This window comes from Phyllostomus discolor, chromosome 2, assembly GCF_004126475.2.
Source record: "Phyllostomus discolor isolate MPI-MPIP mPhyDis1 chromosome 2, mPhyDis1.pri.v3, whole genome shotgun sequence".
In the NCBI taxonomy this organism is placed as follows: domain Eukaryota; kingdom Metazoa; phylum Chordata; class Mammalia; order Chiroptera; family Phyllostomidae; genus Phyllostomus; species Phyllostomus discolor.
Window position 1 is genome coordinate 42,839,075 of NC_040904.2, and position 144,179 is coordinate 42,983,253.

General features: G+C 39.0%; 1 long non-coding RNA gene across 1 annotated transcript; it reads right to left on the reverse strand.

The window, feature by feature from the left end:
• Positions 1–48,671: 48,671 nt before the first annotated feature.
• LOC118498818 lies at positions 48,672–89,621 on the reverse strand. Its single transcript, XR_004901286.1, has 3 exons — positions 88,527–89,621; positions 81,493–81,663; positions 48,672–48,805 (listed from the first exon to the last, which is right to left on the reverse strand). It is a non-coding gene; the product is annotated as an uncharacterized LOC118498818 (long non-coding RNA).
• Between the last annotated feature and the right edge of the window lie 54,558 nt (positions 89,622–144,179).

The following is a 144,179-nucleotide window of genomic DNA, read 5'->3' on the forward strand; positions in this document are numbered from 1 at the left end:
AAACCTATGGCAAGTTAAAGTTAAGACAAAGAATCAATTAATTAAATTCAGAAAATACTCACTACAGCTCCAAAATCCTGCTATGACTTCTAGAGGAGAAAGAAGTAGAAAATATACATGGCTTCTGACCCCAAGGTAGTCACTGTCTACTGGGGGAAGAACACCAAAGAACATAAATTGCTAGTACAACATTGTATGATACTGTATGCCAATCGACTGAATGTCCAGGCAGAAGTTCTATTATGACTCTGTAGGAAGTGTAAGTTGGTCTCTTGAAGAAACGGTTGAAGAAGATGGAGTTCAGCTTAATTTTGAAGAATAGGTGGGATTTTAAATACATGGATATGAGATACAGGAAAGTCCCGATTATGAGAACTTGCATTTAAGAGTCTTGTTATTAAGAGAAAAATTGAGCACAGCATGATCAGGGATTAAGAAACAATATGAGCTCTGGATGGAAAGACAGGATACCTTACCATGGCAGAGCATCTATACAACCAGTTGTTTTCCTTTGTTCTAATAGCAGGTGGCAATAAGATTGCTTTTTCTGAGATCTGTAAACTACACTCTTAGACCACAAATGACGAGTTATAAAAAGCATCAAATTTTGTGTTACTGAGAACACAGCCATAGTCACAACTACTCAGTCCATTAAAAAAGCATTGTTATAGAGCACAATTTCCATCTGACAGAGAGTCAAGTTGGGATATATTCAGATGAGGCCCAGAGTGGAAACTGGATAACATGCCAGAGATCTGGGTCCCAGAAGTGGGGTTGTTATTACATTACCATTTCCTATTTTAAAGCAAGAAATAGCAAGGAGTATTGGAGCTAAAGGTAAGGAAAGAGAGCAAGAGTAGACTTGGGAATATGGGTGCTTCTTCTGAACACTCCAGCTTAGTCCAGCAAATAATGTACTCCTTTTAAGACCCTGTCGTTAGAGATTGCCATCTTCCCAATACATGCCTTTGCAAGTAGCTTCTAAGTAAATATTAATGGAGCACAAGTGTAACCTTTTCACAAAAGAATCAGTAATATAGGTATGAATGGATAAATACAGTTTGGATTACAGATCTGTGAATGTATTTATTGACAATGTATTGAGTCAGTGAGGACCTTCAAGTTCTTCTACAGTGATAGCAAATGTCCAAGACTCTTCTACTAACTGCCCCACCTCAATGACCTGGAAATACCAGAGCTAGAGAAATAGAGACATAGAGAAAAATAGGAATACATAATATAAATAATTCAACTCTTCCCCTCTCTGTCAGTGTCTACTTTCAGCACCTTAACTTCATTGACATTGTCACTAATGTGATGTGGTTTAGGCTCAATTTGACTTAAGGAGTGGATTCTAATAAATCTATCTATCCTGGAAACTTTAGGCTAAATATTGCTGAAAAAGTACATATAAAAGAAAACCTTGATTTATCTGTTTGTAAGATGAGAAAATTTTATTGTACTCTGAAGACTCTTCTGGGTCTTTTTTGCCAACCCAGCTACCTAAAAGTTTCAGGAGATAGAACCAAAGAAACAATATTTTTTAGCTGGTAATATACTAGTATTAGAGTTTTCTACAACTGAAATCCACAATTGAGCTTTTCAATGGAACATAGTTTTCCCCTACATCTGCCCCCTAATTGGCTTTGCTATTTCTGAACGAGTCCTTCAGCTGATATTCTCTAATGTAATCTTACAGGTTCCTTGCCTATAATTCCTATTCATTTGAGATACTTTTTGGAGACTGTCACTTTAACGGTGAAAATATTTCAACCAGGTGGGTTCTACATTTTGTTAATGCTACTGTCAAAAGATTGGGGAGAGGGAAGAAGTGCACAGGTACTGTATTACAAAGAAAAAATGTCACATGTCATTTCCATACTGGCTACCTAGATCACAGAGCTGAGCGTATGTCCCAGATGCAAGCTATAGAGCTCAGATCCATGTTATCTTATGACTTATTAAAGGTTTTAAATTATATCCCTGGAATTCAAAATTATGATATGCCTCTTTTGGATTAAAAAGTGCTGTGACATTGGCAATATATAATCATATTGAAGACTGCTTATCTTCCACCCAGCAATTTCAGACTTGATATATTTCCAGAGAACTTTTCATACCTATGCACAAAGAAACTTGTGAAAGATTTTAATTAGAAACAACACAACTGCATTGTTAACAGAAGAATAGATATGTTGTGTCATATTTATACAACTGATGAAATAAAATAAACTAAGTAGAATCATGTGAATCAATGTAGGAAAAAGTCTCCCAGATACAATTTGCAGCAAATGAAATAACATTTATACAAGGATATAGTCAATATATTACCATGTGTATATAAACTCTAGAATCATGCAAAACAACCTACCTAATGATTACTGATAGAAACATATATACTAAAAGCATAAAATAACTGTAGTGCAGAACAGCAGTTTTCAATCTTTCACCTGGTGGCACATATAAAATAATTACTAAAATTCTGCAGCACACCAAAAAAATATTATATTTTTTGCCAATCTGACAAGAAAGTAGGTATAATTTTGATTCATTCACACAGGACAGCTATTGTTGTGTTGCCTGTTGCCATTTTTTTATTTGACAGTATAAGGGAAAAGAGGTCTGTGTCCCTGAAATGGCCAGATATTATTGCATGTTTTAAAATTTCTATGGCACTCTGGTTGAAAATCACTAGTGTAGTAAATGCAATAGCAGAAGGATACACAATTGACTTTTCCTGTATCTGTAAAGTGTGTTTATTTAAAAAATAATTCAAAGCAAATATAATAAAATCCTCAGAAGGCTAAACAGTCAGTGCTTGGGCATTAGTAATATTGTACTTTTCTATGCGGTTATAATATTTCACTTAAAAAGAAAGTTTAACAAAAACAACAAAAGTCTACTGGCCTTAATTTTTAAGGTTTTGAGAAATTTTATGTATCACATTATTTTTTCCTTTCTTTTTCTCTTCTATTCAGGTTTTGACCCCCCACAAGGATACATGGGAGTTTTAGAAAAAGATCCCATAACAATTCTTCAAAGCAATTGTTAAGTAGTGAAGCACAAACCAGAAGCACTTCTACATTTTTAGTGCAATTCCTTTTCTCTGTACCAAATTTCTTAAATGAAAGGTCACCAATCACAAATGTTGGGGTTGAATTTCGGTCTCCCCCAAGTATCAGAGCCCAGAATCCTATGAGACTGGTCCAAGCATTTGAGAGTATCTATTTGCTACTCAGTCATCTCCAGGGGCTTTGACTTAAGAAGTGGATTCTAATAAATCTATCTATCCTGGAAACTTTCTGAGCTTGGCTAAACACATCTCCCATCAGTGTCCCTCTGGATCTCCATAATATTCTCTGTGGCCACATGTATACTGTTCATTTTTATCTGCATCCACTCTTGAGAACTTTCAATAATTGCTTTTGGGGCCAAAAGGTAAAGTTTGCCATTTTTGTGAACCCGTGGGGTAAACAAAATCCAGGCAAAATATCTTACAAATGGCTGGTCTGAAGCCTCCCCTCACCCCAACCATGAAATTTGCATTTGCAGATAAATGTCTTCTACCCAATCAATATGAAGTTTAGAAATAATCAAAGCAAGCCATCAGCCTAGAGATTCCGCTTAGTAAACACATGTTTTTCATGGTTATACTCCTCTAGTTTCTTATTTTTATATTTAAGGAGTTCAGGGTCAGGTAATCTTTAACAGAACTGAAAATTCTCCAACCAGCAGTAATCCAGGAAGACATCAAAAACACCCAGACAGAATAAGGCTAATATTTCCTCACCAGGTGTCTAGCCTCTTAATCTAGTGATAATATCACATTCCAAAGGAAAAGACACCAGACCCTCCCAACCAGTGCTCTAAGCACTTACTTCTTCACCTAGGATTACCAGCTTGTTGAAGCAGCAAACATTCTCACCTGCATCAGAGGTGGGGGCTGATCTCCAGTTGCTGAGAACGGCAGCATTTGAGGAGTAAATAAGAGCTCAGGCAAAAGTTTTCTTTAGAAACCAAAACCCAGAGGCAAACTTGCTGGTTTCAGATGCAGGTGCCAAATTATCTGGGGTTTCATTTATGCTTCCTGAGACTATGGCCTTTCTCTGGAACTTGGAGTTTAAAAGGTGGTCTTCTCTGAAAGGGCCTATTTTTAGACTGCTGTGTTTTATACCTGTATTTCAGGTTCAGTGATGAAGAGGGGATGGCCCATCTTCCTCGTCAGAGGGTGAACCTGGACGTTCCTCTGCTGAAGATTTGACCCCAGACCCTGAGTGTGGTCAAGGGTCTAATCTGACAGGATGCTTGATGATGATACATGCAGGGAGAGAGAGAAAGCAAAGGACATTTTCTCAATCTGATTTATCGTCCTCTTGCCATGAACTCAACTTAAACAATTCAATCTTCCCTATGGAAAAAAATGGAGTTTGGCAATTAGAAAAGCATTCATAAGGTTTCTGATTATGCAGAGACTGTAAGGAAACATGGGTAATAATTCAGCCACTAAATTTTGATGTATCTACAGCATCCTTATCAAAACCATTAGAAGAAGAAGGGTCTAAGTCCTGGGTTGGCTGCTCCACTTTGGAATCACTTGGAAGGTTAAAAAGCAATAGCAATAGTGATGTCCTGCCTGGCCCTTCCCTAGACCAACAGAATCAGAAACCCTAAAAGGTAGTACTTTGCACTGATATTTGTGAAAATCTCCCAGGATGATTTTAATATAGAGTCAGACTGAGAACTGAAGTGGTGTTTCTCATACTTTAATGTACAAGCAAGTCATCTGAAAGCTTATTAAAATGAAGGTTCTGATTCAGTAGGTCAGGGATGAGGTATTTCTGATGAGCTGCTTCATGACTCGGTGCTGCTGGTCCTCGGAGCACACTTCAAGTAGCAAGAAACTAATGATCTCTGAGCACCCTTCCAGCACTGCGATTCTGTCTGTGAATCTGTGTCAGCTTTCACTTTCAACAGAATCGCCAGACAATTCCTACCTAAGAACACCTATTTCTGAGCAAAATGCCTTTTATAATGCCATGCACTGAGCTAGGCTCTGTGAAATCATCGTCTTTGGAAGTTAGGAGATACTTCAGGATCTTACAATGTCTGATGCAACACCATGGACATTAATTATCACTGAGTGGTATGATAGATATAAAAACTACAGTGGGTTTGTGGGGGATTCACATAAGTTAGGAATTTCACCGCATGTGGAGAATGTAGTACTATGAGGAGACATGTCCGGGGACAACTCACTCAGGAATGTGTGTGCATGTGTGTGCCTGGGGTAGGGGTGCATGTTGGAGTTTGGAGTGGTTTTGGGAAAGCATCCCAGAAAAAAATTACTTTCAAGCTGAGCTCTAAAGATGAGTAAGATTTGGGAGTTGGGAGGGATGTCCACACAGAGAGAGTTGTGATATAAATGCCTACATGTGTGTGAAAGAGAGGCTGAGGAAATCAGAAGACTCCAAGTAGCTTCATCTGGCTGGAACACAGAAAACATGAGGAATGAGCCAGGGGGTCAGCTGTGGCCAGAGACAGAACTTCATTAACTCCCTCTAGGAGTTGCATCATTATCCTGAAGCAAGATGAAGTCTTTGAAGCATTTTATGCAGTAAAGCAACATGGTTTACATTTTCAGAAATAACTTTCTGTGTGCTGTGTGGGCAATGGATCAGGCAGGGGGGCATATCTGTTAGAGAGGTGTTTCTATATGGTCCTAATAGTTGAGAGTGTATGAGGCCAGCTACTCCACTTCCAGGAAATTCTTTTTCAGAGACTCATTCATGTACAGAGATATTTGGGCGAGTATGTTTATTGTACTATTTTATAATAACCAAAATGTATACACATAAGTGATGTCTATCAATTAGACATTAGTTGTACAGTTTTTGGAATATCTGTGCTACAAAATATTTATGGCCATTACAAAGACTATAGTAGATCTATGTGTCAAGATATCTAAGGCATACTGTAAAGTGAAAAAAACAAGTCAAAAATTAGTTGATACAGTGTGGAATCTATTATATAAAAACATATATTCTCTATTATCTGCATGGTACATGTGTATGTAAATTAATAGAAAAAGGACAGAGGGACTATACCTCAAACTGATGATGACCGCTTCCTTTAAGAAAAGGAATGGAAGATGAGCAACTTTCACTCTCCACATTTCTGTTTTAAGATATTTTCAAAGAGAAAGTAGAGTTCCAGGCAAGATGGAGGCGTAGGCAGAAACCTTTGCTTCCTTGCACAACCAAAAGGAGGATAACAACCAATCTAAAATCAATAAAAAAACAAAAACCCCAGAAAATCAAAATGCATGGAACTCTGACAACTAAGGCATTAAGAAAAAATCAACCAGAACAACCAGACTGGTAAGGTGGACCACGCAGGCCAACTCAGAAAAGCTGAGGCTGGGGGTGGGGCTGTCTGCAGAGCTCGGCAAAGCTGTGTGGGAGGGACTGACTTAAGGGGAAAACTCAGACTTAGAGCTGACTCTGGACTATGGCTGGGGTTGCCTAGGTGGGAGGTACTTCCAGTCTGACTCGAAGTCTGTTGAAAAGTGCACTAGAGACACGTAGGCAAGCTGCCCTGTTCCCTCTCTGACCCCTCCCCCACAGGCAGCACAGCAAAGAGGGTTTCCCTGTCTGGGTGAATACCTAAGGCCCCCCACCCCCTTACAACCTATCAGCTGCACCAAGACAAACAAATATGGCCCACATGAAAGAACACAGCAAAACCTTATAAAGAAAACTAAGCAATAAGGAGATCACCAACCTATCTGGTGGACAATTTAAAGCCCTGGTAATCAAAATGCTCACAGAACTGATTGAGCTTGGTTGAAAAATGAAAGATACCCAAAATGAAATAAAGCAAAATATTTAGGGAACCAACAGTGACAAGAAGGAAACCAGGATTCAAAGCAACAGTTTGGACCAAAAGGAATAAATAAACATCCAACTAGATCAGAACAAAGAAACAAGAATCCAAAAAAATGAAGACACGCTGAGAATTCTCTGGGACAACATGAAACATTCCAATATATGAATTATAGCAGTGCCAGAAAAAGAAGAACAGCAGCAAGAAATTGAAAACTTATTTGAACAAATAATGAAGGAAAACTTCCCCAATCTGGTGAAGGAAATAGACTTCTAGGAAGTCCAGGAAGCCCAGAGAGTCCCAAAGAAGTTGGACCCAAAGAGGAACACACCAAAGCACATCATCATTAAGTTACCCAAGATGAAAGACAAAGAGAAAATCCTAAAAGCAGCAAGAGATAAAGAGATAGTTACCTACAAAGGACTTCCCATAATGCTATCAGCTGATTTCTCAAAAGAACCTTACAGGCAAGAAGGGGCTGTAAAGAAGTATTTGAAGTCATGAAAGGCAAGGACCTGCATCCAAGATTGCTCTATCCAGCAAAGCTTTCATTTAGAATGGAAGGGCAGATAAAGTGCCTCCCAGATAAGGTCAAGTTGAAGGAGTTCATCATCACCAAGCCCTTGTTATATGAATTGTTAAAGGGATTTATCTAAGAAAAAAAAGATAAAAATATGAATAGTAAAATGACATCAAACTCACAACTATCAACAAATGAACCTAAAAGAGAAGAAAAACAATGAAAACAAAAACTAAGGAAGCAACCAGAACAGGAACAGAACCAGAGAAATGGACATCACACAGAGGGGGTTCAGTGGGGGTGAAGGGTGGGGAGGAATGTGGGGGAAGGTACAGGAAGAAGAAGCATAATTAGTAGGCATAAAATAGATGGGGAGAGATAAAAATGGTATAGGAAACAGAGGACTCAAAGAACTTATATGTACAACCCATGGACATGAACTAAGTGGGGAATGCTGGAGGGTTGGGGGGACAGGGTGGAGGGGGAATAAAAGGGGAAAATTGGGAAAACTGTAACAGCATAATCAATAAAATATACTAAAAAATTAAAATATTAAAATAAAAAATAAAGTATTTGAGTGTCACATGTGTAGTAGAAAAAAAGGAATAAATTGCTACATTGCACATCTTTTTTTATTCATCAATAGCATGAATTTTGCCTTCATTCAGTCTAATAATTGTAACTTTAAAATTTATTTAAAAAATAAAGCTCAAAAATATTTTAAGAATTTAAAGTTCTAAAGATTTTTCCCCTCGCCCCTCAGGCCTGTGCCCTAAAGTCACCTCCCCTGCCCCCTCAACAATCTCCTTCATTTAAGCTTTCCTCTAATTCTCATTATGCAGCTACCCTAAACCTAAGATGACTCCAGACACAGTCTAACGGTCGAAAATCATTAAAAAGATTAACAGGCAGAAATCAACAGGGTTTGAAAAAAAGAATTTTTACCCTTTACCCTCTGGGAGCCAGGAAATTTCAGCACTGCCATAATTTTCTAGAAAGATCCTCTGATGACCTCTGGAAACAATCCAGGACCCCCCACTGCTGCTCACGGATCCCAGTATAACCAACTCAGCCGTGCACTGAAGGGAAAGTTATAAATTGCTTAGAGAAGGAGGTTACGAAAGGGAGCTTTTGTTAGGGTAAATCTGGGCTCCCCAACCTGTTAAAATGCTTTGAAAGAGGTAACAAAATGATCTATAAAGGCAAACCAGTGGGTGTCATTTCTTTAGATAATCAAAAACCTTTTGATTGGGGGATACACAAAAGGCTGAGGAAGGTTAGTAACCCTGGGATAAAAGAAAAATTTCCTTCATCAATTAAAAAGCAGTTATGGAAAAATGGGGACTAGAACTCCAATTTCCCAAATGGAGGAAGATTAAAATATTGGCATCATTCAACAGTTATTATATTCAATGTGTAATTGAATGGAGATCTCTGGTAAGAAATCAATCATCTAAAATTGATTAAACATTTTTATAAATAAAAACATAAAATGTAAAAACAAACTTTTACTTTATAATTAATGAATAAAATGATGAACAAATATTTTATTTCCATTCTAGTGCGTGCTTTTTACCGACACTGATACAGGGTCCCATTCTGATGCCGTTCCTCCTTTTCTCAGCAATCCCTAATTTTTCACTTGAGTTTTATTTTATATAGTGTAGAGGTTTCTTCTGATATTAGCCTGGGTCGTTTTTGCTTTTTACCTTATCCAAAGTCACTAGGCATTAGCCCTATCCAAACAAAAGTCAACACAAAACAACAGCAACACTAAGCCTACTGATAACAACATTGGTAGTTTACTTTTCTCCAGAGAAACTGAAAACCCTTTCATGATACTTGCCATTTAATAATCATTAAATATGAATGATGTGCTGACATGATACATGTATTAGAAAAAGAATAATATAATCTGTATCATACCAACTTAAACCTACAGTCTCTAGGAAACCTTCAAGTTGATGATGCATCAAGCCATAGAGGAGTTGTAGTTGCATTGGAAGCTTTGAATTACTTGGCTGGCATAAGAGAATAGAGCAAGCAGATGCCCACCATATATAAAAGCAGAGCTGACATAGTGATGGTACAGCAGCATGTCCAGCTTAGCAGCATGCTTCAAAATACATAGGATGTATTGCCCTGGCTGGTGTGGCTCAAGCCTGGCTGGTGTGACTCAGTGGACTGAGGACAGGCTGCAAACCAAAGGGTCGCTGGTTTGATTCGCAGTTGGGGCACATGCCTAGGTTACAGGCTGGGTCCCCAGTGCAAGGCACATGAGAGGAAACCACACACTGATGTTTCTCTCTCTCTCTTTCTCCGTCCTTCCCTCTCTCTCTAAAAATAAATAAATAAAATCTTTTTAAAAATATGTAGGCTATGCAATGGATCCAGCTTCTTAAAGGTTAATGGACTTTGCCTTGATGCTTTACATCATTGTAGAGCAACTAAAAAGAGGAAAAAAACAACCGTCCATTTCCAGGGCCGAAGGATAAATAATGGGCAAGGCTGCCCCCGAACAGAAGAGGTACAATAATGTGCCCGTGGAGTGGAGGATGTTACACTAACCAGGACAGTGAGACAAGGGCTGGCACTTCTTCGCAGCCTGCGAAGAACGTGCAGAGGGTCCTGGCAACGCGAGCCTGATTACGGTTCGGCAGCTGATTGGACACACTGTATTCCTCCTGCTGAGTCTCACATGCTTCCAGCCCCAACGCAGCACCTAACACTGACTCCGCTCAGCCTATCTGTACGCCTGTTTTAGCCACTCTACGGTAAAATCTGAAAAATATGGGTAATGAGGTGAGGGTTTTTCTTGTAATAAAACTACATTTATTCATTGTAAATTTTTAATATTCTTACCTTTATGAAATGATGGCTATAAATTTTATATTTTACTTTAATATTTTATTGCTAAAATAAAATGTGAGAAATTCATATTTTCTCCATTTAAAAATAATTACTTTGTTAAATTTAAAAATCTGGGGACTTCTGGGGCAATAGTGCAAAGCTCTGGCTGAAATAAAATGGACTTGGTTCCAGTCCCAGTTCTACCATTAACTGGCTGTGTGACCTCCTCTAAACCTCACTTTCCCCATCTGTTGAATAGAAATAGCAATCGTGTCTACCTAGTAGGTTATTGTGAAGATTATGAAGCTAACACAGAAGAGTCTCAGAACAGAGCGTGGTAACACTCAAGTATTAGCTCAGAGTCATAAGAAGGATTACTCATCAGTCACCCTCAGTTTGCTCACCTCACAAATGCACCATTTGATCCAGAAACTTCTGCATCCTTTCTGATTACAACATCCCACAGTCTACACCAACATTCTGGTCCTTCTATTCCTTCCAGGTTATCCAAATGCACAATTGTTCACAGGTTCAATTTAAAACAAATTATCCTCCATCCACATAATGCACTAGTATCCAGCCATGGAATGACAGTCATATATATTACTGAGTGGGAAAAAACATAGCTACAAGCCAATTATTCACAGCATGATTCCATTCTTTAAATGCAATACATAAATACATAATGGTGATTTCTAACTCAGCCCTCAAAACACCCCCCAATCACTCTAGGCCAGCACTGTCCAACAGAAATATATGAGCTACAATGTGAGCCATATGTGGAATATTAAAGTTTCTAGCAGCCACATTAAGAGAAACAGATGAAATTTGTTTTAATGATGTCTTTTATTTAATCCAATGTAAACAAAATAGTCTTATTCCCACATGTAATCATTACGAAAATCACTAATGAGACAGTATGCATTATTTGTATACTACGTCCTTGAAATCCAGTGTGTATTTTACAGTTACAGTACATTTTAACATGGACCAGCCGCATTTCAAGTGCTCAGTAGCCAAAAGCCACGCACAGCCACCACATCAGACAGGGCTTCTCTGGGCAGTTAGTCCCCTCCTCACATGGAGTTAGAATTATCAGACTGAAAGAAGACTTGTCTTAGTTACAGGCACATTGCCTCGAACAGTTTCTCACACCAACTGGGTACTCAATAAATATTAGTCTGAGTGAATGCATTTAATTGAAAGTATTCTTGGGTATTCTTTGCATTTTTACATGACACGTAAATCAGAGGCTAGAAAGACATTGCGCCAACCCCACAGGAAGAACACAGGAATTTTGGAAAGCATCTCCCAAAAAGCATCACACCTCACAAGCAGCCTCCTACTTTGTCAGGAGGCAAAGCCAGCCATTCAGAAATGTAAGAAACCTTCATGAATTAACTTGAAAAATTTACAACTAAAGCTAATGCCAAAATGTATATTATAGACAAATAAATAAAAGACAGCAGGACTAAGAGAAATAGATAATAATAAGAACTTTATTAAATACATGCTATATCTAAATACTTCGCATATATTATTTATAATCTTCAGCAACACTCTATAAGGTAAGGAGGAATCATTAAAACAAACAAAAACTTTTCAGATTTGAATCCTATCTGTCAATTTCTAGCTCTATGACCTAAGGTAAATTTCTCACTCTTTCTAGACTCAGTTTTTTCATCTGTGAAATGGATATTAAAGTAACTACCCTCAATTATTATGAGGATTAGATTAATTGACACATGAACTCTCAATGAATGATGCCTAGAATTATAATGGTAATGTTCAGTTACAATAGGAGCAATCCTTGTTTTCACCATTGGTTTACACAGGGGAGACTGAGGTTCAGAGGAATTAAATAACCTCACTGTCACGTAGCAAGTAAACAGATGAGCTAGGATTCAAGGCCAGGTCTGTCCAACTTAGCTAGCCACTTTGCACCACATTATACCTGGGAAGGTCTCATGGTAGAGGCCACAGTATCTGGATACGGAGAAGACATTCTGCAGGGTACCTGCATGGCAAAGGCTGCAGATGAATGCTCTCTGAAGAGAAAGGTATCTCACTTAAGCAGATCTGATCAGAATACAAAACTGAAGGAGCTCAAGTAGAGTCAACACAGGGAGTCTGGCTTACGGGAGGCCTCGAGCCAGCTGGAGGAGTTGAGACTTGATTATTGCCTAAATCCCGTCATAAATCTGTGAACCAGTTGATCAGTCTCTGTGCAATTATGAGGCTCTTCTTCTTTTAACTTAATTCTTTAGGCTGATAGGAACATTCCTTTACTCAAGTGAAGGCTGAACATATGCTTTTCTACACTCCTCAAATCCTACCTCAAATTTTTCTTAATCCTTTGAGTCCACATGTGGAGTGGCGTTCACGTTCCCATATATTAACAGGGTTGTGGAAAAAAACCCAGCCAAACTCTTATCTGTGGTTAGAGCATTGCAACAACTTTACTCAAGTTAGATCCTCTAGCAGGCCCAGTGAACCAACACAGCTGCTCCCCATTAGTGGCCCCCTCTCATTTGGCCATTTGTCCAAACCGCCTCATCGATGCACTGTGAGCCACCTCGCCTGGCATGCTCAGGTCCGGACCAGGTCCTGTGAAGCATGTCATTAAATACATTGTTAAAGAATGGAGTGTATGTATTAGAATATGTACATAAACATGCATGTTCATATATACATATGGTATACGTGTGTTCAAGAAGCACATGCAACCAGGAATTCTCTCCAATTAAAAATGGAGACAACAAATTTTTACACAAAAATTCCTCTAATTATTTTGTGGTTCTAAAGACAATACTCTCTTTTAAAAATGTGTAATCTTTTCCTCAAATTATTTACTCTGGCATATATTATTTATTCTGGCATGTATTATTTACAGAATGAAACAGGAAACCTATCAGCAAAAATGAACAGTAAAAGGACAGAGAACAAAGTTTTAGGGGAATTGCCATTAACACTGACAATGAATAATTATTTTCTGTGATACATTCCTAGGCAATTATTTTCCATACTTTTCAGAAAAAGTATATATATGCTGATCAGTTTGAAAGAAACTGCATCAAAGATTAAAACAGACATCTTGGAACCCTTTGAAACTTTTCACTCTTCTCAACAAGAAAACGAGCCAGAAATCACTGATAAACTGACTCATCAACCGAAGGCCGAAAAGCGTGGTGATTGCTCCAGACATGTTCTCCTTCGCTGGCCTGTGGACTCCCAGTGGTTGCATTATGTGACACGTTTCAGCGGTTTTAGCTAGTTTGCGGCACAACCTCCCCAAAGAAATATGAAGAGTAATTTTCAAAAGGAACTTTTATTTTTAATATGGATTGATTTTTTTTTAACGGCAGCTCCAAGCAGCCCAGTGTATCAAACAGAAACCGTCACACTGATCCCAACACATCAGGGAGTGGCTGCGACACGTGAGGCCTGTTGTTTCCAGCAGGTGCCCGCGTAGCCGGAGAGGTCACCACTCAGCAAGGTGCTTTCTTTCTGGTGTACAATGAAAGAAATCACTAGGAATAAGGGGGGAAATGGGCTTGGGAAACAGGAGAGGACCTTGTCAATCTCCAAGATGCTAGGAAATGATTGTGGAAGTCTTTTGTTAGGGAATCCTGTAATGGTATTGCTGCTCCTCTCTCGTGGATACAGACAGCAAGCGACTAGCCTAAGATGGCGAGGGTGACAGAGAATTAGACAAATCGTGAAAAGGCCCTGGAAAGGAGAGTACTGGTGTTTGGCATCATACGGGCCAAAATTGTATTCTTATTTACCTTCAACAGCAGTGTGCTTATAAGCAGGACTTCTTGGGGAAAAAAAACAAAGGCATATATAATGTTTATCATGAGTATACGTGTATAAAATATTTTACAAATGGGGAAAGAAAAAGGCCCTGCAGAACTATTCTTGTATACTTTATAGGTCATACACTGATGTTTTTTAGTAATAAGAATTTATACTACTTCCAAGAAAATGATATTAAGCTTGTTCCCAATCCTTTTTATTTTAAACATATGAAACAGTGACAAGGTGCCCTGACTGGTGTAGCTCAGTGGATTGAGCACCGGCCTGCAAACCACACGGTTGCTGGTTTGATCCCCAGTCAAGACACATGCCTGGGTTGTGGGCCAGGTCCCTAGTGGGGGGCTCATGAGAGGCAACCACACATTGATGTTTCTCTCCCTGTCTTTCTCCTTCCCTTCCCCTTTCTCTGAAAATAAATAAATAAAATCTTTAAAAAAACAGTGAGAAGGTTAGTATTGCACTGGAATGATTTTGATGCATATAACAGAGCTATTAAAACAACAGAAAGGGATGGGTCAGTTGTGAGGTTTCAAGATAGCTAGTAGGAGGGTAAGATCATACGGCAGGTCCTTGGGATCACCCACTAGGCAACATAACAGAATATCCCTGAATCTTGGATTTTAGGAAACTACATTGCAAAGTGCTAATGTTTTTAACCACACAAGTCAGTCTCAGTGCATATCTTTCTCAGTCCTCCCACAGACACTTTAACAAAAAGGAGCATCTTTTATCAATGTTTATATAGGTGTTAGAATCCAAGTTTTATTGTTTATTAAAGACAAATGTATTTTTGAGTAAGATCAAACAATATGTCATTAACTAATTATATCCTTTTTCCCCTGGGTATTTTCTCTAAATTATTTGCTACGGACAATCAACATTCATGACCTACCAGGAGGTTAGATTGCTGTTCCTTCAGATAATAACACTAAAGGCAAAAGCAAGATAGTTGCAATAATAATCATGAGTGTTTGTGTAATGATGTAGCTACCTATGATGCGCCGGGCACTGTACTTGAGCCACTGTACTCAGGGAGCCAGACAGGGTTAGAGAGAGGAGCTAGTCTCTGCCCTCCCAGATTCTGGACTCGTGGAGGAGAAAACATGGACATAAATGATTATGACTCATTTGAATAAGTAGTGATAGAGTTAGTCATGAAGGCTCACAGTAACCAGGAATACTGTATGTGTGAGAAATGCTTATTAAACGCTTATTGAATGTAGGAAGTGGCCTTCTGCCTGCCCAGCCTACAACCTGCACACTATTCTGATATTCTCGTCATCTCTTGATTGGACTCCACTTACAGCCCATTTGACCAGTGGCCCTGGCCAGATTTTTGGCATATGTCCCAGACCTAACCCATTCCAGCCACTAATACTCTATTGTATCAAAGTATCCAGAATTATTTCTCCCGAGGAGAGCTAAGCCAAGCTGTTCCTAGCAACAATGAAATATTTCAGAAGTCACATCAACTCTTTTTCATATGTTAGGAAGCAGTACAATCTTATTATTAGAAAATTAGAAGAGCCCTGGGCTTGGATTAGGAGACCAACTCACGATGTGGTGACAAGCAAGCCATTTCACGAAAATCTGTCTGAGGTTTATATCACCTCTGCACTTACAGGGGCTGGCAAGCTTCTTCCTTCCCATGTGCTTATGCTGCCTTTAGGATAAGGAACCATGAGGCAGACTCCTGAGCCTTTGTCAGAGCCTCATGGTCCAAACAGCTAGGCTTCCTGCATGTATAACTCACAAAGAAATACAGATTTTTTTTCTTGCTCCATGAAAACAAAATGTTTATTAAAACAGTTACATGAAAATGTTTAAAAATATATAGGAACTCTATTTATAGAAAGAACATACAATGTAGAGCAAGACTTAAGAGGTATAACACCACCATAGAGTTTTGAGAGCTGGAAAATCTCCTAATTGAGGCTTAGAAATGATGGCCCAGAGTGGCTTAGTGACTTCACCACGTCTGCACAGCCAGTCCTGGGAGACCAGGGAGGGAGGCAGAACTTGCCCTCTCCCAGTAGAGTCTCCCTCCACTGCACACATCTGCACTTAACTCTTATTAGCAATCTTTAAAATGCACTGAGGGTTCTCTTTACACTTGAGAGAGAGAGTAGGGTGCTTCCTTAAGTTCACCTTAGATCTCTTCATTCTAAGTCTGCACACAACTTGGGGGCTTTTCAGGACACTCCAATCCCTGGCACAAGACCCCAGGTTTTAACTCACTCACAAGACAGCTCTATGCTTCCTACTTGTGATCTCTCAGAACCACCCCAGTTGCCTACATATGCCCCTGGCTCTTAGTCCTTATTTCTGAGATAGGAGCAAAGTAAAAAAAATAAAAAGAAAAAGATAGGTATAATAATACTTGCTTATACAACTCTAATTGCCTGCAGCAAATGGGGGAGGTTTTATTTCTTTTCCACCTGCATTAATTCCATATTCTTGCTTTTTGATACTTTTGAATGTAAACATACTCAATAAGCTTTTGTTTCTTGCAGAGAAATTTATCCAGCACCTTTTATGGGCCAGGCAGGGATGCTGGGCCCTGGATGTGCTGTACAATCATGCCAAGGCTGCTCTCATGGCGCTGACAGTCTGGAGGAACTAAACGAATCACACCAACACATACCTTTTGTACGTCTACCTTGTACTGCTCTGAGAATGACTATTCTGAAGATCTGATATAGACTGGACAGAGAAAAAAATTACTGCTTCCTTTCTGTGGTTTTCTAATTTTTCTTATGACAAAACCTATACTTTTTAAAAAGAGATATTTGTTTTATGGGAACAAAGCTTTCAGCAAAAAGAAATCATTTATCTCTGTTGCCTCAACTCCATCCTCTATATCATGGATGACCATAAGGACCCTCACCCTCCTTACTGCACACAGGCACTTTGTGAATAAAATAAGATCATTAATGAGAGGTTGCCTCCACCATTCCCATATTACTTGAACAATACTAATAGAGTTTATGTTTATACATAATTTTCAGAAATGGTAAGAATAAAGCAATACTTCTGGAAGTGTTTTGACAAACTGAAACTTAAACATCATTTTCCACCACAGGTTTTGATGGTAATAAGAGATGCCAGCTTTCTAAAAGTATAACCAAACTTAGTATTTCCGAGTGGACCAGCAAATATTCCCGGTTAGCTTCTGTGCCAGTATTATAAAATCAGCCTTTAATTTTGCTTAACAGTAATAAAAGCTTATCATGCAGCCAAATCCCTACAGCAATGTTCTCAAAGGTTCTGCATGTGGAAGCCTGCTGCCTCTCAGCTTCCCCGTTAAACACCTGTTCTGGGCTTGGGCCATACTCTGGTTTCTCACTCAGGTGGAGAGTCTTGCTTAAGGGGACAGGCAGGTATTTTTGCTGTCACCAAAGACAGCTAATTTGGAAAACCTAATCTTGCAAAGGGGCCAAGTTTCAGTTCTCAGAGTGTTGGGTTTAAGATAGCAGGGACTCCGCCCAGAAATGCAACCTGAATACTTCCCGATTTACCCCTCTCTTGTATTTGCTGAGAATCCCCTCAATAACTGACACATTTTATAGATCTCAGGCAACCAGGTCTAGTGAGCAGCTCCCCTTCTTTCCTGTCACCTGGCTAATTTAATACTTTCCTCTTCCAATGGACATAGCAACTCCTGACAAGCAGTTGCCTTGTGGTTTATTTCACTCAATTCAAACACAATTATAACTTGAGAAATTAGTTATGGGGATTGAAGTAAGGAGGAATTTTACAGGTGTGAATTCACAGCCATTTCTGATCCAAATATTTCCAAAGGAAATCCATGTTAAGCAAATACCATCTCCCAAATCTTAAGGCCCATCCATCTCTTCATGAAAAAAGATGTATTTTACAGGCTATAATCTTGCAATTTCTTTTAACCCTAAGGATTAATCTTTGCTTGTCCTCCTTTCAAAAGCACTACACCAGAATAAAAAACAACTTTCATTCAATAGTTGCTCTGATGATAAAGCACTGGTGATGCCAGTCAGTGACTTCATTTCAAAATTGTGACTTGAAATGCACAGCGGTGTTGATGGCTGCTGATCATCTTAATGCTGGTCAAAAACAAAAGTAGCTACTCTCTGTCCCAGAAGGATTTTGACTTTAAAAAGGGAATTCTGCGTATAGAGCATTAGCTTGGAGGATTTCGCCATTAAACCTTTGAACAAAGAGCAAATAATTTCTGCTTACTTGGTCATAATCACTATTGCACAAATGGGGAAATGCAGGGTCAAGAGGTTATACATGATTCTTACAGTCCCAAAGAAATGCTGCTGGAGGATTAGCTCTGAGAACAATTACAATTGGCCACATGGTTGGACTGCCAGCTAGTCATTTATGCAAATGATATTTAATGAGCACCTACTATGTTCCAGCAACTCCAGATAATCAGCAAGCCAAACAAAGATCCTCGTCTTCATAGAGCCTACATTCTAGTGGTTGTCAGGAATAATGTTTATATATTTTTGGTTGAGTTTGTCTCCATTAAATGCTTCACTTTTGCTTTGGTTCTACTCTATTGGAAGATAAAAACCAACAGACCTAGAATTAAAACAAGATATTTACATGCATGTATATAAGAATTAGAAGAAAACTGGGAGTGATAAGACCTTCCTAAGATTAATCAGGAAAAGCCACTGGGTTTAGTGAGCCTTGAGCTTGGTTTGAAGAAAAGATGATATTAAATGTGAGAGAAAGGGGGGGAAATGCTCTAGCTGAAAAAAACAAGAGAATGGGCACACAGAATGGAAAAAGCACATGATTCCAAGAAACAAAGGAATCTATTTACCATTGAGGACTGAATTTGAAAACCACCCATGGAATTTTACTTTTTACAGAAGAATTTACAGAAGAATTAATAATAAAAGCATCGTATGATATAATATATTGACATAAGATGACCTATACAGGATGACTTTTATATAATGACACATATCATACAAATAGAATGATATATTATATGATGACTTTTCAGGAAAGAAATGTGCTTTCCAAAAAACTAGCCACCAGTGAAACCATAGATTAAGGTCAAATCTCAATAGTCAAATCTTTTTTAAAAAGTTAACAAATATTTAGTATCTTCTTTGACAATTAGAACTTATCTTTTCATTATTTATCTCAGCTATTAAGCTGGAAAAAGATGTAATGTGTAACACAAATGTTTAAAATGTGAAATGCATTTGTTGTAAGGCAAATACAAAAGATGTTTTGATAAAATATATTTAGGAGTAAGGTCACCAGTAACAAGGGGGGCATGTTAAAAATGGCGGTGTATCAAAAATGCCTTCAGAGCTCACTGTGCTTTATTTCAGATGGTCCATGGGCCCTAGTGATTATGGTTAAGTAGGTAGGTGTTCAAAGAAGTACCAAAGGATACATCAAAATTACAACTAAAATATAGAACAACCATCACTCAGAGCCATCAGAAATCAGGTTGAATAGAAGTCTGACAACTACAGAATTAAATAAACCACATCCATCCAGACTGGTAGGAGGGGCAGAGATGCAGAATGGGCTGGTCCCACATTCATGTGTAGTAGATAAAAATTTTGGGAGGGAAATCTTAGGAGTGAGGAGTTCCAGTCCCACACCAGATGCCCCAGCCCAGGGTTCCAGTGCCAGAAATATAAGTCCCCATAACTTTTAGCTGCAAAAACCAGTGGGGATTGAGTCAGTGGAAGAAAATTCTCAAGACCCAAGAGTTCCTCTTAAAGAATTCACACCCCAGCTTATTCAGAATCACTCCATCTGAGCATCAGCTTGAAAGGTACCAGTGGCATTCAGGGAGGAACTGAAGTGCAGGGCTTCAAAGCAAGAGCTGGGGGACAGCTCCCAGACAGAAAGGTGGCCAGGGCATTGTCCCTTTTCCATACCATCCCCCAACAGAACCACAGAGCTGGCAGGCAGGTGCCATATCTGACACCCCATCAACATGGCTAATACTGTTTACCCCACCCTGGAGATCCCCTGAGACTCTGACCCACCCAGCATATGGGCCACCCAAGCTGTTAACAGTGACTTTTCCATATGAATGGCTGGTCTTGGCTCATACTTCACAACTTTCTAAATACTATCAAACAAAGTGGGGTACCTCTTGCTAAGTAACCCCAGACCCAGTATTGATAGCAACCAGCCCAGATTCACAGCTTGGCTTCACATGGGAAACTCCAAGCCCAGCACAAGTAGCAGCCATCTCAGATTTCTTTATAGCTCAGGCAGAGTGGCCCCAGGCAAAACACAGGTTGGGGCTGACGTTGGCCTGCACCACCCAGGAACCCCCAGAGCCTGTGCATCCAGTGGACAGCTACAGACCACATCAGAGTACCACTACTCCACCCCTGTACAGCTGATCCTCCATGGAGGGCAGAAGTTAGTTGGCAGTGGTCACAGCCAGCCCTTGTAGCTGACTGGCCTGTGTAAATCCTTCCTATTGATTGGCCAACAGTGACCAGGGCTCAATTACAAGAGGGAAGTATACTCAGTCCACACAAAGGGTGCACCCTGAGAACACAGCTTGAGTGATAGAGGAGGCTGTGCCACTGGACCCTACAGGACACCTACCACAATTGGCCACACTGCCAAGACAGTAAGTCATAGCAGCTCTACCTAATACATAGAAACAAAAACAGGGAGGCTGCCAAAGTAAGAGACAGAGAAACATGGCCCAAATGAATGAACAGATCAAAAGTCCAGAAAAAGAACTAAACAAAAGGGAGATAAGCAATCTATCAGATGCAAAGTTCAAAACACTGGGTATAAGGGTGTTCAAGGAACTTAGTGAGGACCTCAACAGCATAAAAAAGATCCAGTCAGAAATGAAGGATACACTAATTGAAATAAACAACAATTTACAGGGAAACAAGAGTAGAGTGGATGAAGCTGAGAATCAAATCAATGATTTGGAATATAAGGAAGCACTAAATAACCAATCAGAACAGCAAGAAAAAAGAATCCAAAAAAATGAGTATAGTATAAGCAGCCTCTGGAACAATGAGGTCCAACATTAGCATCGTGAGGGATGCTGGGTGGTACCAGAAAGAGAAGACAAAGAGAAAGAAATTAGAAATCTATTTGAAAAAATAATGAAAGAAAACTTCCTTAATTTAGTAAAGGAAACAGACATGGAAATCCAGGAAGCACAGAGAGTCCCAAACAAGATGGATGCAAAGAGGTCCCCTCCAAGGTGCATCATAATTAAAATGCCAAAAGTTAAAGATAAAGAGAGAATCTTAAAAGCAGTAAGAGAAAAGAAGTTAGTTACCTACAGGGGAGTTCCCATAAGACTGTTGGCTGATTTCTCTAAAGAAACTTTGCAGGGTTGAAGGGACTGGTAAGAGATATTCAAAGTCATAAAAAGCAAGAGCCTATAGGCAAGATTGCTCTACCCAGCAAAGCTATCATTAAGAATTGAAGGGCAGATAAAGATCTCCCCGAACAAGAAAAACTAAGGAAGTTTATCATCACCAAACCATTATTATACAAAATGTTAAAGGGACTTAATTTAAAAAAGAAGAAGATCAAAACTATGAACGATAAGATGGCAATAAATACATATCTATCAACAATTGAATCTAAAAAACAAACTAAGTCAACAAGAAGAACAGAGGTAGAATCATGGATACAGAGAGCATTTTGATGGTTGCCAGATGGGAGGAAGGTGTGTGAGAATGGGTGAAGAGATGAAGGGATTAAGAAGTACAGCTAGGTAGTTACAGAATAGCCATGGGGATGTAAAGTACAGTGTAGGGAATGGAGTAGCCAAAGAACTTATACTCATGACCCGTGGACATGAACAATGGTGTGAGGATTGCCTGAGGGAGTGAGGGATGCTGGGTGGAGGGGGGCAAAACAGGAAAAATTGGGACAGCTATAATAGCATAATCAATAAAATATAATTTTTTTAAAAAAACAAGGATTCCCAGCATCTCCCATATCCAAATTCTTTTTTTTTTACTAAAAAATTCATCCCCCCCAAATAGTAGTTAGCCTTTAATATTCACTATGCAGACAATACCTGGTGCTTGTGCATATTCCAGAGACCCCACGATTCTGAGGTACCGATCTGAAGCTCCACTTTCCTGATGGTGGCCCACCTTTCTGGTGATCACATGAGCACTATTACATAGCCAACTTAAACTCTTCCGCATTTATCCTGCTCACTGTTTACCTGTAAAGTACTCAAAGTAAAGATTCACTGATTAATAAATTTGATCTCCTTACCCCCAATTATAAAAACATTTGTTGAATAAAATATAAGGGTATATACTCCTGACCCAAGTTTTGGCTTTAAAAATAGTGTTAAACAGAAACCCAGAATGATGGTTTACTCATTCTAAAAAGTATATGAAGGACATTTGTGTTTCCTATGCACATGTATTTCTGATTGGTTTTTACAAGGTTATCTCAACTGTACAAAAAGTCAAATCTTTATAGATTCTTCAGAAAGGCTTCAATGCCATCCAACCAGACCTTCACTGGTATTTTCAGTTACTTCCTAGAAGGCAGAGCAATGCATGGAATGCCTATTAATGATTAAAAGAACGTGCGTGTTTGATTCTGTAGCTCTGCTTCTCTCTCTAATAGGCCCCATTGTGCTCATTCTCTTCATTGTAGAAGGCAGCGCCAGTGCAGGGAAGGCAAGGACTGTGGTCTGACTCCCACGGCTCACTCCACTAAGTATAGAAGGTGCCCCCTCCCACTTCACCCCCACTGCCATCAGCTTTTCAAATGGCATCAGAATGACATGAATTTGAAGCTCTTTCCATCCCTGCTGCACACAGTGTACATCTTTCCTGGCTGGCAGGATGGAGGCTGAAGACTTCCACCTCTGGTCTCATCATTCCTGAGTCTGCACCTGAAACGCAGAAGAAAACACATCATGTCCAGGGGGAAGCATTTGCCTGCTGAACCCCTTGCATACCTCTCTTGATAATTTGAAAGTAGAAAATGCAGTAGAATAATTTTTAAATAAATAAACAATACAAGTGATGACCCATCTTATCAGCATTTAATTCTAAATGCAAGGTAAGCTGTGTTGCACTGAATCCCCAAGTTATTTTCATGGTTTTCACTTGAAATTGTTGCAGGTAAACAACTCTGTTCCAGTGAGCACTCCCTGGTCCTGGCTTTTGGACCATGTGGGTGCAAAGGAACAAATGATCAGGCAGGCTAGGCCATTTCCAGTGGGAAACCGTTGTTATCTCCCCATAATTACACTGGCCTGACCTCAGTATTCCAGCTCATTACAAAACTGTGTCAGCTGAAGAGAAAAGGAGTCTCAGGTAGCATCCCAAGCCAAGTAAAGGGGCTGTTCAAAACTTCTTCAAAATGCAAGTGAAGCAGAGTAATGAAGAACCATTTCCTTAAGACAGGAGAACTAGCTGCAACCCCATGTCACAGATTTGGTTACATGAGGCTTTGGAGGCCACAGCACTTGTGAGAAAATTGAGAGTTTAACACAATGCCCAGCCAAGTGCTCATTTTTATGTTAAGTTCAACTGTGAACATTTTAAAAAACTTTTCATTGTAAGGAGGCCTCTTTTTTTCAATTATATTTATTCCCTTTACACCTCCTCCCCCTACAATAACTGCACTGTTGTTCATGACTATGAGTCCTTTTACCTCTTTGCTCTATTCCTGTACCCACTAACCACCCCAATAGCTGTCAACCTGCTTTCTGGGTCTGTCGCTATTTTGCTTGCTGGTTGATTTTGTTCATTATATTCCACATAATGAGTGAAATCATACAATATTTGTCTTTCTCCGACTGGCTTATTTCACTCAGCATAATGTTCTCCAGGTCCATCCATGCTGTCACAAAGGGTAAATCTTTCGTCCTTTTTTACGGCTGAGTAGTGTTCCATTGTTTAAATGTCCCATAGTTGTTTTATCCACTCATCTACCGATGGGCACTTGGACAACTGTGCACATTTTTTATATTGTTTGTCCCAATCCCTTTGATGTTGGTGAAGAACATTCATCATGACCAGGTCAGGATCTGTGGTGCTGTTCAGGTATCTATTGAGAAAGATCTGGAAATTACACTTAATTTCTCTCCCCCACATTTAACTAAGTTTTAATTTTTAGAGAGGCACATCCAGCCCTGGCCATGAAGTCCATCTGGTTACAGTGTCATCCCCACCACCCCAAGGCTTCAGGTTCAATTCCCAGTTAGGGCACATACAAGAATCAACTAATGAGTGCATAAACATGTGGGACAACCAATTGGTCACTCTCTCTCTCTCTCTCTTTCTCTCTCAAATCAATAAACTTTTTTAAAAAGGCACATCCATGGCATTTCTCCTGCCCCAGTACATCCCTGAATGACTTGGCTGCACCACAGAGGAGGCTTCTTGGCAAAGCATTAACTCAGGGACCAGCACTGTACTACTTGTTCTTTTCAAGTCCTTAAGAATAGGGCTGTTCTTTGGATCCCTGCAACTTTCACACTGCCACTGACTGCCAAACAACATCAGCCTCACTCTGTGAGCTGGAAAAGGACCCTCTCCTCCTACAACAGAGCATTAGGCCACAGGAAGCTCCTGTGACAGCCACAGGGTTTGTCCCACTAAACAGAGTGAGGAAACAGACACCACAGCCTCACTTGGAGTTTCTCCACAATCTAACAGAAACCCACAACCCATGGGGATGGGGTAGGATGGAGGATGGAGAAAGGATATATCATCATGCCCACTAGAGAGCCCCAATAAGAACATGCAGGATTGTGCATTCCATTCTTAACCCAGGTCTTCAGGCTGGTTCCTTTAGTCTTGCCTTAACCATGGCTTCCTACTTCCAAGAAAAAATATGGATAAAAAATACTAAAGACACAACAGGCTCTTATAAAATAACTGTCTTATGGTTAAGTGTAAATTAAATAATAGAACACATGGGTTGAATTTTCCTTAAAATACATGAGGGTTTTACAATTAAATTCTCCTACAAAATACATTTTGAATTTTTTTTCCCTTGGTCCAAATATTTGCAACAGAGCAAAGGTCTCAAAACATAGTTTAAAGCTTTTAAGAAACTCAAAACTGGATTTGGCTCTGGCACCCTGATATTTATAGTTCGGCTACCGTTCTTTACACCATGACACTGAAGTGACATTCAAAAGAGCCTTGCTATAAGTCTTTATGTAACTGAATTGATTCTTTCATTTTAACAAATTTTTACTGATCATCTACTAAGGGACAGCTACGATATGCTAAGCTTTTTTTTCCCAGATGTATCAGATGGCACTGCATTCTAGCAGTAGTTTAATATTGGAATTAGCTCTGAAAAGAATAAGTCCAAAAGATGTTCATTAAATACTGGACTAAATTTCATGGCAGTGGAGGTTGGGTTGTTTTGAGAAACTTTTAGCACATTCAGTAAAAAATATGCCAGATTAGAGGTAAGGAAATAGCCAATATTCATTGTCTTGCTTTTTAACTGTAAATACTGCTGTGAGCTATAACAAGTACACAGATAACTTTCTGTGGTAAACACAAAGTTGCACCACCAAACCCCGTTCAAGAAAATGCCGCAGGGAGTGTGGGGAGCTGACAGCCTTCAGCTATGGGGTCCTTGGGAAGAAGCCTCAGGGTCGGGACGAAGGTCTCATTTCACTCATGGTTGCTTGGCCAACAGCTAAAAAAGACAGCAATACAAGGGCCTGAACCAGTGGGGCCCAGGCCAATGCAGGGCTCCTCTAAAGAGAAATCTCTGCTCCAGAGCTTCCTGTTGGGTTGACAGAGACCTTGTCAGGCCCACTGCTGCCTCTGCCCTTTCTTTTCCCAGGTGTGACTCAGAGCTGGCCTCCTGGAGAGCCAGAACCCAACCTGCAGCACTTCCTGACAACAAAGGGACTGATAGGGAAGGTCGAAACTCTAATGAAAGTCTTCATTTAAGAACGTGTCATTCCCTGAACTGTAAGTACTACTTTTCTATGTGGGAAAATGAACAATAGATATCTAGACATCTGCTACCTGTTTGACAGGTTTCTTTCTTTCTCATTTCTCTGACATGGAAATTTTAGGACAGGCATTCCAAAAACTGAGCACTGAAATAACCCAACGACAATGACCACATGGGCATCTTAATAGAGCATAAGAATCAGATAAACCTCTGTATTATTTCCCACATTTTATGGTTTACAGAAGAAAGAGGGAAAGAGAAGGGAGGATGTGAAGAGGAGGGGAGGAACACACAGGTGGCAAGGGATACAAATAACCCGTATTTTTCTCCTTAATACAACCACCAACTATGGCAGTCAGATCAATTATTTTTCCATAATTCCTGAAAAGTGAAAAGTCTGCACCCTAACTGTAAAATTTAGCAAGATAATTAAACCTTTTGGTCTTCCTAGAACAGGTATTTTATACATGTAAGATTTATTAAAATATTAAACATGAGATTAAGCCTCTTAAAATTGTCCTTTAATGCCATCTTGAAGTCATGAAACATATACTAATCATATTTATATAATTTTGTACTTTTTGTTTGACTTCTCCAGGTATGGTAGCAGTTTGTGAAAGTCCATTTCATTGACAGCATTATGCACAAGACTTCCTTATCCACATGCAAAAGATAAAAACAATAAGTAGCTGATATCTCTTTCCTTTTTGCTCTTTCCTTTCCCTTACATCAGTAACTTTTCTTAGCCTTTGCACATTAGAATCATCTTCAAGGGAGGGGAGGCATCTTTTAAAAATACATAGGTGCCTTACAAACACTTGAAGAGACATTTCTCCAGAAAAGATACATAAATGACTAATAAGTATATGAATAGATAGTCATTAGTCATTAGGGAAATGCAAATGAAAACCACAGTGAAGTATCACTGTACAACTTTATACCTGTAGAATACCTGTAATTTTTTAAAATGAAAATAACAAGTGTTGCTAAAGATGTAGAGATATTGGAACCCTGTACATTGCAAGTAAATTGCAAAATGGTTCAATGCTGTGGATAACAGGTCTCAGGTTCCTCAAGAAGTTAAACATAGAATTATGACATCACTCAGCAGTTCCACTCTTAGGTGTGTAAGCAAAAGAATTAAAAACAGATATTCAAAAAATGCATGTACATACATGTTCATAAAAGTACTATCCACAATATCAAAATGGTGGAAAATTAACAGATGAATAGATATGCATACAAGGGAATATTATTTAGCCATAAAAAAGAATGAAGTACTAATACATGCTACAACATAGATGAACCTCAAAACTTTATGTTAAGCAAAATAGTCAGATACAAAAGGTCATATATTATATGATTCCATTTATACACAATAGCTAAATCTATAGAAACAGAACATATATTGATGGTTTCCAGGGACTAGGGAGAGGAAGAGAATGGGAAGCAGCTATCTAACAGGAATGGGGTTTTCCTCTGGGGTGATGCAATGTTTTGGAACTAGATGGAGGCAGTGGTTACACAACATTGTTAATATACTAAATGCACTGAGTTTCTCATTTGAATGGTTAATTTTATGTTATGTGAATTTCACCTTACTTTTAAAAAAGGTAAAATATATATATAGACCTGGTCACTTCCCTGGATCGAGCAAATCAGAATATCTTGAAGGCCAGGATTCAGTAGTTCCCCCAGCTGATTTTACTGGGCAGAAAGGGTTGAACTTGGAGCTGTAATTGTATCTTTATTACGATGACCACCTAGATAGTAAAAATCTCAATAATTTAGTCTTTGAAAGTTACTTTTCTTGGTTATCTATTCAGAAAATTAACAGAGCATCTACAATGTGTATTGCACCATCTGGTACTTTGCACATTAATTTAAAAAGAAAGGCAAGGAAATTCATTTTTACTGGGAGCCCTTAGCAAGCACAAGAGCTCTATCAGACACTCTCTCAATGACTCCCACAGTTCTCAGGGAGGTAGACACTGGACTCTCTATACCCGTCAGGAAAAGGAGACTCAAGGGAGTTACATCATTTGATTAGGATTACCCATCCATTGGGGTCAAAGCCAGTTTCATGTTCAGTTTTGAAGTATGTAACTGGAATCCTGAGATCCCTGACATAAAGGGGGTATCAGGCAGGAGCTGGGCAAATCCACACTAACTGGGGGTGACAGCAGAAGCTTTGGATAAAGGTAGACCTGGATTTAAGCCCCAGCTCTGCCACTACTTTATCAGCCATATGGCAGGAGCTGGCTAAATCACGGTTTCCTCATCTGCACAAGGCAGGATTCCTACCTCCCAGTTACTGAAAGGATCATGTAAGGTAATGTCTGAAGAGCATTTTGGCATAGTGCACATCCCAAATAAGGACTCAGTAAATGATATTTCTTCTTTTGTTTTTATTTTATTTTATTTTATATTTTATTTTATTTTATTTTATTTTATTTTATTTTATTTTATTTTATTTTATTTTATTTTATTTTATTTTTACTAACACTGCCACTAGCACTGCTACTAGGGAAGGAGGCATTCTGACTCACTAGCCACGCCTTCCTGTACAGGGCATAAATGTCACCAGTCCCGGAACCCCTCCCCCATCCCATTTCAGCTCCTCTGTGCAGCCTAATACTATTGTTCTCTCCTATTGTTCTGTCCAAATGCTAATTTTTGAAAAACTTAAAAAACATTTAAATAGCAGAATTTACTGGCACAAGTTGATCATAAATTCAACAGACATAGGAACTAAAGAAATGTATCTATTTTAGGGATAAACAAGCTAATTCTAGTCTAATTTTGCTCATTCTTATAAGCACACTTTTTTTTGGTAATGTGAACAGATAAGTTTTACTGTAGAACTCAATTATTTTCGTTGAAGTTCCTTCCCTTTTTTTTAAGATGTGCTAAAGGACACCTTCCAAGAAGCAAGAGGTGTAATTATATATCGAGCCTCCCCTGTATGGCCTGACAGAAGTCTACCATCACTTAAGGAGCCATTACAGCATATACTTAATGTCAGCTTGATCGAAAAAAACACTTTCACAGGTTCTCTTTGATTGACACGTCTGAAATGACATCAGTTTCCAGCTTTCAAACCTACTGTTATTAGGTCTCTGTTGCTATTTATGTTAGAAATATGTGCATGTGTGTCAAAACAATATATCAACTTCACTGATTGGCTGCATCTCGATTCTGTTGCCAAGGGTAACAGAACAATTGCTTTTAATCTTTCCTAAATTGCTTCTTGTTGTCTTCCCCCCCACCCCACTTAAATACTTGGAGTTTTCAGGGATGTTTTTTCACTCCAAAGCAAAAATAAATTGTATATAGGGAGAAAACAAGTACATATTGTCTGTATGTGTTAAAAGGAAAATTCGATTCAAAAGGCATCCTTGGTACATGTGTTACTTTGGATTGGCACCTATCATAGGCACTGCGATAGAACTGATTCCTGAGGCTGAGCTCATGAGGAGAAGACCATCTCTGCTCCTAAATGATGCAGCACCCATTTATTCTCCAGAGGCAAAGTCTTCTCTTTTCTGGCAAAAAGACAAATTCAGAGATTCTTCTTTGAAAGGTAGGAATGATTAAAAGGAAAAATAATGTCTTCGGAGCTTTGTACAATCTTTCCTGCCTCACTGGGTCATGAGCAAGTCCTTATTGATTATGAATCCCCACCCCAGTCTTTGGACTTTTGAAAGATTAAGAAACCTGACCTGCATGCTCACATATGTACATGGTATACCTATAAATTAACCAGACAGGTTTCTTTGTATAGTCTGTCTTATCTTATGTTTATAACTCTCAAACTCCACTAGGGTACTTGTTGGAAAGTTCCTGGGCGACATCCTCAGATTTTGATTCCTTAGGCCTGGGTTGGGGCCCAAGAATTTGCAATTGAAATGATTCAGAGACAGGTAGGCCAAGGTCCACATATTTTAAAAAAATGCTGCTTTGTATGTGCTTTTCAAATGCTACCTTCTTCTCTGAAATAGCAAGGCTCCCATTATGGACAGTCCTTGTGCATCCCCTAGTCCTTAAACTTGACCCCTTCCCTGCAAAATCAATCAATCAATTAATTATACACTAAATTTCCCCACGTGTACCCTACTTGATGTTGTCTTCCATCACTTTTATTAAAATTTAAGACTTTAAGAGAATATAAGTATTCTTGGAAATTGTAACAACCTCAGTGACTTACCACCTCTCTCAGCTGGATTGGTGGTTTTGGTGTGATGAGCAGGAAAGAGAAAAAAATGAGGAAACTGGATACCAATGGTAAGGGTTGAATCGTGTGCCCCCCAACCCCATTCACATGTTGAAGCCCTAATCCCAGTACCTCAGAGGGCCACTGCAGATATAATTTGTTAAGGGGGCCTCAAGAGGGTGGTTGTATGAAAAGGAGAAAGACACATACAGAGGGAGGATGATGTGAAAACATAGGAAGAACACCATCTATAAATCACAGCGAGAGGACTGGAGCAGATCCTTCCCTCACAACCCTCAGAAGAAACACCTTGATTTTGGACTTCTGGCCTCCAGAAGCATGACCCAATAAATTTCGGTTGTTTAAGCCACAGTTCATGGTATTTTGTTAATAGGAGCCCTAGAAAACTAACATACCTGAGCTAAAGAGTCAGCAGAGGAAGAATATAGCCAAAATTTAGTGTCTCCAAATACAAATTCTCCCTATTTATGTTTTTGCATCCTTGTGTAGCTGTCTTGCTTAAATGAGTAAAACAAAGTTTGTATTCCTGGTTAAATTTAATCCTATAATCCTGGAAATGAGGAGGGCCATTATTATCTAGATGTAATCCTAAAACCAAAATTTTTTTTAAAAGATTTTATTTATTTATTTTTCTAGAGAGGGAAGGGAGGGAGACAGAGAGAGAGAGAGAGAGAGAGAGAGAGAGAGAGAGGGAGAGAGAGAGAGAAACATCAATGTGCGGTTGCTGGGGGTTATGGCCTGCAACCCAGGAATGTACCCTGGCTGGGAATCGAACCTGGGACACTTTGGTTCCCAGCCCATGCTCAATCCACTGAGCTATGCCAGCCAGGGCCTGAAACCAAAATTGTATAAGTTATATGTGTTCTGGAGGGTGATCACTGCCCAGCCATACCACCCAAAGCAGTGTTCTCAGATACTGGCAGCAAGAGATTCCTATGAAAAAAATTAAATAAAATAAAACAAGTTGTTTAAAATTTGGTGAAGAGATGCAAAAGAGAAATAATTGCATTCACTCGTTGTGGGAACCAGCTTCTCATGGCAAACATTTCATTTCAACAAACAGTTAAAGAAATCACTTGGAACTTTTCAGGGTAGCTCCAAAGGAATCAAATTTCTATGAAATTGTTGTTGGCCTTGCCAAGTCTGTCTTTAATGTTGTCTCACCACTGCTTCTACTTTCTGCCCAAAGATGTCTGTTATGGTACAACACTTGGCCAAGAGCTGATACGATCTCAGCCACCAAGCTCAGACTGCAATCTATCTGCGTTAACCTGCAGACAGAGGGTTTCAGGAAAAGTTGACTGAGGGGGCGGAGGGGAGCAACAAGAAAACAGGGGATTGAATTATAGACTTAAAAACAAAAGACGGTGTAAAGTATGCTATCACAAATTTCACCAGTGAAATAATCAATGTGCAAAGCTCCTTATCTATGACAAAACAAGGTAAAAGCACCACTGTGGTAGACTTTAAGCAACCCAGGAAAAAGAAGAAAACAATATAATCAGACCAACATGCAAAGAGCAACAATTAAAATGTAATAACACCATGTTCTTCATTTATAAAGTGAAGAGTTGAATGGCATAGAGGACCAGTTATATATGCAATGGAGTAGTAAAAAATGGCAAGCTTGGAAAAGAAAAAGAGAATGTATCTCATAAAAAAGGAAGTGATGAGAGATGAGAAATGCATTGAAACATCTTTAATTTCATAACTGTAAAGTAGTTTACAGCCTTTTTATTATACCTCCAGATGTAACTTGGTGTTTGAGGGTCAAGAAAACAAGTGAGTTTCTACATTCAACACATTTACACCACTGGCTTTATATATATTTATTCCAGCAAGAGAATAACAAAGCCTAATATTTAAATTTTGTCCACTACTGAAATGCAAAAGAGTAAAACAGAATTTAACCCTTTCCCACTACTGAATTAATCTTAACCAGCTAAATAGGAGTCTTTTCCCCTTTTCAGTAATTACCTTAAAAAATGCAAACAGAAACACAAAAGAACACCTGGAGGCACTTCCTGTTACAATCAATTTTATTTTGTTGCTCATTATGACTTATTGTAGGACAAGAGTTAAAATGACTTTCTGTAGAAATGAGAAGCCAGCTTTGCCTTTCCAATTCTTTGACTTTATTCCTTTTCTCTACCTGTCGGTCTCCTTCTATGTCTTCCTCTTTCTTTCTCTTATTTGATTTTTGGATTTTAAATTTACCCAAGTTCCCAACATCACGAGAGATAGAGAGACAGCAGAGGACCATTCTGAGGATAAAGCAGGCAACCAGGCATAGCATGCAGTACAATGCTTGTACAGTAGTCAGCTCTCAAGAGTTATCATTATTCTTTGGAGTTCTGCTCCTCCAATTTCTTTCCTCCAATTCTCAAGTTCATCTCCTCAGATTCAGGTTTTATGATGACTGCCTGAGGCTTGTCTGGAAGGAGAGGATTTCAAGTCAGTCAGATGCCCAGGGAAGACTGCTGGGGCGATCAGAAATCTCAAACATGTAGAAAGGCCAGTTCATTGGCGTGCTTCCTTTGCGGGGAGGAGGACAGAGAGAAGGCTGAGCAAAGATTTAGACAGGAGAGGTGGTAACCAGCTATGAAAACATAAAACAAAACCTAACCAAAAGTAGCTATGGGTGGCTAGGGGCAGGTGTGCAAGTGAGGACTGACATCAGGACTCCCTGGTCGGAAGGGACCACAGAGAGTCTGATGGGCTGGGACATGCCCATTCCCTTGAGTGGAAGAGGTCAAGGAAGCTAAGTTGTAAGGTAAAGGCGAAGCCTACTTTGAAAGGGGAAGTGTGCCAAAACAGGTTCATTCCAAATGCCACCTTTAAAGGGGTAAATCAAGGCTTCTTGTGGCCACCTGCCCTGGGCACAAAGGTCTAAGCTCATTTCCACTATCCACTGCTTGTCTGCTTCTGTGGAGGCGAAGGCTTGGGCATGTCCCAGTCCAGTGTTCGTCAACTCTGCACTAAGCAAGAGCACTGCTTCACAGTGAAGCAGAGGCTTCTGGAGGCAGATGGGAACAAAGGGTCCCGAGTCCACCCCACTCTACCCCATGGCCTAGACCATGACCACTTTCTTCATTAAGCGCTCACAGTGTGTGCTCATAACTGACTCCTGGTGGGTGTTCAATAAACATTGTTTAGATGTGTAAAGTAGTAAGTATTCACGAGGTCCATTACAATAGTCCTTCCTCATCCTTTTTCCTCTCCCTTCTTTAGACAAAAATCTAACACAATCTCCAAAACCTTCTAAGTTTCAGTTTGAGAAAAGATGAGCTCTTTCTAGGCTCCCCTTCTGAGTCCTCAAGAGGAAGGTGGTGCAGGTGAGTGGGCGGAATGAGCAGACACTTTGATGTGGATCAAATTGGGGTTCAAATCCTAGTTCTACTTTTTGGTACTTCTCCGAGCTTTGCAGTTTTTCACTGACAAAATGGAAATAAGAACTTCAGGACATCACTCTGGGGGCCAACTGAGATAGGTCGAAATCCTTGGTGCAGTCCCTGAAGCACAGGGAGTACTCAGTAAACATAACTCTCACCCCTTCATCACGCTGGTATTTAATCATTTCACTCTCTCTCCAGTATTGATTGCCCCTATTCTTACAGATTAGAAAATGCAAGAAAAGAAGAGATTAAGTAAATTGCTCAAATTGACACATTTCACGATAGAGCCTTAGGGAAGGAAAATGGTGTGGCTAATAAAATATATTAGCCTGTTGAAGATCATGTTGTCTGTTAGAAAAAGGTTTAATCAAGGGGTGAATAGGCTTGCACCAGAAAAACAGAACCAGTATTACGTGGACACGAAACAAGAAGAATAACCAAATAGGCTAGTTTAAAGTAAACGTAGACATTGATCTTACATCTTTCAAAAAATTAATCTAAAATGAGTCATAGATCTAAATGTAAATTGTTAAAGCATAAAATTTCTAGAAAACAACATAAGGGAAAAATCTAGGTGACTTTGGGTATGGCAATGAGTTTTCAGGTACAACAGAAAAAGCACAATAAATGGAAGAAAAAAAATGCTAAGTTGGATCTCACTAAAATTTAAAACTTCTGCTCCGCAAAAGACACTGTTAAAAAAATTAAAAGACAAGCCAAAGACTCAGAGACAATATTTGCAAAACACATAGCTGATAAAGGATTTGTATCCAAAATACACACAGACCTTTTACAACTCAACAGTAAGAAAACAAACATTCCAATTACAAATGGGCAGAAGATCTGAAAACACACCTCACCAGAGAAGATATACAGATGGCAAATAAGCATGTGAAAAGGTGCTCAACATCGCAGGCCAGTAGGGAAATGCAAAGGAAAACACAAGTCCCACCGCACACCAGCTGGAACAAAAACCCACAACAGGGCACCAGCTAACGCTGGTAAGGATATGGGGCAGCAGTACAGCCACTTTGGAAGAGAGTCCGGCAGCTTCTTATAAAAAGTAAACTTAGCCTTATATGATCCAGCAATCACACCCCCAGGTATTTACCAAATGAGTTAACAACTCACATTCACATAAAAACTTGTGCATGGATATTGATGGCAGTTTTATTTGTAATTGACAAAACTTTAAGGCAACATAAACAACATAAACATCTTTTAATAGGTGACCAGATAAACAAACCATGGTATTTCTATTTATTAAAATAGTAGTGAGCAATAAAAAAAATTGTCTGTCAAAGCAATGGAAAGAAAGACATGGGAGAACCTTAAGTGACCATTGCTAAGTGGAGGAAGCCAACCTAAAAAGGCCATATACTGAATGATTCCAACTATATAACATTCTAGAAAAAGAAATCTACAGACACGGAAAAGAATCAAAGGTTTACAGGATGTGGGAGGGTGGGGAGGGGTAACGACGTGGGGCATGGGGACTTCTAAGACAGTGAAACTATTCTGTGTGATACTGTAATGATGGGGACCTGACGTCATGTTTTTGGCAAAACTCATAAAACTATACAACACAAAGTGAAGCACAATGTAACTATGCACTTTAGTTTATGATACCTTGTACGTTGTAACAAATGTACCACACCCATGCAAGGCATTAATAACAGGGGAAACTGAGGAAGTGGAGAGGTATTATATGGGAGTCCTCTGTACTTGCTGCTGAATTTTTCTGTAAGCCTAAAACTATACTCCCTCCCCAATAAGGTCTACTAATGTACAAAAAGAGAAGTAAAGAGCCTATAAAATCAAAGTATTTATCTGTTTTTGCATAATTTTGATCATTCTGCATAATTTTCCTCTTACCGAAAACCTCTGTGTTTCTATTTACATAACCCCCAACCTACACAAATGAGGCCCACACAGCTTTGTGTCTCTCCCTTGTTTTTTTTTAACTTGACACTCATTAACTAAGCAATAACTTTGATAATTGTTGGAGATATGGAGAGAGGAGTAAGATCAGACTTGAGAACCACACTGTCGAGCAACAGAGGCAGGTTAACTACAGTGGAATGAGATATTAAGTGTCATAAATAAAGTAAGAAAGATCTCTTAGAACCACAATAACCCAGTATTTTAAACTCTACAGGGCATTATTATTAAGCTATATTAAAGATCACATTGCATTTTTTAGAACTCCCATAGCTTGCTTTTGCCATTGTCTCACATTTAAAATTCCCTTTAAACCTTTCCCTCCTATTCATATTCTTCAGTCGTTCACCACTTCCGCAAGATTGCTAACTCTTGACGACTTTCCGATTTAGTCACACTACTAGGCCAATGTATGTGTGTTCATCCAACACAATCACTGTGATTTTTCCACAAGAGGGAGAAAGAGAGAGAGAGCAAGAGTGGGAAATGACCTTTAGTAAAGGTACAGTGTCATTGGCTGTGGAGGTAGGGGTGTTACCAACACACGATCTCAACACCATATGACAAAAGGAGAGTGGTGGGGTCAGAAGTGAAATGGTGTGGAGTTTAGAGTTCAGCCTTTCCCTTCCCACCATACACCCACATCAGGGGCCATGCTCCCTGTATGAGGTTAAGGGAGAGCTTTGAACAGTGAGCATCTGGCAGACAAGAGGGAGATCACGTGCTGTTCCCCACGTTGCCAAGGATGAGCCACATTAAACATTCTTGTCCTGACCTTGGAGATAACCAGTCACCAAGTACCTGCCACTAAACCCCTGCCTACCTCTCTCTCTCTGTTCATCCCCTACTGTCCGCATCCCCAGTTCGTATTCTAGCAATACCATGTGAGGGGCTGCTCCTCACATCCACACTACGGTTGCCTTTCTGCCTCAGCTCAAGCTTTTCTCTCTCTCCTGAAATCATCTGCTTTAATGTTTACTCCTTTCTCCAGGCTCCTGTCTCCAGACATCTTTCCTCAACCAGTCTCCATTCCCACATATCCTTCCTCTACTTTCTCTTTGTATTGAATTAACCTGTGTCTAGTCTATGGCCATACCACCCTAAACATGCTCTGTCTCATCTGAATTAATCTATGTCTCATTCTGATCCTCCACTGGACTGAGCAACTTAAAGTCAGAGGCATTACAGAATCTGGAATTTTGTAAGCAACCATATGTCTGTACCACCGTCTCCCTCCTTTACTGTGTAGATGGATGTAACGTAGCATATGTTAAAAGTAAAAAACTTGGAGCTACACTGCCTCGGTTTGAATCCTGACTGCCATTTATTAGTCATTTACTCTGAACCTGGGGGCTGTGCTTAATGTTAGTGTCTCTCAGTTTTCTCAGACGTGAAATGGGGATACTGCTTACCTTGCAGATTTGTTGTGAGATTTGACTGACTAGATAGAGCATAAGGTAGATATTTTGATTGACACCTGACACATCGTAAGTGCTGGTTAACTGTTAACAATCATCATTGTCGCCATCGTTGTCAATGTCATCATCAGATTTGCGGTCTTGACAGTGGGTGCTTGGTGCCCCCACAATGCCTCTCTCAGGATTACCGTGGCACTTGTTTGGATTTATCGGATTTCCAGGTTATTCAGCTTAAATAGTTAATACCGACCTTTTGCGTTCAGGTGCTACTGCAGTCCAGAGGGGGTTCTGGCATTTTAAATAAATAGAACAATTGATCGACAACATCCTGGATGAAAACCACAAACTCCCCTCTCAAAGCACTTGTAATTTAAGAAGGACTACTTATTTGCTGGGGGAAAAATGCCATGAAGTAAAGAGAATAAAGAAAATTGTGGTATTATTGGTAATATCCTTGGAAAGATAAATGTTTCCTAAAAGAAGAATTAGCAAGGCTGTTAATTTTAGCAGCTTGTGTTCAAAATGCTGAATTTCTTTAGAATGATACATTTGTTGAGAAGAAAAGTGCTAAAGGGAAGAAAATAAAACTTAAAAAAAAAGCTAGCCAGGGAACTGCAAGAAACTCAAGCCAATATGTAGCTTGCATCTGCTGGCAATACCCTCATCAAAGGAGGAAATAAGATACAAAACTGAAATTGCTATTCAAAGAAACTAGATAAACAAAATAACCCATTCAATATAACAGATGGCTGTACAATAGTGTGCGCCATGACTAAAATATCTGACCCACCCACCTACCCATTGGTAGCGCTACCAAAAATATCAATTTAAACTGGGCAACCTGAAATGTACAGAATAAAACTGGCTATCACTACAATGTCAGCAAAATATATTCATGCTGAAAAGAATGGAAATATTCAAAAGACATCATCTAAAAAGTGTACTTCCTAATGCTATATTCTCTCTGCTTGGCCCAGGTACACATTCTGTCCTTGTGAGAGTTTCATCTCTCATTCAGTTAATCAGTTCTGTAGTTCTAATAAGATAATCACAGCTATGTTCAATCTAGTTCACATCAAGAGGTATTTATGTTCCCTCTGTTCCAAGCCCTGTGGTAGTTGCTGGAGGTACTGAGGTGAATGCAAGATTATCCCAGATCTTGAAGTTTACACCTTAGTGCTGTTTATCTACACAGTAAACTTTGGATATAGTTAAGCCTTTGTAAATCTGGAATTGCTAAATTAATGGTTTGTACTGATTCATTTGATGAAAAATTATGGTCAGAACTTTCTAGACTATAGACTTCCATGCTGGCCCCCTAGTTTAAGGTTGCTATGATTGGTCTAAAAGATTGGGAATAAGGCAAGAGAAACTTTATCACTTTGCAACTCAAATCTGATCAATAAGAAAGTTACTTATTATTTTTCATGCTTTCATGTAGGAAACTGAATATTCGAGTGGTGGCTTTTTACATCCAATAGGAACTTGCATGGGTATAGCGAATACTGCCAGGGCAAAACAATGTTGTACTTCTGAAAACAAAAAAAAAAACCCGAAGCACAAATAAAAAGTGTCAAAAAAAATTAATCCCCACATTTCCCTGTTGTCCCATTTCCTGATTAACTTCTGATGGGCCTCTGAGGCAGTGACTTAAAATGTTCAAACAAAAAGGACTTTAAAACGAGGTGAACTTTCATTGCACAGGATTTCTGACAGCTTGTTCCTGAGCAAAGCAACTGGTGTCCCCAGGGACTCATTCAACATTCATTCGAATCATGGAGAAAGAGACCTGGTTTGGAAGATGTTTTTCTGGAGTACAGAGGGGGACTTTGATCCTAGCTCAGATAACAGCTGCCCTCCATGGGAGGGTTTTCTGGTCTCTCTATCCCTCAGGCCAGGTAAGTCTCTGGGGAGGTGTCTAGTTGACCTCAAAGCTCAGCCAAGCAACTGATACCTGAGGGAGGGTCTTTGAGTGGGCAAGGGAGCCTGGCATCGAGTGTTATCATTCTGTCAGTCTCGCTCCTGGCTAGACACAGAGCACACAGGAAAGAGACTCCTAAAGGGAATCGAGTCTCACCTTGATTTTCCCCCATTGTAAAATTAAAGGAAGGCAGGAAGCCAAAATACCATGATAGATTTTAGCCTCTCCCATTGTGTTTTCTCACTATTCTGGAGTTGGAACAAAGTGTTTCCTTTGAAATTCCTGACCTCTGGCTTTTAAATACAAAAGCAAGGTGACTATGTATAATTAATACCTTAGAAGAAAATAAATGTATCATAGAGTTAATAGAGTAGGCATAGAAGAATACAAGACTACATCACTTTGTGGAGAACCATTTTTCTTTTAGAATGGGGGCATTTGCGAAAGAATTGAAGTATCCCCTTTAAAATGTAAGGAGTTAATCTAAATATTGAGACTGTGAGGTAAAATCATGTCTTTGTTATTTTTCTGTATCTATGAATGGAACATCAAGGGAATTGCTACAGTTACAAAGATAGTTTAAAATTGTAATGATAATTTGTTTGAAAAGGTGAATATCAGATCTCCAGACATCACAAAATTATCCTGCCATTCATAATTAGATAAGACTTTATTTATCCTTCACTCATGTACTCATTTAATAAATATTGATTGGGCATTTATTCTGTACAAGGCACTGTAGGGAATAAAGACACCCAAGACAGTCCCTGTAACGAGTCGGGGATTAAGACCGTACGTGGTAGGACAGGATAAATGCCATAGAGATGACACGGTCCAGGGGACTTAGCAGATCTGTCAATGACTGCCAGGTCCATGCACAGCTTTGGCTCCAAGGACTACTTCAATTAAAAGCTCATTTCAGGATGGCAAGATATTTAGCCAATCTCCTTCCTTGTCACACAGGGGAAAGTGGGCTGCTATCGCCCCATAGAGAGAGGACAGCACCCCTCCACAGATTTACAGTGGCCAGTGAAGGCAATTTGCCTGCCTCTCTCCTCTCTCCCTCCAACCCTTATCCTCGAATGTGAAGTGTGGCCTTGGCTGCAGTGAAGACAGCTGAGACAGGAGGAGCAAAAACAGTGCTCTCCAGTCTTATACAAGCCACCTTCCATTCTTAGGCAGACCTCCCTGGCTCCCCCTCCCACCCCTCCCCCACCATGGCCCAGCGCCTGAGGGGAGGTCTTGTGTCACAAAGGGCATCTTCAGCCGAGGCTCCTTGAGGACAGCTGTGAGCCAGAGGCTTAATGGCAGTGAGAGAGGAGATGTTTGTTCTCTCCCTCAAGGAAGGCACCTTCCTTTGAATCCTCTGAGGCTAAAAAAAAGAGTTGTTAATTAAAAATATTAAAAACATTCAGCAGGAGTGTGTGCAAAACACATAAATGTGTAGAAAGCACAAACTCCCAGTGATGGTTTTTGTTCTGACTCAGTGAGCCCGGGAGACATGCCGCCTGGGGCGCTGGACACCTGGTCAGTGACCCCGTTTGCTCTAGGGGAGATTGTCAATACTTCACGTGACGAGACCAGCAAAAGAGACAAACATTTTTACTCTAGCATTTACACCGATTAAGCCTAGATGCGTTCGTTCTTTCTCCTTTTTAAAAAAACTCTTTTTAACACTTCAGATTGCCCGTGATAGGATTCAATTGGGAAATCTGCTTTCTGCCTTGACTTGTTCATCCCTGTGACTGCACTTGGATTCCTTAAACTCCTTTCATTTTTATCTTTTTGTGAGGGTTTTACATGTTTTCCTCCTTTCTGATATAATCTTACTGGAGACTTTCAGTGTGAATATCTTTTAAAATCATTCTTACAAAAAGAGCATCACAGTGTTTTTTTCACATATGTCCATCTACCTATATCTAGATAACTGTGTGTATATACAAGGTCTGCCCAGGAGGTATCCAGCCATATAATATGAAAAACAGAGACATTTATTGAAGAAGATACAAGATACAAGAAACACTGTGTATAGGACAATGATGCCTCAGTCCCCCCTAGGCACCTTGGGACCTCACACAGTTCTCCTAGTCGCCATCAGCTGCCCTGTCATATTTTCCTGAATCTCATCAATGGTCTGAAATCTCTTCCCTTTCAAAGTTGATTTTAGTTTTGGTAAAAAACAGAAGTCACAGGGCACCAAATCTAGGCTGTAAGGGGGCTGAGTCACCTGGGTGATTCGATGTTTCCCCAAAACACTCTGCAGGAGACGTGATGGGTGAGCAGGCTTATTGTTATGATGAAGCTGCCTTCACCAGTTGCCCAAAGCTGCGGCATTCTGAATTACACAATTAGTTTCTGTAGAGGAATGTTCAAGCTTAATGCAAAATTTGATGCAGATTTGTTGCCCCTACTTGCTCAGTCATTTCGAATGCAACAGCCATACAGTACACATGATCATTCAACAGTGTCTACTGCCCTCACTGAGTAGTACAGTGAAGTCACCATTGTTCATACATGTGCATTCCAGTCCACTCTCCTTAGTTGCCAGGTTACATCGATGTCGCGCAAACCGTTCTTGTAACATTAACAATGATTGGATTTTTTCAGACAGACCTCATGTACATACATATCATGTAGCCATAGAAGCCTTGCAAGTCCTATCCTTGCTCTCTCAGAACCCTGCAACTGCCATGCTGTGAAGACACCCTGAATGGATGGTCACATGGAGAAAGAAGCCAGCCATCCCAGGCATTCCTTCTATCCCAAGTGACACCTTGGATGTGTAAATGAGACCCTCTTAGGCTGTCAGTCCCAAGTGAATCTTAAGCTCAGTGCAGCCACAAGAATGAGACCAGTTGAAACCAGCAGAAGAGCCCAGTCTACTCACAGAATAGTGAGAAAAAATAAACTGCTGTTGTGTTAAGTAATCAAGTTTCTGGTGGTTTGTTACTTAACAGTAGATAAGTGTTACCGCCTTCCATGTACTAATACCCTGCTCACATAAGTGCTCAAATGCATCATTAAAAAGATGTATGCATATATTCATTTGCTATTCATTGATACATATATATCAATAAGTTTTGATATCTGGTGGGTGTACAGCCATCCCTCAGATTCTGTGGAGATCAAGTCTGGGATGCCCCATGGACCAAAGTCAAGCAGATGCTCAAGTTGCTCATATAAAATGGTGTAGTATTTGCACATAATCTACCTTCATCTTTCCATATACTTTAAATCATCTTTATATTCTCATAATACTTAATACAATGTAAATTCTATGTAATTAGTTGTTATGTTGTAGTTTTAGAAAATAATGACAAGAAAAAATGTCTGTACATGCTTAGTGCAGATGCAACTACATACTACATGTCAGCAACAACGTAACTTTTTTTCTTGAATATTTTCCATCCACAGAGGGCCATCTGTATATATAAACATTTATTTATGTAATCAATATATGATAGAAATATAACATGTAGCCCTGACTGGTGTGGCTCAGTGGACTGAGTGCTGGCTTGTGAACCAAAGGGTTGCTGGTTTGATTCCCAGTCAGGGCACATGCCTGGGCTGTGGGCCAGGTGCCCAGTAGGAGGTGCACAAGTGCAACCACACACTGATGTTTCTCTCTCTCTCTTTCTCCCCTCCTTCCCCTCTGTCTAAAAATAAATAAATAAACTCATTTAAAAAAGAAATATATTATGAAATATACATAATCACACACATACGAAATCAGGACGAATCTTCAGCACTGAGGTACAAGATAAATAAAATTTTGTTCTCACTATCAAAAGTTTCATTATCTAGTAAGATATGGTACAACTGAATATCCTGCCACATGAAAATTTTGGTAGAGTACTATAAGAACACAAAGGAAGGAGTGATTCACTTTGAGAAAAGAGAAGCGTGGGCAGGGGAAATCATGAAGAAAAAAATTAGACAGTAGTCAGTTACCAAGTTAAAAATGGCAGCAGCAAGGCATTTAGAATTATTAATGCATCTGGGGGAGGCAACATATCTCCAAGGGACATCTTTTGCTATAAGAACTTGAAGTTGAACCATTTGAACAAGAAAGCATCTGAAATTTTTCTACACGATGTCTTCACCTTTTCTTCCCTTGCCTTTCATACACTTTTTAGCACTCTATGGTTAGCTTCTAATACTTACTGGAGAAATCTTGCTCTTGATAAGCTATGTAATTTAACACTATTTTTCATAATATAATATGATTCTGTTTATCCAGTTGGTATACTAGCTGCATGCTGCATTAAGCACTCAATTAGGCCACAAGTACCTAAAATTCAATGTGTCCCTGTCACTCCAGCAATGAACCTGGGAGTTGTCCTTAATTTTTTACTCCCCTAAGGTTTCCTCTCAAGTTCCATCTCCATTTGTCCTCTGTAATCTAATTCGTTACCAAGTCCTGCTAATTTCTAGCTCCTAAATACCTCTCAAATCCACACCATCCTACTATTTCCACTTCCTGAGTTCAAGATGCACGATCCTTTCCTGAGCCATTGCCATAGCTCCAGGATCTGTTATTCTGCTTCTACTCTTGCTTTCCTCATTCCACCTATCACACTGCCATCAGAGGCAGCTTCGAAAAATGCAAATCTCATCATATTAGTTCTATGATTAAAGCCTCCAGCTTCAGAATAGATGCAAACTTCTAGGCATAACATTTAAGGTCCTTCAAGATAGATCTGCTTATGATCTCGTTTCCTTACTTCCCACATCTCCAACATACACACCCTATGTGCTAGCCATAGCAATTACTTGTATTTCCTTTTGCTACCTTAACAATGATTTGCACTACCACTTCAGCCTCTAAATACCATTTGTAGAATGATCTGACTCAAGAACAGCAGTCCATTGCCCTGATTGGGTAACTCAGTTAGTTAAGAACATCATCCTCATGCACCAAGGTTACGGGTTTGATCTCTAGTTAGGACACATACAAGAAGCAACCAATGAATGCATAAATAAGTAAAACAACAGGTGCATGTTTCTCTCCCTCCCTTCCTCTCTCTCTCTCTCTCTAAAATCAACAAAGAAAACAATTAAAATAAATAAATAAGTGAAAAGAACAGCAATTCATTGTTTAAGACACATCTCATCTCACTTCCTATAGAAACCTGTCTCCACATCTGCGTGCCCCCTTTCTTGGGCCCCAAGGGGTAGAACGGACCACTCTTACCTTTGTTCCCTCAATTATACTCTGAACATACTTGTATATATAGTTCATATTCTACTTTATTCTACTTATTTGTTTCTGTTGTTGCCTTCCTTGCTCACCCCAATCCTGCCCTCACCAGGCTAACATCATTATAAACACAAAATGTTTTTTATTTCTTTGATATTTTCATCACCTTACACATTGCTGGGTTCATAGAAGAAATTCCATAATGAAGATGAATATTTTTCAAATAATTTGAACACCATAAATTCATATATAATAAAAAACTGCATCAAGCATAACTTACTCTTACTTTTTGACTTGTGCTTTTGCTAGCCTTAGTCTAGTTGTTTGAATTAAAAAAGTGTTTAAAATTTGGATGAATCAGAATTTACTCCATCTCTTTCCTAGCTGATGTAATAACCAAATCTTTATAGAATAAACAATTGAGTTTCTGTGAAATAGTAGATTTTCAAGACATTACATTCAGGGTATTCAGAAACCAGCTATCTGGCACAAATTGAGAGCCACTGGCCAATGAATAACAAAATGTCTCAAAATCCTTGCACTAAAATGCACACATAGGAAAACTCATCTCTTAGAACTCTGTGTTCTAAACCTACAACACATTATAAACAGAAAATTAAAATGAGAGAGAGAGAGGGCCACAGGCAAACCTATCAGCTATAGCAAGAAATGACAGCTGTTAGCCAGGGAGGAGACATAAAATTAAAAATGGCACTTCTAAGACCTCAAAAGGAAAACTTATATAGAAACAGTAAAGATAGGGGGGAAAACCCCCAGTAAGCTGTACCTTAACTTGTCTGTGAACATTGTAGAATTATTCTATACAGGTAGTATGTAGCATATAGAGTACAGTCATTATTTACATTAAGGAATACTTTTGAATTAAAATTATGTTGACTATATTCTAAACAAAAATAAAAGGAATGGTATAATAAAATTTTAGAATTTTTCCAAAATTAGTAATTTCAAAAACTGCTTAAATCTTAGCTATCCAAGATACCCAGAATAATCTATTCTTAAGTCTTTATTCCATTTGCATAAATATTGGTGAAAGGTACTATTTATTCAATAACTGTGTAAATGCTATACACACCACCCTCTAGAGCCTCTAGAGCCTATAGGATGATTATTACTTTCCCCACTGTACAGATGAGAAAACCAAGGCCCAGAAAGGTCAGGGAAATCAACTCAAGGTCACAAAGCTAGTAAGCAGCTAAGTAGAGATCTGACATGTCATACTTTCATTCATGTCACCACTGAAAATTAAATGACTTAGAATTCATGAGTATTTACTAATAAATTGATTATAGGGATTCACTTGAATATTTGCCTTCAATTCACAAATCTGTATCACAATTGAGTTTCTTTTCACAGTGAAAAAAAACATTTGAAATAGTTGCTTCACCAAGATATAACGTCAGCCAAAGCAGAGTCATCCAGGATGAAATACTTCTTATACAATGCCTTGCACATTTGGCAATAGAGATCTAAGCATTTGTGAAGTAAACTGTTAGAAAAATGCACGTGAAGTTGCTGCTATTTCTCGCAGGCAGTCGGGAGTTGAGCAGATTTTTAGTTTAGGCTCTAATGAAGTCACAACTGTCTACAAACAGCCATGATTCTTCTAAATGAAGACTCCAGCAATAACCTCAAACAACTGCTAGCCCTAATACATTAAGGAAAAAACCCCACAAATTTAGAGGCAATTCTAATTTTAAAAATAGATTAATATTAGCATTTTAAACTGTTAGTGTAATACTTAAAACACTAGAAGTGTCCCCAAGAGTTATTTATGTAAGGGCTTTGTTCTTCAAATTCATTACATTATTCCAATAAAGACTCAAGAGGTTATTGTCTCTAAATTATTTAGGTGTAGGAGTTAGGCTTCAGCCAGGTGTTCTGTTTATGCAGATGGCAAAATAAATTATTCAGAAATAGAGACAGGTAAAACAGATGGAAAAGCAGAGTAAACTAAGAAAGGCTTGGGCAGCTGCTTAACAGGCCACCAGTAAAACACCCAGTTCCACGTCATGGTCCAAGTCACCCAGTGAGGAAGAGTTCTAGGTCCTTACACTGCAGTCCACTTCTCCAAAACGCCTTTGGGACTTTGCACTTACTTCTGTGATGTTGTATTTAAAATCTGTCATTAAAAATTCTTCATGGAAACAAATATCTTAATGTAAATAGGAAAATATTCCTGAGGGCATTATTCCTACCAGATCAGAGAGTGAATTGCATTTCCAAATCACTTGAGGCTTTTTCAAAAGTGATTCTTATACCCCTGGCTGGTATGGCTCGGTTCGTTGGGCCCTGTCCTGCAAACCAAAATGTCACCATTTCCCTCCCTAGTCAGGGCACATGCCTGGGTTGCAGGTTGAATCCCCAGTCAGGATGTAAATGAAAGACAACCAATGGATGTTTCTCTTCAACATTGATGTTTCTCTCCCTCTCTTTCCCCCTCCCTTCCCCTCTCACTAAAATAAAAATAAAAATAAACTTTAGAAAGGGGGGGGGATTCTTACATTCTATGCAACAAGAGCTATATACATATACTGTCTTCCATAAAGTGATGGAGTTACCTTTAAGACCACCTTTTAACTGCTAACGTCTGTCTCAATTCACCGATTCACTGACTCAACTGCTATCCATAAAGAATGAGGGAAGATTTTTTTGGTAAATTATGCACTGAGTTTTGTAGTGGTAGGCTATTGTATAATGTGGTGATCTGCTGAAGAAACTCTGGGAAGTAACCTACTTACAGAAATGGACCATTAAGGGAAAAATGGCTCATTTAAATTGGCTCAGCCCATTTAATAATGCAAACAAATTAATGGCTACCCACTTGAGGGAGGAGGTCAATTCAGGCACAGGAAGAAATGCTCAGAGAAAGAGCAGCAGCACGCCCTGGAGTGAAGCACTCTAGCCCCAACGCCAGGAGATCTGGCTTCTAGTCTCAACTCTGCCTTAATCTAGCCTTAAGACAGGGTGTGTTAACCTCTCTCAGCACTGGTGTTTTTAATGACCGAAGGAGGTCAAATCGTCCTGAAATCCCTTAAGCTCTTATACCCTACAAGTCTGCATGAATTCGGAAAAAAGATAGCAGTGAAAGCAAATTAAATCCAAGGCCACACATCCATAAATAAAAGCACTTAAAAAAGCATCTTGTCTGCATCTTGTACTTTCATTTTTAATCTAATTTGTAACATTTAGAGCTATTATTTCAGAGGGCAACTTTTTAGAGATCAAAAGAGAAAGACTATGATGGAAGCTAAAGAATCAATCTTCTGAATGATTTTTATGATTTGGATGTTTGGTACTATGAAAACTAACCATCCAAAAAATGGACTGAATATTTGACTTTCATTGCCTAAAAAACATGTTTGAACCGGTTTCCAAAACACATGTCTAAATCATCACTGAAGCATTTCAAAGGTTGGATATTGAAGATGCTATCTTTATTGACATTGCCATTTTGTCTAAACTTCATCCTATCAATTACCATTAACCCATGTCCTTGTTCTGACACTATCCAAACTAAATTTGTCTGACTTCATTCATTCAAAAAAAAAAAGTTTACTTTTCCCACGTGGCCAGATTGTGAAGGGGTCATCACCATTCTAGAGAGACTCATAGTCTAATGGGGGAGACAGAAAAGTAGGCAAATAATTACAACTCAATTGGATGGACTATGATTCTTGTTCTGCCTTCCCAATGTTGGCCTTAGACCCATTTTACCTATATTGTCCTTTACTTAGTATTTTTCTTTAAATAAACTTGCTATTATAACCTAAGATGTTTATGTCAAAACTATGTTTTATATCATCTCTATATGTGAAAAATCAGTAGCAATTGTCAAATATATACATATATAAAACCACTAAAGTAAGTATATTGCTGGTGAGCTTTTTAAAATCCACTCATTGTTGAAAGAAATAGATTTGCACTTCAGAAAGTTTAGCTTTCAATCTGGTTTGGAAGATTAATTGAACAGGTATTGAAACTATGAGAGTAGAGGTTAGGACCCAAATAATGACAGTAACTGCCAACATAGAGAGAATCACTTGAGCGTATGTACAGGGGGTCAAGTCAACAGGACTTGGGCATTACTTGGTTGTGGGGAATGAAAGAGAAGAAGGTGTCAAGGATGACCTCCAGGCCTCTGTCCTGGGTGACTGAGTGCAGTCAGGTATCACCTTCCTGGATTCTTCTGGTACCTGGAATGTTCAGTGGATCATTAAAGGTCCTTATCTGCACCTGAGAGATTTACTGATGAGATATTATGGTATTAGTGTCACTGTGCACTCCCACAAGAGACAGTTTAGCAAGATAGCTGTATGGATATTGGTTTGTTGGGGTAGGAAGATAGACCAAATCAGTTGACTTAAGCCATGAAGTAGATCCCAAACTGCATTTTGCCCTTCTGAAAAATTAAATGTGCTCAAAGACTTTGTACTGAAGCAGTCTCAGATGGCCTCCAGGCTCAAGTCTAAGCTCACTTGACTGGCTAAAAGAAAATAAAAATCCAATGTCTGAAGAAATAATGTAGTCCTTGACTTGCTTATCCCCCTTTAAAAAAATCTTGCAAATGATGAGAAACAGATGGAAAAATTGTTGATACTCCAGATAATGTCACTGGAAGCATGTCCCCATCCTTCAGATGCGGCCTCCACTTGTGCGGCCTCAGTCAGTAATGGATGTTCCTGAGGAAGCAAGCAAAAGTATAAAGATACCTAATTATTAGTCAGCACAGCAAGAACAGCCACATTGACCTGTTAACAGGACGAGGATCCTGTTACAGTTGCTCTTTGCTGCGTGCTCAAACAGGTTATTATCTAGGCATTCTTCAGGGTAAAAAGCAAACACGTCAAATACATAGTTGTTTCAGTAACCTGACATATAAATTATGAGGCACATTATGCATACTCTTAAGGTAATTACTTTCATCATTACAAAATCATCATTTATCTTCTAGGTAGGGCATACTAAAATTTGGAGATTCATAGATATGATTGATTGAGCAGACTGGAGAGTCAGAAACCAAAAAACATTAAGATTGCTTAAATGTTTAGGATCTTGGACTGTTTAAAATACTTTTTAGGTAGAGGTGATATCCAGGAAAAATAAATAACAGGCATAAGTGGAAAGTAGCCAGAGTGGGAGGAAAACACGGAGGTGCTGATGTCTAGTCCATCCCACACTAACAAGAAGCAGTTCTCCTGAATGTTTCCCGGGCATGCATCCAGCTTTTAGCCATTGAATTCAAACATACATCTACTCTTTAGGAAGACCAGTGCTTATACCTCAGCCCCAGGCAGTCGTCTCTCACATGTGGCTCTAATAGCATTGTTGAGAAAACAGCTCAAATGCCCAAGACTCTGATTCAAGGTCAAAGCATCATCTACCCTCTTTATATAGAAAACACAATGCATTAGATTTTTTAAAAATGTACCTATTAATTTCTATAGAGAGTTCTTAGAATATCACTGTGACAAAATAGACACTTCACCGTTAAGGAAAGAATGATTTTCAAGCAAATCTTTGATCAGGGAAAATCATTCTGGTTCTGTGAAAGAACTAGTATGCATATGTTTACAAAAACGAAGCTAACATTTAAACACCTCTTCACAGAATCTCACTTGAGAAAGTGTGGCTCAAAATGGCTAATCAAAAACATTTTCTTCCTCTAGGAATTGCTTTTTAAAGAAAGCAAAACACAGAGCCCACCAATTTTTAGCACTGACATAATTCAGATGCTTTTCTTCCGCAGGAGGCAGGGAGCTCTGTCTCTGTGACACCTGTGGCTGAGGAGCAGGAGCTGGGAAAAGTAGTGTCATTCGGGTATCCCCACAAGAAGAAGAGAAACACCCTGGAGTACTCAACTGATGTCTTCAATCCTTGAAAAAATGTGTGGTATATATAGCATAACCATATCAAATGTAATATCACAGTGACATTCCTTGATTAGGTTAGACAACTACAAAAGCTATGCTAGATTATGTCCATTTGTTCTGTTTAATGAAAGTGTAAGAGCCTACTACAGCTACCCACTGCTAAAGGGAAAGATACAGAAATAAATACTACAGAGTCGCCAACTCTCAAAGACAGATATAAAGACAAATAATTGTAAGAGATGCTGAATATTTTAATAAAAGTATTTATATTCAGTCCTGGAACTGTGTTAGTGAGTCCAATCTTGGTCTGGAGTAAAGAAAGAAATATTTAAAAATTCTCCTATGAACATGAATTCATTTGCTTAAGCATTTAATCATTCATTCAGCAAATATTTATTGAGTATCAACTGCAAGAACAAAAACAAAATCCCTGGCCCAAGAATGCTTCATTCTTGTGAAAGGAGACAGGCAAGAAGCAAAAAATAAATAAATACATATTTTTTCCCCAACTGGTGACAGTGCTATGGAAAAAAGTAATGGGGTATTTATAGGCTGGAGTTTTAAAGGGGCCCAGGTGATTAGAATGGTTGAATGTTTTACTACTGTGTCAAAAAGGATGTGAGAGTAAATTTAGCTGATGAGACCTGAGCAAAAAGGAGGAGGTATTGAGCAGGACATGTGGGTATCAAGAGAAACAGCACTCAAGACAGCAAGTGCAAAGGTCCAGAGACAGCAGGGAGGTCCATGTTGCTAGAGCAGAGTGAGCAGAGTGCAGAGTGGTGGAAAATCAGGTCAAAGAAGTAACTGAAAAAATAGATGCAGGTTTAGAACATCTTTACTGGCAAGAATCACCACCTTAGTATTAGGCCATGTATTTATATGAATCTTTATTATATCTAATAGTAAATCAGGAGGTGATATAAATCACACAGGATATGACTAGAAGGTTTCACAGGAAAAGTAATTATACTAAAATTAATATTTAAGTCTCTGACAACCTAGTCACACTACATAGAAGGTTTGACTGAGGAATAATGATTAATAAAAATTAAAAGAAAAATATTAATAAAATATGATGCCAACTTTCAAGAGACTCACAGTCCATAGATTTCTTTAACCCTCACAAAAATCTAATAAATGAAGTATTAGTGCCCCCCAATTCACAGTCAAAGAAACTGACGTAAGAAATGTGCTTTAAATTATGTACATGATGGACAGGCCAGAATTTAAACCTATTTTTTTTTACTTCTAAATCTTGTGAGTTTTACTTGAAAAAAAAAAGCTGTCTATTTAAAAGTATCATCTTTTCTCTTGGCTTTACCTTTGTAGAAACTGATGTAAGCCAATTCAGTTTTAAAGAAATCCGCATAAAGTAGAACTATTTTATAACTAACAGGTTGCTTCTTTATAGAAGAGAGAGAACTAAAGCCAGATGCTTTCAATTGTATCTATAAGGTCTTCAGTATTTATAGTTTGATATTGTAAAAATAGAAAGTCTTTGCATTGCATTCAAAAAGACCCATAATTTATTTCAGAGAAGTCCATTTGGCTTATGATATCAGAAAAAAAATGGCAAGTCTAACTCTCTGGCAGTTTTCATTGGTGGAGCAATCTATATAGAACAATCCCTTTTCAAACACTTAAAAACAAAAACTAGGAGAATTCCACTTCCCTGTTAGTTTTTTAAAAGTCCCTAAGAACTATTTTTTAAATATAAAAATATTCAATAATTCTTTCCTAATATTCTATGCTGTCCCAAAGAGGATGTGGTTAGCAGGTTTCAGAGGAAAAGCAAGTACAGTGAGAATTAATAATGGAGGTAGATCTTTCTTAATGAGCTAATTTCCAACAAGTAATATCATTGCAAGACTAAAATATACATAAGGTTAAAATTCACCTTCTGTGTGCATCTGTGCATCTCCTTCTTTCACTCTGATGGGGTGGGGTTGCCTCAGGGAGAAGATAGTGGGGAAAAACAAACAAACAAAAAAAAAACCTTCTTGGATGTAACCATTCACAACTGATATGATACAGCTCCTTCCTTGAAGAGCTGAAATTTCCCCTGCAGTTAAAAGATGTTCCTGTCTTCTTTATCATCCTTTGTAATCAGATAAGTAAGTGAGATCACAAGTGTCATGTCCCAGCCCTGAGGCAGTATCATACTGAGCAAAAAGCTTCTTTCTTTGCTCTAGCTTGCCATATGCATTTTCACATCGCCAGGTTCTTTACTGCTTGAAAAATTAACACTGGTGAATCCCCTTAATTGGCCCTGACTGGTTGAACTCAGGAAAGGTGCCAATTATACAATCTTCCTGATTTCCAAGGTTTACAGAGTACACATTGTCTGAGAGACAGTCACATTTTATTTTCTGATTTACTTTCAAAGGTGTATACCACTAAGCAATAAAAATTTTCAGGCTATTTTAATTAAGGGATATTTGATTCATTAAGCTGTTGTAGTTCAGAATGAAAAACAGTGAAGGATACATTAAGCAGGAATAGGAAGTGTAGATGCAATACTCTCTGGGAAAGAGAAGACTCGAACTCGGGTTGTCTCAGTTGTCAAGTTGGTGATGGGGGTGACGACAATGAACAATTACCTATCAGAGCTCCTCCAGACCTGCAACTGCTAAAGATAAGCTAGCCACTGGGGGCCTCCTGCTCACATGTCCAGGTGTGCCTTTCATCTGGGACTTTCTCACTAAGCAATGTTGAACTGGTTCCCTCCATCCCTGTTCTAGAGTTTCTGGAGAATATTGCAGTTCAATGGCAGTGCCATTTGTCATAGTAAGTTAAGTACCTAGAGATTTTTTTTCATTCAAAAGACTTCCTAAGATGGGTATGTGCTTCTTGCTAACTTTGGGAAAGATGACACATAAGAATAAGCCTAATATTTTAATGTTTTATTCCTCCAAATGTAAATATAGACATATTTGTATATGTTACCATTTTTAAGCCACTTTCATGATATCAACAATTTAATATTAAGGTGTTTGTCTGCAACTGCTTCAGATATGACAATGTTCTAGTGCCCTATTCTCTGACATTTTCCACAAATTAGCCTTTTTGGAATAAAGGTGTACAGCCACGTGGATGGTTTAAATTTGGTGGTACTCCTTAAAACCACAGCTGTCTCAGAAGAAGGGGACAGGGGAATAAATGGGGATGGGAGGGCACTAGGCTTCGGGTAGTAAACACAAAATACAATATACAGACAATGTAAAATTGTGTACTTGAAATCTGCATAATTTTACTAACCAATGTCACCCCAATATATTTAATTTAAATAAACCACAGCTGTCTTCAAACGAGCTTTCAACTCCCTTGTCTTTCCAATGTACTGGTTCAATAAAGTCAACTCTGCAATCCCAGGGAAGTGTCAGATTTTTGCTATCTTCTTTTAATTGATTTTGAAGAATAGCTTGTATAATTCAAATGGATAGGTGTTTTGTGGAGGTTGTTATTGTTTTTGTTTGGGGTTTTGTTTTGTGCTATTCTTATTAGTTTCTCATTTTATTGCTTTGTGTTCAGGAAATATGGTTTGTATGACTTCTGCTTTCTGCAGTTAGCTGAGATTTTCTCTACACATTAATTATATGGTTAGTCTTCTGTGCTATATGTGTTTGACAAGACAGTATATTCATTGTTTTTGGGGGTACAAAGTTAATTATTAAACATGTTAATAGTGTTACTTAAAACTCTAGATCCTTTCTTGTTTTTGTCTAATTGTTCTGTTTAATTCCTAGGGAGCTGTCTCCCACTGAGATCGGAAATTGATGGGTTTTCCTTTGTACTTGTAACAGTTTTTGATTTATATACTTTAAGTCTATGTTGTTGGACACATAATGTTCATGACTGTTATATATTATTGTAGATTTTTCCTTTTCTCAATATGAAATACCCTTCTTTGTCCCTTTTGATGCTTTTTTCTTGGACTCTATTTTGTCTTATGTTAATTTAACAATACATAAATAAACTTTATTTTAGGTAGCATAAACCTGACATGCGTTTCTTGTCCTTCCTTGATTTTAAATTTACCTACATAATTTATTTGGAATATCACACAAATAAGATATAATTGAAAATTTTTAACCAAAGTGAGTTTCTTAGTAGTAGAAAAACAGTTTTTGTGATTACTTATATAGTAGGACTTCTTGCCATCATAATTTAAATTTTTTGTTTAAATTTGCTACTAATTGTATATTTTCTTCATAATTTTCTTGTGTCATATGGATTAAGGGTAGAGTAGATTTATTGTACTAATTTGAGAGTAGAAAGATTTGTTCAATTGGTTTTCATATATGGTTGAATGTTATGTATTTTATTTTAATTTTTCCAGTTTTTAACCTTACAATATCATGTATTTCCAATACTCATATTTAAGGTATATTCTCTACTCATGATAATATTTAATTTGAAATGAGATTCTTTAACATAACTTTCATTATGCCATTCGACTCATCTATTGAGCTCTTGATAGTAATATCATTTTGAGAAACTATGCTATTTTTTGAATTGATAAGTCACACACATAAAATATACGTAAAGGTACAAACTGGAATATGGTCAAACGTAAGTCTCTCTTCTATCCCCATATCCTAGCCTTCCAGTTCTCTTCCCCAGAGACAGTTGCCAGTGTCATTTCTCGTGTGTCCTTCCAGAGATAGTTTATTCATACAAAGTCTTGAAGCCTGGCTTTTATGTTTAAAACACAATGGTATTATACTCCATATACTATTCTGCTTTTGTGTTTTATTTATTTTGCTTTGGTTTTCCTTAGCAATATATTTTTCTTATCTTTCAACACAAATACATATGGCATTTCGTTTTTTGTCTGAACTTTGTTGTTTTGCTTTTTAAAAGTTTTAAAGAGAATACATTCTTTGAAAAAGCAGTGTATTCATATTGTTCAAATTTTTAAATTAGGATATACCATGAAAATTATTTAGCTCTTATTCCCCTTTGCGCAGTTTCTAGCACCAAACCAGGGAACTGCTATTTTTATTTTCTTGCATTGTTCCAAAGTTTTTCTATACAAAACAAATGGAATTATTTTCCTCCTCCTTATTCACAAAAAGATAACATAATATATAACTGTCTTTTCACTTAACAGTGTATCTGGAGAGAACTTCCAGTATCTTATCACTTTTACAATGGAATGGGACCTAGTCATTTGAATATACCATACTCGCTATTAATGATTATTTGACTTATTTCTAGCTTATTGCAATTACATGAAATGCTTCAATAAATAGTTTTTCATATATTCTTTCATTCCTTTTTCAAGCATATCTGTGCAAGTACATCACTAACATTCAAGAATATTTGTAGGATAAATGCCTATTTTACAAATTATGCCATCTTTTTTAAGACATGGTTTTTCCTTTTATGAATTACTATAATTTACTTAACCAGTTTACTCTTGGTAGATATTTTTATTGCTTCCAATACAGTGCTTATCCAAAAAATTATTTGTATACAATTAATATCTTTATATACATGCAAGTAAAATTTCATCTGTGTACATGCATATGTGTGACCTAACTTCCCAGCCCTGCAATTGCTAGGTCAAGGGCATTTTATAACTTGACATGTACTGACTAACTATCCTAACTGCTCTTCATACAGATTGTACTGATCTTACTCTCAGCAAGCAACGTGTGAGAGCTTATTTTTCTTGCTTTAACCAAATCAGTGTATTTTCAATGCATTCAAACTTTACTAATTTTATAGGTTAAAATGTTATCTAATTGCATTTTTAGTTTGCACTTTTCTTACCATGGGTGGGGCTGAGCATATTGTCAAATATTTAAGAACCATTTATATCCTCATCCATTTTCCCCATTGTTGGGGTTTTATTGATTTACAGGAACTCTTCATATATTGAGTGTATTAGTCTTTTGTGACAAATATTTAATGTCCAGTATCTCTAGTTGTTATTTTTATGGATACAATCATCTCTTGGAACTCTCTGATATTAATTGTACTTATTTTAAATTCTTCTGTTTGTTCTATTACTCAAGAATATGGACTGATCTTTGAAAGTCTCTGCATGCCTGCTTGCTGTGCTTACTTAAGGCAGCCTCAGTAATTATGGGGGAAAGAGAGGAGGTACTGCCAAGAGCTTACTGGTATTTTATTTTCTGAGTGTAGAGGTTCCCCAGCCTTCCTGGAGGGGAAAGAGTAACTGCCTGGGGCAACTCCCCGCCCTGGCTCCAGAGCTCTCTCTCACTTAGCCTGTGGGCCAGCTCAGCTGTTGCCCAAAATCAGCACAGGTGGGAGAGAGAAGAGAGGAGGACTGCCCAGCAACAACAAAAGGAGCTGCCAATTACACACTCAGATGTGTGCCCAGCAATCCTTCCTTCTCCCAGTAATTACTGACTTGGAGCCTGGCTTTCCCCAGAATTGTTCCTAGATGTGTAGAAGTACTCTTTTGGCATGTTTTGGGCCATATTTTCTGCAGATTATTTCTCCCATGATCTGATTCTAGGCAATTGGTTTGGTTGTTTTTTGGCCGGCAGTCTGGTTGATTGGTTTTAATATTTAGGAGTTCCTTAAGATTTCTGGGCCCTGGCTGGCGTAGCTCAGTGGATTGAGCGGGGGCTGGGAACCAAAGTGTCCCAGGTTCGATTCCCAGCCAGGGTACATTCCTGGGTTGCAGGCCATAACCCCCAGCAACCGCACATTGATGTTTCTCTCTCTCTCTCTATCTCCCTCCCTTCCCTCTCTAAAAATAAATAAATAAAATATTTAAAAAAAAAAAAGATTTCTGATCTGGTATTAGCATTCTTCCTTGATTCTCAGCCAACTGATATTTTACTATAAAATATTGTTTCTGTCATTCTTTGGCATTTGGGGAAGGAAGAAAGGTATATAGTTAGGACACTATGTTAAGCTAATCTCCCCAAATTACTCTGAAAAACCAAGAGGTAGGAACAGGACCTACCTTTTTAACTACATGGCTTTGTTTGCAGGCTTCTTGAAATCAGGCATGATGACTATATACCTTGGTACTTGCTTAGCATGCTCTCTGGCTCATAAGTGGAGCTCAATGAGTGTTTATGGTATTATGAAAGCAAGGAAGAAAAGAGAAAAAAGGGAACTTGAAGAATAATTTCTATTAGGGCCAATTCAACATGTTTTATTGAATAATACTACATGCAAGACCCCACTGAGCGCAAGTGCTATGGGAATAAATAAAACTCTCTCCTTGCCCTCCTTAAGCATGTGTATGGCCAAGGGAGGTAGAGAAGCATGCTTCCTAAACTTCAAGAATTAATATCTTAACAGAAAAACCTAGTAGAAATATGTTGTAGCTCTACACACTTGAGAGGAGAAAAAGCCATTTCAAGATGACTAAAACTGGAGGTGGGGGAGGAGAAGATAGAGTTCTAAGTCATGTTTTATTATATGCACAGAGAAGTTTTTGAAGCTGTATCTCCAACTCTTCCATATACTCAGTCATAAAAGTGAGCAATAACTGTAATTTTTATTTTGATTGTTTGCGCTATTACAGATGTCCCCATTTTCTCCCCCTTTGCCCACCTCTCTCCAGCCCCCTTCACCCCTGTTCCCTCTGGCCATCACCACACTGCTGTCTGTGTCTATGGGCTATGCATATATATGTTCTTTGGCTGATTTCTTCCCCTTCTTTCATCCAGCCCCCTTTTCTCTCTCCCCCCTCCCCCCTGACAGCTATCAGTCTCCACTCCTGGGATTATATCCTAAAAATTACTGTACTTTTTTTTAAAGATTTTATTTATTTTATTTTTATTTTTTTAGAGAGGGAAGGGAGGAGAGAGAGAGAGAGAGAGAGAGAGAAACATCAATGTGCGGTTGCTGGGGGTTATGGCCTGCAACCCAGGAATGTACCCTGGCTGGGAATCGAACCTGGGACACTTTGGTTCCCAGCCCGCGCTCAGTTCACTGAGCTACACCAGCCAGGGCTTGTACTTTTAAAAAGATGAACAAAAAGAAATGTTTCTTCGAAACAGAGGTGACAAATAAACAACTGCGTGCCAAAATTATTTCAAATATTAAAATAGATTATCTTTTGAACTTTGCTACAAGTAAAGTAAACTTTGCTTTTAGTACACATTAGATTTGCTTTCAGAGAGTGTATTGATGCACTGAAGTTGTCTGAGGAAAGTGGCTCCATCTTAGTGAGAGTTCTATGGCTCTGCTGGGTGCTCCACTCTGAAAATCTTAATGGTTCACTTCTACCTTCCAGCATGGATACTTCAGATTTTTAATTTTTATATATTTTTATTACAAGAGAGATAGGAATATTTAAAGTTTAAAAATAACTAAAGAGAGGATTAAATATCTTATAATTAGACCATTCGGTAATAGCGATTATTAATATTTTGGCATACATCTCTCTGGTGTTTAGTCCATTCATGCATCATGCATATAGAATTAAAGTGGGATGACAGGATACATAATATTTTAAAACATGTTTTACTTAAAATACATCATAACATCTATTCATATTATTAACTACTCCACAATAGCCTTTATAAGGACTGTGTTATCATTTATTACACTCATGTTTCTGGAAATTTATGTTATTTTTTTATATTATAAACAGTCATAGTGGACATCCTTTTTATATGTACTTGATTATTTCTTAGAATAAATTCCTAGAAGTAGAATTATCCTGTCAAGAGCACACATATCCTTAAGGCAATATGCAGCCAAATCGCTCTTCTGCAATGTTGTGCCAGCACACATTAGCAGTTTCCATTCCAACACCTTTGCTATTAGCCTTTATCTCATAGTGTTGCCACACAGTAGTGTGAAAGTCGTATTTTATTGCTGCAATTTACATTTCTTTGATTACTAAGACTTTTGACTATTTTTTCATATGTATCTTGGTTTTTTACATTGTCTTACATATTGAGTTTCATAGGACAGGACAGGACAGGAAGAGTAAGATAACCTAGGGTAGAGCAGGGTACGGTAGAGCCGCCTGAGACCCAGACAAACAATGGTATCTGCAGACTGCTAGATGGGTGTGGGCTGAAGCAACAGAACAGTTAAGAGGTGGGCCAGTCTAAAGTTGGACTGGACTAAGACAAACTTCCAGGATGCGTGACCCTCTTCTTCCTTCTCTCCCAGACCCCCATCTGAGGCTAAGGTAAGTGACATAGGGCCCATGGGGAAGATACATATAGCTCAGTCCACACAACAGGGAGCAAAAGGTTTTCATAGAGCCAGACTCATACCTCACACCAAGTCAATGACAGCACATTCCCAAGTCCCCCCTGGTGAAGAAGGGCTAAGGAAGTAAGGCAGACCAATGATGTAGCTAAGAGGAACTGGGATGGGATAGGCCAACTGAACAGCAGCCACTTCTAATGGCTTCTCATGCTGCTAATCTCATTCCACCCCTTAAACTCCAGGCAGAATCCCGCACACAGTGGGGCCTGCAAATATTTGCTAAATGAAAAAAAAAAATGAGTAAATAAATGAACAAATGAAATCTGCAAAATCTATGACACTAAGTCATAAATGATCAGTATTTTAAGAATTTTTGTTATCTCTTCAATGTAAATATTTTTTAACTAAAAATAATGGGAAAATAAAATCTTTATCTCCACTTATATCAATGGTCATTGCATGTATTTAAAGTCTCCTACCAGGAATTCTAATAACTATTTAAGTCATTCCAATTTACCTTGCCAGTTGGTACTTAAGGGGAATTAAGCAGTGGATTACAAGAATGGTTTCTTCGCAAGCTTTGAAGTCTACTGTTTTAGGCTGCATGATCACAGGAATGTCTCATCCACTTCCCTTTCTCCTTTCTTTTCTAATCTTTTGTTAAAGAAAAGTAGCTATAAACATACCAACCTATGTTGCTATAATGATTTTCTTAGTTAACACCATAGTTAAGGTTACACACAGACTTTTATTGTAATCCCCATCTTCACTAGTTGCCAAGGTTTTGAACATCCCTTCAGCCTAAACCTTTCCAGGCTTTGTTCCATATTCAGATAAACTTTAAACTCAGTCTGTTCAGCTGCTTCTGAGAAGAGAGAAAACAAGAGGTGTAATGTTTTGCCCACAAGTGTTAGAAAGACTAACTTACAAAAGTTGACATATTCCTGATGGCTACTCGTTACTTTGGAAAGACGTCATCATCCAGGGAGTTATCAAGGAATCAAAAGACTAGGAGAGAATAATCAGGTGATATCTAAAAGCCAATTTGGCTCTTTTGACTGAACCTACTCAGGTATCTTCACAACTTCAGAAAGTCTGAAAACAACCTATTGATAGGTGGGTATTCCATATACTACTACTCAAAGGATGGATATTGTTAAATGTGAGCTCTTTTATTCACCTGAGTGTGACCTTTGTACACAGATAATGCTGTTCAGTGGTTTACTTTGGTTTAAAAATTAATATTCAATGGGGGAAAATGAGACAACTGTAATTGAATAACAATAAATTTTAATTAATATTCAATTCATCATAGTTACAACAAAAACTTCCTTACACTTTTAAATTCACCACACAAAACTTATAATCCTAACACATTTCAGCAAATGTTTTTAAATTAAATTTATTGGGATGACATTGATTAATACATTGTATAATTTTCAAGTATACAATTATATGATTGCATTGTGAGCTCACCACCCAAAGTCCAGTCTCCTCCCCTCACCACGTATTTGACCCCCTTTGTCCTTCGTATCCTTCCCCTGCCATCCTCTTCCCCCCTGGCAATCACCATACTGTTGTCTGTGTTTGTGAGTTTGTTTGTTTTATTTGTTCAGAAAACATTTTTTAAAGCATTAGATAAATATTTGGTCCCATTTACAGACTTAATCATCTTAAAATATTCTTAACTGCCTTTACAAATTAAATATATTGAATAAGTGTACCTCCTTTTAAGTATAATTTTTGACTCAATAAGCCCTTTCAAAGTGCTTAAGTAAATCATGTAAATATCATAAATTAAAGTTTTAACTTACAAAATCTCAAGTCTAAACCATATATTCAATTTCACATTTAAAATTTGAATCATAATTCTGACATTAACTTTAAAAAGCCAAATTATCTTAAATTACAAATGTTTAAAATACCAAATATGCACAGATTTTTTTATGTAAGAGTTTTAGTGCTGTAAGTGTGAGTTTTATAAACACTACTTAATTCTGGAGGCACTATTGAGGGGCAGTTAAAAATTGTTTATTCCCTAATAAGTAACTATGTCACCCCAAGCAAATTTGGAGGGTAACTCCTCAAGCCATCAAGACCCCTGATTGCTTCTAACATGTTCACAATTTTTTGTTGTGTGGCTTTTCTCCATTTTCTTCTATTTTAAGTATATTTTATTGATTATGCTATTACAGTTGTCACATTTTTTTCTCCCTTTGTCTCCTTCTGCCCTGCAATCCCCCTCCCCCCACTCACACTTAGTTTATGTCTATGGGTCTTACACATAAGTTCTTTGGCTTCTCCATTTTCCAGACTATTCTTAACCTCCCCCTGTCTATTTTGTACCTACCACTTATGCTTCTCATTCCCTGTATCTTTTACCCCATTTTCCCCCTATCCCCTCCCTACTGATAACCTCCACATGATCTCCATTTCTATGATTCTGTTCCTATTCTAGTTGTTTGCTTAGTTTGTTTTTTCAGGCTCAGTTGTTGATAATTGTGAGTCTGTTATAATTTCACTGTTCATAGTTTTGATCTTCTTTTTCTTAGATAAGTCCCTTTAACATTTCATATAATAAGGGCTTGGTGATGATGAGCTCTTTTAACTTGACCTTATTTGGGAAGCACTTTATCTGCCCTTCCATCCTAAATGATAGCTTTGCTGCATAGAGTAATCTTGGATGTAGGTCCTTGTCTTTCATGACTTGTAATACTTCTTTCCAGCACCTTCTTGCCTGTAAGGTTTCTGAGAAATCAGCTGATAGTCCTATAGGCTCTCCTTTGTAGGTAACTGTCTCCTTTTCTCTTGCTGCTTTTGAGATTCTCTCCTTCTCTTTAATCTTTAGTAATGTTATTATGATGTATGTTGATGTGTGCTTCCCTGGGTCCAACTTCTTTGGGATTCTCTGAGCTTCCTGGACTTCCTGGAAGTCTATTTCCTTTGCCAGATCGGGGAAGTTCTCCTTCATTATTTTTTCAAATAAGTTTTCAATTTCTCCTTGCTCTTCCTCTTTTCCTTCTGGCACCCTTATAATTCATATGTTGGAACATTTAAAGTTGTCCCAGAGGTTCCTAAGCCTCTCCTCATTTTTTTAAATTCTTGTTTCTTCATTCTGTTCTGGTTGAATGTTTATTTCTTCCTTCTGGTCCAAGCCATTGATTTGAGTCCCAGTTTCCTTCTCATCACTGATAGTTACCTGTATATTTTCATTTAGTTCACTTTGAATAGCCTTCACTTTTTCCTCTATTTTATGGCCATACTCAACTATTTCTGTGAGCATCCTAATGAACAGTGTTTTGAACTCTGCATCTGACAGGCTAGCTATCTCTTCATCACTTAGTTGCATTTTTTCTGGAACTTCGATCTGTTCTTTCATTTGGGCCATATTTTTTGTCTCAGCATGCCTGTTATGTAGTGAGGGGCAGAGCCTTAGGTATTTGCCAGGGTGGAACAACCCATGTCACTGTGTTGTGGCACTGTATGTGGGAGAGGGATCAGAGAGGGAACAATGCCTCTTGCTCAGCTCTCACCCTGCTTTTAGACATTTCCCCCACTACCCACAAGCAAATGGGCCCTTTTAGTGCTGATTCCTGGGTGGGTTGGTTTGTGTACATTCTAGGATCCCATAGGTCCCTCCAGTGGACTCTCCTGTGAGACTGGGAGTTTCTCCCACTACTGCAACCCCCACAGGTTCTTACAGCCACAGGTTTTTGAGGCTTTGTTTCTCTGTACTGGAACCCTGGGTTGCACAGTCTGTCTTACTCCCCAGTTGTTCCTCCTGGTTTATCTGCACACAAATGTGGGACTGTCCAGTCCACCAGCCACTGCCTTGCTGTGCATCCTCTCCACCCCAGCTGCCCATTTCTACCCCTCCTACCAGTCTAGATGAATGTTTTTTCTTTAACTCCTTGGTTGTAGGGCTTCCATATGGTTTAATGTTAGGAAGGCAGTTCTGGTTGTTTTTTATCTACAAACTGGTTATTTTCCTTCTTTTGGTCATGCATGGTGTTATTAAGCAAAAGAAGCCAATATAAAATAAGTTATGTACTATATGATTCAACTACATGACATTCTAGAAAAGGCAAAATTATGAAGAAAATAAAAATATTAGTGGTTGCTAGGGTCTCAGAAGAGGGAAGGATAAATAGGCAGAACACAAAGGATTTTTAGGGCAGTGAAACTATTTTGTATGATATGGTAATTATAAATACATGTCATTATATGTTTGTCAAAACCCAGAGAATGTTTATCAAGGGTAAACTCTAATGTAAACTATGAAGTTTGTGTAATAATCATGTGTTGATATATGTTCAAAATTGAAACAAATGTACCATTCCGGTGGGGATGTTGATAATGGGCTAGGCTGTGCATGTGTGAAGACGGTAGGAAATCTCTGTATTGTCTGTTTAACTTTGCTGTAAACCTAAAACTGCTCCAAAAAATATATATTCTATTCAGTTACATTTTAAAAGAAAGTCAGAAGAGGTAAGCTTCTTCACATCCCCAAGACATTCATCTGTTTGGCCCAGATGAAAAAGCAAATGAGTTGTAAATGATGACAGTAGACTACTTTAACTTAACAAGTGGTAGCCCCCATTTCAGATGCGTTGCTCTATGTGTACCTTTCTGGGACAGGTAAGCACAGTATTCATCTGGCCAGTGTATTCTTGTCAATCACATCAGGAAGGATGATCACAAGCAGTACACATCCATATGGAAAGAATAGTAGCACCTATTCATGGTCTTGTAGGGCTCTACATTAACCTTTCTCTTCTCTGTTACAAGGTAGTCCAGGTGAACTTTGATCATCTTGATATTCCACAGACTATCATATTAGTTCACTCTCTGAATGAAGTCATACTAATTGGGATGGTGAGCTGGAAGTGGCAAGTACTCTGGATGTCCTACTTAGTCACATGCATATCACAAGGTAGAATAGAAATCCTCTAAAGATTAAGGGGATCCCACATCCATAAAGGTGTTTTATGATAAATGAAACATTTTTTCAATGTTGTATTATGAATTTTTTCAAAATATAAAAAGGTTGCAATAATTTTACAGCAAACCCCTGAATATCAAACACGTAGATTCTAAAATTAACAACTCACTATATGTGTTTTATTGTATTTCATGAAGTGTTTAAGAGTTCGATAATCTGGGGTAAATCAGGATATCCCCTTTAAAAGAAAAGACAAGTTGCACCTTGCATCCCTTACCAACAACAAAAAAGAAAGAGTGCTCAGTGACCTATTTTGAATTTGAGACCAACATATACTGGTCTTACTAATACCAAATGCTGGCAAGGATATGGACAAACAGGAATTCTCTGATTTAATCATTGGGTAATTTAGGAGGCTGACAATTTCTAAAGCAGTCCAGAGCAAAAAGAAGTCTCAGCAGCAAATCCAGTCTGCACTGTGAGCTGCCCTACCCTCCAGACTATATAACCCAACAGATTCAATGGCACTAGGGATATCCATGGCAGGTACTTCGATCTCTGGAAAATGATAATACAAAAGCTACAGTAGAAAAACATTTCAGATTTTGAGGTGAAGCACTGTCTTTCATGGCAGACACTACATGCATTTTGCAAAGCAACCCCTGGCTGCCACTAAGCCCTAAGAAAGACTAAATACATGCCTGACAGAATGGCTATGTCAGCATTGCAGCCCATCATGACCTGGTATTTTCAGATCTGCCAAGGTTTAAGGTCATACCAGGGCAGCAGCAATATATCATACTGTGGAAATCACACAAAATCAGATTCAAGCAAAGTCAGAGGATACAAATAAGCTACCTGAACAGGACTTCTGACTCCCACACACTTACTACACCAATGTTTAACTGTCAATTCACAACTACCATTTTGTTGAGGGGATGGAGAGTATTCCTAAAGCCAGCTGACAGAGGAGAAATGTCTTGGTCTGGTCCACAGCTGGGCCAGCACAATGTATTGGTACAGAGTGAAAACAGACTGCTGCTGTGTGATAGTCCCACTGTGGGTAGCCCTAAATCTCAGTTATAAGGGATAATACTTCCCATGAATAAAGCTGAGAGCAGAACATTTGAGTTTTCACTTTTTATTCAGGAAGAATATACAGAGACTCCTGTATTAGCAAATGGCTTGGCTGGTGGGTGAGGGTCTGGAAGGAGCAAACTTGGAAGAATAAAGAGAAAAAATAGTCTAGGGAAGAAGCATATAATGGGCCCAGTGGAGTGGGTACAAAGTGGACACAGATCTCATCCTACTGCCAACCAAAAAGCATCTAAGTCAGCGGAGACAGTCAACAAGGATGACTCCTCCTGTGGATGTCAGCCACCTCCTCTGCCACCCCGATACTTGCATAGTGGGGCCAAGATTGGAGTCACCATGGTGGCAGAAATAGAAAGATATGTATGGGCCTGATGGTATGGCCTCCCACTCACCAAGGCTGATCTACCTGCTGCTACTGAACACCCAACCTGCCAAAGTGTTAACCTGATACAAACCCCTTGATAAAGCACCAACACTTGAGATTAGCCAGGCACTACATTGATTACACCAGACTCCTTCCACCATGGAGGAGGCAGTGATTCAAAATTACTGCAATTGACACTTACTCCCATATGGTTTGATTTCCCCGTCAGCCATGTCTCTGCCAGCACCACCATTCAAGAACATATAGAATACTCAACATACTGTCATGGGATTCCCACACAATATCACTTCAAATCAAGGAACTCATTTTACAGAGAAGTATATGCAACAATTCAATGCATGGACAAGGGATCCATTACTCATAGCACAAAGTATATCACCTGGAAGAGTCAGCCTACTAGAACAATGGAATTACTAAGGTCCCGACCAAGGTGCTAACTTGAGACAAAAACCTCTGTGTAGTTGGGACATTGTCCATCAAAATATAGTTATGAGAACTGAACAAACAGCTGTGCTGTTCTCCCAATAACTAAAATAAAGAGGTCTACACACCTAGGAATAGAAGTAGAATTTGTCCCTCTCACCCTCATTCACAGTGGTCTGCTTACAGAATATGTGCTTCCTGTCCCCACATTTAGGTTTTACAGAATTAGAGATCCTGCTACCCAGGGGAGTACTATTTCCACTAAAGCAAACAGTGAGAGTTCCGTCAAACTGGAAGCTGGCTGCTGCCTGTTAACTTTGGGTTCCTCATACCAGCAACCTAGCATCCAAAGAAAGGAGTTACTTTACTGGTAGGGGAGGAAAGGAATTGAATGTGATTATCTTGAGGAGTAGGATTTCCCTCTACACAATGAAGGCAGAGAGAATGTGTCTGGAATACAGGGGATTCGCTGGATGTCTCTGGGTACTTCTATTCAAGGTGATATTGGTAAATAGCCAATTGTAGCAATAACATCTCAACAAGGACAAGGAAATAAAGGGCTCATATCCCACAAGGATGAAGATATTGGCATACCACCAAACAAGCAATCTAGAGGAACTGAAGCGCTGGATGAGGTAAAAAAAACCTAGCAAGGGTATTGAAGTAGTTAGATGATGAATACCAGTTATGACCTCAGGCCCAGTGCAGCAGTGGGGATTGCAGCTTGTTACACTAATCCTTTGTATTAAGCTCCTTTTTGGAGTCAATGCAGCTGCCAGCACTTTGAAGATTCAGTGACAAATTGGTCTTAATATGTGTGCAAGCAGAAGGTGGACTGTATCAGGTGCTTCTGTACCCCACCTCTCTTCCTCCTGTGCTCACTTCTGATTCCATTTGCAACTGTGGCTGTGGCAAAGGATGACCACATCTTGCCTCGAGCATGTCTTTGGCTTATCACAGTGTTTTTCTGATATAAAGGAGTGGGATACCCACAGTTTACTGAGTATTGATGTTTGCACAGCACAAGTGCAGGGGAGTTAACATCCCACAACCTTCAACCAATAGGACATGGAAACCAATGGACAAGTGCTTCCACTTGTTGGATCCTGGGATCGCTTCCCAAATAAACTGTCTGAATGCAAGTTACATTCTCAGGCTCTGCTCTCTAGGGTAACCCAGACTAAGAAAGAAACCAGTGACAGTCAACATAGCTCTTGCATATAAGATATAAAATGGTACACAACAACTCTAAAAGCTTTCATTCTGCAAACATGTCAGCTTCAAGGGCAACAGGAAATAACAGTTTTGACTCATTTTGGCCAGTTCTTTCTCTTCTTATAAGTCAAAAGTTAGGACAAATATACTCCTTTGAAAATTATTCCTCAGCAGAAATTAAAGAGCAAGTATTACAGAAGAGAGAGTATATTTTTATTTGTTTCCCATTGTTCCTGCAAATTACCACAAACTTAGTAGCTTAGAAACAGTACAAATATATTATCTTATAGTTCTGTAGAAGTCCAACACATGTCTCACTAGGCTAAAATCAAAGCGTGATCAGGGCTGAATTCCTTCTAGAGGCTCTAAGAAAGAATTAGTCACCTTATTTTTCCCAGCTCATCAAGGCTTCCCACATTCCTTGGCTCATAGTTCCCTTTCTCCATCTTCAAAGCAAGCAATGGCATATCACGTCCTTTCTACCTCTTATCACTCTGACCTCTTCAGCCTCCCTCTGCCACTTTTAAAGAGCCTTGTGATTATATTGGATCCCCTCTGATAATGCAGGATAATCTTTCTATCATAAAGTCACTGGGTAAACAACCTTAATTCTATCTGCAAATTTCCCTTTGCAGTATAACATACTCATAGCTTCCAGGGATTAGAATGTGCACATCCTTGGGGGTAGGGTAGTGAGCAGTATTCTGCCTATCACAATATTAAAGAAAAAGTGAGTTCTTTACATTCTACCCTCCTATTTACTCTAGCCCAAACTTTCATTCAATTTAATACAACTTTAAGTTCTTGGTTATAATTATATTAATGTATAACATTTGATTACATCAAGCCAGTGAGTGCATTTTCATTTTATAGGTGAACAGAATGGAATATGAAAAGAAAAATGAATGACAAAAAAAATCAAGTAGAAGGGGGAGAAGAAGGGAAGGAGCAAAGGAAAAAAGGAAGGAAGAATGGAAAGGAGGAAGGAAGAAAGGAGCTATTTCAATTTTATTTTCACATATGGAAAGTATGCTTAGCTACTGGATCCTGAGGTAGTTGAATCGGTGTGATGATGATTAATTATATGTGTCAACTTGATGGGGCTAAGGGATGGCTAGATAGCTGGTAGGATATTATGTCTGAGTGTGCCTGTGAGGGTGTGTCTAGAAGAAATAAGCATTTGATTCAGTAAAGAGATTTGCCCTCACTGGTGTGGACAGATTTCTTCCAATCTAGTGGGGACCCAAATGGAACAATAAGATGAAGGAAAGGCAAATTCACTCTCTCCTCTTGAGCTGGGACATGGGAGCTCCTGATTCTCAGGCCTTTGCACTTTCACTGGAACTACATTTCCAGCTTTCCTGGTTCTACAGCTTACAGATGCCCTATTGTGGGATTTCTTAGCCTCCAAGACTGCGTAAACCAATTGTTATGAGAAATCTCTTAAATCTATCTCTACACATTGGAGTGGTTGTTTTGCTTAAAAAAACCCACATGGTTGGAGAAAACTGTCTGAGGAGGAAGCGCCCATTTGCTTGAAGTTAAAAATCTTGGTCCAACTCAAAGTTCTGATGAGAGATTCTGGTCATCACAGCTAGTCAAAAATCTCATCAATTATGAACTTTCACTATCACTATTTGTTTAAAATTATGATTTAAGATATTGGTACATTTAAGTTATTCCAACTCAAATTATCTTGAAACAGCTCATCTTCTTTTTGACCCTTAGTATATATATGCTACTGAAGAGTCAATGGCAGACCATAACATCCTCTGGAGAAACAAATGAGCATTAGCCAATAAAATTTATCTTATAGGTCTCCCCAATAGTTTACTCTTCATTGTTCTTGTGTGAATTGTTCATATTTTATAACCTCCCAAACCTGATCTGTAAGATTAAATGTGATAAAGTGTTTCAATCGACAGCATGTAATATTTTATTTTACTATTGATCTCAATCCATGTGATTAAGGTTAATTCTGCAAAACATATTTCTTTTGAACCAGTAAATCCAACAGAAGCGATAAAGAAATGGCAGGGACGCAACATCCTGAATATGCGCTGGCACTTCAAAACAAACGGATTGTTAAAAGGTTATTTGAGATTAGTTGAGCATGAGTAGGTATTTATTATTTTTGTCTTGGCCAGAAAATTGTTAGAAAAATAAGCTAATGGTAGAAGTATTTCCTCTTGAAAAGCATAATCATCTTTTCTTGAGAAGATTGGCTTTAAAATATCCTAGTGCTCTTACCTACTGTGTATTTTTGGTTATGTCAAATATCAGTTTATTTGGGAAGCCAGTAACATACATTGTAACATATTTAGTATGGGGAATTTAAGAGAAAACTGGTACCAGAAAGTTGTTTCAGGAAGGGAAGTCAGCACTTGGGTCCGTATTTAACTATGCCACTCCCTCCTAATCAGGTACTTCGAACTCCTTTTGTGACCAAATTTCTACTCCAGAGAGCATCTATTCCTAGAGAAGCTTTCCCTCTGCCTAACTCTCAAATTATTTATTTCTTTTCTGGATTGTCCTGGTCCCTATTGGCAGAAGTATCTACTGATGTTCAAACAATATTAAGTCAAGAGTTATGAGTTAAACTGATCATACCTGTAAATGGGGAAAAAGAAAGACTTCAGGTAAGAAAAAGTATTTAAATCCAGTAATTTGTGTTCTTTATGATTTGGGGGTGGAGAAGGTCACTGTTGGGAACTACATGTGTGTATTGCATAAGTGGTCTTGAGAGCCCACGTTGAGATGTCCATCCTTAAAAAGCACTCTATTATTGAGACATTCTAAAATAAACTATAAAAGCAAGCAGATCCTCTTCTTATTTACTCAAGGGTTTACTCTTAAAAAGTGGAAGGTAATTAAATCACAATTAATTTTCTTAGAAGAAATGAAGTTAAACACGTAATATATTCTAATATATAGAAAATAAAGTAAGTTGTCTTTTCCCCCCTTTTTCCTTAACATCAGTGGTAATTAAAAGATTTTGGAGAAAATAAAGTGACCATACTGTATAAGGAAATTAATCATAAATTACATTTACATTTTACATAAATCACTGACAATGTCCAGTTAATCTGCAGACATTAGTCTCTTTAGCTGTTTTATTTTTCATCATATCCATTTAAGAAACTCTGGTATTAAAGTCTTTGTAAGTATTTATTCACAAAATCTGAGTGAGTAACCTTTGAAGGAAAAATAATCAGGGCACTAAAATGAGGAAAATTTATTTTACCCAGGAATATGGCAACTAAGTAAATTTCTTATATCTGTACAGTGCTCTGCTCGTAGAACTTTTTGTTATCCACAATCTCATCTGACTCTCATGGACTCCGTGTGAACTGAGGATTGCCATGAAGGCACTTCATCCATACTTACAGAAGAAAAAGTGAACTCTAGATGTGTTAGTTACTCACAAAGGAAGTGGCACATTTGAGTATGAAATTCTGTTTTGTCCAATTCACTGGGTAACTGCTCTGAGAACTCATTATTCAAAAACATAATAGAAGCTGAAGACATAAGTACACCTAAAAGAAAGCTTAGATAAAATTTGTATTACAGTTTACCCTTGAACAATGTGGGGATTAGGGGCACCAACCCCTGAGAAGTCAATAATTTGAATATAACTTTTGGCTCCCCAAACTTAACTACACAAGTTGCCCCTTAGTATCTGAGGGTGGGGGATTGGTTCAGAACTCTCCACAGATAGCAAAACCCATGGATGCTCAAGTCCCCCTAAGCCTAAAATGGCTTAGGTCAATGTGTACAGCTAGCCTTCTGCTTCCACGGACTCCCAACCATGGATCAAACACACTACAAGTACATACTGAAAAAATCTGCATGTAAGTGAATCCATACAGTTCAAACCCATGTTGCTCAAGGGTCAACTGTATAAAAAAGCTTTCACTGGTTATAATGTGTTGATTTGCATGTAGCTATTTAGTTGCCCCTTTAAAATAAAAATAATTTCTTTTATGGAATACTTTTCATATTCCATAGCTTTGGTAAAACCACTGTATTTGCTATGTCATATATAGAATAAGTTTTAACAGAAGAGTTCCTTAAACATAAGTGACATATACACATTCTTTTGGTAATGAATAAGAAAATTATACTACTGTATATTCTTGGCTTACTTACTTGAATTAATCATAGCTTATTACTAACGTGAACATTAAGCACACCTTAATACCAATGCTGATGTCTATCATAACATCTGCATTGTATATAGGAGTTTGTCTGTATGTAAAGATTTAATGTAACCATCTTCATGTATTCCCAACTCTATTAGAATTAATAGATTAGGAGGTTGGTTGATTTCTATTTCCAAACATCTCCACATTAAAAAATATTCACACATTCTGATCGGTGCCCTTTTGTGGTTTTGAGAATTTTCAATTCAGAATAATATCGCTAAATCCCATCCAGTCAAAACACTGAAAAATGAACACTGCTCTCTGGGACTAATAATAATAAATTTTGTCTAGTGAGTGTCCATCACATACCAGGTGATACACCACTATACAATTTATTTCATTGAGTCCTCACCTCCACAAACTCTTTAAGTGGGTATTATTATCCTGTTTTACAAATGAGCAATATAAGGACTAAGCAGCTAATAAATGTGGAGCTGGCTGTTGACCAGGGTCGAGTAACTCAAAATTACTGAGCTACTAGTTTAAATGATAAAAGATATTATCATTTCAACCATTATCACAGAAGCTCTACTGAGTTTTATTTACCATGATATTAAAATGCCATTACAGTGACAACCTGGTAACACTGACTTTCTCTGCAAGTGTCTCTTACACAGATCGGAACTGTCTTCTCTTCTTAGGAGATAGCCTGTTCTGTCAATATTCTGCTTAAATGACAAAACACAAAAGAACTTTCAAACATTGTATTCAAAACTATATAACAGGAGGCAAGAAATATTTTGGCACACATATCTTATACACAATATTGGCAGTTAACAATAAACTGCATCTTGTTGTAGTGAATCAGAGATATTAAGCAGGATTATCAGTTGAAAAAAGACACAACTCTTCTTTCAAATCAAGGTAGACCAATCAAATGACTGCATAAAATTCCATAGCGACTTACTCTAAGCAAGATAAAACATGACTAGTACACAGAACCATCAAATAAAATTTTTAATTAAAATAAGCTCAGCACACATTTGTAGAAAACAAGGGCAGAATATACAGCTTAGCAGAATGAACAATAGAAGTCTTCCTATCCAAAGATTTTTTTTTTTCAGACTTAGAATGAAGAAACTAGTAATAGGTTTTTGACTCACAATGAACTGTGGACCTAATGCTGGCAGGTTGTCCCCCGGATAGGGTCACATAGGTGGAACAGGCCCGTCCACAGACAGCCACACTGACCCTGACTTTCCTCCTGGTGAACACAAGTAGCTTCTCTCCTGCACGTCGCTGAAGGCACGCTCTTTTTTTTTTTAAGATTTTATTTACTTTTTATTTTTAGAGAGGGAAGGGAGAGAGAAAGAGAGAGAGAGAGAGAAACATCAATGTGCAGTTGCTGGGGGCCGTGGCCTGCAACCCAGGCATGTGCCCTGACTGGGAATCGAACCTGCAATACTTTGGTTCGCAGCCCGCGCTCAATCCACTGAGCTACACCAGCCAGGGCTGAAGGCATGCCCTTAACAAGCCTTGCCTGGAGTCCTCCCCAGGTCGGAGGGCGCCAAGGCCTCCCACAGACCGCACTATGGGCTAGCTTCTGTTGGAGACTCGTGGTCAACACTAGACCCCAGAGCAGTCTGAGGGGAAAGACCAGTGAGATAGATGACCTAGGTTCAAATCCTCTTTCTGCCCCTTACTTCTGCATCTTTAGATAAATTACCCAACTCCTGGGAGTATGTGTTTGCTAATCTGCAAAACTGAGATTGAAAAATAAAACTATAAACAGCATTGTAAAGATTAGCTGATAAAGAACCTTGCGGATGCTCAATAATTTTTCCTCCCTCTCCCTTCCCTTCCTACCTATCTATGAATTTATTCAGGGCCCCTCCTATCTCCTGGGTGAAAAGATTGGTAAGCTTTAGAGAAAGCACTTCTCTGTCATTTAAGGCTTGCACTCTTCAACTTCCTCATTTGGCACCATGTCCATTTTTGCAGTTTCCCTTAAGAAGGGATTCTAAACGGAGAAGTGAGAAGCAGTGAACCTCCTGCTCAGTCTTTTTGTGGAGCCCTAAGGTCACGGTGAGCAGGCCTGGGGAGGCTTTTTTCACTAACGCCAAACTAAATGATGCATTAAATTGGGTGAGGGCTGCCTTCAGGTGAAGATGAAAAGAACCCTGGCTGCCCCAGGAGAGAACATTTCCTCCAGGATGTTTTCAGCTGCACTTCTCCATTCCACTTTAAATAGCGCAGGTGATAAGGACTTTGTGTGTGTAACCCCCTGAACCAGCCCAGCAGCCCTGTATCACTTGCCGCTACAGAGAAAGAGAGAAGGCAAGGTTGTGCAAGAAGAGATGCTTTAGCTTTCCTTTCAATTTTTTTTTTCTTTCTCACTCCCCCTTTGGAAGGAAAGAAAATACAAGCACAAAGAAAGTAACACTTATTTTACCAAAACTTCAAAAGACACCAAATCCAGGTCTCCAGGTAAGTTTCTGGAGCATTCCAGTAACCTTTGATTATAGTTCCAATTAGGATAAGTTTTGCTAAAATGAGTTAGGTATTTCTCTGTGTCTGCCATGGCCATATAATAAGAGACAATCAGTCATTTACTGTACATGTCAGTAAGGACCCAGGGAAGACTTTTAGAAGATGAGGGTCTCGGTCTCTCCAAAGGGTCAAAGGGCAGGTTATTTCACAATAAAGGGCAGTGGATGTGGACCTCAAGGCTATGGGAGAAAGCCTGCTATCTGATCAGAGTACATATTGCTCTAAGGTTTGGCTGCCAATCACAGCACAATAAGTAGACCATTATATTTTACTGTCTGCTGCTTGCATAGAGCAAATGAGAGCAGTTTATATACTTTTGATCACTTTCTTTGTACTTTAGGCTGTTAAAAAATGAATATGGCATATATCTAGTTTGGTCATCAGAGCTTCAAATACAAAGAAAATTGAAAAAATACTTTTGTAAAATAATTTTGAAAACTTCCCTGACTATATAAAGAGATAAAGCAGTTTTTTGAACCATGCAAATATAGCATCCAGCAATTAGCAATACAAATATGAATACTGCCTACATTTATGCTTACATATTTCTACAAATAAATGGCAGACCAAGGTTTAAATGCAGGTCTGTCTGAATTCCTACCTATACAGCTATTGTGAAAGTTAAATGTAACAAATTCTAAAAACTAACGTAGAGAAATGCCTGGCATGAAATAAGCACTCAGGAAGGGGTATGTCACCCCCAAAACACACACGTACTTCATTTTTATGTTTATCCACAGCGTCCTCATCACTGCACATTCCACAGCCAGTGAGTAACACAGAAGCCCAACAACTACAAGTCAAACACCTGCACGCAGACAGAGAGGAGGCTACAGAGAAAGGAAGAAATCATTTTTAAGGTGAAAGAACAAGGCTCTGTGAGGGCCTAGGTGAGGATGAAAACAAAGTGCTTAGAAAAAGACACCAGGTAAGGGACATTGTGTGGCTTGGGGGCCAGTCAGGAAATTACAGGATGCAGCATGCAGCTGAGCTTTGCCACACGCCAGAGCTGCATAAGAGCCTATTTCTGAGTTCCTTGTTCTGCAGATGGAGGTTGCAGGTGAAAAGATGATACATCAAAACCGTGAGTGGGTAACTGACGGGAGTGGAAACAAGGTCTCCTCTTTGTTTGCCCTGGGATGTAGCCATATTTCCCTTATGACCATGTGCCCCGTCTGCAGATTATATATTTTTCCTATTTTCCCTCAGAAATGACTCACAAATGCTATATTATTTTACCCTACACAAATTGCTTTCCATAAACCCAGAAGAAAATAAAGTGCTTAGAACTATCATTATAAATACAACACATCTGCTTTTAATAACTGAAGAAGTATAATAAAACTTTGGGAGAATATCCAGAATTTTATCCTGAAGAAAAATTGTATCCATCTGGTCCCAAGTGAGCCAGTTTTTGCATCAAGTGATATTTGTTGGTTGGGTGATTGGAGAGTGGGAGTGAGGAAAAGGGGGAAGTTGTTAGATCCAACACTTATCGTTAAGTGGAGTTAGTTTCTAAAAATGTAGCATCCAGAAACTGGTGAGTAATCCTTCTTCCTAGTGAAATATTATGTCACCAGATCTGCTGATCCAATGCACAATAAAATTAATCCTCCTTTCTGCAATGCTGGTGATATGGCAATCACAGATGTGCTGAAACAGAAGTGTTCATGGAGGCAGAGTTCACAAGTCACAGACTCAGCCAGTAGTTGAGTTTCCGGTTCACACTTAACTCCAAGACCACAAGATCTGAAGAAAGGAGGAGGCGGCTAAGAATTCACTAAACAGCCTTCCAATTCTTTCTATTTCCTCTCTTTCCCCAAAATTGTAATTGCAGATGATTTTAAATTTCCCCCCAATCTGGCAACATAGTGCTTATGAAGACAGTACAGGATGGGAGAGAGGGAGGTGGTGGAGAAACAGGTAAGGAAAAGAACTGACAGCTGTGGCCATATGCACATTAGGTTCTCGAAATGATTCTTAATGATTAATGATCCCCACTGATTTCTAAAAAGGGGGCAGCAGGTGAGAGGAATTTAGGCTCAGTATAGTTTAATAACTCAGTCCCATCCACGGCAAGGTTTACTCATAGGTAACTCACAGGTCCAGTCCATTATAGCTATTTGTGACTACTCCATCATGTCAAAGGTTGTCTTTTTTTTTTTTTTTTTTTTTTTTTTTTCAGAAATAGGTCACATGTCCATGGTATCGACATTCAGCCCCTCAAATATCAGGAAAGTGATTCTGAATGGTTGAGCATGGGTCACATGCACTTTGTGGCTAGGAAGAGGCAGGATCCCTTGGCTGACAGTCAAACAAGGCCACATGCCAGGGGAAAGAGAGTTGATGGTACCAAAAAGCACAAATGATAGATATCTACTGGAATGGGACTTCAGAAACCTGCAATTACCTTGTCCATTATTTAAACTTTTATTGTCTGTCCCTCTCCAAGTAGAGTGTAAACTCCATGAAGGCAGGAAAATAGCCTGTTTTGTTCCTGTCTGTAAACCAGACAGGTAGCACAGAGCCTAATATGCAGCAGGGGCTCAATAAATGCTTGTTACATGAATGGATCAGGCAAGATCCACGTGTTGTCTGAAGCCTCATTATGAAACACTAATGAATAGAGCTTGGTGCTTACTTAAAACCTAATGATTCATGGAAAGGAAGAAGTAAAACTATAATTATTTGTAGATGGCATGGTACTATATATAGAGAACCCTAAGGATTCCACCAAAAAAGCTATTAAAACTAACAAATGAATTTAGTAAAGTAGCAGACTACAAAATTAATATTAAAAAATCAGTTGCATTTTTATATACCAATAATTAAAAAAACTAAGGAAACAATATCATTTATAATTGCATGAAAAAGAATAAATACCTAGGAATAAATTTAACCAAGGAGGTAAAAGACCTGTGCTCAGAAAACCATAAAACATAAACCATAAAACCTTCAAAAGAAGATACAAATAAATGGAAGCATAAACTATGCTCATGAATAAGAACTAACATCATGCCCTGGCTGGCATAGCTCAGTGGATTGAGCTCGGGCAGTGAACCAGGCATCGCAGATTCACTTCCCAGTAAGGACCTGCCTAGGTTGCAGGCCATGGCCCCCAGCAACCGCACACTGATGTCTCTCTCTCTCTCTTTCTCTCTCTCTCTCTCCCTCTCCTTCCCTTCCCACTCTAAAAATAAATAAATAAATCTTAAAAAAAGAACTAACATCATTAAAATGTCCATACCACCCAAAGCAATCTATAGATTCAATGCAATCCCTATTAAAATACCAATACACTTTTCACAGAGCTAGAACAAATAATCCTAAAATTTATATGAAACCACAAAAAGCCCCAAACAGCCAAAGCAACCTTGAGAAAGAAGAAGAAAGTTGGAGGCATCACACTACCTGATACCAAACTACACTACAAGACTATAATAATCAAAACACCATGGTACTGGCATAAAAACAGACACATAGATCAATGGAATAGAACAGAAAGCCCAGAAGTAAGCCCATGCCTATATGATCAATTAATATATGACAAAGGAGGCAAGCATATACAATGTGATAAAGACAATCTCTGCAATAAATGCTGTTTGGAAAATTGGACAGATAACATGCAAAAGAATGAAATTAGATAACTTTCTTACACTCTATGCAAGAATAAAACCAAAGTGCATTAAAGATTTAAATGTAGGACTCAAAACCAAAAAGTTCCTAGAAGAAAACATAAGTGGTAAACTCTTTGACATCACTCTTAGTAATATTTTTTGGATATGTCTTCTTGGGCAAGGAAAACAAAAGAAAAATAATAAACAAATGGGACTATATCAAATAAAAAGTTTTTGCAGCCCTGACTGGTGTGGTCCAGTTTGCTGGGCACCGTCCTGCAGGGCAAAAGGTCACCAATTTGGTTCCCAGTCCAGGCACATGCCTGGGTTGTGGGCCAGTCCCCTGTTGGGGCACATGCAAGAGGGGACCGATCCATATTTCTCTCATGCATCAATGCTTCTCTCTCTCTCTTTCTCCCTCCTTTCCTCTCTCTTTAAAAATAAATAAATCATGTTTAAAAAGAAAGATTTGCACAGCAAAGGAAACCATCAAAAAAACTGAAAGATAACCTACTGATGAGAGACCATATATGCTAACGATATATCTGATAAGGGGTTACTATCCAAAATATATAAGCGACTTATACAACTTAACACCAAAAAGAAAACCCCAGTTAAAGCTGGGAGGAGGACATGAACAGACATTTCTCCAAAGACATTATAGATGGCCAATAAACATGAAAATATGCTTAATATCACTAATCATCAGGGAAATGCAAATTAAAACCACACTGAATTATCACCTCACGCCTGTCAGAATGGGTATCAATAAATCAACAAACGAGTCTTGGTGAGGATGTGGAGAAAATGGAATCCTCATGCACTGTTTGTGGAATTGTAAACTGGTACAGTCCTTATGGAAAACAGTATGGGAAGTCCTCAAAAAATTAAAAAGAGCATTACCTTGTGACTCAGAAATTCTACTTCTTGGTATTTATCTACCAAGATAAACCCAAGAAACCCAAACCACTAATTTGAAAAAAGATGTGCATCCCTATGTTTCTCACAGCATTATTTGCAATAGCCAAGCTATGGAAGCAACCTAAGTGTCCATCAGTAGAGGAGTGGATAAAGAAGTGGTACATATACACAACGGAATATTATTCAGCCATAGAAAATGATAGAATTTTGCCATTTAGGATAGCATGAATGAACCTAGAGGGAATTATGTTAAGTGAATAATTCAGACAGAGAAAAACAAATGTCATATGATTTTACTTATATGTGGAATCTAAAAAATGAAATAAACAAACAAACAATATAGAAATGAACACATAGATACAGAGAAAGAAACTTATGGTTGCCAGATGGAGGTATTGGGAGGATGGCTGGAAAAGGTGACGGGACTAAGTACAAATTACCAGTTACAAGAACAGTCACAGGATGTAAAGTACAGCATAACGAATATATTCAACAAAATTATAAAAACTGCATGGGGTCAGATGGGTACTAAACTTTTCAGGAGATCATTTTGTAAATTATATAGATGTCTAATCACTATGTTGTATACCTCAAACTAATACTGTTTGTCAACTGTACTGAAAAAAAATTAAACCCAGTGATTCATACAGCCCCCATTAAAAATGATTTTTCTATCAGTCGAGTCTCAAAATTGAACATGAACCCTAGCAGGCCCAACAATAACCAGGAGAAATCTTCCTAGCTGTGACCTCAGCTCCTTCATAAAAACAACACTCACTAATTCTTCACACTGAGACGGCCAGTCGCCCTGTCAGTTGAGCTGTGGCAGTTCCCACTAAACATCCTTATAATTTTAATTAAACACCCTTTATTTTTAAATAACTCAAGGATCTTAATCATCAAATACAATGTTGTAACTCCATTTCATATATCTATGCTTTAGCTTGTGTCTCAATGCCATAAAAGTACATCTCTTTTAATTGGGAGGTTGACACATTTTTTAAATAAAAATCAGGGATCAGAGATTTCCACCACCTCCTCTTTACCAATGCCCTAACCTCTTGAAAATGTCATTTTTGTGTTTCTTCTCATTGTCCTTCTCTGAAGCCCTCGGCGTTCAGACAAAATGTCTATCTCATTTCTCATTATATCCCCAACACCTAGTATGGTCCATGCCCAGCACATAGTTTAGCCTTAAATAAAAAGCTATTACACTTAGTGAATAAATACATCATTGTGCTTTTTCTGTAAATCAGTTTCAATTAACTATGACTAATTATTGAGTGCTAAGCCTACGCCAAGCAGGGCACTATTGGGAACCCAGAGGAGATGTGATCTTAACATTCTTGTCAACCATATAGGTATTTTTTCCCCCTCAAAGACTCTCTCTCATTAAGATCTACAGAAAACAACAGTAAGGAAGAATAGGTTTTCTAATGAAATAATTTAACTTGTTTAGCAGCCTTCACCCCCACCCAATGCCACTGATAGGTGGCCTATTTGGGGCAGGACCACATGAGGATTTTCGTGAACCTAGGCATTTAGCCATCACAGTGCCCTTCCTCCACGAGAATAATTAGAAGTTTTACTTTGTGACTGTACTGGTGTAAAGATGAAATAAACCAGGCTGGGGTCATTATTATATATTCATTATTATTATGTTCATTTTCTTCTTATTTTAAACAGAATCAACATGAGAGTGTTTACACGAGCCACTAAATGCACCATAGGCCCCATTGGCACCGTGCCTAGTGGGTAAGTGGGACCTGCTCTGGGGACCACATGTAGGGACCATGTCCCCACCAGAGAGAGTTCTCCTCCTCCTTCCTTTCCTGAAGGAATGCAGTTTCAAGGCAAGGAGCTGGTCCAAACTTTCTAGCTGGAATCCTAACTCAGGACGCCTCTCCTTTTCTTGTCTAATATAAGAATAAACTGAGGCCTAAGGGGGAAAATTTTATCTGCATCAACCTTCTGCAGGGTTTTAATCACGCTGACTCTTACCTTTTCCGTTGCTAAGCTGTGGGAAAATTATGCCTCCCCAACAGTACAGAGCCCTCCTCTTGTTTATGTAAAGACCCCAATTAAGCTAGAAATAGAATTTAGCACTGCAAACATTGTTTAAAAAATGTTAAGACATCCAGTCCAGTGCTCCTGTTCATTATTCACTGCTGAAACCTAATATTAGTAACAGCATGTACCGAGGACCTGGACCATGAATTAATAATGAAGCACTTGTACTGGAAAATATGTGAGCACCTAGTTACTTTCTTTGGCAGGCACCTGTGGGGACGGGAGTTCGCTCCGTCTTACACAGCACTTTCAGTGATAGTTTTGCGGGATGAAAGTAGTTAGTTATCAGTTATTTTGGAGGGATTACCTGCCGGGGAAAAGATAACCAAGCATTTATGGACCACCCATTCTCCTTCCTTCTCACTGTCGAACCATTTCTTCTGTGAAACTTTCTCTTTCCTCAAGTACTAAGTCCCATCAATGTTTTAACATGTGTAATTTCAACCATTTCTTCATCTAGTGTACTCCACCATGACATTAAAAATGCCATAAGGACAAAGAAAGAATTGTACAGAGAAGCAATGTGGGACAGTGGCTGAGGACAGAGGTCACAGGCTAAATCAGACAGGGGCTAGAATTCTATCATTAGGGACCAACATATAACAATTGCATGACTTTGAGCAAATCATTTAACTTTTCTGGTCCTTGGTTTTTCCTCGTTAAAGGGGAGATAATAATAACAACTGCCCTTTGTGGATGAATGGAAGGAGTTAGGATGAACACGGGGAAGCACTGAGCGTAGTGCGCTCTACAGCGGCATCCCATGAGTACTGGCTGTTAACATCCTCGTCGTTTTCGTTTTCCCCATCACTTCCTTGTATCCCTCCTGTCTAGCTCAATAATTAGCACATGCTAATGTTTGCTGTATAAATCATGAAATATATTTTACATGTGACCCTTTCATCTAGGAACAATGGCTTCAGAGGGCAATTTGTTTTGTTTGGCTTGGTTTTTGACAAATTAATTTTCACCTGAGTTTCCTCCTTCTTTGCTGCTTCATCCCTGCTTCCCAGATGGAGGAGCCTTTGAATATCTTGATAACAGCACGAGAAGAAGGTTTTCCAATGGATTTTTCCATTTCTGGCAGGTTTTCCTTTCAAGAGAGTTCAGGAGAAATTCTCAGTCAGAAATGATCACAGCACCTATGGGTGCAATCAAGAGAAAGGTAAGCCTGAACATGAAAATGCATTTGTGTAGAGAGGTGTCAAGCATTTGGCTCTGTACATGTTACTACAACTTTAAGGATTATTTGGTTTATTCCTTGCAAGGCAACCCACCTATCCCCTAAGATCAGGTTTTTTGCTGCTTCCTGCACATGTAAAAAAAACCGCCTTTCTACATCTGCAGAAAACAAGCGGTTGTTGTCATCACTATACTTGCCCTGTGAAACCTTAGCAAGGTGATCGAGTTACACATTCCGTTCCTTTCAGAGGAACACAGCATTTCAGCTCATCGTCAGGGCGTTGCTACCTGTGGACCTGATAAACTTGGCTTTTGAGTTTTGTAGCTTTAGACATCAAATCATTTTTTTAAACTAGAATAAAACCCAAAACACTTTTCAAAAACAAACAAAAAAGATAAAAGGAAAAGGAAGGGGTTAGAATTCTCCTAACGAAAACTAATTCGTGGGGAAAAGTCCAGTTGTTGTTTTCTTTTTAAGCTATTACATAACTGAGTGTAGTCTGTGGTACAGGAAATAATTTTGGTCATGCACCTGCACAGAAAAACCCACACCAACAAGTTTGCTTCAGCCGTCAATCTGTGAGACCAAGAGCTAAGCCTGAAAGCAAAGGTGAAATAAAATACGAAAATTGCACAGCAGCCGCAGAGGAGTCAGCTATCCAGAGGCCCCTGCTGAAACCCCATCTTTAGGGTAGAGTTTCAGACTCATTTTGATGTTTTGGTCACCTGACCCAAGCTCTGAAGCCCAATTGGCCTCTGAGTTTACAGGCTAAGTAATGATGTAACCAGAGTGTGTGGGAACCAGGAGGATGAGACAGATACAATTTTTCCCAGTCATTTATTAGACTTGGCTACTAATTCTGCTTGTTCCTCGGTTTGACTGCTGGTTATCAGGAAATTCGAACTACTTAAAGGACATAATGAGTTTATCTATACTCAGGGTAGAATTTAGTCACATTCATATAACATTAAACCACAGCTACAGAGAATACTAATTTGTGAAATTCAATTATTTATATTTGAATTTGGTAGCAGATAGATTTCAGTGTATCTATATTTTATGTGCTCCTTTTTTAAAACTACACATTTTTTATCATCACTTACAATATCATGCTTATGATGCCTAAAAAAACCCATCAAAATAAAAATGGTGGGGTATCCGTGGTTTTTCTATCCCTTGTCTTACTTCATGGAGTTTCTGCCTAAACTGAATAAATGTTTATGCTCGTGTAATTTGTCACTATGGCAACTTTTGGCCTTTAAAATGCTGACACTATATCAGAGACAAGCAAGCAACCAAGAAATTATCCTTGTTTGACAAGAATAAGCAGAACAAGTTTGGCAGACTTCAGGTATAACCAACACAGCAGGGCAAGGATGCCCAAGGGTAAAAGCATTTGTTGTTCAATCCACACAACTTCATGTCAGGAAAAACGAGAGCATATTCTGGTTTCACAGCAAAAACAGAAGATCCAAAACTGATAGCAACACTTAAAAGGAATATTTTTTCTCTCAATTTCCTAAACTCATTGTCCCATCAAAGAAATCATGTAAGTAATGTCTAACACTCATACTATATTGTCTTTCTGACATGTCAGCATGAATTTGTAGAAAGTTTTCCAACTCATAATTCTGAGCCTCTTAAGGACAGTCTTGCAGTTATACCTCGTGAGATCTCATCAACAGATTTACACAGACAAAAATATGTCACAGGTCTCAAAACTGCTGGTGTGGCTGGACTTTATAAGAAACTCCCTGCATGATTTTTTAAATTCATTGATGTTATATTTTTTTGTGGCATTTATACCCATAGAAAGTGTTTAAAATTCTCAAAATATTTAATCTAGTTAGCAAATATGTCTTTAGGAAAGAAATTTCTAAAGAACAGTTCCTTATCATTCTCCTTCTGCGTATCATGCCCAACACATAGGCAATAGATATGGTGTCTGGCATCTACTTAAACCTGTTGGGAACTATATCAAACATTCATGGGGATTAGTGTTGGGACTGGTGTAAACATAGCAAACACTGCTGAAAGCACTTACTCACATTTCCATATGTTGTGTGGTAAGCAGAGTCATTTAACCGGTGAGATACCCTGGGAGGTGGTATGCAGGTAGTGAGAATTTGGCAGGTGAGAAGTAAACACTCCCTGGATATATTTACCTCACAACACCAACATACCTGCCTAACTTTGCTTCTCCTCAAGAGACAGGTCAAGTTCAAGATAGGCAAGTTCATTATGAAAAGTTTCTACCACATAGATAAAAATGATTTAGTACTTCCAGGTGCACTGTAATTCTTGGCAGAAAAAGTTAATTCCAGGTGTGTAATCTCCTAAAGAAATCTGTTGTCAAAGCTGGATAAAACCATCACATTAGAAAAATAGAAGTCCACCCATGAACAAAGTACAAGGTATGGCTAGGAAAACTCTCTGCTCCATGCAGAAATTACAGCATAAAAGTGAAACTCCCTTTTACTTATGTAAACATTGCTTGGTTTTGGGCATCATTTCAAAAGAGGTAGAGCTGAACATGCACGAGCATATAGAAATATGACATACTCTCGGTGGGAGGTTTGGGGTGGGGCCCTAGTGCCAAGCCAGACTCTAACACACAGACAAAGGAAAAAAGAAGATGCATTTTATAGCTTGCAGATATTTTTTCTTCATTTTTGTTAAAGCAGCCGGCCAACCAAATAACTCAATCAACAACAACAAAACCAAGATGTACCACAGAGTGGGAAAATGTTATAACAGCTTGAATAACAAGGGGGCCGTGGTAGGGGTGGGAATGTGGGTGGAGGGGGCAGGAAGGGAGATCCTCATATTATGGAATATTTAAACTTTGTAATTCAATGCACATTTATTAATTGATTTCCTTTTAGGAGGCACTTATTTATGACAGGTTTATGAACAATATAGCATGTACAGAGCACTGAAGTTCTCCCATGACTTGTTTTTATTTCCATATGTTCAGATGAAATTAATATCATATTTAATAGTTGTTCTTGAAGTGTCTGCCAGCGCTGTATCCCTCGGGAGTTGTTACCACCAGATTAATATGTTGTGGGTCACTTAATTTAAAAAACCACATTATAGAGGCATTATGTGATTAGATGTACTGCTTTTACAAGCCTGTTGGGGTGTGTACTTTGCATCTGGTTCAGAAAGACTGGTGAGGCCAACTTATGAAGACCTCCAACCTGGAGTCTCGGAGAGGCCAATGATTGTACAGACATAGGCACAAATAGAGAAAAATGTGTCCTCCATCTACTATCAGAAACTGCTTTCAAAACAGGACCTAAAAGGAGCACCTCACTGAGTAAGAAAGGGCCTTTAACAGTGGGTCGGAACTGTCTGCTCCAGAGACGGGAGGTGCTATCAATTCCGCATCAGGTCTGCTTCTCACAAAATACTCACAGTGAATAGAGGATTATGCTATTTCCACATTGTGCTATCAACACCAAGTTTTACCCATTGTAAAATATTTTACTTGTGAATTTAAAATATGCTCTTTACTCTCCCTTTAAACACATTCAAAGCTAGGCATTGGACAGACCACCCCAAACAACAGGAAGCATGCCTTTTGAGTGAGCAGAAGGAATTTGCCAAGGCTCCAAGGACACCCTGGAGGAGGATGCCCAGCACTTCCTGCAGGAGTTTTAAGTGGCATCAAGTGCAGAGGCCCCAAGCAACACAGAAGCATCCATCATCATTTATGGTCCACTATTGATTATCTGTAAGAAGATCATTCATTTAGGCTTTCTCCAGGCCAGGCCCAAAGAGGCCTCAGGCTACCAACAGGAGGGGAAGAAACCCTGAAAGGCATCCCGGGTGGGATATTGTGAGCTACAGAACCTGTGTCTGAGGTACTTTGTGGGTATTTCTAGTTACATTCACAGTCAAATTAAAATACTGTTTCCCCCTTTACTAGAACAAATCTGCAGTAGTTACTTGTCCTTTGAACTGTCCTGGACCTTCACAAATACAGTGCACAGAAATGATTGTTTAAAAAATAAAGTCATTTTATTCAGTCCTTTAAATGGTCAATGGTACAGTTTTTTTTCATCAACTGTAAGTTGAACTGATCAATTGTGAAGTACATTTCACCATGTAAAGGAAAAGAAATTTATTAGGAGTCCAGACAGTATGAGATGAATTAGACAACAAAAATAGTGTGCCTGTGGGTTTGCCAAAACAGAAGATTCTCAACAGCCTCCCTGAAATTTCAACTGAGACCTTATTCCCTGGAGGAAGGTGAAGTCTTGGAGAAAGGCAGCTCCAGTGGCTGCTTTTGAAGCTTGTAGGTGTCAGCAGTGAGGACCACAAGTCTTTCGGTCCAACCACAACTATCTGGGTTTGCTCATTACTTTATTTTCTTTTAATCTGAAACAACAGGAAAAACATATGGAAGTGAGAAAGGGAGGAGTGAAAAGATGATACTCTTTGTATTTGCTTCTACCATTTGCCGCATTTCCAAAATACCAAGGTTCCCAGTCTCCAGAGAACCAATGAATCCTTTGCTCTGTTGTTCAGTCCTTTATTTGATAAAGAACTAATAATTCCTAATGGCTGGATAATTACTGGAAACAATTTCCATTTTCTTGCATTTGTATCTTTAAGTGGATAAAAGGTGGAAATCACTCTCAATTTGTACTGATCTAGACATTTGGAATACTGTCCCAAGCTGTGTCACCCTGAGTGGGTCACAGGGCATCTCTGTGTGTGTTTCCTCATGTGTAAAAACATATTATTTCACCTGTCAAATTCATGAGGTTGTTGAGAAGAATTAAGTGAGCTCATGATCATGAGAACGTCTTCAAAAATATGAAGCATTGCAACAAATTCAAGGAACAACACAATTACTAAATGATGATGACAGCAGTGAGAGAAGATGCAGGTGGAAACTGTGTGTATCTATGAAATTATGGCTTAGTATTTGTCATGTGGGAATTTTTCTATTTTTTGCCATTCTGGATTGAGATACTAATAAAAGTTATGAGCACAATGGTGACCCTTGAATGAAACATGTTTTAAATATGCAATGTCTACTTTTCAATAGAAGATTCATAATATGCATATTTTTACATTTACTAGAACTACAAAAGGTATCAAAAGACATTAATGCAAAGTGCACAACATTTTGCAGGCTCTGGAAAGTATCTTCCCTTGTTTTGCCTCCAGGAATCCCTCCTCTTGAATGATGCTTGGGAAGGCCTGTTAATTGTCATCTTTAGACCTTTAGCTGAGTTACTGTCTGTCCTATTCAAGTGCTATGATTTCTGTCACAAAGGTGAAATAAACATGCTTCTCAGTATCATCACCCAAGAGATTTCACTTCTGACCCTCTGGGTCTGCCTCAAGTGGCCACTAAGTGATGGAAGGATGAAAAAGAGGAAGAGTGTATAACAGTGAGAAGTAAAACTATGCCCTAAGAACACCTGTAGTTTCCCTAGTTTAACCCCTATGAGAATGAAGGCTTAATTTTGCGATCTCAGTTACTTCCCTGTTTAGCAAATGCACTATAAAAATTTTATCTTTCTAGAGATGTGCACATATATCTGTCCACAGTACCCTCCCATCACTAAGACAAAAGGAAAGCATATTGATTTTCCTGGAAACTTACATACCTTTAAGTTGGCTAGGTGGAAATCTGTTTTTTAAATAGGGAGCTATGTCCTGCTTAGGTAGCAGAAGTTGCCATAAGAGCTTTAATTGATAAGGCATTCAAGGACAAAAGCACTAGGCCAAAATCAGATGCAAGGGGCAGCTTCTTGGGGTTGCTCTGAAATGAATGGCAATTATTTATACTCTGCCTTGTGGCTCAGAAACACAAAATAAGGCTGGGGCAAGAAGAGCAATGCTATCCATGGAAAATTAGATTTACAGCCTTCTGGATGGACAGATTTATTTTTTTAATTTTAATTGTTGTTCAAGTACAGTTTTCTGCCTTTTACTCCCATCGCAGCCCACCTCCTCCCAGCCCTCCCTACCTTCCTCCTGTTCCCACCACCACCCCTTGTTTTTGTCCATGTGTCCTTTATACTTGTTCCTGTAAACCCTTCCCCTTTTCCCCTGAAATTCCCTCCCCTCTCCCCGCTGGTCACTGTCTGACAGTGGATGGACAGATTTAGATTATCCCTGTTTTTAGCTAAGTAAATTACTCTGTGGAGGGAGGGCAATGCAGAGCTTGTGCCCTGTTTCTTGTTCAACTTCAATATCCTGTGCTAGGATTTCAAGAACACTTGCAATCCTCTTGCATTCCTCCTTTTGCCCATGATATTCCTTGTCTACAGCAGGCACTTTCAGCTCTGCCAAGAGTGTCTGTGAATCTGTGCTTGGACATCAGGACCCTGCCCAGGAGCTTTGCTAATTATCCTAACTCCCCCTGCTGGCAGGTTTAACTGCAACCCAAATGAAAAATCCTCCTCTCATTTGAACACAGAAACTGTTGTGTAAAAACATTTTTCAAGTGAATCCACATAGTAAAAGAATAGGTCAACAAAAGCAAAAATTCTTTAAAAGATGGTGAATATTAACACGAGAATGTAACTCGGTATAAAATAAATAAATTGTAGGTTTGCTATTATTTCTAAAAGCAGTTTTTAAAATTAGATTTGTGAACTATAGAATAGATCCGTTGGTCTAATTTCTCCCTCATTCTCTTTTTGTCCCCACACCCCTTCTCATTTTTGTGGTTTGCGATATTTCCCTTTGTCTCTAAGCTCTAGACTTCTACTTAATAAGCACCAATAAAGATTGGATGTTATCCTTAAACAGTGGTAGCATTCCCCACCTGCTAATTGCTTTATTTGTACTCACTGTTTCCGCCCTCTCATCAACAGGGGCTTTAGCATAAAGGGCAATGAAGTAGAATGTGATGAGGCGAACAGGAGCCAGCCGAGTGAATGCTTCTATAATTACACAGTAGCCTGGAGTAGCTCTTCTCAAATCAAATTATGAGCCTGGATTACCTAAAACTCTCAGGACACAGCGCAGGTTTTCATTTGTCTGCATGTTACTGTTGACAGGCAGCCGTCTTTCCTCCTGCCCTTATTCTTCACAGAGATCATCAAAGCTCCAGTCCCAATGTCACATTCCCAAAGCAATGAGACATCATGGAGAGTGTTGTTTTCTTAAATGGCTCACCTGACCCTGTGTGTTTTATAACTTTTTAAATTTTATTTTAGAAGAAATGTTTCTCATGTTATAACCACCCCTTCATTTGCATATCAAAGTTTAATCCCAGCTGAGTTTATTCATGATTCTTTGGCAAATATTTATGCCTTGTCAACATCCCAACCACCCATAAGGCAACTGGAACAAAAGTCACCAGGCCTGGGCAATGTTTGGCTCCTTGTTTGAACACCTGACCATCCCCTTGGAAATGTACAATACACCGGAAATAACAGTAATAAGAGGACCAGACTCAAGGTTACGCCAGCTGGAATAGGTACTCAAAGCTTCAGCTGACTAGCCGTGTGGCCTCAAACCAGTCGCTTAAGTTCTCATTTTCTCCATCTGCAACCCAAGGAGATTGTACTAGATAATCTCTAAGCCCCTTCTTGGTCTATGGTTTCAAATATTCATAAGTATATATGGATAATGTACACAGGAGACAGTGCAGATTTGATTGCAGTAACTAAGCAAAGCAAGATAACAAGCCATTTCTCAAAGGGTTTAAATGGTTATTAAATCAAGATCTAGTGTGTCCTAGATCAGGTCAAAAAGTAAACAAAGTGTGGTAAGGCTTGGCTGGTGGGTGGATCCTGGAGACAGAGTGGCCGTTCAAGTTCAGTTCTGCCAGGCCCTGGGCAGTACTGGGGCGGTCCACCAAAGCTTCTGAGAAGGATGCACTACATGATCTCTAAAATTGTTCCCAACACTGAAATTATGGCTCAAACAGAAAAACATTCAAATCACTTATTCTGCTATGTAATATTCAGTAAATTTTACTCTATATTCTTGAAGAAAAAGGAATATGGTTCTGAATAATTATGAAACAAATATTCTCTGTTCCATATTACTCTGTATTGAAGGATATTCAGTTGGTTTACAAACATGTATTTAAGCAGGCATCCTGATGGGGAAAACAAGTAAGATTACAGCCAACACAAAGGTAAGGAAATTTTTCAGATATAGTCATCATAGTGATGTCATACGCCAATTTGTTAAGAAGGCTCTTAGCTACCATCAAAAAGATAACAAAATTTTATCTTCATGGCTAAAATGTTCATTTGGAAAGTCACACCAAACTCAACTGAAAACATCATTTGCATGTCCATTTTTTAAAAAAGCTATATGTTTCCTACACCAAAGCCTTTGCAAAGCCACTCATTAACTAAGAAGTCACAAAACAAGCTGAGTTTCAAATTGATTCCACTTGAGGACTAAAAAACTTAATGATGCAAATTCTATATTGTTATCCCTAATTTAGAAAACTATAAATATAAGTGCTAACACCTTCTAAGTACTTTCCATGTTTACTTAAAACACAAGCTATACCCACAAGACTAAAAACACCTAACCAGTAAGATCTCAACAGAGCCACTCAGTGCATGAAATGACAATGGCCCCAACATGGACCATGAACAAGGTCCATGAACAAGGGTCCTTGTTCTGAACTACTATTGCCTTCTTTGTGAGGTTAACTGAGATGGATGGGCAAAAGAACACCACTTGGGAATGCATTCAGTAAGCAGATTACAAAAGAATTTAGAACTTCCAAGTGTACAAATTATACACATGCCTGCATGTGTACTTTGCAGGAATTTGATTTCTGGTATTTCAAGTCAAACCTGTAGCTCCCATTCCAGAATTTCCCTGAAACATCTGAAGAACTTTAAACCTACTTTGCAAACGTGAAAGGCTAAGATTAGCCCATTTGAGGTCTGTTCTTAACCACTGTTTTTCTCTTTTATTTGTAATTGAAGCAGGCAGAGAAAATAAATTTCACTAAAAGTTAATTATATAGTATTTGCCATTTTCATTATAATATCCTCTCTTTTCTATATCATTTATTTGCCATTAACAACACTACGTCTGACTCATTGGTCTCATTTGGGTGGAAATATATATGCATGCATAGGTGTATAATATATATTTTATATACATACAATATGTATTTTACACACACATATACATACATAGTGTGCCAAAGGAGGTATTGCTTGGTTTTCAGGTTGTCCTTTCTAAAAAACAATGTAGTTCTTTTTGTGACTCCATTTTCAATCAGCAACTTACTCTCAAAACTTTCTCCTAAGTAAGCCTATAATGTGTTCTGGAATGGGACAATGGTCGCATCCCCAGTACCTGAAAGCAGGCTATGGTCGCCACCCTGGTTCCACATTTCCTTATCTGATAACCTTAGAAAACCGCCTAACCTCTCACTATGCCTCCGTCTCCTCACCCATAACAGCATCTATTTCATGGGATTGTTATGAGGATTAAGTGGGTTTATACATGAAACAAATTTAGAATAGTACCTACCACATAAGAAGTATTAGACAATTAGATATTACTATTGATTTAGTTATTATACCTTACTTTAGTTAGAATTAAAAGAGCCATAATGGCTAAGAGGGCTACCATATTGGACAACACCATTATAGAGCATTTTGGACTCATACCTTGACTTGAATGCATGGCCCTGAAATGTACCACCTTTATAACCTTTACTCTCAGGGGCTTCAGTTTCTTAATATGTAAAGTAGAAAGAGTAATACCTATCACCTAGAATAAATGTAATCATATTTAAAAGGGCCTAGTATATTGTACTTTATAAATATTATTTTCTTGATTCTCTACCCTCCTCTAAATTGGTATGATTTGGACAGAATAGCTTTTAGAAGGACCAGACACAAAGCAGAGAGACACTTTTAGCTCTTTTTAGATTTCAAAACAAAAAATGCCAGTTCCTCAATGTTCTCACTTCCTTTACTGTAACTGTCAGTCTTGAATGAAAATGTGATGTTCTGTTTTGACAGAAACCCCTGAAATGCCTGAGCATCTCTCAAAAGGCACACAACTAAGAGAATCCTCAAGACCCTCTCACACTAGGAGAGCTGCATATGGGGTCCCCAGCAGGCTGTGGCCATGAACAGCCCATTTGTTTGTACCCCCCTGGACAGGGGGCCACAATCCAAGCTGCCTCTTGTTGCCCCTATAAAAAAGCAATCACTGTGGGACAATGTTCCAATAACCTTGTGATCTGGCATCTGCCTTCATCAAAGAACTGATCTCAAATAGCTGGGTGTCCCCAAGATAACCTCCTTATATTCAAAAGTTCTCGCAATTACATTTCTAAAAGGTGGTAGAAGAAATTCTCACGTATCATGAAAAAGAAGTGCAGTCTTTTTCAATACCTTCGAGGACGTGCTCCTAAGGGTCTGGGATACAGGACATCGGGGCAAACCTGAGCAGATAATTACAAGCCTGGGTCTAGTAGGAAGGACTTTGGAAGTACAGATTGTAGGATCAGCATTCCTAAAATTGGAACTTGATTTCAGAAGGGCAGGATGGGGTCCAAAATACTTTGTCAGCAGCCTCAGCCCTTTTCTGAAGTTATCCTTTCTGGTGAGAAAACCTTTTACTGTCAACCTTGTATTTGATGCTTTAAAGATTTTAGCCAAATTGGTTCCTTACCAGGTCCTGAATATAAAGATTTTCTGAACATTCACAGCTTTGCGTGACTAATGTATCATGATTACGATCCAAAAATAGGAAAGACCACCTATCTACTCAACCGTTATATGAATAACCTGTATGCCGGAAAAAATGGGGGAAGGGAAAGGAGGAGAGACGAGAGACACATAAATGAGAAATACTGATTTCATCCAACTCTGGGCTAATATATACCAAGGGAAGAGAACCCCCCCAAAGATGCCCAAATTATGCACGACGGCAGGGTGCAGTGGCAAAAGCAGTGGCTTGGTGCCACAGCTCCACTCCCCATTACTCAGTGACTGTGAGATTTGGGTCCAGTTACTGGATTTTTTTTAAGCCTCAGTGTCTATAATATGGAGATAATACTACTTTACATCAAGAATTACAAGGATTAATTAGACAATATATAGAGTGCTTAGCACAATAACAAAGTCAACAAAGATTTGTCTTCTTCACTCCTTGGGCACTTTTAAATGATATTATGATCATTCTGCTTAGCTTCCACAGTTAGAACAGGATATCCAAAAGTATTTATATAACCTTTCACCCAGATTTCAAAAATGAATGAGTCGTGTATTAAGCCGGGATACCAATTTCAGAAAATATTGAGGTTTTGGGATTTAGTACTCCCAGGCCTTAAATAAAGTTCAGGTGATACAGATTTGATTTTTTCCTGATGCATGACTTAAGAGGAATAAGAAATCAATAATATAGGCATTGGGCACCATTTGTCAAATGAGCACAATTTCTTTTTCCCTGAACAGCATGTTATTTGTTACCAAGGACATTTTTTCCACTATGGGTCTTGACTACATCAACCCTCTTCTCCTCTAGGACTTCTTATTGCATTTGAATAAGAAATAAGATCCTTGTAAATGGCTCCTGAAACCTCCTTTGGGTCACAGTTAGACCCAAGGATGGCCCCACTTTCTGTGTTTCTACCTGCGTCCCTTGACTGGGTTTTCTCCTGCCCACTCGGCCCTCCTCTTGTCCCTTCACTGCACAAGCCCAGCTCTGAGTGGGCCTCAGTGTTTCAGATGGAATTAAACGGAGTGGAAAGAATTGAAAGAAAATGACTTTAAGGACTATTTCAATTCTGCAATGTTGTAATTTTAAAGTTATAAAATCCAACTTTCTAAACCATCGCTTCCTCCCCCTCCCATCAGAGTCATTCTATTCTTTTCAACAAATACCAGAATAAGAATGCACACCACCCCGCATACACTTGCCTGCACAAGGTCTTATCCAGAATAAAAAGTAAACCTCTTCAGTTTTTCATTACTTAAGACTGTGATTTACAAAAATTCTTCCTGATCTTTAGCCACTTCCCTTGCAGAAGCACTCAAGCCCGGCGCCGAGCATGTAATCAGAACACCATAAACACCTGTTAATTGATTGACAATGTTAATATTATTCATTCTTTTCATTTCACATACTTGTTCAGTGTTTTTACCTGTTGTCTATTTATCCTCTACGCCTACCTCCATTGTTGTTTTCTCTAAAACTACAAGCTGCAAAGTGTAGGAGCCACGTTTCTTTGAGTCATTGTGGATAATGGGCTGTAGAGAGATGCTTAAACAGGCTTTTCAATTGATTGATTAATAGAACGATTGATGGATGGATAGAGGAAAGGGTGAATGCATTACAGCATTCTCCATTTGCTATTCCAACAGACTAAACTTACCAAAGGGGTCCTGTTCTGCCCTTGCCCCCTGAACAAAGCGGCGGAGGTAGGTGAGTGAGAGGGTCAAGGAACAGCCGTCCCTACCGCACACAATAGAGGAGGGGGTCTTGCAGAGGATGCAGCTTCTTCTCCCACTAATTGCTGCAAAACATCTTTTGAGGCAAGGTGGTTATTTTCTATTATTCCTTGGTCATTTTCTTAGGAACTTGTATTTTATAAGTTGTAAAAGGAAAAAAACTAACAAGCACTATACTTTTTTTAAACTCCACACTTTTTAATTTTGAGTCACAGTAAGTGCAATTAATTCCCCTGCAGTTGATAACTTATTTATTCATTGTCTCATATACATTCAGTCTATAGATAGACTTTGTTTCATAAATCCAAAAAAGGGATAAAAGAGAAACACAAAATATTTAAATCTTTAAATTGCCAGATTTAATTTAGAAATTTAGAATGCGTGCTAATTTCAAGTCCAACCTTAGAGTTCTTGGACTCAAATATATATAAAAAAAATTTTCCCGGATTGTTTTAACCAGATAGAGGAGCAGACAGGACTAGACACATGGAGGCAAGCAAAAGCTCTCTGGGTTTTCATGAATTCTGGCTAGAGATACAGAGCCATCTCTCTGTTCAGGTTTATTTCTTCCAGTGCTACATGTAACATGCAAGGGGGGTGAGTTCCCCAGAAGCTCCACCTTTTGGGCCCTTCTGGGGCACTAACTAAAAATCCATTACTCTTTCTACCACTCAAGAAAACATATCAGAATCTCATACATGAATAAATTAGGATAGAGTCCAACTTATTTTTTTAATTGTTCACTCATTCATTTATTTTGAAAACATGTATTGAGTACCTACTATGTGCCAGGTATGATTCTAGGCACTGCAGATACATAGGTGAGAAGATATAGAAGTTCTCTACTCTCACAAAACCTATATTCACATAGTTGAGCCCTTTCTTTGCTAGTGATTAATTGGATACGGTACACAACAGTACACTCATCCCTTCTCTTTGGCTCCTTAACGCTGTTCTCTGGGCTATAGAGAGAATAGACAGAAGTAGGATCTGAGCTAATGGAGGGATCTAACTCCATCTTCAACAAATCCTCCATGTCCATTATGCACAAGAGACTGGCCCGGGTGGTGCCTGTGCCCTGTCCTTCAGCACTGGGACTACCACAGGAATATGGCTCTATAATGACTCTAGAAATCTCCATTTGCCATAGATGGTAATTCAGACTCATGGATCTTAGCGAGGCTTAGTATGCCATTATAGAAGAATGTTTCACCATAGATCAGTGTTAGGGTGTAAGTGAGACAAAATCAGTTTATAAAACATATGTAGTATAATACAGTTTTGTTTAAAGACAGAGTAATTATGCATAGAAAAAGATGGCTAGAATGTACAGCAACATGTTGGCAGTGGATGGCGGTGGTGAGGGCCATGGGTGCTGTGCATGCATGAATGCATGCGTGCATGCACTTTTCAATGCCCTCTAAATTTTCTACAATAAAAGTATTTACTAAATTCCCACATTGGCAGGAGAAAAATTTCACTCCTCCCAAAGACTACATCAAATATTGCTGCCACAAAGGAGGCAGTCCCCCTGTCCAGGTGGCCTCCTTTTGTAACTTAGGAGGTGATGTTATTTGGCCTTGCCACACTTGAACAAAGCCCTGGAAGTTTTCCTTGGCAAACTCCACTTGGACCTATTCGCCAGCAGCAACCTCCTGACCACAGTGTTTTAAACCCTGCTGTTAGGTGCAATATGCGGGTAGTACTCCATCACCTATCCCTAGTTGGTAGTTTGTACAATAGCACTTATTCTACTGATATAAATTATACATTCTTTCACAAACATCATCAAAAGAAACCTATCACGATGGTGTCAAACACAGGACCTTTCAACATACAAGTTTTTAAAGGAGGTGGTAGATTTATAAATCAGGAAAGGTACTACCCTCACCTGAAAGAGATATGTGTTAAAAAGGAGTATGCTAAAAAAAAAAAACAATGACATGGGATACCTACTTTCAGTTTAGTCTGTTTCTTCCACCTCTTGGAGAAAGTACAGGGCCATTCACCAGTGGAGAGAAAATAAATGATTGTGTAAACTCATAGACTCAGCTTATCACAAATTGGCAAATATAGTTAACGGTTAATTATCTGCAAAGACTTCAGTCTTGTCACTTTTCAATTTTCTGGTCAGCATTTAAAAAAAGGAACCCACTCTAATTAGTTAAATAATTTTTTCAGGTCCTTATAAAGCTGATTTCTATAAAGCTCTTGGAAAAGCTTGCTTTTGTTTCGGGCTGGGATCTTTTTCAAGTTAATATAATTCCCTTATATGAAAGCTAAGAGCACCTGCACCCTTAACCCAACTCCTAAGCAGGAAAATATCTTTTTAAATATTTTTAAAGCCCAAATCTAGGAGCTCTGAGTTTCTGCTGTTATTTATCTGTGCTAAATAGCAAAAAGAGAGCCTAAACCCCCCAGATAGAAAGTTGGATTGGAGAGTTAGTATGAGATTTGCTTCAGCCATGTGATAATAATAGAATCTAAGGAGATGATTTGTATAGCTAGTGTGGAGTCAAAATTATAGAAATACATGTAGATAATTCCAATTAACTACTGGCTCCATTTAGAAATGAATCTCCTCCTGAGAAAAGAGGTTTTGAGTTTATTTCCCTATTCCTTGCTCCTTTACCTTTGAGCTTTTGGGGGGCTTGGGGGGTGGGGGCAGAAATGCTAACCTTAATTAATGGAAGATCCACTACACCCCAGGCAAGGGTTTGGGTCCCAGGCCCGGGTCTCCTCCTGTGCCTCTCCCGAGAGAGAGTAACGAGCAAGCAGGCTTCATTACTGGCAGCTGAGGGGAAGGGTCACTGGGAATGGATTTGCAGGGCCCTCATTGAACGATCACTCCATGCTGAGAGGAGCTGGCCATGCTCTCGGACACCTGGTCATTAACATTGCTAATTAGCAGCCATTAATCAGGGCGCTCGCTTTTTTTGTTGTTGTTGCATGTCACCGGCTCCGAGGAACCAAGTGAATAAGAAGATTGTTTCATTACCTCCACAAGAGGTGGAATGAAAGCAGTTCCCATCAGCTCAAGATGAGATGGATTAAGGGAAAGGTTAGACAACAGTTTGAGATGAGCCGGGGCGGGCGGGGGTCGTTAGAGGGGCCAGGAGACCTGAGCTGTCTGCTTAGGGAAAATCAGTCACCTACAACTGATGAAATCTACTGCACCCTAATTCTCATCATCCTGTGAGCAGTCCTCCAACTACCAAATTTTTGTATCTTAAGAGCTTTATTTTCTTCTGTTAGTGCAGGGACTTATCTTTAAGTCATTTTAATACTGTTTGAAACTCAGTACGTTTAGGTTTCATTGGTTCTGCCTTCTCATTCTAAATTCATTTTTCCTTCCAAAAGATGGACAATTAAAAAATTTAAGTAGTTGTAGCTAAAGCACTTCTAACATGTCTTCACATATTTACTCAAATGGATACATTCCAGCCAATAGTCAAAGGGTAATGAAAAAATAATTCTGAACTTTTTAGAATAGAAATAACAAGTGGGTTATTGTTACTCCTAACTCCACGTAAAAGGCAAGAGGCAATGAAAAGAACCTATATTGGTTTGTATATAATGACATTGAGAAGAATAACATGTCATTAAAAAGGGCTAAAGATTGTGTGTGTCTGTGTGTGAAAATCGTTTCTTGTTGTTAATCCAAATGAAATGTGATAAACATGTTTCAATGGAGTGTTTTCTCTTCTGGAATGTGAATGTGGGGTGTCGTGTAGAGCACATTGTATTTACCTTAATTTCTGGAAAATGGAAATCTTGGTAACAGGTTGTATGTCCAAGTGTTGTTGATATTGTCAGCATTGTTTATCTAGAAAAAATATTAAAATATTGTGAGAATATTTAATTGGCAGTTCGTTTGCTGCTATACATTCATTCATTTATTTATTAAAATATACTCACCCAAGAGTTGCAAAGCAGATCTCCTCAACTTTCCTGGGAAGTTCTCTTTATTAAACAGTGAGCACTTCAGCATTGCGCTGTTTCTGCTCTGGCCTCTCTGTAGTGAGTTACAAAGTGTGGTTTGCAGTGGCACTGAGTGACTAGGAAGCAGAGATTGCCTAAGTATTTATTAGTGCTGTGGCTTCATTTGGACATGTGTCATAAATACACATTTGCTCATGTAATACGTACCCCCGCACTTTCAAAGCAAAATTATCCACTTAATGTGCCCTACATTTCCAAACAATAAAAGCTAAACCTGTTTTTTATGTACTAATTTGCTCTGTTTACAAAGAACTATGAAGTTGTTGGGCAAAGGAAGCAAGTATGTAAAACCAGTCTGAGGGGCATTTCAATTGGGTTGGAAATCCATAATATGATTTCTAGGACTTCATGGGAAAGTTGAACGCTCAAGGGGAAGTTACACAAAGAACAGCTGAGAAAAAGTTGCATTCTGGCACAGAATCATGCAAATGGGGCACATTCTTCAGTTTTCTCATGACGGATTGCCTCTGAAACCCCCGAGCCAAGCTGCAGCAATGCTAATGAGGGAGATGCATCAATGAACAGTGTCATCCCAGGGGCTTCCAAAGGGGTCGGGGATGAGGAGGGGGCCGGAGGGAGTTGGAGGAGGAAGAAGGAAAAAAGCAAGAAAAAAGTGATGGTGGTGGGGGAATGAGGGAGGGGGGAGAAAATGGAGGAAGAGCAGTTGAACTTTGAATTATTAGGGCTAGGGCATGAAAAAACAAAAATAACTTAGCAGGTAGCTCTGGAAGGTACAAAATGAACAGCCTTAAAATTATATCCCATTAAGATTTTAGAGATTTTAAAAAGCAAAATAGGATGGAAGATAGAAAACTTTTTAAACTGGCTGTTGGACAAAAAATGATATTAAAGTTGGGAGCTAAAATGCTTCTGTCCAGAGAATAACTTGTGGTTTCCTTACTGAGGACTCTAGACTAGAGTGGAAAAGACTGGGGGACCCTCTATGCCAGGAAAAAAAAGTAGCACTTTTTAGTCTTAACTGCTCTGTGGTTGTGGATTTCTAATTTAAATATGTTTTTAAATTTCTGTAAGTGCATACATACATTTGTAGCTCATTTACCACAAATGAAGGACAGTTTTTTGTTATTTCAATCGTGTTCTGAAAGATTTTCTTCTCTTTACATGCATACACAGAAAGATTGGTTTTTTAAAAAGAATGTTTCTCTTGAGATTAACACATGATTACTCTTGTAGGGATCCGTGAGATGCTAATACCACTCACTTGCTTCCATCTCACCTGGTGCATGCAAATTTATTAATTTATTTTTTATTTGCTTTCCATTCTGGGTTTCCGATACAAACTTCTCATGGAAATCAAATCATTAACTATTCATTGAATGCTTATTATACCAAACAGATTTGAAAGCATTCTTATAAGGAAACTTCTAAAAAGTATATAACCCTGTTAAGTTTCGGACCTTGGGAAGTGGTACAAACTTTCCAAACATCATGAAACCACTCCTTTTGTAATAACGCCACAGTGAGAACAGCCAGTTTGGTGTTGGTGTGAATTGTGTGGTGCACTTCCCAAATGTCCCACTGAAACTCATTCAGTGCTGGCTTAATCATAAGTTGAAAATGTATTTTTCCTTTCAGTGTCTTATTTGATTAGCATCTGGTTTTAAAAATGTAAACAGCCAACTGTGCCCCTGGTTTGCTAGCCATTTCAGCCCCTTTAGCTAGGTAAATAAATAACTTAAGTAGAAAAAATGAGTGGTAATTTAAATTCTTTAATCAGTGAGGAGTATATGAGAAGCTTTGTTCTAACCCATCAATACGCACTAAAGCTAAAATTGGGTCCCTTTTATTCTTTTGCTCAATTTCAACCAATAGGAGCTGCAAAATTCAAAATTAAAGCTCCCCAACTCAGTCTATTGTGTATTACAGTTCATATGGTATAGTTTCCAAGACCACCCACAGTTCCGGGACTGCCTAATGGAAGATTGTATCAGCTGCTGTACCTAATGACAACTAGATGAGTTAAGAATGAAGTGTTAGCATTCACAGTACTTGTGGGCATAAAACAGATTATTCACATCATTCCAAAGATAACCTTTGTAGCAAAATGCCTTCATTCATGTAACGTGTTTCTAACTCATCAAGTGCATTATCAATTGAAATTATCTGTAACAATTTAAATTTCTCAGATAAAAAATGAAATCATAATGCATTAGAGGATCTATTAACATATATTTAGATCATTTAAAAATATACATTAATGGAAACTGCAAAGCATGTTTCTGGCATGCCACAGTGTCATTTCACAGCAGCATCACAAGGTGTTATGAACTGTTCGTACACTGTGGTCCATCACACACCTGGGATCCCCATGGTGTCTCAAAAAACTTTCCCTCTGAAAATCCCCTAAAGGCAGAGAGAATACATTTGAACCACAAGACACCTGGGAGTAAAGGCTGAGGCAGCCCCTCTTCTTGCTCCCCTGCCCTCGTTTCCAAAAAGGGACAGTTCTTCGAAGTCTCCTGTTTCATTTATTAATTTTCTATGATTTACTCCACAATATAGCCACTTTTATTTTAACATAAAAATTATTTAAGTTACTATTTAGTTTGGTAGCTTGCTTGATTGCTTGGGTTTAAATCTTAGAGTAAAACTGATGCTCCAGGAAGACGCACCCTGCGATTCTCCCCAGAACACCTTTACCCAGACTGAGAGGGCGCTGCAGTCAATGAGGCTTCCTTCGAGCTAAGGGACTCTGGTACGAAGCCCTGCTGCAGACGCACCGCGTGGCTTCGGCCACCTAAGTCCCTTCACCACTTTGGGCCTTGGCTTCCTCATGCATGAAATGATAGGGCCAGACTAGGTGTGTTGACCTTTAAAGTCTTTTCACTATCAGTGTGCTATAATAATTCTGGTAACACATTTTGTTTTTTCAATGGAAAGGAATGACTACTAACAGATTAATGTAAATGAATTCTATGAACCTGTCCCCATAAAAGGGTTTTAAGAGTGCATGACTTCCATACGTGAAATATAAAGATAAAAATCTACTTAACTGTTTTGGCAAATTTAATCTCCCAAAACTATAAAAAGCAAAACCTGAAAAAAATGTCCTGTTTGTATTATCTTTTGTTTTTGCTTGTTCAATAAAACTGTGTTTAACTGGAAATAAGTAATCAGAACTTTTTATTAGTCACACTTTTTCCCTGGCACATAATTCCAAGAGGAAGATGCAAAAAGAAAATTTTAGGATAAGTTTTTTTGTCATTTAAAAATGTCTAAACTATGTACACTTATTCATGACACTCTGTGTCCAACATACTGTACATCCTTAACTATGGCATTTTGGTTTCAAGCTCAGGCTCTGGAATCCACCCTGGGTTGAAACCCTACCTCCACCCCTTAGTTAGGGACTTATCATCCTTCCTAAGTCTCACTGCTCTCGGCTGTAAGATAAAAATAATAATAATTCCTCATAGAGTTAAGGGGGCATTAAATGAGATAAGTGCTCAGGACAGTGTTTGGCCCAAGGTTAAGTGCCCCACTAATGTTATCAATTATTAATACCATTACTAGATGCTGGGAATTGATGTTTCCCTTAACATTACGGGCCCATTGTCAACATTAGACAGATGCTTGGAGCATACCAGAGATACAGTAATAGGGAACTAACCCAGACCACTTAGCCAAACGCTGTCCAAATTACCTTCCAAAACCAACTTCTTTGATTAAAAACAAAAAGCTTCCATCTTCCTACTCCTCTCCTCTGCACGATCCCAGCCCCAAGTCCCCATCATGGTGCTCAGCCTGAATAGACAGCCTTCTCTGCCAGCATGGAGAGTCCGGCACATTCAGAATCAGAATCCTCGGGATTATCACAAGGTTACTTCCTGTCCTAGCTGACAAACCTAACCCACCCAACAGCACCCCCAGGCTCAGTCTGGCCAGGTTCACCCGGACCTCTCTGCCGTGGCTTGTATGTCCCCACCCTCACACACCTCAGTCTCTTTCTTTTTCTTTTTAATATTTTATTTATTTATTTATTTATTTATCTTTAGAGAAAGGGGAAGGGAGGGAGAAAGAAAGAAACACGTGTGAGAGAAACATCAATTTGTCGCCTCTTGCATGCTCCCAACTGGGGACCTGGCCTGCACCAACCCAGGCATGTGCCCTGACCTGGAATTGAACAGATGACCTTTCTGTTTGCAAGACAACACCCAACCCACTGAGCCACACCATTCAGGGCAGGGCAGTCTCTTTCTTCCCGAATTTCAGCTTGACACCCCTCACCCATTCATTAGCCCCTTATTTCATTCAGAATCAAATCTAAAGTCCTTCATGCAGCCTTGCAGGCCCTCCTTTCTTACTCAGCCTCAATGTCCTTGTCTGTTCTCCACCTCACTACCCAGCCAGCAGCTGTGCTGAAGTGCTGGAAAGTTCTCAAAACTCCACATTATTCATCTGCACCTCTAGGTCCTTGGGGGTTCTCTTTTCTTCTGTAACACTCTTTTTCCCTATCCCTGAACCCCTTCCTTCAGACTCCCCACAGCCTATTTCTATGTGGCCTTAAGTTCTCAGCTTATAAGGAAGCCTTTCCTGACTGTGGAAGATTTGATTGGGGACCTGCTCATGTGTTCCATGACATTCCAGCCTTTAGAGTTTTCCAACCTTAATCAGAGTTTTATCAAATATCATTGTAATAGGCTGTGTGCTTATTTGTCCTATTCCAAATAATAAATTCCCTGATGACTGGCTGGTTACCACTGTACCCCCAGCCCTGAATTAAGTCCTTAGTAAATATTTGTTACATAGATTTAGTTTGTATCTGTCTTCATATAGTCATCTTTGTTGCCCAACCTAAAGCAGGTACATTGGTAATAACAGTCATTTTTAATAAATTGCATCAACATTAGGAACAGCCATTAACCAGCCAACCACTGAGCTGGTTAGGTCCATATCCAGAAGTGATATGGACCTAATGAAACACATCGACACTCACTTTCTTGCCTTGCTGTCCTGGAAAATGTTGCAGAGAGGTCATTGAGGAACTATGGAATTTTTATTAAGTAAAAATTTGCTAGTGTAGTTATGCACCTTCAAAGCTGTCCCTTCCCTCCTAAAGGCTAAGGAACACGAGGAGGAAGTATTTGGGGGAGAGAAAGAGCATCATGAACCATTAAAAGTTACTGAGAAGATTTACATACTGGGGTGTTAATTGGTTCTAGAGGAGAATTTGGGACATAAATCTTTTAAAAATATTTTGCTTATGATTAAGAAAAACTGTGAGGTTTTCCAACCCTGTAACTTTGTAGCATGTGGGGATGGAGGGGAATTGGGCAGATCTCTTTGCTGTGTCTTAGGACTTGCACTAATTGAAGTGCTTTTCTGTGCGTGCTCCTCTACCCTGACTGTCCCCTGGGTCAGACCCACCAGGCCCTCCTGCACACCACGCGTCAGGAAAGAACACTACAAGTCCGTCAGCTCTGATCACAAGCACTTACGTCTGAATACCCGTCTCACTTCATTTTGCCTTTATTTCCATCCCACTTTCTCCAGACTTTTTATCCCATTTTGGTGTCCATTTTAGGCTCTCATTATGAATCCCAGGACTTCATTTTTCTCAAGCTTTCCTCTTAATGTTCTCTTAGAACTTCATTTCCTGATACTCAATGTTTGATCAATTCTACTCCTAGACCCTCATTCCCCCAGAAGAGTAGATTGTTTTAATCTCCTTTTTACTAGAAACATATATTCCACATGTATCAAGAGAAATAAACAGCCATTCTAGAACCAAATGTTCATGGGGAACTCTGGATCAACTGAGGCCCCAGCCACACAACGGCTGGCATTTCCCAATGTGCAGGACCTGCACCACCTGTGACATGCCACTGGAGGCGATGGGTGTGCAGGTGGTGCACCAGCATGGCAGTGAATGCCAGCAGGCCACAAAGTGAGTGTGAAAGCAGTTCTTTTCAGTTTGCTTACACTCCTCCTGATTACAGTAAGAACAAAGTCTCAGCTAATCTTCAATGCCTTTCCTGTACTTGACAACAGCTCTAACACAAAAGAAATTGATAACAATTGTATTTTCAGTTGTTTACTTTAACAGTTACATGCTCTTTACAGCATACCAGATTTGTTCGCCATTTATTTAGGGGTATTTTCATAGTAACAGTGTGATATTTTCATAGTAAATAGTTTCCCTTGCAACTAAATTATATTTAAAAGGTAAGTCCAGCCCTAGTTGGTGTGGCTCAGGAGGTTGAGTGTCATCCCACAAACCAAAAGGTCACTGGTTCAATTCCCTATCAGGGCACATGCCTGAGTTGAAGGCCAGGTCCCCGATTGGGGGGGTGTGAAAGGCAACCAACTAATGTTTCTCTCCCTCTCCTTCTCCCTCCCTTCCCCTCTCTCTAATAATAAATAAATAAAATCTTTAAAAAAATAAAAGGTAAATCCATATAAAATGTTTTATTTAAAAAATAATGCATGTACAGGTAGTACATGGCCATAATAAAATAAAATAAAATAAAAACATGACAGTGGTCATGAATTGCTGCATTTTGATAAATAATTTAAAAATAGGGCAAAGTTGTAAATCAAAATTACAAATTAGACTTAGATATCCATAATAGTTTATGGATAGTCAGATATTTTCTGACCCTCAGAATGCCAGGTTTTCTTTAAATCAGCAATAAAAGTGTGTCATTAATTCTATAAGCATTTCTTAAGAGCATTTTTAAAACATAGAGTTTCCCCACACTTTCATCCCTGGCCCTTTCTTCCTCAAAACCATGAAGTGATTGTTCCATATACTATAGTACTCACAGGTCAACAAGAGAAAGGAGAGAGAGAAAGAGAGAAAAAGAGAAAGAAGAAAGAAAGAAAAAGAAAGAAAGAAAGAAAGAAAGAAAGAAAGAAAGAAAGAAAGAAAGAAAGAAAGAAAGAAAGAAACCTTTAGTCCTGTAATTACCAAAGAAATAAGCAGAACCTTGAGAAAACAAGCTGGTGTTCAAGAAAATAATTTTCATTGCCAGCACCTAACCACTGGCCTCTTCCTTAAAAAGAGGATGAGGCCCGCAGGGTAATAAAAGGCCCTATAGAACTGCATAAAAGTTCCACATGTGCTGCTCCCTGAGTGGCCTTCAGGGGGGTAAGGGCTGGAGGGGGAGCAGGGGAACGGGGCTAAGAGCAAGACAAAAAAATCCTGCTTCGGGAGGAGCAGTTCGTCTCACACAAAAAACTAACAAACATGACAGGTTCCCATTTGCAGAAGGTGTTATCAGTGAGAAACAACAACAAAAATAAGAATCGCAATAATAATAATAATAAGATGAGCCCCAGCAGTTGGGGTTTCTGCAATTACAGTGTGAACTGCATGAAAGGATTATATGAAGTGCTCTTGGCTTGGAGGGGGAAGTAAGAGCTTCAGCTTGAGAGTCGCAAGCAGCTGCTTGGGGGCCGTGCACCTGCCGGGTCCAAGGCTGTTTTCACCTCGAGAGGAAAACAGGCCCCTTCTCTTTCCCTTTCACAGCCCCCAATCCAAAAACAACCTCTGAGAAGAGGGGGGAAATGGGGAGAAAATGGAGAGGAGAGAAAGGCAGAAAATATAAAATAAAACCTAAAAACTTTGTCCATAACAGTAAGAGTGGCTGCAGACTTAGTGAGACAATTGTGGGGCTGGAGAGCCAGGGAAAGGTAGGGGTGGGAGGAGGGCGACAAGTGGGAGGGAATGACTTCATTTTAATGCAGCAACAGACAGAGCGTGATCTGATATTGGCAAAGTTTCAACGAAAATGGGGGGCGAGGGCGGGAGGAGAAGAAAGGACTCTTTTACTGTTTCAGGCGTCTAAGTCTTCCCGAGGAGCATAAGCTCAGCTCGACATTCTGGGAATAGCAATGAGGCACACACAACAATCAAAACACACTAAATCTGTTTGATGATTCAAACACATCATGCATCTGCACCCACCAAATAGGACTTCAATTAAATAACCTTGCAGATTTGAACAGGAAAAGAAGGAAGAGCGTGAGTATTTTTAATTAGTAACTCCAAATACAAGCGGTTCTGTAAAAATTAGGTGTTTGCACTACACTTTATTCTAAAGTGAGTTGTAAGTGTGCGCTGCTCAAAAGCACGAACGGCTCCTCTCTAACACGGGACTGAAGTCGTTTCCTTCCTTATCAAGGAGACTGTAGGATGCTGCTTCAAAGAGGTGTTTAGCAAAGAGGTGAGAAGGGCCTGCGTGAGTCTTTTTCATACACAGTCACACGAATACATGCATATACACAGCACTTTTCCAGTGTTACAGGAAAACTATACGGTTTCTTAAAATAAAACAAAACACACACGCACACATACACACACAGCGCACAGAAAGAATAAAAAAGCCCATGTCTCAACTCAGTCATTGTGCAAACTACAATTTCTGTTCCCAAGTATTTTTACTTATACGGTTTTCTATTTCTATGGTAGGTATAAATTATTTCACTACACAATTATGACTTGGTCTCTGAGCATATGATCTATCATATATGTGTGTCTGTAATCCCTGCTGTGGAATAACACACAGTTAGCTGTGAATGATGTGCTTGAGCGCCCCAGAAAAGGCCTTTTCTGTTGTCAGAGAGATCCAGATCCACTCATTTTCAGACTGACTTCCAAACAGGCTTGGCCTGGCCTCTGCTTACTTTTAAAAATCAAAAGAAAATAATTCATATTGAAGAGTTGGGAAAACATGTGTAAGGCTTTCTCTTGGGACTCTTAGAAACACTTCCCTCTTTTATTGAAAATTGTATTCTACCTTAAACCTAGGCAGAATTTGGAGAAATGAGGTTTTTGAAACTTCCTTGAGTATACTACCCCCACACATACACACAAAGACTCCAAATGTACCAGTTATCTGACAAAATATAAATAAAGTCTATTTCAAATATAAGCATTTTTCTCAACATAAATCTCTGGTGTTAATCCAAAAACTAGTAGAACAAGAAAGCCAAATTTTCAAATTAATAAGACATGAAAATTAACTCAGTTGTTCTTTAGGACCTAAAAATATAAATGAATCACAGAAAGGGAGGAAAGGGGTCAAGGGTGGGAACTTGAATACAAAATGTGTCACCACATTCCTATTTTCAAAGAGTAATTTGAGTGAATTGGGGGGCTCAAACCATGGTGACAGCTATACATTTTAGAAAGCATACAACTTGGGGTCAAAAAACAGAGTTGAAAAGAAACTCAAACCAGGGACACTGATTATACCCATCAGTCACAGAGAAAACATATCCCATTGACAAGCCTGTGAGCATCAGGTAAAATATGAAATAAAAGATGGACATGTTAATCATGGGAGGGGAAATTGCCCGGACTTGTGGTAACTTAGGAAAGTGGAAAAGTGCAGAGACTGTTCCTAGCACCCCTCAGTCAGTTGCCCTCTGAACATGGGTGAAGCTTCTGCCCCATTGTAGAATGAGGCCAGATTCAGGGTGAGTTCTTCCCTAATGGAAATGGGGAAGGGACTTAAACACGGGAGGCAGGAACCCTGAGTCTCAATCCTACCTCGGTGTACCCTTGAGGTAATAACTTGCTTTCTCTGACCTCAGTGGTTTCTTTTTTTTAATGCTTTTAATTTTGTTTTCTTTTTTGTTGTTTTTGTTTTTAAATTATTTTATTGATGTTCAATTACAATTGTCTGCATTTAGCCCCCACCACTATCCTCCACCCAGCCAAACCCACCTTTCTCCCTTGCTTCCACCTTCCCCCTTGGTTTTGTCCATGTGTCCTTTATAGTTGTTCCTGAAAACCCTTGACCTCGGTGTTTTCATCTGTGAAACAGGGGAGCTGCATTAGACAGTCTCAAAAATGCCATCTGGTTCTAAAATCCTGTGATTCTGTGGGTAGACCCAGGCAAGACTGGTAACATTTCACACCAAGCAGTAGACAAGCCAATTTCTATTTCTCTCACCCTGCCATGATTAAAATCCCCCCCAAAATGAATTCCCAATAACTCACAGCTTTGATGGAAGCTCTTCGATTAGGCTGAGTAATCTCAAAAGAGTCTAACAAAAGAAAGGTAAATTGTCAGTTATAGAGTCGCTGGAAGTTCTGACCACTCACCCACCTTTAAAGCCCCACGTTGGGGATTCGGAATCTCAGTGGAAAAAGAGAAGGGTATTCGTTTACCCCACTCACAACTCCTTCCCCCAAATTCAACCCACGTCATCCCACAGTGAGACCCTGCTATTAACGGGAGTGTGTCCTATCAGGTGCTAGGAGGGAAAACATGAAAAACCTTACCTCCCACCTTGCCAGATTTAATCTGTCCTTCAAGCTTCCATGCTCCTTCAAGAAGATTTTGCAAAGAGTTCCACATTCATCTTTCTTCTTTACAAATTGGTAGCACTCATCTGACGTAATTATGCCTTCTGACATCTCACATTTTCATTTAACCTTTAAAGCAGCATCTCCTCAAGTATGATACTAATTCAGTGTTCCTCCATATGATTCTGTGGTCAGAATCTAGACTAGGCTGAATTAAACAAACTTGAAAACACCTTACAACAAAATGTCCCAGAGCAATTAGTTAATAAACTGATACAAATTGTGACACTCCCAGTGGTCTGGATGGCACTTGGTCTCTCCAACATTGCTTTTTTATTTTTTTAAAAAAAGCTTGTATCAGAAAATATTGTCCAATCTTTATAACAAGGTTCACCTGAGAATTAAGATTCAAGGGTTCACTTATTATTTGATCATTAATGGAACAAATATTTACCCAGTACGCGCTTCATGTCAGGCTAGGAGCTGTCAGTAATTCCCAGGCCCTCTGTGCAGTGGAGAAGAGACAACAGCTAATCACATGCCAAGGTGATGAGTACAGTGACAGTGATATGCACAGGATAATATGAACGTCAGTGGAGAAAGGCCTGCCTGGTAGGAGAAAAGGGATCAGGAACATAGCTCTCTCCAAGGGGTGACATCAGAAGTGAACATGGGAGGGACCCATCCTGTTAGTGACTATGTATAACGATTCACAATTTATGAAGTTCTCCACATAAATTAGTACAATATCTATTTTACATATTCTCTTGAGCACTTGCAATATATTCAATGCCTGGAATTCATTTCCACTTTAACTTGCCTTTCTAAGAAGGTGCATTTCCTTGCGAGTTTCCCCATATAGTTTTCCTAGCTGTGAAATGCTTCTATTCCAACCTCAGATGACAGTGAAAGGTAAATTAAGTTTGGACCTCCCATTTATTTTTTTTTTTCATATATTCCTAAGGACAAAACTCACTAGGGAATATCTATCAAATTCTCAAGGAAAGAGTATGGTAATATTTTCCAAATAGTGAGATCTAAACATTTGAAAGCCTTGTGAGCAGTACAAGTCACAGAAAGGAACTTTCTGTTTGTTTCAAGTAAAGGTATCACTTGGAATTCCTCTGGAGCACCAACAGAGAGACCCTGGACTCCACAAGGAGACCAGCCTGACAAAGACAAGGTAGTTTTACCTTGAAGACACTGCCACTGAGGGCAGGCCCAAGGCTCGCCTTATTGTCTGGTGGGTATTGCTTATCTTTCAACCCACATGATAAGATTCCTTAAGGACATGTTTTGACCATAGACCACAGGTGGCAAACACAGGCCTGCAAGCCAAATCCAGCCCTCCACCTTGTTTTATCTGGCCTGGCACCTTGTTTTATCTGACCTGGCACCTTGTTTCTACCTGGTGGCATCACTGAGCTTCTTGCCCCTAGTTAAGGAGTAGCAACATTTATACAGTCCTAAAATCACATTTGGCCTTTTGAAGGCAACTGCGAGGCTGATGTGGCCCCCAGTGAAAATGAGTTTGACACCCCTGCCATAGACCATCCAAAGCCATTTGATAATAACCTGTGGTTTGTTGAAATTTTGTGATACTTACACTATTATTACTTCTCACACACATACGTAAACATAATGAGTCACCTACATGAGATACAGCTCTGACTGCTCCTTTAAAATGAAAATTTAATACCACTTAACCTTTCTCTAGTGATGCATTAGATTCCTTTACATTCTTCCTTTCATTAGGATAATTTATGAGAAAGAGAGAGCCTCCCTCCTCATCCATTCATACTAGCTGTGTAGAGAAATTTTCTTTGTAATTTTAAAATCAAGTAAGGAAACTTGGTGTTGGGAGGCTGGGGTGGGGGAGGGACGGGATGTTGTGTGAGAAACAGCAATACCATAGCTTCCATGCATGCGGCAGACTTCCTTCGTTCCGTAGTGAGTAGAGCCCTAAACCAGGAGTCAAACAGCTGGAGTCCTGACCCATCTCCACCTTCTACCAACTACAAGACATTTTCTTTGCCTTCAATGGAATACTAATGTCTTCCTTGGGTCATCTTCACAGTGCTTAAGAGGTTCAAATGAGTCAAAACAGGTGAAAGCACTGTGAGAATCTAAGATGTCAAGTGCAATATCAAGGCCTCTATTCACCGCAATGCTATTTGGTCAACAGCTTAGGCCCCAGAGTCAGACCCATCTGAATTAGAAATTGGCTTCTGTCTCATAGCAGCTGTATGACCTTAGGCAAGCTTTACTCTCTAAGCTTCATGTTCTTCATCTGTAAAGTGGAGACTGCTGACCCTCAAACAGTTGTGAGGATTTAATGAGATCATAAACTGCACCCTGGCAGTGTCTGAAATAGAGGTTTCTCAGTGAACACTGTTTCACATCACTAGTGAAGAGTTACTGCCATATGGATCATCTTATTGCTACAGTATGGGAAAATGAGGCTCATCAAGCGTGTTTGGAGGCCCATCACATGTAAAATTTGTGTTATTTCCTCATTAGAGGCTCTCCTGAGTCCCCAGCCCCTCCCCAAGTTCATTAGTCTCTCTCCTGTGCGACCTCTGTTCCAATATTCTGCTGTACTTATTAAACACCATTTTGTAACTTATTTATTTATATGTTTCCTCTACTAGACTATAAGCCAAAGGGGTGGGATGGAGAGTGGGGGGTGGGGGCAGGTGGGGTGGGAGAAAGTCATGGTTGAAAAGTGGAGACAATGGTACTTGAACAACAACCAAAAAAGAAAAATTGGTGGCAGGAGTCCATCCTACTCATCTCAGGCTCTCCCATGCCCAAGATAGTGCTACCTCAGAAGGAACAATGAATAAAAGCTTATGGGATTGGATGCGTGAATATATAATGTTCTGCTGTAAGTCAGTCCTCAAATAAGGGATAGAGACATGATAGAGGGAAGGAGCTAAGTGCTCAGGACCCAGGACAGCCTTCACTCTGGCACCGTCTCCTTGCAGTGTAGACTTCCGCAGATCTGGTGCCTCTGCTACACAGTTCAAGCAAACATTCATAACTCATTCATTTTCACTGCCTCTGTAAGCCAATAAAAAAGAAGCAAGACAGTGTTGGAAGTACATTTTGAAAATTCAGTTAACCTCACCTTTCTTCAGATTTTGCATCCCTAATATAATGCCGTAAAATCCTGAACTCCAAACCAAAGAGAACAAACATCAGTTATCTCAGAATAAGGGAGTTCAAGTAAGGGCTAGGTCTAGACGAAGTTGATGGGTTCCCACATACTGCAATTTCCAGACAGAGCTGCAAGACTCTACCCTCTCAATCATTTTCTTCCACAAATCTTTCCTCCTTCCAAACTAGCCTGAAATTCTTGACTTGGAAGTTTACATATATATGTGTGTTATCTGAGGTGTTAGGGGTGGCCTGAACATACCATCTTCAGAAAACCTTTGCAAAAATGCCTGCTATCTTTGCACTTGCCTTTCCTCATTAGCATATTTGTGTCATCCATACAAATGTGCCTTTTATATATAATAAATTATCATTGTCAACACAGACTATTTTTATCATATCATCTTTGGGCCCCACAGAAGATAGCTTGGCCTTGGGGAAAGAAGAATTGAAAAGGACAGATAGATTTTAATCCATCACTTTGGGACTGGAACCACATGCACCCTGAAGATGGTGGACTAAGGAGAGGTGACTTACTTAGAGCCTCAGGCCCTGGGCACTGGGCAGGAAGCATAATGATGGAAGTCAAAAGTCAATATTCAATCCTGCTGTCCCTGGAATCGACTCATTATTATTTTTGTTGTTGTTTTCAAGTAAGGCTTAGTGAGCACTGAGCATGTGCTAACAAGAGGGCAAGTCTTGGTATACTGTGGTGTGAATACAGAAGTAGTACCTCCCTTTGTAAAGTATATCACCCTAATGTGAGAGACAGATATTCAAACAAGCATACTGATTAATATTTAATTTTAAAACTAAGAGGCAGAGGATGTGGAGAAAAGGGAACCCTCATTTACTATTGGTGAGAATGCAGCAGATTGGTATAGCCACTGTGGAAAGTAGTATGAAGTGACCTCAAAATTAAAAATGGAACTGCCTTATGACCTACTGATTCCCCTTCTGGGAATAGGTCTGAAGAAACCTAAAATGTCAATACTAATTCGAGAGAATATAGGCACCCCTATGTTCACTGCAGTATTATTCATAATAGCCAAGATTTAGAAGCAGCCCAAGCGTCCATCAGCAGGAGAGTGGATACAAAAGCTGTGGTATGTTTACACAATAGAATACTATTTGGCTGTAAAAAAGAAGAAAATTTTACTGTTTGCAACAGCATGGATGGACTTGGGCAGCATTGTGCTGAGTGAAATAAGCCAGTCAGAGAAAGATAAGTACCTTATGATCTCACTCATATGTGGGATCTAATGAACAAAATAAACAAACAAAATAGAAACATACTCATAGAGAACAGACAGCTGTCAGAGGGGATGGGGATCGCAGGGCTGGGTGAAAAGGGTGAAGGGATTAAGCAAAAACAAAAAAACTCACAGACAGACAACGGTATGGTGATTACCAGGAGGAAAGGGGGTTGGGGGCAGGTAGAAGATAGTATAGATGGAAGGAAATTTGACTTGGGGTGGTGAACATGCAATACAATATACAGATGATATATTATAGAATTGTACAGTTGAAACCTATATAATTTTATTAACAAATGTCATCCCAATAAATTCAATAAAAAAGAAAATAAATAAAACTAAGAGACAGCTAAAAGGAAAAAGAACAATCAATTATGAGAAAATAGTAGGGCACAGAAACCTATCTTTTGGATTGAGTGTAAAAGTGGATTTGCCTTGAATTAGTAAGTTTCATCTTGAAAGCCTCTCATTTACATGGGCTCTGGAGATGGGGGAGTCTGCAGTGTGTCAAATGGCTATGTTTTTTGTAAAATTTACAAATGTAAGCTATTTTCACTGCAATCACTTAAGACCGTTGTCTCTTGCTACTCTGGTTTCCCTGTCATATTTCCCCTTATGTGGAGCTGGACAGCCACAGGCATGGTGGGGATCTAGTTAGAGGAAAACTGAGATGAGAGGACATTTCCCTTAGGTATGGTGGGACACATTATGCAGTGTAGTTAAGTGACTGCGAGCATCCCCAATGTAAGAAACGTTTTTGTAGACATTCCTCCCATCCTTTTTACCAACTCACAGCAGCTGACACAAGGGTGCAGGCCTAGAGGTGTCCCCTGATAGGACTGTGTTCTCCACAGCCTGGCACCAGCAGTAGGAAGGTAGCTGGGGGAGAAGAAAGCAGGTGTAAATGCAGGAGACCAGATGGGGCTTTTGCCCTGTGGGAAAATACTACTAAATACTTGCATAATATTACTAATTTAAAAAAAGCTTTGAAGCTAAAATAATCATTTCTAAACTGTCATAATAAAAATACAAATTTGACTACTATGCCAGAGGAAAACTAAATTATCTTTGTATTCTCACTATGGAAAATATTATATCATTATCATATGAAGGAACAATAAAAAGATATGGAGCCATGTCAATTATATCTCAATTAAAAAATATATATGTGGCCAAAGAATACAAGGGAAAAGAACTGTTAAAGCAGCATTTATGGTACTAGGTACATTTTTAAACTTATTATTTTTATGGTGCTTTTTCTGATTTTAAATAAATGTTCACTTTTGAGTATAAATGTATACTTGTGATTTCTTACTCCTTTTCTCAGAGAGACCCCCCCCCCAAATTATACCAGCCTCGGGCCCCACAAAACCTGCACCTGGTCACAGCTTCTTTGTGGAGATGACATTTCAGCCAAAACCCAAGGCAAGTGAAGGAAACATCCACAAGAAGGAAAATCTGGGGCCATGGAAAGAGCACGTGCAAAGGTCTGGAGGTGCGCATGAGCTTGGAGAGTTCATGCCTGAGACCACAAGTCCCATTGATTTCCAGGAACATTTGTTTCATTATTAAAATAATGCACGTTCATTCTACTTGAAAATTTGAAAAGATAAGAGAAGCACAAAGAAAATAAAAGAACCACCAGACGTGTCCCAACTTCTCTACTAGATAGATATGATTGCTCCAGTTATACAACCAGGACTCTGGACAAGGTAGGGCAGCTCTAGAATGATCAAAACCTGGCAGATTTTTAAAGCACTGTACAAATACAAAAAAAAATCAGCTAAGTGAAATAAGTCAGTCAGAGAAGACAAACACTGTATAATTTCACTTACATGTGGAATCTAAGAAACAAAACAAACAACACAAGACAGAAACAGAGTCACAGATACAAAGAACAAACTGAAGGTTGCTGGGGAGGGGGTGCTGGAGAGAAGCTGAAGGGGACTGAGAAGTATAAACCTCTAGTTATGAAATAAATTAGTCACAGGAATGTAATGTACATCACAGAAAATGTTGTCAATACTATCATAATAACGGGCCACAGATAGTTATTAGGCTGATCGTGCTGATCACTTCATAAGGTGTATGTATAGGTATTGAGTCACTCTGTTGTACACCTGAAATTGATATGATATTGTATGTCAACCGTACTGTAATAAAAATTAATTAAAATGAAGAATCTGGTTGTTCTCTTGATCATCACTATCACCATCATTATCAATACCCAATCAGAAAAACACATTTAAAATACCCTCTTTTAAATCTTTTGTCCACGTCACCCAGCTATAGCACCTGTGGCAGTCAAGACACAAGTGAAGCGGGGTCCCTTAGGATTCCTAGTGAAGTGAATACTTATTTTTCCCTGCTGTCCAGTACCCTCCCTCACTCTAGAAACAATCCCTCAACTTTTAGGGAACCAACCCTACCCCTGTTTCAATCACACTATGTTCATGGAAAGCAATCACAGTTCCTCTTCCCAGCTCCCAATTTCAACTGATGATTTGGGAATGTGTACATGTGTACATTTGGTCCAATCTGAATTCTACCCCCACAGTTTCCTAGCAGGACCTCTGAGAGGACCGGCCCCCACTGTAGCAGTAAAGATGGGAGATGTGGACCTGGGAGAAGTAGAAGGCCATGTTCCAAATCAAACAGAAGTTAGTCTGAGAAAATAAGGCTGAGAACCTAAGAGAGGAGCAGAGAAGAAAGATGAAAAGTGTCCTGAAGGATGTCCCTAGAGAGTCCCTGTTTCCAGGCATCTCTGAGACCTCACTGCCCTAACAGTTTTTCCTGTTGACTGTCTAAGTGAGGTTGTAAATAATCCCCCTCTTGCATAATTTGTTCAAGTCATGTGTCTGCTACTAGGAACCACATTATTCCCCAATATGCTAAATGTGAATGCCTCCTGTGGATCTTTATCAAGTATAAGTCACCGTTCTGGATTTAGAGATGCTAATAAAGAAGAACGACACAAGGACTAACATATGCTGAGCATCTATTGCATTTCAGGGACTACATGAAAATTACTTAACCTCTTCCTTACAGAAAATCTAAGAAATAGTCATTGCATTCAGGAAATTGAGTTTTAGTGTGGTAAGTAATTCATTCATTCAAGCCCTCACAAGAAATAACAGAGGCAAAACCGAACTTAAATCTGACTGCACATCCCATTCTTTTTCTTGATGCAAACAAGGAAAGAGGAAGCCTTGATTATGAATTGACCCAATGGGAATCTTGAAGCCCTTTTACTGCTTTTAAATCCTGTCCTTACATTGGACAGTCATTGTTACTACATAAGAGCTTTAATCAAAGCTCCTCACTTAAATATGTTCAGATCTATAAGCTGAAGGTAGAAAATAAAATCTTCAAAGACTTAGCAATTTTATTGAGAGGAGTAATGTTTAACCCAAGTCTATAATAAAATGTGGAAGAACCAGCAAAATACCCCATCCAAAAACAGGACAGGGAAAATGGGTCTAAACCACAGCAGAAATTACTTAAGTCCTTTATATGGGAAAACTGTTGGCTAATAGCAAGGGCTGTTAAACAATGAAATGGGTTACCAGGGCAAGCTAAGGAATCTCCTCATCTACAGGCCTTTAACATAGTAAAATTTTCCTTGTCTGAATGGCTTTACGTGTGGTCTTCCTTGAGGAGGGGTAGGGTCAGGGAGCTACAGAGGAAGGGGTGACCCCTCCAAATTCCTTCCTAAAGCCTGGGATTCTCCCTACCTGAGGAGAATTCCCTCCCTACCATCATCACCTTGAGGAAGGGGCTCTTCACCATTGGACAATCTGCCCCTCCTTTGAGTTCCTACCTGTCTTAGTAATGCAATAATTCACAACTTCTGTACAAATGATTGAAATATTTAGACATAATGGAGGAAGTTTAATAGTGTCCAGTGGGAAACCCAGGTGTTTAGATCAGCTTAAAAATAATAACCACCTCCCCTGCCGGGGCGTTTCTATTCACCATCAGCTCTGCTTTTATTCTTAGCCATAAAGGCTACCTCAGACAGGAAATTATTCACGTGATTGGTCTTTACAAGTGCTGTTGGGTTTAAACTGAGGGCTGTAGAGGTCATTAGTGGGCAGCCATGTGATTAACCTTTGCTAGCCTGTTGCTTTTCACACTTTGTTAACAGCTTCCATTATTGCCCCTCAGAGTCTTGAGGAAGCCGTTTATTGACAGTATTAAAAATACATAGCTACAAATTCTTAAGAGCCTGTGTAAAAAAAAAAACAACCCTCCCAACATCTTATCGCCAGCCAACAGGGGAAATGGGAAACCTCTAATCTGCCATAAAGGTTTATCAAGAACTGCGTTAAGTAATACTACATTTACCTCAGTGGTGGTCCTTGACATCACTCCTTTCTTTCATATTTATATACAGGGTCCGGCAGAAGTAACTTCTTGAACATGGTTGGTAGGGTAATAATAATGGGTGTAGTAATTTATAGTTTTAATTTGAACATTTCACCTAAAATGGCATATGGCGTACCTGAATGTGATATTGTTATGTTACAGAATTACATGCTTGTGATTTTGTAATAAGAAAGGGGGGGTATTATTTGTGTCGAACCCTGTACATTATGGTGACATCAGAGAATTTTAAAATGAGAGGAAGAAACTATAAAATCGCTGTAAGCATTTGTGGCTTAGACTCTGTTAATTTTGAGGAAATTAGTTTATACACAAGTTTGGGAAGGAGAGAGAGAAAGAAGTTGGTAAGAAAAATGTCCCTCTTAAGGAACAGTAAAGCCCTTGCCCACATCAAATGACCACAAGGGTTTCATAAAGCATTTTTATGTGTGAACAGTACTTATTCGGATATGAATAAATGGTAGTTGTTTAGTTTTCACCCCTCTCCTCACCCCCACTCTGGGCTATAAAATGTCTTGGGAGGTATTTCTAAGAATTGTTTGTGTAAGAAAGACCATATTGATGTTTCCCAATCAGTGATATGTATGCCTAAAACCTACTTAAAGAATGGCATTCTTCAAGTGATCCTTGGTCCATGACCCCTCCTACTGCCCCTATGACCTTCCTGCGAGAATTTAATGGCCTTTCTATGACTCCCAACCCCCAGCATAAGATTTTTTTCCCAAGAATTGTCCTTTTACTTTCTGAATTCTAGTGAAGAACTTAACTCCTGGCTTCACAAGTATCTAAAGCTTCCCCTGTCCTAAGTCAGAATTCATGTTTGGGGCAGGGGGGGAGCCCAAACAATGATTCTTCAAGAGATCAAGATTGATTATAGATATATATAAAATAAATGCATATGTAATACATTGTATCTATACACAATAGGTACATCCTTGTAAGTACATAGATAATAAATGTGTGGGAAAGAAAACTATTAGAAATCCAGATATAACTTGTATGCTAAAAAAATTCAGAGAAAGGAGCCCTGGCTGGTGTAGCTCAGTGGATTGAGTGCGGGCTGGGAACCAAAGTGTCCCAGGTTCGATTCCCAGCCAGGGTACATTCCTGGGTTGCAGGCCATAACCCCCAGCAACCGCACATTGATGTTTCTCTCTCTCTCTCTCTCTGTCTCTCTCACTATCTCTATCTCCCTCCCTTACCTCCCTAAAAAATAAAAATAAATAAAATCTTAAAAAAAATTCAGAGAAAGGGACAATGTACAAAAGGAGGATGATTCTCCTTTGACTACCTTGACTTTTTGTTTCTGTTTTGATGCGACTGATCTAACTTATTCATTCACTGTTTCAAATGTGCAGCTAGACCCAAACACTTTTCCTGGGAAAAGTCACAGGCAAGTATATTTCTTTCAAGGAAAAACATAAATTAATTAATGCTCTTATTAAAAGAAGACAATAGTAAGTGGGACTACTACCATCTCCCATAACTATCTGATATATGTAGTAATGGTCTCCGATTGTTGTGTGGCTTGTACTGTAGCAAGACTTTAGTTCCCACACATAAACTCCGGTCAGCAAATCCAAACAAACAAAAAAGGTTCAGTTTCCTTTTTAAAATTCCTTTATAACATTTAAATCTGACAAGCCACCTATTCCTCTACTTCATGATGGAAGGGTGGGGAAAACTGTTGCTAGGATAAGACTTTGTATTTTATGTCAAATTGTATCTGGAAGCTCATTTAAAAAGTGGAATTATAACCCACCCACCCCCCCCAAAAGCAGGGATTTGAGATGAAAATGCCAAAATAACTTTAATTATAGGTTTCTTGGGGGTGTGACATTAAAATATCAGTCAGTAGAAAACTTCACATTGTTAATGTGTCACTCAAAAAATGTGAAATTTGTGTTATACCATTACTATTTATTTGTATATTCTTGGTCTCCAAAGCACATGCTTGGTAGATAAGAGCCCAAATCACTAAAGCAAGTAGTCAAAAATTTTCAAACTTCTTTTAAAATCAGAATTAAATATAAATCATTGCAGGCCTCTTAATGTAAACCTTGGTTCTACTTATTGCATATTTTTGAAATTGGGCTGAAGCATATCTAATTTTTTAATATAGAAACAAAACAAATTTCATTTTCACAGAATTTTCTCATTTTATTCTATCAAGTTCAAAATAATATGTCCACTGGGAAAAAATGTGTGGGAGCCTCTAACACATCAAACTAATACTTCTTGCCCTAGTCTTACTGTAGGAAATAATAGGGTTTCTCAGCTCCTTCCCCCAAGCTGCATGAGAAAGGAAACCATGGAAACTGGACCACCATAAAGCAATGTTTTCTAACCTCAGCTAAGTACTCACTGATCATCAGAAATGGTTTTACTCATCCATTTTAGACTAATTATTGTAGGGAACCATAGTAGCTATTTGAAATACACTTCATCCTCAAGGCCCCAGCCCTTGACTTCCATCAATGTAACCTCACTCATGGGAGATGGCCCTATGGCCTACTTCACTGAGGATGGTCAGTCAGCATGACCTCTTTGCCCTGGTTCTTGGTCAGACTAGACCTGGGCCTTGACCTGCCTGGCTCACCCATCTGGGACAGCACATGAAGCCAGCTTAAGTTCTCCCCACCTACACTCCCTACCTTCACCAAGCAGCCCCAACCTGACAGTTCACCTTTTTAAGGCCTCTGTGTCACTGAGTGGTCCCAGCTAACCTTTATCCAAAATCCATCATGACTCTAAACAGCATTTCCTATCTCTTCTGCCAATTGTCCCATCTCTACCTCTGAGAACAAGGCCATCTTTTCCTTATCCTTACAAATTTCCTTTGAGGCCTGTCTCTCCACCATTTACACTTCCTTGAAAGCTCTGTTCTTGGCCTTCTTCCCTAGTTCTCCCTTTTACAGTCTGTCTTTTCTGTCTTCTTTGGAAATCCCATTAAATCCAGAGCTTCTATTTTTATCTTTAAGCAACTAATTATTCAATCCCTAAACTCACATTTCTCATTTTCAGAACTCCTAATTCTTCAAACTACAATCTTCTTTTCCCAAACTACCCATTCTTCTCTACATCCTCATTTCAATAGATTTTGTCATTAATACCCCAGAGCCATGCATGTTTCTTCTCTCTCTATGGCCAGTAAATTGTCATGACACTTATAATGAAATCCAAACTCCTTTCCATGGCTTAAAAGGCTCTGGGTAATCTCTGATCTCATACCCCTATACCCTTCCATGGCTCATCATGATTTAGCCTTGTTTCAGCTTGTCAAACCCATCAAGCTTGGGGTTTTGTGCATTATCTTCTCTCCTCCCAGGACTCTCTACCCATCCCCTCCCAGATCATTCCAGGGTGGTTCCTTGTCATCTAGACAGAATGTCACCTCATCAGAGAGATGGTGGCAAAAACCCTATCATACCACACTGTTTACAGTTTCCCTGTAACAACTTTTATGACTAATGTTAATCAACTAGGGTTAAAAAATGATGCGTATACTATAGTGGCAATGATAGGCAGGCAAAGGAAAAGGCAGGCTTGAGAATCTGATGACAATTATACAGGTAGCAAGGGTAAAAGAGTTATGATTTATCCCCAAATTTCTGACATGGGGGACCAGATGTATGGCGCCTTTATAAAATAGAATAAAAAATGCAAGACAAAGACCTGGTTTGGAGAAGAGACAACCAGTTCAGTTTAAAATGTGCTAAAGTTGTGGTGTCTACAGTGCAGACTGAAAGATTTCCATGAGGCAATTGGACATACAGGTCCAGTGCTAAGGAGAAAGCATTTGAAACTATATGAGTAGAAGACAGGGGGTATGAAAAGTAAGAACAGAGGAGGGACCCCAGAGATCACTGGAGAACACCAACATGAAAGGAAAGAGCAACTCATGAAACAAGAGAACAGCAAGTAAGAAGGAAACTGTAGAAGACAAGTAGGAGTTTCAAGAATAATGGGGAAATCAACAGTGTCAAAAATAGTTACCGATGTGTTGCCTAAGATAAGAACTTGAGCATGCCATTGAATTTGGCGATTGCATCACTAATGAATTCAATGACAGCAGTTTCAGAGGCCAGGTAAAGGTGAAAGTCAGGTCACACAAGGTTGAAAAGTGTAGGAACCAACATTAGGGTAAGAAAGAGACTTCAAATAAGTCTCAAGCTGTGAGGAGAAAAGAGAAAAAAAATAACAGTTAAAAGGGGATATAAAAGAGATGGTTACTTTCTTTTTGATGATTAGAGAGACTTAGTTTTATTGGTATGTTAATAAGAAAAAATGGCAAATTGAGACAGAAAGAAGCTTCCAAGGTCTCCCTGAAGAGACTGGCTTGTTACTTCCAGCCTTATCTCTCACCCCTCTCCACTTCACCCCAAATGTCCCCAGACTGGTGCTTTGAGGTTGGAGGAAGGTCTGGAAGGGGAGGAAGTAGGCAGGAAACCTAGGATCTCTGCCTCATCATTATGCCTAAAGCCAGCTCAGAATAGCTGAACTGCAACTGATAGATGATTCAGCTGTTTCTCCAGGTGTGGTACCACATGTTTACCCCACCCAGACTGAATGTTGCTTGGGATTCTTAGGGCGTATAAGGAAAAGTATGTGTTACTTGAAAGACAAAACTCTCCACATATGTTAAACTTAAAATGGTGACGTTTCATCCTCCCCCAAAGCCCTCTATGTTCTAAACAAAGTAGGCATTGAAGATTCTTAGTATGCTGCAAATAAATTTCAAACTTTCAGCTATAAAATTATTTAATGTCTATTAATACCTTTAAGGCAAGAAGAATTCGATATTCTTCTTGCTCTCATGATGCCCAGGTTTCTCAGAGACGCTTACAATCTTTTATATAATCTTTTTATGATCTTAGCATGTTTAATTAGCTCCCACATAATAGCTACAGACATGGCACCTGAAGCAGGCCAATTAGCTATGTGAACTTGAGCAAGTCATTTTACTTCTCAGAATGGAAATACTCTCCCCAATCTACTTTCAGTTCAGGTGCATCAGGGGAATCAAATCTCATCACTCATTTTACTGCAGAGGCAACATGCTGCAAACCTACTGCAAAAATCTTTTGGGATATATAACAGGGAGGACTGCCATTCCTGTTTCTAAGTTACTCCAGAAAACTTGAAACTTCAAGCTGTGGGAGGAGCTTACAAGGTCATTCTCTATGAGGGAAAGATCAAATAATATTACTGCAAATTGCTATTGTAATTCATTCATCCATAAAAATTACCTCTATTGTACTAGCAAGTTCAGCAAGACCTTGGGTTATCAGCCAAATAAATGCCACTTCAGTAAGTTATTGCTGCCTGGGGCCAGCTTTTAACTTGCATCGTCAACTTTTTTCCTGTCTGAAGTTCTACTGTAAGTTTTGCATTCATAAATCATGTCCCCCTTGCCTTCACTGCCTGCCCTCTCATGACATTTTCCCTCCTTCGGGTTGCTAAAGAGAGCCCGATTGTGTGTGCTGACACCAGAGAGCTTCATCTAGCAATGTAAAAGAGTTACATTCAAATTGTTTCTTAGGTAAAACAAAATGCAAAAGCCCACCGAACATTTCTTTACTATGTGAAAATAGTTTATTGCATCTTTGCACAGCAGTTCTGGGAATTCAATTCAAAAGAGATGTGTTCTAAAGTGTATGACTTTGGCTCCCATTTATGATCATGAGACAATAAACGAACAGTAAATTTGTGACAACTTTTGAAATTTGTGGTTCTATGCAAAACTTTGTCAACTTTCCATCACTTGAACTGAATTCAAAACGGAGTTATTTGAAAATGCGGTACTTGTCTAAATGAAAATAAATGTTTCAACAGTCCTCCCCCCCTTTTAAAATAATGGTTAAGGGTATAACAAAAAGAGAAGACAATAAACAACATATACATACTTGCCTGAAAAAGTCCCACAAAATGCCACCCACATACACAGAATACCACACACAGTTGCTTTATGAAGAAAAGTGGGATACCATATAGGGTAACTACTGAATATTGATGGCATTTTTTCTACCTCATACAAATTGTTCCTGCTGAAGTGCACCTAGCTCGTTTTTTTGCCAGTGTCTCCCTCCATTACATTGTCAAGTACAGATTAAGGACACATCCTTAGGAACATTATTCATAAGAACATTTCTCTCAGTGCTACTTACACATGGCCTCTTACGTATATCCTCTGCGTCACTGGCCTTTGATAACAAGTAAAGTACCTTTGCTTGAAGAAAAATGAGTAGAATAAGCCTCTTCTAGGAAAAAAAATCAACATGTGTAAGTAGGTAATGAAGGATGAGAGTACAAAGCCCAGAAACCTAATACAAATTATCCTTAAGGACGTACCATTCCCCTGTAACATGAGAGTAACCAACTTCACCCTCAGGTGTCCCCCATGGGTCTTAAGAAATCCAACACCAACTTTCAGTAAGTTGCTAGAACTGATGCTTTTAGAAGCATTATCTCAGTCTCTCGTGTTAATATGGAGAAACCTAATTGATCCCAAAAGGCAAATTTTACTGATCTGTCCTTACATTGAATAAGAGTGTGCTTGATGTTTGAGAATTGGTAACTCAGCAGAGAAATAAAACTACACTGTGAAGTTCTGAATTCTCCACTTGCCTCCTTTGCTCAACTCATTCTCTCCTTCCAAGACCATACTGTGCATTTATTCATTCATTTAACAAATACTTGTGGAGTACTTCCTATGTGCCATGTGCTGTTCTAGGCACTGGAAATACGGTAAATAACAAAACAGACAGAAATTCCCACTTACATCCTTCATCTTTCAGACTTGCAGACCAAACTAAAGTAGGGCTGTCTTCTTGCTCCCAAATCTTGTTGATCTGAACTTGTACTTAAGACAAGGGTCACCTGTCTAAGAAAGAAAGCCCTCTTATTTATTAGCGTAAACAAGGGTCATTGACAATCCTACACCCATGCACCTAACAATTATTGATGAGCACCCCCTGGATGCCAGGATTCAGGCTTCAAACTGGGGGCAGCATGATGAAAACCACACAGCCCTCAGTTGGACAGGGATTATATATTTTTGTACTATCTTTTATGTGAGCAGATTAACAATAGTTAGTTTACAAATTAAATTTGAATGTCTGGGGCCTGCCGATAGCTGAGAGTTAGTTGCTTTTCTTTTTTCCCAGGTCAAGCATTTCTCCTGATTCACAGTACAGACGCTAGGGATAATGGCCACTTCTCAAAAATATGCTGCTGACCAACTTGAGCGAGTCTTGGACGTGCATCTGAGTGTTCTCGCTCCATTTTCCATAGTCACAACTCCTGCTATGTTTTCAATTAGCTACAGTAACTGAAGTTAATATTCCATTACACTTGTTTTTATTGTGCTTTAATTTAACCAACAATAATGATCAGAGCATAAAATAGCCTCAGTCCTTTGTTTAGGGTCTGGTGAATAGAGCCACATGCCTCACCTCAACCCTTCGGGGAATGGACATTCAGAAAGTATTTATGTGGCCCCTCAATATTGCTTATTATTTTCCTGTTGTTTTTTTAGTCTACATGGCTTTGTTTACCCTACTCATTCCATGTGGGGGGTGAGGCTGGAGTCGGGGACTGCTGTACTTCTGGAATTGTGGTTTATGAGAATGTCGCCCCATTTGTCATCCATTATGCCTCTTTTCTGTTAAGTACTCCAGAAGCCTCTGGTCAAAGTGTACACAGAAATTAACAAATTTTTCTTTTCTTTTTTCTAGTTGTGTGTGTGTGTGTGTGTGTGTGTGTGAGTCAGCAGATAAAGAGATATCCATGTTACAGTGTTGATATCTAGATAACCTACCTGGAGTCGGAAGTTGACAAGTTCTAATACCAACACCCTGTGGGAGGCACGCCTGGTGGTGGATCGCTGTCATTCCTCACCAGGTGAACATACTGTGGCTTTGAGCCAGACACTCCTGAGAGCAAATCCTGGCTTTACCTCTTAGCAGTGTGTGACTGGGCAAGTTACTTACTAACATCTCTGAGCCTGTCTGTTCATCTACACAATGAAAATAATGTTATTACCTTGCTGGCTGGGTTATGAAGATTAGAGATAATATATGTGTTGAACAGAACACAGAATCTCTACGAAAGGCATTCAGTAACTGGCAGGCATCGCCAGCATGACCATTATTATTGCTCCTCCATTCTTTCCCTTGTTCTCATCGTCTGAATTCTCCTTTCCCTTTTTTCTTTTCTCCTTGCTTTCTCATTCTCTTTTTCTCTACTCTCTCCTGCCAGTGCCTCAACTCTCTGATCGGTGTCCAAAGATGTTGCTCAGGCCCACTAGCAACCCTCAGAGAAAAAATGTGTTACATATCTGTATTCTCCATGAGCAGCCAAAGAAGAAACAGCCAGAGAGAATGCCATCTGGAAAATATTATCTTGTGTAGCAAGGTGCCCAGTGCACTCCATCAACGCAGTGTAGCTAAAGTTACCCCACTGCCTGAAAATGCTGAGTGTCTGTTCTGCAGGTAATATCAAGCCCCAGAAATTTAATGTTCCTTCATTCATTTATTTATCCATTTTTAAAAATGTATTAAAGATATATAATATCCTGGATCCTATGCTAAAATTAAAGCTATGACAGGTCTCTTATTTATCTTTGTATCAACTTAACTCTACAGATATTTGTTGAATAAATAGCAAGTGAATAATGAACAAGCCAAAGTTTCCAGTTGTGAAGACACTGAGAAGAAAAAGTACAATTTGTGTTCATGAATGTAAGGCATGTATACATACTAAAGTTTCTCTATTTTTCCAGTGAGTAAGCACTCTCTATGTACCAGGTCCTGAACTGGATGCTAACACACAAATGTAAGAAGGCAATACATGATCCCTGCTCTTCATTCATTCATTTATTCATTCATTCATTCACTCAGCAAACATTTCAAATACTTACTTTGTCCTAGGATTGGACTAGGGGCTGCAGATGCAGCCCTGATCAAAATAGACGTGGACCCTCATATAGCTTATTTCCTAGTATAGGAAATATAAAAGTAAATAAATATAACCCCTCACAAAAGAAATAAAATAATTGCAAATTATGAGCAAAGCCATAAATGAGTCAACAATGGGCTGAGATGAACAGGACATCTACTTTAGACAGTTTAGTGGGAGACAGAAGAGTAATCTGATAATCATAGTTCAAAATGTGCTTATCTGCCTGTCAACTTACAGGTTCATTATTCCCTCCTTCATCCCCAAAAAGTCTTGAAGCAGCAATAAAATATTCTAAAATAGTCATTGTAAAATTAAATTTGTCTAAACATAATTTCCCTAGTTATGAAAGTAATGTATAGTTATTAAATTTAGAAAATAGTGAAAAGCATAAAGAAAATACAATTATATTTCTGCTCATCATCTGGCATTTAACCACTATTAACCATTTGGAAATACTTCCTTCCAAGCAAATACTAACCAAAAGGTAAAAGAATTATTAGAAATAAGAATGATCACTACACAACTATAAAGGCTTCAATTCACAAGGAACACAGAACAATTGTAAACTTTTAGGCATGTGTTACAGCTGCAAAATGTTTGAATACAGAACTGAGATACCTGTTAAGGGAAAATTTGGTTCACACACTTTAACACACTTCAACACACTTCTCTCAGGAACTGATAGATCAAGCCAACAAAGAACAGCAAGGACATAGGTGTGAACAACACAAATAACAAACCTAATCTAAAGCACATATGCATCCAACTACTTGTTGAATACACAGGGTTATTTACAAAAATTAACCATGCATTGGGCTATAAGGCAAGTCTAATAAATTTCAAAGACTCTCTGCAATGATCTACTTACATTTTTGTCTTTCCTGTCTCTCCTGTCTCACCTATTTCCCCCTGCCCCCAATGCTTAGCATAGTTCCTTGCACAAAGCAAGCATGCCATTCATGTTTAGAAGGAAGGAAGGAGGGAAGGAGGGAAGGAGGGAAGGAGAGAAGGAAGGAAGGAAGGAAGGAAGGAAGGAAGGAAGGAAGGAAGGAAGGAAGGAAGGAAGGAAGGAAGGGGCATTCCCTACTGCTAAAATGCAGGTCGCATAAAGGTAACCAGGTAAGTTCTGATTCCCCAGCTGTATCCATTTAGCACTCAAGGACTTTTTGAGTGGAATCTGAGTACTGCAAATGTGTTGCCCTGTGATATTTAAGACATTCCAGATGGCTCCTTTACCTTCCCAGCTTCACTGTGTAAACATCATATCCCCAACCTGTTTTCATTTACTTAACCTTTCTGAGAACCAGTTCTTTCCTTGTGGAATTAATAATAATAATAATAATAATAATAATGTGTTTTTTCACAGGGCTTTTATGAGAATTAACTAAATACTCATGAAACTGTTTAGTGCTTGTCACCCAGTAAGTATGCAATTAATGCTGGCTATTGTTATGTAATTGTAATTATTAGTAAATTAGAGTTACTTCAGATGTCCATGGTATCTAGTATAGTGCTTTGCACATGAAGGCAACTTCTGAAAAATGTTTGCTAAATGAATGATTGAGTGAGTGGCCTATGTTGCTAAAATCTAAAATACACTGGTGACTTTTATGCAACCTACATTTGCTTATTCATTCATAGCAAAAACGAACTGCATGCCTGGTGCATGTCAGGTGCTATACTAAGCACTGGGAATACGGAGATGATTAATGATTAAGACATGATTCTAGACTTGGAGGAGCTCACAGCACATCTGAAATCACTAGGCAGCATGAATTTATTTTAAAAAATCTATACTAGCAGCTCTCTATTTTTATACTTACTTCTTCAAGCAATGTACTTTGACCCCAGTCAAGAGAGAGTCAGCACAAAGACAACCCCAGCTCTAACAGAGCAGAGATCCTTTCACAAAGACTCGAGCCCAGGACGAGGGTGAACTCACTTCACTCTAGTGGTTGGTCTTACAGGGCAACCCAGTCAGTCAAGGATGTGGTGTTCAAAGACCATCGTGAGCTGACGCATAGCTCAGAAAATTATTGGCACTTCAAGGTCCCATCTCAAGGCTGGACCATAGCCATGCAGATGGTATATAGAGTCCCAAGTGGAAGTAGCCAGTAGAAGGCATGTCCCATGCATCAGCGCTTTCCCCCAGAATGTGAAAGAATGAATTTGAGAAAAGAGATGATGTGAGAAATGTAATATACAGCAGTGTCCTTCATTAAGAGAGAAATGCCAGGGATGGGAAAGGTGGTCTCAGCCCCAAACCCCAGAAAACAGTTTCACAACTACTAAGACTAGGGAGGGAAACTAGTATAATAATGTCATATTGTTTTATATTAGTTAAACGAAAAATATTAATGCCCTGCAGAAGACAGATTTTGGGCACATTTTCTAGTTGCTCACTGCCTTTTGAGAGCCTTGTAATATTTGAAAAACTTTCTGCCACGTGAATTTCAAGTCCTCAAGGTAGGAAACAGAAAACAAGTACCCTCAAGTCCTTAGCTGCTCAGATGGACAGCCTAGGATCCACCAATCAAGCATAGTGATGTGATACTTGTATTCAAAAGTAAACAATGTGAAGAAAAAAGCCTGTGAAATTCATATTCTAGAGAACATGTGGCCAATTTGTCAAGTCTCAAAGGGAAAAAGGGACAAAGCTTCTGGTGTCTAGGCCCTTCTGTCACTGGGGATAGCTGGCCAGTGTTTGCTGAGCTGTGGGGTTGAGGCGTGGAATGATAGGATTCATACTTCTGCCAGCGAAGGTTCTTGTAGCCTAGCTGGCTATTGTTTCTAGTTGTGTAACATTTAAGCCAGAGTCTCTGACCCACCAGGAGATTGGGGAGCTTTTCTGCTTATACCAGCCTGACCGGATTCTTGTAACCAACAATCCTGACAGATACGATGAGTTGGACCAATATCTGAGGAAGTCTCAACCCCGAGCAGGGACAAAGATTGCTGTGATTTGGGAGTGGCATGGCTCCTCACCAATGCCAATGCCAGATCTCATTGATGGTAAGAGAGAGAGAGCATACAGCTGCTCGATCAGCTGTGCCTGGGTAACTGAACTCTCTTGCTATAGAAAGTGGCTTCATTCAGTATATATTGGATACTGTTTTCTCAAGAACACTCAGGAATCAGAGCTGGACAGCAATTGTCTGGATGGAAGACCCAGGAAGAGAGGAGAAACTCAGAGGCTGGGGAAATGAGGCCACGTGTACCTGCCTCTACCCTGCCTTTCAGAATCACCTCCATTTCTCCCCACGTCAACTCTGCTAACTTTCTGAGAGTTCTCCCTGCAACCAGGTATTTAAAAAAAAAAAAAGCAGTCAACAAAAAAAGAAAGAAAGGAAAAGGGAAGCAGAATTTTTCTCATGTATTAGCAGAGAACTGCCCTTGCTGCTTTTAGAGAATGTTTTGCTTTCTGCTTATTCCTGTAGCTGCTATGAACTCTCAAGATACATTTAATATAAGAAACATCATTTCATTTCTTCACCCTGATATCAAAGGCCTAACTGCTCATACTTCTGCGGTAGGAAGGCTAAAGTCTCCTCTTCCAGGGGTAATCCCTGAGCTAAACACTGGGATATAAAGATGAAGAAGACCTAGCTTCGGCCCTCAGGGAGCTAGACGGAGCGGGAAACACACAGATGTACCACAATGGATAAAAGCATAATAGATACATAGGCACAGCGTTATGGAAGCCACACTTGCCTTCTCAGATGGGGAGAGTAAAGGCTTTACAGAAAGAAGTGACATTTTGGCCTTTATGCATGAGTAGAACTTTGATGAAGACATTCCAGGAAAAGGAAGCAACATAAACGGAGGCACGGAAGTACAGACTTGCAAGCTCTGTTCAGGGAACACCAAACACTTGGTGAGTACAGTGCAGTGTGTGTGAGACAGAGAAACGGGGCGGTGGGGAGGGCAGACTCCTTTCTGGGCTTCTCCCTCAGCTAGAAAGAATCCAGATGTTACACTTGTTGACTGAGAGATTATGGAACAGAATCACTAAAAAGTTGAAATAGAGTAAAAACCAAACAAAACTAAAATCTAGAAACTTCACCTCAATATCCCATCCACTGAACTCTTCATAAGTCTTTGACAGAATTCTGAATATTGTTAGGTAATGTATGATTTTTTTTAAAAAGGGATTTTTGGGTACAATTTAATAGAAATATTTTATTCAGGTAAAAATCAGCAAAAGATAATGGTGAGGAACTCACTGGAGACTGAAGTGCTACTGAACTGTGAAGAGAAAGAGGTTGTAAAGCAAAATATTTAAACTTGGAACACTGAGTTTATACTCTGGACCCTGAGGTGGCTAAATTTTCAGGATACTCCAATTTCCTCTTGACTGGTTCACACACTTCTAGTTCCTTCCCTATCTCACCCCAAGCCCTCTCTGCCTCCCAGAAAGTGGGAAATGTCCCTCTTAGGGAGATCAAATGAAACAGGGAGAGAAACTATATATTTTAGTCTGAATCCCCCATCAACTCAGAAAGGAGGCAGCATTGACCTAACTTAGCACCATATACCTCACCTTTCAGCTGGTACCTTTGTGTACCCCTAGCTGATGCCAGCAACTCCACCCCTCGTCTCCCACTCAGCTCTCCCAGGCTTCTTAGAACTCAGATTCCCAAGACAAAGCACAATTGAGGCCCAGTTAGTGCTCAAGTTTACTGAGAATTAAACCATAGGCAGATACCATCAAAACACATTTCACTTCTGACCTTTCACAGCCAACGAATGGGAAGGATTTTCCTTTGCCGGGATTGAATTTAAAACGACTTCCCAGGAGCGAAAGGTCAGCCCATGGAATCATGATATCCAGTTAAACACAGCTAAATAGAACGTTTTAGCATGACAATAAATGGAGTTATATTTAGCTGATTTGGGAAACTATCTGGTTGAGGGAAAAGGAGGAGTACAGAGATTCTTCACCAACCACCCCTCCTCCTGCATCTGGTCAAAGTAATGGAGTCATGTAGGAATGCACAAAGGTGAAGAATTTTACGAAGTCCGTCCAGTGAGACCGTTTCTGCTTTCCCAACATTTACCATGTTTTGAGTAGGACGTGTTGGTTGAACTGCATAAAGGCTATATTGTCTTCTTGACACACACATGAAATTCCTATTAGCATGACTGGAGCAAGATGGGCTCCAAAGGGAGAACATACCCTCAAATAACTTTCTAGGCAGCTTTGATTTCTAGATATGTATGAGGTGAAAGCACATTAGCCAAACTGGCTTTGATAACAAATGCATTCTTTTTCAACAAGGAAAGATTGAAGGGAAAAAAATAGTTGGCACCCGTCTGCCCTTAACTTGAAATGCCCCATGCCATTTTGAAATAGCCTCATATTTTGCTCTTGTTAACTAACAGATGGTTTTGTTAGCTGATGACTGTTTCTCTAAATAACTCCCAACAATAAAAGGCTGTGATACATGAGAGCAAAATGGGTACCATAAGTGGTAGCCTTTTACCTTCAGAATCTTACCTTGTCGTCCGTCCTGAAATTTGATGTGTGTAATTGCAGCCACTGGGAAGGTGTGGAGTGCTATAGCATCGCAGATCTGCCAAGAGTTAGACGAGATTATAGATGTATATTGTTTTCTTAAAAAGGAAAAAAATATATTTAATTGAAACCGATTTAGAAATCAGGATCCCTGTAAGTTTAGAGTGAGAACATTTTCAATGAAATACTGTTTCATCCTGGCTGAGAGACCCATAGCGTTTCTCTCCCAGGCTGAGTGTGCTATTTGATAGGGAATCCACTGTTTGTACTTGTCCCCCAAGACTCTATCTACTACACAATAAACTAGTACTCTGGGTAAATATAATCCATAGTGATTTAGCAAAAACCCATCAGCCTGAGCCTTGTGGATTCTATTTAACATCGTTTCACTTAGAGTGACCAGTCCCTCAGCTTATTAGGTCTTTTTAATATAAATCTGCCTTCTTTCATTTTATCTTTTCAAAAATCAAACCTGATCAGGCTATGTATAACTCAGTTACTTGTCTTTTTTCTTCCTTTGGACAGTGCAAAATGGGCATGACTCAATGTATTTGGGCACAATATTGGCAACTTTCAAATTTCTTGCTAAGGGAAAGGTCTGGCCAAAGAGCATTATTAAACTCACAGTACTGATGCTCAGGCTTGAAGCTCTTTGCTCCTAAAGATTTATATTGGCCCAGCCACTTGGAGTCTGCCCTCAATCTGGGAAGACCTTAATACCACCTAAGGGATAATATGGCCTTTATACAATTCAACAAACACTTGCTACTTAGAACATAATAAATGTTCAGACAGTGACCACCTTATCTCTCCAATTTTTCTTCTTCTTTTCTCCTCATATATTGCTAACCTCTCACTGTTCTCTTAATACCTTACCTTGCCTCTACAGTGTGAGATGCTAATCTGTTAAGTCTAGAATCTAAAGCCAGCCCATTTATGGCTTAATAATGTAATCTCTTACCCTTGGTTCAAAGGATTCCATCATGATTTTAGCCCGCCACTAAAATGAACCACCCCAATCTGTACTCTTCCTCCATAGATGGTTTCTCGTCCTGGTCTGTGACCACCCACTCTATCCGCTCTGCTCTAGGACCATAAATCATTCCCAAAAGTCCACGGCTCCAAGAGGCCTAGATAAGCTTAGATTACCAGAGATATTTTCTTTTAGATGCAGCTAGAATATTGTTGCAGGAACTCTGACATCTAGATGAGGAGATAATGGTGAACTGAGCTATGGCAGTGGCAGTAGGAAGGAAGAAAAAGAGTTATGTTCCAATTACAGTTTTGATGAGACTTGATAACTTATTGACAAAAAGAAGTTAAAAAGAAGGAAAGTTCAGGGTGGCTTTCAGATTTCTGACTCAGAAAAAGTGTTGGATGCTGTATGTGATAAAAGAATAGGGGCAAAGAGTTTGAGATTTGAAAATGATTGAAACAAAGGCTATGTATGCACATGTCTTCTTTCATCTGATTATTTATCAAGACTTTTATGTTAATTCTTTACACAAATGTGCAGAACTAGGGTAGCTCTTATCTGAATAAATGTCAAAAAAGTAGAGTAAGGAAATCTTTATCAAATCACAAAACTTCTGAAACCCAATAAATATTGGTGATAACAATATTTATTCAAGATATCAGTGAAAATAGAACATGCATTTTATAAACCACCTAATACATTGCCTGGCACAGTATACTCAATACATGATACATGCCATTGTACCTTTGATTTGGAATGGATTACTTCACATGATCCAAAGATTGAGTCAGGCAATTTGAAAACCAAAAACCAACAATAAAGCACTGAAGAATGCAGAGGGCATCCAACTTAGACTGTGATCTCCCGGAGTCACTTCTATTATTTACTGTTTACCTAGCACTTTAACCCAGCAAATTTCTAGGTCAGTCATCATTTATCAGACACAGGAAATGAGAAGAGCACTTCACAGATGGGGAAAACACAGCAACCTGGCTGGCAAGAGCCATATAGTTCAACTCAAACAAGTTCAAACACTTGATAGCCTAAAGCCATTGTCTGTGAGCAAATCTCCATACGAAGACATCAAAGAAAACAACCTGAAAGTACCTCTGGCTTTCTCCCTATGAAGGCAGAGGCTGAGTAATTGTGTTGTGTATACAGGATGTGCAACCTCAGATGACCTTGGGGACAGAGTGGTAAATTATGCAGACCTTTCCCTCAAAGAAGGTCTTATGTTCTCTCTTTCTGAAAATGACAAATTATGAGTAATCTGTCTTTTCACGTAAAATAACTCTGAGAATGACATTACTTATAAATATATAAAACCAGTACAAAAACTGTGCCTCAAAAAAAACACACCTCTTTTGTGAATAAAAAGGACATATTTCTCCCACAGCCCTTCAGTTACTGACTGAAATCTTCTCTAAAAGAACTTATCGTGCCACAATGCAAATAATTTTCACAATCTACCATGGTTACAGTATAAGCTACTGGCAACCCACGTGCCCACCCACAAAGGTGTATGTATCGGTCAGGATTATTTGTAGGTAACAGAACTGAATTCTGGTTAACTTACAGTAATAACAATAATAAACCATAATAAAACAGATTACAGATCTAATCAAAAAGTGAACTTTCGGGCCTAGGATAAAAGATGCTCCAGGAAATTAGGAAACAGGCAATGTGGACCCTGAGAAGAAATTTATCTGTTGAAATGGACTTCCCCCTGGTCAACTGAGAGCCCAAATTTTATTACTAATAAGAGTTTAGAGGCCTTTTGCTGACAGAGGCTCCTCATGTGCTCTGTCCATGTCATCTGGGTCAACCACTGCAGGAAAATGCTGGTTCTGTCTTCCTACTAATGGAATGAGATCTGCCCATCCAATCATAGTGATGGGGAAACTCAAGAGTTGGAAAATTTTTGTTATGGGGAGTAGTTAATAAGCTCAGTAGCTGATGCATGTAAAAAGCTATTGTTTCCATCAGAAATGAAGGTATAGCCCACCCTGACTGCAGGAGACCACAAGTAAGTCAAACTTTGTGCTCCAGAAGAGACCATAAGCAATCAGGATGGTATCTATCTGAGCCATTCTGTTCCAGGGAGAGACATTCTGCCACCCAGGACACAGATAAAGAAAATCACTCAGGACATAGGACACAGGACACAGATAGAAAATCATCAGTCAACAAATGAAAGGAAGCCAGGGCAATTGCCAGACTGCATCTTTTATCTGATTAACCTCCTTCCTGAATTCCAAATCCCTTATCTACACTTTTTCCCTCAAATTGCAAATCCTTTACCTACACTTTTTTCTCCTTATGAAAAAGGCTGGATTGAAAGAAAATGTAAGATGATCTGTTAGGGTAAACAACCCACCATCTTCTCAGATCACCAGCCATCTGAATAAAACACCCATAAAGATTCAATCCCTGTCTCTGCTTGTTGGTTCTGGTAGTGACAGGCAGCACAAATGCCAACTTTTCCAGTTTCAATAACTACAAATTTTGGATACCTCAGCTACATAAAACAGATCTAATAGAGAACCTGGGCAAGAAATAAAGCTATGAAAGACAGCCTCCTTTTGGTCTTGGTGGAACATAATTTAAGTTGCCACCTGAATCTGTGTCTCCCTGGCTGCAGCATCTTTTGCCCAAATATGTGTTTTATTCTTTATTACAGTCTAAAATTATTGTTAGCTTACAGCATTAACAGACTATCTCTGCTTCAGGGGACAGCCTTTGGAAGGACCATTTCAGTGCTTTGTATCAATGTCAACTCCCTAAAGATTTCACCAGGGAAGGTGGCATTAATCTTACTTCAGACACGTGTCCTAGAAAGATAAGAAAAGGTGAAAAGGAGACACTTACCTACAAAGGAGTCTCCATAAGACTATCAGCTGATTTCTCAAAAGAAACCTTGTAGGCAAGAAGGGACTGGAAAGACATATTTGAAGTCATGAAAGGCAAGGACCCACATCCAAAATTGCTCTATCCAGCAAAACTATCATTTAGAATGGGAGGTCAGATAGAGTGCTTCCCAGATAAGGTCAAGTTAAAGGAGTTCATCATCACCAGGCCCTTATTATATGAAATATTAAAGGGATTTATCTAACAAAGAGAAGATCAAAAATATGAACAATAAAATGACAATAAACTCACAGCTATCAACAACCAAACCTGAAAAAACAAAAAACAAAAACAACGAACTAAGCAAACAACCAGAACAGGAGCAGAATCACAGAAATGGAGATCACATGGAGGGTTATCAGCAGGGAAGGGGCACAGGTACAATGGGGGAAAAGGTACAGGAAATAAGGAGCATAAATGGTAGGTACAAAATAGACAGGGGGAGGTTAAGAATAGTCTGGGAAATGGAGGAGTCAAAGAACTTATATGTGTGACCCATGAACATGAACTAAGCGGGGGAGGGATGCTAGTGGGGGAGGGTACAGGGAAGAGGGGAATAAAGGGGGGAAACGGGACAACTGTAATACCATAATCAATAAAATACTTTTAAAAAATGGATTCATACTAATGATCACAGACTTGGGTTTCATTCAACTTGAGCTGCATGACCAACTGTCTCCTTATAAAGAATTGATCCAGATCCTACAGCCTCAGCTGCCTATCTTTCTTTCCTTTTTTTTTTTCATTATGTCTGGTAATGTTACTACAACTAAGAAGAATACTACCATCCTAGAAATAGTATCTGCTTAATTATAACAATCAGGAAAGTAATCTTGAGAAAGGTATGAAACTGAAAATAAGGATATCAATAGAGATAATGAAGAAGCAGATGCAAATCCATGGTAAAAATTTTGTAAACTGTGTGAGTGTAACAGTTTTGTAATGACTATTATATGTTGTAGTCATTGTGATTTTTACATGTTTGGTTTATTTGGGACCAGGGAAGATGTGTAAAATATCTAAGAGAATAAGATATACTAAGTTTGTGGGTTTAATTAAAAACTCAAGACAGTGTGATTAAATATGTATTCAATGTTTATATTTTGGAATACTTATTTTGGTACAGCGTGAGATTTTTTTTACATTAACTGAGTCAGCAGAATGAAAATATTTGAACCAAACATCAGCAAATATTTTCTGTAAAAGGCCATACGGTAGGTATTTTAGGCTGGCAGACCCAATCATCTCTGTCACAACTACTCATCTCTACTGTTGTACCATGAAGGAAACCATAGATGATACCTAAATGGGAGGGCATGGCTGTGCTCTAATAAAACTTTACACAAATTGGCATCAGGCTGGATTTGGTCCATGGCCATAATTTTCCAGCTCCTGATTTAATAAAGTATTAAGTGTTTAATATTTAAAAATCATTAGAGTTGCCCTGGCTGGGGGACTCAGTTGATTGGCGCATCATTCCATGCACCAATAGGTGGTGGGTTTGATCCCTGGTCAGAGCACATACCTAGTCTGCAGGTTCCATCCCTGGTCAGGGTGAGTACAGGAGGCAGCCAATTGATGTTTCTCATTTCTTTCTTATACCAATGTCTCTCTCTCTCTACCTCTCTCTCTCTTCTTCTCTCTCTAAAATCAATGAAACATATCCTCAGGTGAGGATTAAAAAAAACATTAGAGTTTATAGTATTATTTTTTCCACAAGAAGTATTCCCTAGGATATAAAAGAAACCAACCCCTCTATTACCAAGTCAAACCTACAGCCAACCACAGATTCTGACAGCCCTAGTTTCCCCCATCCTTCCTACCATTCTGTACTGACAAAGCATCAGTATTCCTTACTCTGTCCAAGTAGACCTGGGCTTTTCCCTCACTGAGGTTAATGTACAATCTCCCATCTGTAAAGTTTTCTTTCATTAGAAACATAAATTATTAATTATTCTGATGGAAGGAAGGAGGGAAGAAAGGATGGAAAGAAGAAATAAAGGGAAAAAATTGAAAAGAAGGAAAAGAACAAGGACATAAAGACACCAAGTTGCTAAGAATTAGTAACTAGTTACGAACTATACAACCTTAGAGTTAAAACAGAAATAATAAACATGAAGATAAATGAAAAACAATAATTATTTAGTTTTCTTATAAATGTAAATTGTACTCAAAACATGAATCTTGTCTGCCTTGTTCATCCCTACATTATTAGTATCTACAATAGAGGTGCCTAACATATAGTAAATACTCAAAAATATTTGTAAAACAAATTGAATAAATGAATGAACTCACGAGTATCAGTATTCAGGTCCAATTCTGCCCTGGGGGGTTGACCAATGTGATTAGTCTGAAGCTGTGTCAGTTCAGGCACTCCTAGAAACAGATACAAAGACAGAATTAGAAGTGCAAGAGCTGTATTGGAGGAAATAAATTGCTGTGAAGGATAAGAAGAGCAACAGTAGAAAGGAAAGTCTTTGTATCACAATGCTGATTTCATACTTGTCAGAAGAAAGAGGGTAGCAAGAAGAATTGGGTAGGGAGAGCCTCAGACTACAGTGTGGCTTGAGAAAGTCCCAGCTTAGCCAGTGGGGAGCCCTGGAGCAAAAATTGCCCATTAGAGGAGTCCCATATGGGCAGAAATGACCTTACTCTACAGACCCTCTGCTGTGCTGTTACTGGCTATGAGCAGTTCTAGAAGAGCATGAAGTTGGAATTGAAAGCTCTGGTAGATTCCAAAGTTGCAACATCTGGAGGCTGTAATTACACTTTCAAACAGATTTTGTCTTGATGGGGGATCTGAGGGCACCTCCATGGTCTTAGAAGCTCCCTGTTTCTAATGATGAGTAGATCAGATTCAATATCAACACTAAATTTTTCCCCCTCATTTCTACTATGGACTCTGTACGTGGACTCTGACCTGAATACAGGAGGTCATTCCTTTCTTCTCATCTAAATACGGACATGGGTTTAGAGTTAACAGATGACAACTTTCAAAATTACACATACAAGGGGATATTTCTATGTCCCAACACCATCCAAGAATGCTGTCACTCCATCTTTTTTCATGTATCCCCAACTTAAGTGCTAAATTTCCAGTAAATGTCTATAACTAGCTTATAAACCAAAGTTGGCATTCTTTTGCTTCCATATCTAATTATGGGAGACTTCTCCCCTAAATTAGTCCAAAACAAAAAATAAATATACAAACAACTATGATACATAAAGTATATCTTTATAGATAGTATTTATAAAATATGAAAAATATATAATAATCACAGAATACTCAACATAGGTAGTACAAAGCACAAATAAATGCTATGGAAGTTCAAATACAGGAGAGATTACTTCCAACTGGGAAGACTGGGAGAGAGTTTCCAGGAAAAGATGCGATTTGATCTGGAACTTGAAAGATAAGTAGGATTTGCACAGGTGAAAATAAGGTAAATGATACTGACAGTTGGAACCACGTGTACAAACTCTTGGGGCCAAGAAAGCATAACCTTGTGAAAAACCGTAACAAAATCTTAGAGCAGTGATTTTCAACCTTTCTCATCTCTGGCACATATAAACTAACTACTAAAATTCTGTAGCACACACAAATATATTTTTTGCCCATCTGAGAAAAATTAAGTAGAAATTTGATTTACTTATACCAAACAGCTATTGTCATACTGGCTGCTGGCATTTTTTAATTTGACAATCTAAGGGAATAGGGGTCAGTGCTCCTGACTAAATAGTCAGATATTATGTGTTTTAAGACTTCTTGTGGCACACCAGTGTGCCTGCCATGGTACACTGGTTAAAAATCTCTATCTTAGGGCATAATCATTTTCATGGCAGCAGGGACTTATTAACTGGCAAATTTCAGGTAGCTCTTGGGTCCTAAATTTTAAATCTAAGATACTGTTGACCTGCTAGTCACTGGTGGGGATACTATTATTATTGTCTGTCCATAAGTTTGACATCAGAAAAATACACTTGAGCATAAATCTGATCATTGCCTCTTGGCCACAAAGACTTTCTGCCTTGAGGACACATTTTATTAGCATATACAGCCTATGTTAAAACATTAAAATGAAGACATCCATAGAGTATAGCTACTACATGACAGATAGAGTGTTTAAAAATAAGTTTAAGAGGGTGTCATTAGTTCAAGTGGTGGCTCTGACACCAAATAGCTGCTGTTTGACTGATCTAAGAATAAACTCATTCTGTACAGTATTCCATTAGCAATTTTAATTGCATGCTAAGCTTTATAATTTGTTGCTGTCATTTAGGTTCATGTACTGTACTAATATTTATTCTGCATATTATATAACATCTTATTAAGTTTATTGCCCGCTTTCCATAAATTTTTCACCTGACTTGGATGTAAGGAGCTAACTTTCATATCTATCAAAAGTAGTGCTTGAGTTACAAGTTCTCTTTGTGTTCTAAACAAACTTTTATAACTGTGTAAGTCTATAGAAGAAAAAGGGAATGGCTTACTTCCTAACTGGACAAAAACTACTTAAATTTCCGATTTTTTATGTCAGTGCCCTGAGGACCACCAATAATATAAATGGTTAATTACTTGATTTCTCTTTTCCATGCCCTCCATGGAGCTCTCTCTGACAAATGTTAATAGTATAGGTACCCTCCTTTAATTCATATCCAATTAGTAAAGGGTGCTTCACTTTAAACACCTAGCATAATATCTCAGATGTTAAAGTTGAATGAAAATGTTTTTTTAAGATTTTATTTATTTATTTTTAGAGAGGGAAGGGAGGGAGATAGAGAGAGAAAGAGAGAAACATCAATGTGTGGTTGCTGGGGGTTATGGCCTACAACCCAGGCATGTACCCTGGCTGGGAATTGAACCTGCGACACTTTGGTCCACAGCCCGCGCTCAATCCACTCAATCCTGAGCTATGCCAGCCAGGGCTAAATGAAAATGTTTAATGAAAGAAATAATGTAATAATTAAGATTTACTTTCTAAACATCCCCTGCATCACGTCATATCATGTTCTCAATAAATCATGATGGTGGTAGAGACACAAATTCATAATATAGTTACAGAGCAACAGCAAATTTCTCATCATTATCATACAACATAGTCTTACCTCTCCTATCAATTTCCTTTAACTCTTTCTCTACTCTCTTCTAAACTTCACTCTTTGGTGTGCCAATCCCTGCTAAACATCTACCACATAAATATTAAAAAGAATACTTAAGTGTTAAAGAACATTTCTATGAGTCTTGTTTTTTTTTCTTGCTTTTTTCTCAATTTTATTTTCGATAAAATATCTCTAAAACATAAATATGTAAGTCCACAGGTCCTATTCTTCCCACCAGACCAAAAATACAATAAAAGAAATGTTTTCATTTATTATAGGCTAAGGATAATAATGAGATGATATGAAAGTTTTTAAGATGATAGGTACTCTTTTCTTACAAATACAGGTTAAAGTAAATAAAAAGTCTATGAAGAGATCCAAGATGGAGGTGGAGAAAAGGGAAGCAACACTCACCTCCTCCCAAAACCAAACTAGAATTACAACTAAGTCATAGAACAATTATCCTGAATAACTGACTGAAGACTAGCTGAAGAGAAGTCTTATAACCAAGGATTTATAGAAGAAGCCAAATTGAGACTGACACTGTCTTTCCTAGGTAGAGCACTCACCTCTGTGTGGCCTGGGGAAAAGCAATAGCCAAACCCTCTGGATTCCCTCTGGCCCTGTGCTCTGAAGCTTATGCTCTGCTGAGGAGTACAGCCAGAGGCCCTTTCAGTGACTAAGCCTAATAGGCAGCCAGCAGACAGAGGCAGGAGGAGGCAGAACTTGTCGGGGTGCCTTGGGACTTTTGCTGACCTGCCACTGGGCCGGGTGCTGACCTTGGAGCACAGCTTGGTCCTTTCTGCATACACCCAGGCCTAGAAGAGGCAGTAACAAACTGTTAATCACTTGTAGCACCAAACAGGTTGCCAAGGGCAAGTCACTGGCAGCATCTTATATTGGTGCACCAGAGTCCTTCCCAAGAGGCCCAAAACCAATATGCTCAGTGGCCAGCTTCAGACAATATCAGAGTGGGATCTAATAAGCTTCATAAACAGCATATCCAAAGGGAGATATTGGCAGGCACCAAACCCAGCTGAAGTGAATTCTATTTCATGTGATTAGCAGCTGCACAGCAGCTTACATGCCATGGTTGGGGTTGAGTCTCACAGTCAGCCAGCCTGAGGGACAATTCCATGCACAAAAGGGCCAACAGAAATCAAGGCTCAATAATAACAGGAAGGACCACATAACCCACACAAAAGACATTCCTGGAGCACCCAGCTGAGGTGATCAAGGAGACTGCACCACTGGACTCCATAGGACACCTACCATATAAGGCCACTCTGCAAAGACTAGGAGTCATAGCAGATCTAGCTAATACATAAAAACAAATACAAAGAGGCAGTCAAAATGGGAAGACAAAGAAACAGGCTCCAAATGAAAAATAAAAGAAATCTCCAGAAAAAGAGCTAAATGAAATGGAGGTAAACAATTTATCAGATATGGAGTTCAAAGTAATGGTTATAAGGATGCTTAACAGCATGAAAAAAGACATAAAAACTGTAAAAAAGGGCAATCAAAAATGAAGAATACAATATCTGAAATGAAGAATACATGAAGGAATAAATAGTAGGTTGGATGAAGCAGAGGATCAAATCAGCAATTTGGAAGACAAGGTAGAAAAAAACACCTAATCAGAGCAGCAAAAAGAAAAAAAGAATTTTTAAAAATTAGGATAATTTAAGGGACCTTTGGGACAACATGAAGCATCCTCATCATAAAAGTACCAGAAGAAGAGAGATAGCAAGGGATCAAGAACCTATTTGAAAAAAATAATAATCAAAAACTTCCCTAACCTGGTGAGTGAAGAAAATACACAAGTACAGACTTCCAGTCAAGATGGAAGCCATGCTTCACCTCCTCCAGCAGCCACAAAAAGAATTACAACTAAATCTCAAAAACAAATAACACCCAGAACTATCAGAAAATTGAACTGCATGAAAGTCTGACAACAAAGTATTTAAAGAAGCCACAGTCATCCAGATGGGTAGGGGGGGCGGAGACACAGAAATTGGGTGGAGAGGCATGGACACACGGTGTGGCATAGAGAGGCGGCTGTGGTGGTGGAATGGGCACAGATGGCCCCACATTCACGTGTGGTGAATAAAAATTGGGAGGGATAACTTGAGAGCGAGCAATCCCAGTCCCAGGCCAGACCACATAGCCCAGGGTTCCAGTGCTAGGAAGACAAATCCCCATAACTTCTGGCTGTAAAACCCAATGGGGGTTGGGGCAGTGGATGAAACTGACAGATTTTCAGGAAACTTTGCCTAAAGGGCCTGTACAGTCTTAAAACATATGCAAAACCACCCACTCTGGGATTCAACACCAGAGCAAGAACTGGAAAGATGCCAGTCACATATGAGGAGTGGGTGAAGTGACTGAAAATGGGGTGAGTATTGGGCAAACCCCCAGAAGCCAGGCAGTGGCACAGTCCCCTCTCTGATCTTTCCCTCCACACAGAACCACAAAGTAGTAAAGTAGGTTGCTCCACCCTGGAGATTACCTAAGGCTCTACCCCACACAATTTTTTGGTGCCTTCTACAGTCAAAAAAGCTCTACCTAATACACAGAAACAAACACGGAGAAGCTGCCAAATTGGGGAGACAAAGAAATTAGCCCAAATGAAAAAAGAGAACAAAACTCCAGAAAAAAACTAAATGAAACAGAGATAGCCAACCTATCATGCAGAGTTCAAAACACTGGTGATTGAGAGAGTCAAAGAACTCATCGAGTACAACAACAACATGAAGGAAGAAATGAAGTTTACACTAAATGAAATGAAAAAAAAATCTACAGGGAGTCCACAGTGAAGAGAAGGAAGCCGGATTCAAATCAACAATTTGGAACATAAGATATAAACATTTGACAAGAACAGAAAGAAGAAACAAGAATTCAAAAACACAAGTCTTCAATAAAACTCTGAGACATCTCCAAATGTGTCAACATCCAAGTCATAGGAGTGCCAGAAGGAGAAGAGGAAGAGCAAGAAATTAAAAACTGATTTGAACAAATAATAAAGGAAAACTTCCCTAATCTGGCAAAGGAAATAGACTTCCAGGAAGTCCAGGAAGCTCAGAGAGTCCCAAAGGTGTGGGACCGAAGGAATTACACACCAAGGCACATCATAATTACATTACCCAAGGTTAAATAGAAGGAGAGAATCTGAAAAGCAGCAAGAGAAAAGGAGACAGTTACCTACAAAGGAGTTCCCATAAGACTCTCAGCAGACTTCTCAAAAGAAACTTTGCAGGCAAGAAGGGACTGGAAAGAAGTATTCCAAGTCATGAAAAGCAAGGACCTGCAACCTAAATTACTCTATCCAGCAAAGCCATCTTTTAGAATGGAAGGACAGATAAAGTGCTTCCCAGACAAGGTAAAGTTGATGGAATTCATCATCACCAAAGCCATTATTACATGAAATGTTAAAGGGACTTATTTAAGAAAAAAAAAGATCAAAACTGTGAACATTAAAAAAGGCAACAATTTCACAATTATCCTCAATA